Here is a 138,868-nt window from a genome sequence, read left to right on the forward strand (position 1 = left end):
TTTTTCTTTGGGCTGATAGCTTTGAAGATATGTTCTGATGGTGGTGGGAGTGGAGCAGGACTGTCTCCATGGCGCAATTGGCTAGCGCGATCGGCTGTTAACCAAAAGGTCGGAGGTTCGAGCCCACCCTGCGGTGGTATGGCGCTTTTTTTTCTTTGGGCTGATAGCTTTGAAGAAATGTTCTGATGGTGGTGAGAGTGGAGCAGGACTGTCTCCATGGCAAAATTGGCTTGCGCGATCGGCTGTTAACCGAAAGGTTGGAGGTTCGAGCCCACCCAGTGGTGGTGCGGCGCTTTTTTTTCTTTGCGCTGATAGCTTTGAAGATATGTTCTGATGGTGGTGAGAGTGGAGCACGATTGTCTCCGTGGCGCAATTGGCTAGCGCGATCTCCTGTTAACTGAAAGGTTGAAGGTTCCAGCCCACCCGGTGGTGGTGCGGCGCTTTTTTTTCTTTGAGCTGATAGCTTTGAAGATATGTTCTAATTGTGGTGAGAGTGGAGCAGGACTGTCTCCGTGGCGCAATTGGCCAGCGCGATCGGCTGTTAACCGAAAAGTTGGAGGTTCGATCTCACCCGGTGTTGGTGCGGTGCTTTTTTTCTTTGAGCTGATAGCTTTGATGATATGATCTGATGGTGGTGAGAGATGAGCAAGACTGTCTCCGTGGCGCAATGGGCTAGCGCGATCGGCTGTTGACCGAAACGTTGGAGTTTCGAGCCCTCCCGGGAGTGGTGTGTTGCTTTTTTCTTTGCGATGATAGCTTTGAAGATATGTTCTGATGGTGGTGAGAGTGGAGCAAGACTGTCTCCGTGGCGCAATAGGCTAGCGCGATCGGCTGTTAACCGAAAGGTTGGAGTTTTGAGCCCTCCCGGGAGTGGTGTGTTGCTTTTTTCTTTGCGGTAATAGCTTTGAAGATATGTTCTGATGGTGGTGAGAGTGGAGCAGGACTGTCTCCGTGGGGCAATTGGCTAGCGCAATCGGCTGTTACCCGAAAGGTTGGAGGTTCGAGCCCACCCGGTGGTGGTGCGGCGCTTTTTTTTTCTTTGGGGTGATAGCTCTGAAGGAATGGTCTGACGGTGGTGAGAGTGGAGAAGGACGGTCCCCGTGGCGCAATTGGCTGGCGCAATCGGCTGTTAACCGAAAAGTTGGAGCTTCGAGCCCACCCGGTGGTGGTGCGGCGCTTTTTTTTCTATGGGCTGATAGCTTTGAAGATATGTTCTGATGGTGGTGAGAGTGGAGCACGACTGTCACCGTGAGGCAATTGGCTAGCACGATCGGCTGTTAACCGAAAGGTTGAAGGTTCGAGCCCACCCGGTGGTGGTGCGGCGCTTTTTTTTTCTTTGGGGTGATAGCTCTGAAGAAATGGTCTGACGGTGGTGAGAGTGGAGCAGGACTTTCTCCGTGGCGCAATTGGCCAGCGCGATCGGCTGTTAACCGAAAAGTTGGAGGTTCGAGCCCTCCCGGGAGTGGTGTTTTGCTTTTTTCTTTGCGCTGATAGCTTTGAAGATATGTTCTGATGGTGGTGAGAGTGAAGCACGACTGTCTCCGTGGCGCAATTGGCTAGCGCGATCGGCTGGTAACCAAACGGTTGGAGGTTCGAGCCCACACGATGGTGGTGCGGTGCTTTTTTTCTTTGTGCTGATAGCTTTGAAGTTATGTTCTGATGGTGGTGAGAAGGGAGCAAGACTGTCTCCGTGGCGCAATGGGCTAGCGCGATCGGCTGTTGACCAAAAGGTTGGAGTTTCGAGCCCTCCCGGGAGTGGTGCAGCGCTTTTTTTTTCTTTGGGCTGATAGCTCTGAAGAAATGTTCTGACGGTGGTGAGAGTGGAGCAGGACTGTCTCCGTGGCGCAATTGGCTAGCGCGATCGGCTGTTAACCAAAAGGTCGGAGGTTCGAGCCCACCCAGTGGTTGTGTGGCGCTTTTTTTTCTTCGGGCTGATAGCTTTGATGATATGTTCTTATGGTGGTGAGAGTGGAGCAGGTCTGTCTCCGTGGCGCAATTGGCCAGCGCGATCGGCTGTTAACCGAAAAGTTGGAGGTTCGAGCCTACCCGGTGGTTGTGCGGCGCTTTTTTTTCTGTGGGCTGATAGCTTTGAAGATATGTTCTGATGGTGGTGATTGGAGCAGGACTGTCTCCGTGGCGCAATTGGCTAGCTTGATCGGCTGTTAACCGGAAAGTTTGAGGTTCGAGCCCACCCGGTGGTGGTGCGGCGCTTTTTTTTCTTTGGGCTGATAGCTTTGAAAATATGTTCTGATGGTGGTGAGAGTGGAGCAGGACTGTCTCCGTGGCGCAATTGGCTAGCGCGATCGGCTGATAACCAAAAGGTCGGAGGTTCGAGCCCACCCAGTGGTGGTGCGGCGCTTTTTTTCTTTGGGCTGATAGCTTTGAAGATATGTTCTTATGGTGGTGAGAGTGGAGCAGGACTGTCTCCGAGGCGCAATTGGCTAGCGCGATCTGCTGTTAACCGAAAAGTCGGAGGTTCGAGCCTACCCGGTGGTTGTGCGGCGCTTTTTTTTCTGTGGGCTGATAGCTTTGAAGATATGTTCTGATGGTGGTGAGAGTGGAGCAGGACTGTCTCCATGGCGCAATTGGCTAGCGCGATCGGCTGTTAACCAAAAGGTCGGAAGTTCGAGCCCACCCTGTGGTGGTATGGCGGGTTTTTTCTTTGGGCTGATAGCTTTGAAGATATGTTCTTATGGTGGTGAGAGCGAAGCAGGACTGTCTCCGTGGCGCAATTGGCTAGCGCGATCGGCTGTTAACCGAAAGGTTGGAGGTTCGAGCCCACCCGGTGGTGTTGCGGCGCTTTTTTTCTTTGTGCTGATAGCTTTGAAGATATGTTCTGATGGTGGTGAGAGTGGAGCACGATTGTCTCCGTGGCGCAATTGGCTAGCGCGATCTGCTGTTAGCCGAAAGGTTGGAGGTTCGAGCCCACCCGGGGGTGGTGCGGCGCTTTTTTTTCTTTGGGCTGATAGCTTTGAAGATATGTTCTAATTGTGGGGAGAGTGGAGCAGTACTGTCTCCGTGGCGCAATTGGCCAGCGCGATCGGCTGTTAACCGAAAAGTTGGAGGTTCGAGCCCACCCGGTGGTGGTGCGGTGCTTTTTTTTCTTTGAGCTGATAGCCTTGATGATATGATCTGATAGTGGTGAGAGATGAGCAAGACTGTCTCCGTGGCGCAATGGGCTAGCGCGATCGGCTGTTGACCGAAAGGTTGGAGTTTCGAGCCCTTCCGGGAGTGGTGTGTTGCTTTTTTCTTTGCGATGATAGCTTTGAAGATAGGTTCTGGTGGTGGTGAGAGTGGAGCAAGACTGTCTCCGTGGCGCAATGGGCTCGCGAGATCGGCTGTTAACCGAAAGGTTGGAGTTTTGAGCCCTCCCGGGAGTGGTGTGTTGCTTTTTTCTTTGCGGTAAGAGCTTTGATGATATGTTCTGATGGTTGTGAGAGTGGAGCAGGACTGTCTTCGTTGCGCAATTGGCTAGCGCGATCGGCTGTTAACCGAAAGGTTGTAAGTTCTAGCCCTCCCGGGAGTGGTGTTTTGCTTTTTTCTTTGCGCTGATAGCTTTGAAGATATGTTCTGATGGTGGTGAGAGTGGAGCAGTACTGTCTCCGTGGCGCAATTGGCCAGCGCGATCGGCTGTTAACCGAAAAGTTGGAGGTTCGAGCCCACCCGGTGGTGGTGCGGTGCTTTTTTTTCTTTGAGCTGATAGCCTTGATGATATGATCTGATAGTGGTGAGAGATGAGCAAGACTGTCTCCGTGGCGCAATGGGCTAGCGCGATCGGCTGTTGACCGAAAGGTTGGAGTTTTGAGCCCTCCCGGGAGTGGTGTGTTGCTTTTTTCTTCGGGCTGATAGCTTTGAAGGTATGTTCTTATGGTGGTGAGAGTGGAGCAGGATTGTCTCCGTGGCGCAATTGGCTAGCGCGATCGGCTGTTAACCAAAAGGTCGGAGGTTCGAGCCCACCCAGTGGTGGTGCGGCGCTTTTTTTCCTTTGGGCTGATAGCTTTGAAGATATGTTCTGATGGTGGTGAGAGTGGAGCAGGACTGTCTCCGTGGCGCAATTGGCTTGCGTGATCGGCTGTTAACCGGAAAGTTGGAGGTTCGAGCCCACCCTGTGGTGGTGCGTCGCTTTTTCTTCTTCGGGCTGATAGCTTTGAAGGTATGTTCTGATGGTGGTGAGAGTGGAGCAGGATTGTCTCCGTGGCGCAATTGGCTAGCGCGATCGGCTGTTAACCGAAAAGTCGGAGGTTCGAGCCCACCCAGTGGTGGTGCGGCGCTTTTTTTTGGGCTGATACCTTTGAAGATATGTTCTGATGGTGGTGAGAGTGGAGCAGGACTGTCTCCATGGCAAAATTGGCTTGCGCGATCGGCTGTTAACCGAAAGGTTGGAGGTTCGAGCCCACCCAGTGGTGGTGCGGCGCTTTTTTTTCTTTGCGCTGATAGCTTTGAAGATATGTTCTGATGGTGGTGAGAGTGGAGCACGATTCTCTCCGTGGCGCAATTGGCTAGCGCGATCTGCTGTTAACCAAATGGTTGGAGGTTCCAGCCCACCCGGTGGTGGTGCGGCGCTTTTTTTTCTTTGGGTGATAGCTTTTAAGATATGTTCTAATTGTGGTGAGAGTGTAGCAGGACTGTCTCCGTGGCGCAACTGGCCAGCGCGATCGGCTGTTAACCGAAAAGTTGGAGGTTCGATCCCACCCGGTGGTGGTGCGGTGCTTTTTTTTCTTTGGGCTGATAGCTTTGATGATATGATCTGATGGTGGTGAGAGATGAGCAAGACTGTCTCCGTGGCGCAATGGGCTAGCGCGATCGGCTGTTGACCGAAAGGTTGGAGTTTCGAGCCCTCCCGGGAGTGGTGTGTTGCTTTTTTCTTTGCGATGATAGCTTTGAAGATATGTTCTAATGGTGGTGAGAGTGGAGCAAGACTGTCTCCGTGGCGCAATGGGCTAGCGCAATCGGCTGTTAACCGAAAGGTTGAAGTTTTGAGCCCTCCCGGGAGTGGTGTGTTGCTTTTTTCTTTGCGGTAATAGCTTTGAAGATATGTTCTGATGGTGGTGAGAGTGGAGCAGGACTGTCTTCGTGGCGCAATTGGCTAGCCCGATCGGCTGTTAACCGAAAGGTTGGAGGTTCTAGCCCAACCGGTGGTGGTGCGGCGCTTTTTTTTCTTTGGGGTGATAGCTCTGAAGAAATGTTCTGACGGTGGTGAGAGTGGAGCACGACTGTCTCCGTGGGGCAATTGGCTAGCGCGATCGGCTGTTACCCGAAAGGTCAGAGGTTCGAGCCCACCCGGTGGTGGTGCGGCGCTTTTTTTTCTTTGGGGTGATAGCTCTGAATAAATGGTCTGACGGTGGTGAGAGTGGAGCAGGACGGTCCCCGTGGCGCAATTGGCTAGCGCAATCGGCTGTTAACCGAAAAGTTGGAGGTTCGAGCCCACCCGGTGGTGGTGCGGCGCTTTTTTTTCTATGGGCTGATAGCTTTGAAGATATGTTCTGATGGTGGCGAGAGTGGAGCACGACTGTCACCGTGGGGCAGTTGGCTAGCACGATCGGCTGTTAACCGAAAGGTTGGAGGTTCGAGCCCACCCGGTGGTGGTGCGGCGCTTTTTTTTTCTTTGGGGTGATAGCTCTGAAGAAATGGTCTGACGGTGGTGAGAGTGGAGCAGGACTTTCTCCGTGGCGCAATTGGCTAGCTTGATTGGCTGTTAACCGGAAAGTTGGAGGTTCGAGCCCTCCCGGGAGTGGTGTTTTGCTTTTTTCTTTGCTGATAGCTTTGAAAATATGTTCTGATGGTGGTGAGAGTGAAGCATGACTGTCTCCGTGGCGCAATGGGCTCGCGCGATCGGCTGTTAACCGAAAGGTTGGAGTTTTGAGCCCTCCCGGGAGTGGTGTGTTGCTTTTTTCTTTGCGGTAAGAGCTTTGATGATATGTTCTGATGGTTGTGAGAGTGGAGCAGGACTGTCTTCGTTGCGCAATTGGCTAGCGCGATCGGCTGTTAACCGAAAGGTTGTAAGTTCTAGCCCAACCGGTGGTGGTGCCGCGCTTTTTTTTTCTTTGGGGTGATAGCTCTGAAGAAATGTTCTGACGGTGGTGAGAGTGGAGCACGACTGTCTCCGTGGGGCAATTGGCTAGCGCGATCGGCTGTTGACCGAAAGGTTGGAGTTTCGAGCCCTCCCGGGAGTGGTGTTTTGCTTTTTTCTTTGCGCTGATAGCTTTGAAGATATGTTCTGATGGTGGTGAGAGTGGAGCAGGACTGTCTCCGTGGCGCAATTGGCTTGCGTGATCGGCTGTTAACCGGAAAGTTGGAGGTTCGAGCCCACCCTGTGGTGGTGCGTCGCTTTTTCTTCTTCGGGCTGATAGCTTTGAAGATATGTTCTGATGGTGGTGAGAGTGGAGCAGGATTGTCTCCGTGGCGCAATGGCTAGCGCGAACGGCTGTTAACCAAAAGGTCGGCCGTTCGAGCCCACCCAGTGGTGGTGCGGCGCTTTTTTTTCTTTGGGCTGATAGCTTTGAAGATATGTTCTTATGGTGGTGAGAGTGGAGCAGGACTGTCTCCGTGGCACAATTGGCTAGCGCGATCGGCTGTTAACCGAAAATTCGGAGGTTGGAGCCTACCCGGTGGTTGTGTGGCGCTTTTTTTTTCTGTGGGTTGATGGCTTTGAAGATATGTTCTGATGGTGGTGAGAGTAGAGCAGGACTGTCTCCGTGGCGCAATTGGCTAGCGTGATCGGCTGTTAACCTAAAAGTTGGAGGTTCGAGCCCACCCGGTGGTGGTGCGGTGCTTTTTTTCTTTGGGCTGATAGCTTTGAAGATATCTTCTCATGGTGGTGAGAGTGGAGCAGGACTGTCTCCATGGCGCAATTGGCGAGCGCGATCGGTGTTAACCAAAAGGTCGGAGGTTCGAGCCCACCCGGTGGTGGTATGGCGCTTTTTTTTCTTTGGGCTGATAGCTTTGAAGATATGTTCTGATGGTGGTGAGAGTGAAGCAGGACTGTCTCCGTGGCGCAATTGGCTAGCGCGATCGGCTGTTAACCGAAAGGTAGGAGTTTCGAGCCCACCCGGCGGTGGTGCGGCGCTTTTTTTTCTTTGGGCTGATGGCTTTGAAGTTATGTTCTGATGGTGGTGAGAGTAGAGCAGGACTGTCTCCGTGGCGCAATTGGCTAGCGCGATCGGCTGTTAACCGAAAGGTTGGAGTTTCGATCCCTCCCGCGAGTGGTGTGTTGCTTTTTTCTTTGCGCTGATAGCTTTGAAGATATGTTCTGATGGTGGTGAGAGTGGAGCACGACTGTCTCCGTGGCGCAGTTGGCTAGCGCGATCGGCTGTTAACCGAAAGGTTGGAGGTTCGAGCCCACCCGGGGGTGGTGCGGCGCTTTTTTTCTTTGTGCTGATAGCTTTGAAGATATGTTCTGATGGTGGTGAGAGCGGAGAAAGACTGTCTCCGTTGCGCAATTGGCTAGCGCGATTGGCTGTTAACCGAAATTTTGGAGGTTCGAGCCCACCTGGTGGTGGTGCGCTGGTTTTTTTTCTTTGGGCTGATAGCTTTGAAGATATGTTCTGATGGTGGTGAGAGTGGAGCAGGACTGTCTCCGTGGCGCAATTGGCTAGCGCGATCGGCTGTTAACTGAAAAGTCGGAGGTTCGAGCCCACCCAGTGGTGGTGCGGCGCTTTTTTTTGGGCTGATACCTTTGAAGATATGTTCTGATGGTGGTGAGAGTGGAGCAGGACTGTCTCCATGGCAAAATTGGCTTGCGCGATCGGCTGTTAACCGAAAGGTTGGAGGTTCGAGCCCACCCAGTGGTGGTGCGGCGCTTTTTTTTCTTTGCGCTGATAGCTTTGAAGATATGTTCTGATGGTGGTGAGAGTGGAGCACGATTCTCTCCGTGGCGCAATTGGCTAGCGCGATCTGCTGTTAACCAAATGGTTGGAGGTTCCAGCCCACCCGGTGGTGGTGCGGCGCTTTTTTTTCTTTGGGTGATAGCTTTTAAGATATGTTCTAATTGTGGTGAGAGTGTAGCAGGACTGTCTCCGTGGCGCAACTGGCCAGCGCGATCGGCTGTTAACCGAAAAGTTGGAGGTTCGATCCCACCCGGTGGTGGTGCGGTGCTTTTTTTTCTTTGGGCTGATAGCTTTGATGATATGATCTGATGGTGGTGAGAGATGAGCAAGACTGTCTCCGTGGCGCAATGGGCTAGCGCGATCGGCTGTTGACCGAAAGGTTGGAGTTTCGAGCCCTCCCGGGAGTGGTGTGTTGCTTTTTTCTTTGCGATGATAGCTTTGAAGATATGTTCTGATGGTGGTGAGAGTGGAGCAAGACTGTCTCCGTGGCGCAATGGGCTAGCGCAATCGGCTGTTAACCGAAAGGTTGAAGTTTTGAGCCCTCCCGGGAGTGGTGTGTTGCTTTTTTCTTTGCGGTAATAGCTTTGAAGATATGTTCTGATGGTGGTGAGAGTGGAGCAGGACTGTCTTCGTGGCGCAATTGGCTAGCCCGATCGGCTGTTAACCGAAAGGTTGGAGGTTCTAGCCCAACCGGTGGTGGTTCGGCGCTTTTTTTTCTTTGGGGTGATAGCTCTGAAGAAATGTACTGACGGTGGTGAGAGTGGAGCACGACTGTCTCCGTGGGGCAATTGGCTAGCGCGATCGGCTGTTACCCGAAAGGTCAGAGGTTCGAGCCCACCCGGTGGTGGTGCGGCGCTTTTTTTTCTTTGGGGTGATAGCTTTGAAGATATGTTCTGATGGTGGTGAGAGTGGAGCACGACTGTCACCGTGGGGCAGTTGGCTAGCACGATCGGCTGTTAACCGAAAGGTTGGAGGTTCGAGCCCACCCGGTGGTGGTGCGGCGCTTTTTTTTTCTTTGGGGTGATAGCTCTGAAGAAATGGTCTGACGGTGGTGAGAGTGGAGCAGGACTTTCTCCGTGGCGCAATTGGCTAGCTTGATTGGCTGTTAACCGGAAAGTTGGAGGTTCGAGCCCTCCCGGGAGTGGTGTTTTGCTTTTTTCTTTGCTGATAGCTTTGAAAATATGTTCTGATGGTGGTGAGAGTGAAGCATGACTGTCTCCGTGGCGCAATGGGCTCGCGCGATCGGCTGTTAACCGAAAGGTTGGAGTTTTGAGCCCTCCCGGGAGTGGTGTGTTGCTTTTTTCTTTGCGGTAAGAGCTTTGATGATATGTTCTGATGGTTGTGAGAGTGGAGCAGGACTGTCTTCGTTGCGCAATTGGCTAGCGCGATCGGCTGTTAACCGAAAGGTTGTAAGTTCTAGCCCAACCGGTGGTGGTGCCGCGCTTTTTTTTTCTTTGGGGTGATAGCTCTGAAGAAATGTTCTGACGGTGGTGAGAGTGGAGCACGACTGTCTCCGTGGGGCAATTGGCTAGCGCGATCGGCTGTTGACCGAAAGGTTGGAGTTTCGAGCCCTCCCGGGAGTGGTGTTTTGCTTTTTTCTTTGCGCTGATAGCTTTGAAGATATGTTCTGATGGTGGTGAGAGTGGAGCACGACTGTCTCCGTGGTGCAATTGGCTAGCGCGATCGGCTGTTAACCGAAAGGTTGGAGGTTCGAGCCCACCCGGTGGTGGTGCGGCGCTTTTTTTCCTTTGGGCTGATAGCTTTGAAGATATGTTCTTATGGTGGTGAGAGTGGAGCAGGACTGTCTCCGTGGCGCAATTGGCTAGCGCGATCGGCTGTTGACCGAAAGGTTGGAGTTTTGAGCCCTCCCGGGAGTGGTGTGTTGCTTTTTTCTTCGGGCTGATAGCTTTGAAGGTATGTTCTTATGGTGGTGAGAGTGGAGCAGGATTGTCTCCGTGGCGCAATTGGCTAGCGCGATCGGCTGTTAACCAAAAGGTCGGAGGTTCGAGCCCACCCAGTGGTGGTGCGGCGCTTTTTTTCCTTTGGGCTGATAGCTTTGAAGATATGTTCTGATGGTGGTGAGAATGGAGCAAGATTGTCTCCGTGGCGCAATTGGCTAGCGCGATCGGCTGTTAACCAAAAGGCCGGAGGTTCGAGCCCACCCAGTGGTGGTGCGGCGCTTTTTTTTCTTTGGGCTGATAGCTTTGAAGATATGTTCTGATGGTGGTGAGAGTGGAGCAGGACTGTCTCCATGGCAAAATTGGCTTGCGTGATCGGCTGTTAACCGAAAGGTTGGAGGTTCGAGCCCACCCAGTGGTGGTGCGGCGCTTTTTTTTCTTTGTGCTGATAGCTTTAAAGATATGTTCTGATGGTGGTGAGAGTGGAGCACGATTGTCTCCGTGGCGCAATTGGCTAGCGCGATCTGCTGTTAACCGAAAGGTTGGAGGTTCCAGCCCACCCGGTGGTGGTGCGGTGCTTTTTTTTCTTTGGGCTGATAGCTTTGATGATATGATCTGATGGTGGTGAGAGATGAGCAAGACTGTCTCCGTGGCGCAATGGGCTAGCGCGATCGGCTGTTGACCGAAAGGTTGGAGTTTCGAGCCCTCCCGGGAGTGGTGTGTTGCTTTTTTCTTTGCGATGATAGCTTTGAAGATATGTTCTGATGGTGGTGAGAGCGGAGCAAGACTGTCTCCATGGCGCAATTGGCTAGCGCGATCGGCTGTTAACCGAAAAGTTGGAGGTTCGAGCCCACCCGGTGGTGGTGCGGTGCTTTTTTTCTTTGGGCTGATAGCTTTGATGATATGATCTGATGGTGGTGAGAGATGAGCAAGACTGTCTCCGTGGCGCAATGGGCTAGCGCGATCGGCTGTTGACCGAAAGGTTGGAGTTTCGAGCCCTCCCGGGAGCGGTGTGTTGCTTTTTTCTTCGGGCTGATAGCTTTGAAGATATGTTCTTATGGTGGTGAGAGTGGAGCAGGACTGTCTCCGTGGCGCAATTGGCTACCGCGATCGGCTGTTAACCGAAAAGTTGGAGCTTCGAGCCTACCCGGTGGTTGTGCGGCGCTTTTTTTCTGTGGGCTGATAGCTTTGAAGATATGTTCTGATGGTGGTGAGAGTGGAGCAGGACTGTCTCCGTGGCACAATTGGCTAGCGCGATCGGCTGTTAACCGAAAATTCGGAGGTTGGAGCCTACCCGGTGGTTGTGTGGCGCTTTTTTTTCTGTGGGTTGATAGCTTTGAAGATATGTTCTGATGGTGGTGAGAGTGGAGCAGGACTGTCTCCGTGGCGCAATTGGCTAGCGTGATCGGCTGTTAACCTAAAAGTTGGAGGTTCGAGCCCACCCGGTGGTGGTGCGTCGCTTTTTCTTCTTCGGGCTGATAGCTTTGAAGATATGTTCTGATGGTGGTGAGAGTGGAGCAGGATTGTCTCCGTGGCGCAATGGCTAGCGCGAACGGCTGTTAACCAAAAGGTCGGCCGTTCGAGCCCACCCAGTGGTGGTGCGGCGCTTTTTTTTCTTTGGGCTGATAGCTTTGAAGATATGTTCTTATGGTGGTGAGAGTGGAGCAGGACTGTCTCCGTGGCACAATTGGCTAGCGCGATCGGCTGTTAACCGAAAATTCGGAGGTTGGAGCCTACCCGGTGGTTGTGTGGCGCTTTTTTTTCTGTGGGTTGATAGCTTTGAAGATATGTTCTGATGGTGGTGAGAGTGGAGCAGGACTGTCTCCGTGGCGCAATTGGCTAGCGTGATCGGCTGTTAACCTAAAAGTTGGAGGTTCGAGCCCACCCGGTGGTGGTGCGGTGCTTTTTTTCTTTGGGCTGATAGCTTTGAAGATATCTTCTGATGGTGGTGAGAGTGGAGCAGGACTGTCTCCATGGCGCAATTGGCGAGCGCGATCGGTGTTAACCAAAAGGTCGGAGGTTCGAGCCCACCCGGTGGTGGTATGGCGCTTTTTTTTCTTTGGGCTGATAGCTTTGAAGATATGGTCTGATGGTGGTGAGAGTGAAGCAGGACTGTCTCCGTGGCGCAATTGGCTAGCGCGATCGGCTGTTAACCGAAAGGTAGGAGTTTCGAGCCCACCCGGCGGTGGTGCGGCGCTTTTTTTTCTTTGGGCTGATGGCTTTGAAGTTATGTTCTGATGGTGGTGAGAGTAGAGCAGGACTGTCTCCGTGGCGCAATTGGCTAGCGCGATCGGCTGTTAACCGAAAGGTTGGAGTTTCGATCCCTCCCGCGAGTGGTGTGTTGCTTTTTTCTTTGCGCTGATAGCTTTGAAGATATGTTCTGAGGGTGGTGAGAGTGGAGCACGACTGTCTCCGTGGCGCAGTTGGCTAGGGCGATCGGCTGTTAACCGAAAGGTTGGAGGTTCGAGCCCACCCGGGGGTGGTGCGGCGCTTTTTTTCTTTGTGCTGATAGCTTTGAAGATATGTTCTGATGGCGGTGAGAGTGGAGAAGGACTGTCTCCGTTGCGCAATTGGCTAGCGCGATTGGCTGTTAACCGAAATTTTGGAGGTTCGAGCCCACCTGGTGGTGGTGCGGTGGTTTTTTTTCTTTGGGCTGATAGCTTTGAAGATATGTTCTGATGGTGGTGAGAGTGGAGCAGGACTGTCTCCGTGGCGCAATTGGCTAGCGCGATCGGCTGTTAACCGAAAAGTCGGAGGTTCGAGCCCACCCAGTGGTGGTGCGGCGCTTTTTTTGGGCTGATACCTTTGAAGATATGTTCTGATGGTGGTGAGAGTGGAGCAGGACTGTCTCCATGGCAAAATTGGCTTGCGCGATCGGCTGTTAACCGAAAGGTTGGAGGTTCGAGCCCACCCAGTGGTGGTGCGGCGCTTTTTTTTCTTTGCGCTGATAGCTTTGAAGATATGTTCTGATGGTGGTGAGAGTGGAGCACGATTCTCTCCGTGGCGCAATTGGCTAGCGCGATCTGCTGTTAACCAAATGGTTGGAGGTTCCAGCCCACCCGGTGGTGGTGCGGCGCTTTTTTTTCTTTGGGTGATAGCTTTTAAGATATGTTCTAATTGTGGTGAGAGTGTAGCAGGACTGTCTCCGTGGCGCAACTGGCCAGCGCGATCGGCTGTTAACCGAAAAGTTGGAGGTTCGATCCCACCCGGTGGTGGTGCGGTGCTTTTTTTTCTTTGGGCTGATAGCTTTGATGATATGATCTGATGGTGGTGAGAGATGAGCAAGACTGTCTCCGTGGCGCAATGGGCTAGCGCGATCGGCTGTTGACCGAAAGGTTGGAGTTTCGAGCCCTCCCGGGAGTGGTGTGTTGCTTTTTTCTTTGCGATGATAGCTTTGAAGATATGTTCTGATGGTGGTGAGAGTGGAGCAAGACTGTCTCCGTGGCGCAATGGGCTAGCGCAATCGGCTGTTAACCGAAAGGTTGAAGTTTTGAGCCCTCCCGGGAGTGGTGTGTTGCTTTTTTCTTTGCGGTAATAGCTTTGAAGATATGTTCTGATGGTGGTGAGAGTGGAGCAGGACTGTCTTCGTGGCGCAATTGGCTAGCGCGATCGGCTGTTAACCGAAAGGTTGGAGGTTCTAGCCCAACCGGTGGTGGTGCGGCGCTTTTTTTTCTTTGGGGTGATAGCTCTGAAGAAATGTTCTGACGGTGGTGAGAGTGGAGCACGACTGTCTCCGTGGGGCAATTGGCTAGCGCGATCGGCTGTTACCCGAAAGGTCAGAGGTTCGAGCCCACCCGGTGGTGGTGCGGCGCTTTTTTTTCTTTGGGGTGATAGCTCTGAATAAATGGTCTGACGGTGGTGAGAGTGGAGCAGGACGGTCCCCGTGGCGCAATTGGCTAGCGCAATCGGCTGTTAACCGAAAAGTTGGAGGTTCGAGCCCACCCGGTGGTGGTGCGGCGCTTTTTTTTCTATGGGCTGATAGCTTTGAAGATATGTTCTGATGGTGGTGAGAGTGCAGCACGACTGTCACCGTGGGGCAGTTGGCTAGCACGATCGGCTGTTAACCGAAAGGTTGGAGGTTCGAGCCCACCCGGTGGTGGTGCGGCGCTTTTTTTTTCTTTGGGGTGATAGCTCTGAAGAAGTGGTCTGACGGTGGTGAGAGTGGAGCAGGACTTTCTCCGTGGCGCAATTGGCTAGCTTGATTGGCTGTTAACCGGAAAGTTGGAGGTTCGAGCCCTCCCGGGAGTGGTGTTTTGCTTTTTTCTTTGCTGATAGCTTTGAAAATATGTTCTGATGGTGGTGAGAGTGAAGCATGACTGTCTCCGTGGCGCAATTGGCTAGCGCGATCGGCTGTTAACCAAAAGTTTGGAGGTTCGAGCCCACACGGTGGTGGTGCGGTGCTTTTTTTTCTTCGGCTGATAGCTTTGAAGTTATGTTCTGATGGTGGTGAGAAGGGAGCAAGACTGTCTCCGTGGCGCAATGGGCTAGCGCGATCCGCTGTTGACCGAAAGGTTGGAGTTTCGAGCCCTGCCGGGAGTGGTGTGTTGCTTTTTTCTTTGCGCTGATAGCTTTGAAGATATGTTCTGATGGTGGTGAGAGTGGAGCAAGACTGTCTCCGTGGCGCAATGGGCTAGCGCGATCGGCTGTTAACCGTAAGGTTGGAGGTTCGAGCCCACCCGGTGGTGGTGCGGTGCTTTTTTTTCTTCGGCTGATAGCTTTGAAGTTATGTTCTGATGGTGGTGAGAAGGGAGCAAGACTGTCTCCGTGGCGCAATAGGCTAGCGCGATCGGCCGTTGACCGAAAGGTTGGAGTTTCGAGCCCTCCCGGGAGTGGTGTGTTGCTTTTTTCTTTGCGCTGATAGCTTTGAAGATATGTTCTGATGGTGGTGAGAGTGGAGCAAGACTGTCTCCGTGGCGCAATGGGCTAGCGCGATCGGCTGTTGACCGAAAGGTTGGAGTTTCGAGCCCTTCCGGGAGTGGTGTGTTGCTTTTTTCTTTGCGATGATAGCTTTGAAGATAGGTTCTGGTGGTGGTGAGAGTGGAGAAGACTGTCTCCGTGGCGCAATGGGCTCGCGCGATCGGCTGTTAACCGAAAGGTTGGAGTTTTGAGCCCTCCAGGGAGTGGTGTGTTGCTTTTTTCTTTGCGGTAAGAGCTTTGATGATATCTTCTGATGGTTGTGGGAGTGGAGCAGGACTGTCTTCGTTGCGCAATTGGCTAGCGCGATCGGCTGTTAACCGAAAGGTTGTAAGTTCTAGCCCAACCGGTGGTGGTGCCGCGCTTTTTTTTCTTTGGGGTGATAGCTTTGAAGATATGTTTTTATGGTGGTGAGAGTGGAGCAGGACTGTCTCCGTGGCGCAATTGGCTAGAGCGATCGGCTGTTAACCGAAAAGTCGGAGGCTCGAGCCTACCCGGTGGTTGTGCGGCGCTTTTTTTTTTCTGTGGGCTGATAGCTTTGAAGATATGTTCTGGTGGTGGTGAGAGTGGAGCAGGACTGTCTTCGTGGCGCAATTAGCTAGCGTGATCGGCTGTTAACCGGAAAGTTGGAGGTTCGAGCCCACCCGGTGGTGGTGCGGCGCTTTTTTTTCTTTGGGCTGATAGCTTTGAAGATATGTTCTGATGGTGGTGAGAATGGAGCAGGATTGTCTCCGTGGCGCAATTGGCTAGCGCGATCGGCTGTTAACCAAAAGGTCGGAGGTTCGAGCCCACCCAGTGGTGGTGCGGCGCTTTTTTTTCTTTGTGCTGATAGCTTTAAAGATATGTTCTGATGGTGGTGAGAGTGGAGCACGATTGTCTCCGTGGCGCAATTGGCTAGCGCGATCTGCTGTTAACCGAAAGGTTGGAGGTTCCAGCCCACCCGGTGGTGGTGCGGTGCTTTTTTTTCTTTGGGCTGATAGCTTTGATGATATGATCTGATGGTGGTGAGAGATGAGCAAGACTGTCTCCGTGGCGCAATGGGCTAGCGCGATCGGCTGTTGACCGAAAGGTTGGAGTTTCGAGCCCTCCCGGGAGTGGTGTGTTGCTTTTTTCTTTGCGATGATAGCTTTGAAGATATGTTCTGATGGTGGTGAGAGCGGAGCAAGACTGTCTCCATGGCGCAATTGGCTAGCGCGATCGGCTGTTAACCGAAAAGTTGGAGGTTCGAGCCCACCCGGTGGTGGTGCGGTGCTTTTTTTTCTTTGGGCTGATAGCTTTGATGATATGATCTGATGGTGGTGAGAGATGAGCAAGACTGTCTCCGTGGCGCAATGGGCTAGCGCGATCGGCTGTTGACCGAAAGGTTGGAGTTTCGAGCCCTTCCGGGAGCGTTGTGTTGCTTTTTTCTTCGGGCTGATAGCTTTGAAGATATGTTCTTATGGGGGTGAGAGTGGAGCAGGACTGTCTCCGTGGCGCAATTGGCTACCGCGATCGGCTGTTAACCGAAAAGTTGGAGCTTCGAGCCTACCCGGTGGTTGTGCGGCGCTTTTTTTCTGTGGGCTGATAGCTTTGAAGATATGTTCTGATGGTGGTGAGAGTGGAGCAGGACTGTCTCCGTGGCGCAATTGGCTTGCGTGATCGGCTGTTAACCGGAAAGTTGGAGGTTCGAGCCCACCCTGTGGTGGTGCGTCGCTTTTTCTTCTTCGGGCTGATAGCTTTGAAGATATGTTCTGATGGTGGTGAGAGTGGAGCAGGATTGTCTCCGTGGCGCAATGGCTAGCGCGAACGGCTGTTAACCAAAAGGTCGGCCGTTCGAGCCCACCCAGTGGTGGTGCGGCGCTTTTTTTTCTTTGGGCTGATAGCTTTGAAGATATGTTCTTATGGTGGTGAGAGTGGAGCAGGACTGTCTCCGTGGCGCAATTGGCTAGCGCGATCGGCTGTTAACCGAAAATTCGGAGGTTGGAGCCTACCCGGTGGTTGTGTGGCGCTTTTTTTTCTGTGGGTTGATAGCTTTGAAGATATGTTCTGATGGTGGTGAGAGTGAAGCAGGACTGTCTCCGTGGCGCAATTGGCTAGCGTGATCGGCTGTTAACCTAAAAGTTGGAGGTTCGAGCCCACCCGGTGGTGGTGCGGTGCTTTTTTTCTTTGGGCTGATAGCTTTAAAGATATCTTCTGATGGTGGTGAGAGTGGAGCAGGACTGTCTCCATGGCGCAATTGGCGAGCGCGATCGGTGTTAACCAAAAGGTCGGAGGTTCGAGCCCACCCGGTGGTGGTATGGCGCTTTTTTTGGGCTGATAGCTTCGAAGATATGTTCTGATGGTGGTGAGAGTGAAGCAGGACTGTCTCCGTGGCGCAATTGGCTAGCGCGATCGGCTGTTAACCGAAAGGTAGGAGTTTCGAGCCCACCCGGCGGTGGTGCGGCGCTTTTTTTTCTTTGGGCTGATGGCTTTGAAGTTATGTTCTGATGGTGGTGAGAGTAGAGCAGGACTGTCTCCGTGGCGCAATTGGCTTGCGCGATCGGCTGTTAACCGAAAGGTTGGAGTTTCGATCCCTCCCGCGAGTGGTGTGTTGCTTTTTTCTTTGCGCTGATAGCTTTGAAGATATGTTCTGATGGTGGTGAGAGTGGAGCACGACTGTCTCCGTGGCGCAGTTGGCTAGCGCGATCGGCTGTTAACCGAAAGGTTGGAGGTTCGAGCCCACCCGGGGGTGGTGCGGCGCTTTTTTTCTTTGTGCTGATAGCTTTGAAGATATGTTCTGATGGTGGTGAGAGTGGAGAAGGACTGTCTCCGTTGCGCAATTGGCTAGCGCGATTGGCTGTTAACCGAAATTTTGGAGGTTCGAGCCCACCTGGTGGTGGTGCGGTGGTTTTTTTTCTTTGGGCTGATAGCTTTGAAGATATGTTCTGATGGTGGTGAGAGTGGAGCAGGACTGTCTCCGTGGCGCAATTGGCTAGCGCGATCGGCTGTTAACCGAAAAGTCGGAGGTTCGAGCCCACCCAGTGGTGGTGCGGCGCTTTTTTTTGGGCTGATACCTTTGAAGATATGTTCTGATGGTGGTGAGAGTGGAGCAGGACTGTCTCCATGGCAAAATTGGCTTGCGCGATCGGCTGTTAACCGAAAGGTTGGAGGTTCGAGCCCACCCAGTGGTGGTGCGGCGCTTTTTTTTCTTTGCGCTGATAGCTTTGAAGATATGTTCTGATGGTGGTGAGAGTGGAGCACGATTCTCTCCGTGGCGCAATTGGCTAGCGCGATCTGCTGTTAACCAAATGGTTGGAGGTTCCAGCCCACCCGGTGGTGGTGCGGCGCTTTTTTTTCTTTGGGTGATAGCTTTTAAGATATGTTCTAATTGTGGTGAGAGTGTAGCAGGACTGTCTCCGTGGCGCAACTGGCCAGCGCGATCGGCTGTTAACCGAAAAGTTGGAGGTTCGATCCCACCCGGTGGTGGTGCGGTGCTTTTTTTTCTTTGGGCTGATAGCTTTGATGATATGATCTGATGGTGTTGAGAGATGAGCAAGACTGTCTCCGTGGCGCAATGGGCTAGCGCGATCGGCTGTTGACCGAAAGGTTGGAGTTTCGAGCCCTCCCGGGAGTGGTGTGTTGCTTTTTTCTTTGCGATGATAGCTTTGAAGATATGTTCTGTTGGTGGTGAGAGTGGAGCAAGACTGTCTCCGTGGCGCAATGGGCTAGCGCAATCGGCTGTTAACCGAAAGGTTGAAGTTTTGAGCCCTCCCGGGAGTGGTGTGTTGCTTTTTTCTTTGCGGTAATAGCTTTGAAGATATGTTCTGATGGTGGTGAGAGTGGAGCAGGACTGTCTTCGTGGCGCAATTGGCTAGCGCGATCGGCTGTTAACCGAAAGGTTGGAGGTTCTAACACAACCGGTGGTGGTGCGGCGCTTTTTTTTCTTTGGGGTGATAGCTCTGAAGAAATGTTCTGACGGTGGTGAGAGTGGAGCACGACTGTCTCCGTGGGGCAATTGGCTAGCGCGATCGGCTGTTACCCGAAAGGTCAGAGGTTCGAGCCCACCCGGTGGTGGTGCGGCGCTTTTTTTTCTTTGGGGTGATAGCTCTGAATAAATGGTCTGACGGTGGTGAGAGTGGAGCAGGACGGTCCCCGTGGCGCAATTGGCTAGCGCAATCGGCTGTTAACCGAAAAGTTGGAGGTTCGAGCCCACCCGGTGGTGGTGCGGCGCTTTTTTTTCTATGGGCTGATAGCTTTGAAGATATGTTCTGATGGTGGTGAGAGTGGAGCACGACTGTCACCGTGGGGCAGTTGGCTAGCACGATCGGCTGTTAACCGAAAGGTTGGAGGTTCGAGCCCACCCGGTGGTGGTGCGGCGCTTTTTTTTTCTTTGGGGTGATAGCTCTGAAGAAATGGTCTGACGGTGGTGAGAGTGGAGCAGGACTTTCTCCGTGGCGCAATTGGCTAGCTTGATTGGCTGTTAACCGGAAAGTTGGAGGTTCGAGCCCTCCCGGGAGTGGTGTTTTGCTTTTTTCTTTGCTGATAGCTTTGAAAATATGTTCTGATGGTGGTGAGAGTGAAGCATGACTGTCTCCGTGGCGCAATTGGCTAGCGCGATCGGCTGTTAACCAAAAGTTTGGAGGTTCGAGCCCACACGGTGGTGGTGCGGTGCTTTTTTTTCTTCGGCTGATAGCTTTGAAGTTATGTTCTGATGGTGGTGAGAAGGGAGCAAGACTGTCTCCGTGGCGCAATGGGCTAGCGCGATCGGCTGTTGACCGAAAGGTTGGAGTTTCGAGCCCTCCCGGGAGTGGTGTGTTGCTTTTTTCTTTGCGCTGATAGCTTTGAAGATATGTTCTGATGGTGGTGAGAGTGGAGCAAGACTGTCTCCGTGGCGCACTGGGCTAGCGCGATCGGCTGTTAACCGTAAGGTTGGAGGTTCGAGCCCACCCGGTGGTGGTGCAGCGCTTTTTTTTTCTTTGGGCTGATAGCTCTGAAGAAATGTTCTGACGGTGGTGAGAGTGGAGCAGGACTGTCTCCGTGGCGCAATTGGCTAGCGCGATCGGCTGTTAACCAAAAGGTCGGAGGTTCGAGCCCACCCAGTGGTGGTGTGGCGCTTTTTTTTCTTCGGGCTGATAGCTTTGATGATATGTTCTTATGGTGGTGAGAGCGGAGCAGGTCTGTCTCCGTGGCGCGATTGGCTAGCGCGATCGGCTGTTAACCGAAAAGTTGGAGGTTCGAGCCTACCCGGTGGTTGTGCGGCGCTTTTTTTTCTGTGGGCTGATAGCTTTGAAGATATGTTCTGATGGTGGTGAGAGTGGAGCAGGACTGTCTCCGTGGCGCAATTGGCTAGCTTGATCGGCTGTTAACCGGAAAGTTGGAGGTTCGAGCCCACCCGGTGGTGGTGCAGCGCTTTTTTTTCATTGGGCTGATAGCTTTGAAAATATGTTCTGATGGTGGTGAGAGTGGAGCAGGACTGTCTCCGTGGCGCAATTGGCTACCGCGATCGGCTGTTAACCAAAAGGTCGGAGGTTCGAGCCCACCCAGTGGTGGTGCGGCGCTTTTTTTCTTTGGGCTGATAGCTTTGAAGATATGTTGTTATGGTGGTGAGAGTGGAGCATGACTGTCTCCGTGGCGCAATTGGCCAGCGTGATCGGCTGTTAACCGAAAAGTTGGAGGTTCGATCCCACCCGGTGGTGGTGCGGTGCTTTTTTTTCTTTGGGCTTGATAGCTTTGACGATATGATCTGATGGTGGTGAGAGATGAGCAAGACTGTCTCCGTGGCGCAATGGGCTAGCGCGATCGGCTGTTGACCGAAAGGTTGGAGTTTCGAGCCCTCCCGGGAGTGGTGTGTTGCTTTTTTCTTTGCGATGATAGCTTTGAAGATATGTTCTGATGGTGGTGAGAGTGGAGCAAGACTGTCTCCGTGGTTCATTGGGCTAGCGCAATCGGCTGTTAACCGAAAGGTTGAAGTTTTGAGCCTTCCCGGGAGTGGTGTGTTGCTTTTTTCTTTGCGGTAATAGCTTTGAAGATATGTTCTGATGGTGGTGAGAGTGGAGCACGACTGTCTCCGTGGGGCAATTGGCTAGCGCGATCGGCTGTTACCCGAAAGGTCAGAGGTTCGAGCCCACCCGGTGGTGGTGCGGCGCTTTTTTTTCTTTGGGGCGATAGCTCTGAATAAATGGTCTGACGGTGGTGAGAGTGGAGAAGGACGGTCCCCGTGGCGCAATTGGCTAGCGCAATCGGCTGTTAACCGAAAAGTTGGAGGTTCGAGCCCACCCGGTGGTGGTGCGGCGCTTTTTTTTCTATGGGCTGATAGCTTTGAAGATATGTTCTGATGGTGGTGAGAGTGGAGCAGGACTGTCACCGTGGGGCAGTTGGCTAGCACGATCGGCTGTTAACCGAAAGGTTTGGTGGTTCGAGCCCACCCGGTGGTGGTGCGGCGCTTTTTTTTCTTTGGGGTGATAGCTCTGAAGAAATGGTCTGACGGTGGTGAGAGTGGAGCAGGTCTTTCTCCGTGGCGCAATTGGCTAGCTTGATTGGCTGTTAACCGGAAAGTTGGAGGTTCGAGCCCTCCCGGGAGTGGTGTTTTGCTTTTTTCTTTGCTGATGGCTTTGAAAATATGTTCTGATGGTGGTGAGAGTGAAGCATGACTGTCTCCGTGGCGCAATTGGCTAGCGCGATCGGCTGTTAACCAAAAGGTTGGAGGTTCGAGCCCACACGGTGGTGGTGCGGTGCTTTTTTTTCTTCGGCTGATAGCTTTGAAGTTATGTTCTGATGGTGGTGAGAAGGGAGCAAGACTGTCTCCGTGGCGCAATGGGCTAGCGCGATCGGCTGTTGACCGAAAGGTTGAAGTTTCGAGCCCTCCCGGGAGTGGTGTGTTGCTTTTTTCTTTGCGCTGATAGCTTTGAAGATATGTTCTGATGGTGGTGAGAGTGGAGCAAGACTGTCTCCGTGGCGCAATAGGCTAGCGCGATCGGCTGTTAACCGTAAGGTTGGAGGTTCGAGCCCATCCGGTGGTGGTGCAGCGCTTTTTTTTCTTTGGGCTGATAGCTCTAAAGAAATGTTCTGACGGTGGTGAGAGTGGAGCAGGACTGTCTCCGTGGCGCAATTGGCTAGCGCGATCGGCTGTTAACCAAAAGGTCGGAGGTTCGAGCCCACCCAGTGGTGGTGTGGCGCTTTTTTTTCTTCGGGCTGATAGCTTTGATGATATGTTCTTATGGTGGTGAGAGCAGAGCAGGTCTGTCTCCGTGGCGCGATTGGCTAGCGCGATCGGCTGTTAACCGAAAAGTTGGAGGTTTGAGCCTACCCGGTGGTTGTGCGGCGCTTTTTTTTCTGTGGGCTGATAGCTTTGAAGATATGTTCTGATGGTGGTGAGAGTGGAGCAGGACTGTCTCCGTGGCGCAATCGGCTAGCTTGATCGGCTGTTAACCGGAAAGTTGGAGGTTCGAGCCCACCCGGTGGTGGTGCGGCGCTTTTTTTTCATTGGGCTGATAGCTTTGAAAATATGTTCTGATGGTGGTGAGAGTGGAGCAGGACTGTCTCCGTGGCGCAATTGGCTACCGCGATCGGCTGTTAACCAAAAGGTCGGAGGTTCGAGCCCACCCAGTGGTGGTGCGGCGCTTTTTTTCTTTGGGCTGATAGCTTTGAAGATATGTTCTTATGGTGGTGAGAGTGGAGAAGGACTGTCTCCGTGGCGCAATTGGCTAGCGCGATCTGCTGTTAACCGAAAAGTTGGTGGTTCGAGCCTACCCGGTGGTTGTGCGGCGCTTTTTTTTCTGTGGGCTGATAGCTTTGAAGATATGTTCTGATGGTGGTGAGAGTGGAGCAGGGCTGTCTCCGTGGCGCAATTGGCTAGCGTGATCGGCTGTTAACCGAAAAGTTGGAGGTTCGAGCCCACCCGGTGGTGGTGCGGTGCTTTTTTTTCTTTGGGCTGATAGCTTTGAAGATATGTTCTGATGGTGGTGAGAGTGGAGCAGGACTGTCTCCATGGCGCAATTGGCTATCGCGATCGGCTGTTAACCAAAAGGTCGGAAGTTCGAGCCCACCCTGTGGTGGTATGGCGCTTTTTTTTCTTTTGGCTGATAGCTTTGAAGATATGTTCTTATGGTGGTGAGAGTGAAGCAGGACTGTCTCCGTGGCGCAATTGGCTAGCGCGATCGGCTGTTAACCGAAAGGTTGGAGGTTCGAGCCCACCCGTTGGTGGTGCGGCGCTTTTTTTCTTTGTGCTGATAGCTTTGAAGATATGTTCTGATGGTGGTGAGAGTGGAGCACGATTGTCTCCGTGGCGCAATTGGCTAGCGCGATCTGCTGTTAGCCGGAAGGTTGGAGGTTCGAGCCCACCCGGTGGTGGTGCGGCGCTTTTTTTTCTTTGGGCTGATAGCTTTGCAGATATGTTCTAATTGTGGGGAGAGTGGAGCAGGACTGTCTCCGTGGCGCAATTGGCCAGCGCGATCGGCTGTTAACCGAAAAGTTGGAGGTTCGAGCCCACCCAGTGGTGGTGCGGTGCTTTTTTTTCTTTGAGCTGATAGCCTTGATGATATGATCTGATAGTGGTGAGAGATGAGCAAGACTGTCTCCGTGGCGCAATGGGCTAGCGCGATCGGCTGTTGACCGAAAGGTTTGAGTTTCGAGCCCTTCCGGGAGTGGTGTGTTGCTTTTTTCTTTGCGATGATAGCTTTGAAGATATGTTCTGATGGTGGTGAGAGTGAAGCAAGACTGTCTCCGTGGCGCAATGGGCTCGCGCGATCGGCTGTTAACCGAAAGGTTGGAGTTTTGAGCCCTCCCGGGAGTGGTGTGTTGCTTTTTTCTTTGCGGTAATAGCTTTGATGATATGTTCTGATGGTGGTGAGAGTGGAGCAGGACTGTCTTCGTTGCGCAATTGGCTAGCGCGATCGGCTGTTAACCGAAAGGTTGGAGGTTCTAGCCCAACCGGTGGTGGTGCGGCGCTTTTTTTTCTTTGGGGTGATAGCTCTGAAGAAATGTTCTGACGGTGGTGAGAGTGGAGCACGACTGTCTCCGTGGGGCAATTGGCTAGCGCGATCGGCTGTTGACCGAAAGGTTGGAGTTTCGAGCCCTCCCGGGAGTGGTGTTTTGCTTTTTTCTTTGCGCTGATAGCTTTGAAGATATGTTCTGATGGTGGTGAGAGTGGAGCACGACTGTCTCCGTGGTGCAATTGGCTAGCCCGATCGGCTGTTAACCGAAAGGTTGGAGGTTCGAGCCCACCCGGTGGTGGTGCGGTGCTTTGTTTTTTCTTTGGGCTGATAGCTTTGATGTTATGTTCTGATGGTGGTGGGAAGGGAGCAACACTGTCTCCGTGGCGCAATGGGATAGCGCGATCGGCTGTTGACCGAAAGGTTGGAGTTTTGAGCCCTCCCGTGTGTGGTGTGTTGCTTTTTTCTTCGGGCTGATAGCTTTGAAGGTATGTTCTTATGGTGGTGAGAGTGGAGCAGGATTGTCTCCGTGGCGCAATTGGCTAGCGCGATCGGCTGTTAACCAAAAGGTCGGAGGTTCGAGCCCACCCAGTGGTGGTGCGGCGCTTTTTTTTCTTTGGGCTGATAGCTTTGAAGATAGGTTCTTATGGTGGTGAGAGTGGAGCAGGACTGTCTCCGTGGCGCAATGGGCTAGCGCGATCGGCTGTTAACCGGAAAGTCGGACGTTCGAGCCTACCCGGTGGTTGTGCGGCGCTTTTTTTCTGTGGGTTGATAGCTTTGAAGATATGTTCTGATGGTGGTGAGAGTGGAGCAGGACTGTCTCCAAGGCGCAATTGGTGAGCGCGATCAGTGTTAACCAAAAGGTCGGAGGTTCGAGCCCACCCAGTGGTGGTGCGGCGCTTTTTTTTCTTTGCGCTGATAGCTTTGAAGATATGTTCTGATGGTGGTGAGAGTGGAGCAGGATTGTCTCCGTGGCGCAATTGGCTAGCGCGATCGGCTGTTAACCAAAAGGTCGGAGGTTCGAGCCCACCCAGTGGTGGTGCGGCGCTTTTTTTTCTTTGGGCTGATAGCTTTGAAGATAGGTTCTTATGGTGGTGAGAGTGGAGCAGGACTGTCTCCGTGGCGCAATGGGCTAGCGCGATCGGCTGTTAACCGGAAAGTCGGATGTTCGAGCCTACCCGGTGGTGGTGCGGCGCTTTTTTTCTGTGGGCTGATAGCTTTGAAGATATGTTCTGATGGTGGTGAGAGTGGAGCAAGACTGTCTCCGTGGTTCATTGGGCTAGCGCAATCGGCTGTTAACCGAAAGGATGAAGTTTTGAGCCCTCCCGGGAGTGGTGTGTTGCTTTTTTCTTTGCGGTAATAGCTTTGAAGATATGTTCTGATGGTGGTGAGAGTGGAGCAGGACTGTCTTCGTGGCGCAATTGGCTAGCGCGATCGGCTGTTAACGGAAAGGTTGGAGGTTCTAGCCCAACCGGTGGTGGTGCGGCGCTTTTTTTTCTTTGGGGTGATAGCTCTGAAGAAATGTTCTGACGGTGGTGAGAGTGGAGCACGACTGTCTCCGTGGGGCAATTGGCTAGCGCGATCGGCTGTTACCCGAAAGGTCAGAGGTTCGAGCCCACCCGGTGGTGGTGCGGCGCTTTTTTTCTTTGGGGCGATAGCTCTGAATAAATGGTCTGACGGTGGTGAGAGTGGAGAAGGACGGTCCCCGTGGCGCAATTGGCTAGCGCAATCGGCTGTTAACCGAAAAGTTGGAGGTTCGAGCCCACCCGGTGGTGGTGCGGCGCTTTTTTTTCTATGGGCTGATAGCTTTGAAGATATGTTCTGATGGTGGTGAGAGTGGAGCACGACTGTCACCGTGGGGCAGTTGGCTAGCACGATCGGCTGTTAACCGAAAGGTTTGGTGGTTCGAGCCCACCCGGTGGTGGTGCGGCGCTTTTTTTTTCTTTGGGGTGATAGCTCTGAAGAAATGGTCTGACGGTGGTGAGAGTCGAGCAGGACTTTCTCCGTGGCGCAATTGGCTAGCTTGATTGGCTGTTAACCGGAAAGTTGGAGGTTCGAGCCCTCCCGGGAGTGGTGTTTTGCTTTTTTCTTTGCTGATGGCTTTGAAAATATGTTCTGATGGTGGTGAGAGTGAAGCATGACTGTCTCCGTGGCGCAATTGGCTAGCGCGATCGGCTGTTAACCAAAAGGTTGGAGGTTCGAGCCCACACGGTGGTGGTGCGGTGCTTTTTTTTCTTCGGCTGATAGCTTTGAAGTTATGTTCTGATGGTGGTGAGAAGGGAGCAAGACTGTCTCCGTGGCGCAATGGGCTAGCGCGATCGGCTGTTGACCGAAAGGTTGAAGTTTCGAGCCCTCCCGGGAGTGGTGTGTTGCTTTTTTCTTTGCGCTGATAGCTTTGAAGATATGTTCTGATGGTGGTGAGAGTGGAGCAAGACTGTCTCCGTGGCGCAATAGGCTAGCGCGATCGGCTGTTAACCGTAAGGTTGGAGGTTCGAGCCCATCCGGTGGTGGTGCAGCGCTTTTTTTTCTTTGGGCTGATAGCTCAGAAGAAATGTTCTGACGGTGGTGAGAGTGGAGCAGGACTGTCTCCGTGGCGCAATTGGCTAGCGCGATCGGCTGTTAACCAAAAGGTCGGAGGTTCGAGCCCACCCAGTGGTGGTGTGGCGCTTTTTTTTCTTCGGGCTGATAGCTTTGATGATATGTTCTTATGGTGGTGAGAGCGGAGCAGGTCTGTCTCCGTGGCGCGATTGGCTAGTGCGATCGGCTGTTAACCGAAAAGTTGGAGGTTCGAGCCTACCCGGTGGTTGTGCGGCGCTTTTTTTTCTGTGGGCTGATAGCTTTGAAGATATGTTCTGATGGTGGTGAGAGTGGAGCAGGACTGTCTCCGTGGCGCAATTGGCTAGCTTGATCGGCTGTTAACCGGAAAGTTGGAGGTTCGAGCCCACCCGGTGGTGGTGCGGCGCTTTTTTTTCATTGGGCTGATAGCTTTGAAAATATGTTCTGATGGTGGTGAGAGTGGAGCAGGACTGTCTCCGTGGCGCAATTGGCTACCGCGATCGGCTGTTAACCAAAAGGTCGGAGGTTCGAGCCCACCCAGTGGTGGTGCGGCGCTTTTTTTCTTTGGGCTGATAGCTTTGAAGATATGTTCTTATGGTGGTGAGAGTGGAGAAGGACTGTCTCCGTGGCGCAATTGGCTAGCGCGATCTGCTGTTAACCGAAAAGTTGGTTGTTCGAGCCTACCCGGTGGTTGTGCGGCGCTTTTTTTTCTGTGGGCTGATAGCTTTGAAGATATGTTCTGATGGTGGTGAGAGTGGAGCAGGGCTGTCTCCGTGGCGCAATTGGCTAGCGTGATCGGCTGTTAACCGAAAAGTTGGAGGTTCGAGCCCACCCGGTGGTGGTGCGGTGCTTTTTTTTCTTTGGGCTGATAGCTTTGAAGATATGTTCTGATGGTGGTGAGAGTGGAGCAGGACTGTCTCCATGGCGCAATTGGCTAGCGCGATCGGCTGTTAACCAAAAGGTCGGAAGTTCGAGCCCACCCTGTGGTGGTATGGCGCTTTTTTTTCTTTTGGCTGATAGCTTTGAAGATATGTTCTTATGGTGGTGAGAGTGAAGCAGGACTGTCTCCGTGGCGCAATTGGCTAGCGCGATCGGCTGTTAACCGAAAGGTTGGAGTTTTGAGCCCTCCCGGGAGTGGTGTGTTGCTTTTTTCTTTGCGGTAATAGCTTTGATGATATGTTCTGATGGTGGTGAGAGTGGAGCAGGACTGCCTTCGTTGCGCAATTGGCTAGCGCGATCGGCTGTTAACCGAAAGGTTGGAGGTTCTAGCCCAACCGGTGGTGGTGCGGCGCTTTTTTTTCTTTGGGGTGATAGCTCTGAAGAAATGTTCTGACGGTGGTGAGAGTGGAGCACGACTGTCTCCGTGGGGCAATTGGCTAGCGCGATCGGCTGTTGACCGAAAGGTTGGAGTTTCGAGCCCTCCCGGGAGTGGTGTTTTGCTTTTTTCTTTGCGCTGATAGCTTTGAAGATATGTTCTGATGGTGGTGAGAGTGGAGCACGACTGTCTCCGTGGTGCAATTGGCTAGCCCGATCGGCTGTTAACCGAAAGGTTGGAGGTTTGAGCCCACCCGGTGGTGGTGTGTTGCTTTTTTCTTCGGGCTGATAGCTTTGAAGGTATGTTCTTATGGTGGTGAGAGTGGAGCAGGATTGTCTCCGTGGCGCAATTGGCTAGCGCGATCGGCTGTTAACCAAAAGGTCGGAGGTTCGAGCCCACCCAGTGGTGGTGCGGCGCTTTTTTTTTCTTTGGGCTGATAGCTTTGAAGATAGGTTCTTATGGTGGTGAGAGTGGAGCAGGACTGTCTCCGTGGCGCAATGGGCTAGCGCGATCGGCTGTTAACCGGAAAGTCGGACGTTCGAGCCTACCCGGTGGTTGTGCGGCGCTTTTTTTCTGTGGGCTGATAGCTTTGAAGATATGTTCTGATGGTGGTGAGAGTGGAGCAGGACTGTCTCCAAGGCGCAATTGGTGAGCGCGATCAGTGTTAACCAAAAGGTCGGAGGTTCGAGCCCACCCAGTGGTGGTGCGGCGCTTTTTTTTCTTTGCGCTGATAGCTTTGAAGATATGTTCTGATGGTGGTGAGAGTGGAGCAGGATTGTCTCCGTGGCGCAATTGGCTAGCGCGATCGGCTGTTAACCAAAAGGTCGGAGGTTCGAGCCCACCCAGTGGTGGTGCGGCGCTTTTTTTTCTTTGGGCTGATAGCTTTGAAGATAGGTTCTTATGGTGGTGAGAGTGGAGCAGGACTGTCTCCGTGGCGCAATGGGCTAGCGCGATCGGCTGTTAACCGGAAAGTCGGACGTTCGAGCCTACCCGGTGGTGGTGCGGCGCTTTTTTTCTGTGGGCTGATAGCTTTGAAGATATGTTCTGATGGTGGTGAGAGTGGAGCAAGACTGTCTCCGTGGCGCAATGGGCTAGCGCGATCGGCTGTTAACCGAAAGGTTGGAGTTATAAGCCCTCCCGGGAGTGGTGTGTTGCTTTTTTCTTTGCGGTAATAGCTTTGAAGATATGTTCTGATGGTGGTGAGAGTGGAGCAGGACTGTCTTCGTGGCGCAATTGGCTAGCGCGATCGACTGTTAACCGAAAGGTTGGAGGTTCTAGCCCAACCGGTGGTGGTGCGGCGCTTTTTTTTCTTTGGGGTGATAGCTCTGAAGAAATGTTCTGACGGTGGTGAGAGTGGAGCACGAGTTGTCTCCGTGGGGCAATTGGCTAGCGCGATCGGCTGTTACCCGAAAGGTTGGAGGTTCGAGCCCACCCGGTGGTGGTGCGGCGCTTTTTTTTTCTTTGGGGTGATAGCTCTGAAAAAATGGTCTGACGGTGGTGAGAGTGGAGCAGGACGGTCCCCGTGGCGCAATTGGCTAGCGCAATCGGCTGTTAACCGAAAAGTTGGAGGTTCGAGCCCACCCGGTGGTGGTGCGGCGCTTTTTTTTCTATGGGCTGATAGCTTTGAAGTTATGTTCTGATGGTGGTGAGAGTGGAGCACGACTGTCACCGTGGGGCAATTGGCTAGCACGGTCGGCTGTTAACCGAAAGGTTGGAGGTTCGAGCCCACCCGGTGGTGGTGCGGCGCTTTTTTTTCTTTGGGGTGATAGCTCTGAAGAAATGGTCTGACGGTGGTGAGAGTGGAGCAGGACTTTCTCCGTGGCGCAATTGGCCAGCGTGATCGGCTGTTAACCGAAAAGTTGGAGGTTCGAGCCCTCCCGGGAATGGTGTTTTGCTTTTTTCTTTGCGCTGATAGCTTTGAAGATATGTTCTGATGGTGGTGAGAGTGAAGCACGACTGTCTCCGTGGCGCAATTGGCTAGCGCGATCGGCTGGTAACCAAAAGGTTGGAGGTTCGAGCCCACACGATGGTGGTGCGGTGCTTTTTTTTCTTTGGGCTGATAGCTTTGAAGTTATGTTCTGATGGTGGTGAGAAGGGAGCAAGACTGTCTCCGTGGCGCAATGGGCTAGCGCGATCGGCTGTTGACCGAAAGGTTGGAGTTTCGAGCCCTCCCGGGAGTGGTGTGTTGCTTTTTTCTTTGCGCAGATAGCTTTGAAGATATGTTCTGATGGTGGTGAGAGTGGAGCAAGACTGTCTCCGTGGCGCAATGGGCTAGCGCGATCGGCTGTTAACCGTAAGGTTGGAGGTTCGAGCACACCCGGTGGTGGTGCAGCGCTTTTTTTTCTTTGGGCTGATAGCTCTGAAGAAATGTTCTGACGGTGGTGAGAGTGGAGCAGGACTGTCTCCGTGGCGCAATTGGCTATAGCACGATCGGCTGTTAACCAAAAGGTCGGCGGTTCGAGCCCACCCAGTGGTGGTGTGGCGCTTTTTTTTCTTCGGGCTGATAGCTTTGATGATATGTTCTTATGGCGGTGAGAGTGGAGCAGGTCTGTCTCCGTGGCGCAATTGGCTAGCGCGATCGGCTGTTAACCGAAAAGTTGGAGGTTCGAGCCTACCCGGTGGTTGTGCGGCGCTTTTTTGTCTGTGGGCTGATAGCTTTGAAGATATGTTCTGATGGTGGTGAGAGTGGAGCAGGACTGTCTCCGTGGCGCAATTGGCTAGCGCGATTGCCTGTTAACCGAAAGGTTGGAGGTTCGAGCCCACCCGGTGGTGGTGCGGTGGTTTTTTTCTTTGGGCTGATAGCTTTGAAGATATGGTGGTGAGAGTGGAGCAGGACTGTCTCCGTGGCGCAATTGGCTAGCGCGATCGGCTGTTAACCGAAAAGTCGCAGGTTCGAGCCCACCCAGTGGTGGTGCGGCGCTTTTTTTCTTTGGGCTGATACCTTTGAAGATATGTTCCGATGGTGGTGAGAGTGGAGCAGGACTGTCTCCGTGGCGCAATTGGCTAGCGTGATCGGCTGTTAACCGAAAAGTTGGAGGTTCGAGCCCACCCGGTTGTGGTGCGGTGCTTTTTTTTCTTTGGGCTGATAGCTTTGAAGATATGTTCTGATGGTGGTGAGAGTGGAGCAGGACTGTCTCCATGGCGCAATTGGCTAGCGCGATCGGCTGTTAACCAAAAGGTCGGAGATTCGAGCCCACCCTGTGGTGGTATGGCGCTTTTTTTTCTTTAGGCTGATAGCTTTGAAGATATGTTCTTATGGTGGTGAGAGTGAAGCAGGACTGTCTCCGTGGCGCAATTGGCTAGCGCGATCGGCTGTTGACCGAAAGGTTGGAGTTTCGAGCCCTCCCGGGAGTGGTGTGTTGCTTTTTTCTTTGCGCAGATAGCTTTGAAGATATGTTCTGATGGTGGTGAGAGTGGAGCAAGACTGTCTCCGTGGCGCAATGGGCTAGCGCGATCGGCTGTTAACCGTAAGATTGGAGGTTCGAGCCCACCCGGTGGTGGTGCAGCGCTTTTTTTTTCTTTGGGCTGATAGCTCTGAAGAAATGTTCCGACGGTGGTGAGAGTGGAGCAGGACTGTCTCCGTGGCGCAATTGGCTATAGCACGATCGGCTGTTAACCAAAAGGTCGGCGGTTCGAGCCCACCCAGTGGTGGTGTGGCGCTTTTTTTTCTTCGGGCTGATAGCTTTGATGATATGTTCTTATGGCGGTGAGAGTGGAGCAGGTCTGTCTCCGTGGCGCAATTGGCTAGCGCGATCGGCTGTTAACCGAAAAGTTGGAGGTTCGAGCCTACCCGGTGGTTGTGCGGCGCTTTTTTGTCTGTGGGCTGATAGCTTTGAAGATATGTTCTGATGGTGGTGAGAGTGGAGCAGGACTGTCTCCGTGGCGCAATTGGCTAGCGCGATTGCCTGTTAACCGAAAGGTTGGAGGTTCGAGCCCACCCGGTGGTGGTGCGGTGGTTTTTTTCTTTGGGCTGATAGCTTTGAAGATATGGTGGTGAGAGTGGAGCAGGACTGTCTCCGTGGCGCAATTGGCTAGCGCGATCGGCTGTTAACCGAAAAGTCGGAGGTTCGAGCCCACCCAGTGGTGGTGCGGCGCTTTTTTTCTTTGGGCTGATACCTTTGAAGATATGTTCTGATGGTGGTGAGAGTAGAGCAGGACTGTCTCCGTGGCGCAATTAGCTAGCGTGACCGGCTGTTAACCGAAAAGTTGGAGGTTCGAGCCCACCCGGTGGTGGTGCGGTGCTTTTTTTTCTTTGGGCTGATAGCTTTGAAGATATGTTCTGATGGTGGTGAGAGTGGAGCAGGACTGTCTCCATGGCGCAATTGGCTAGCGCGATCGGCTGTTAACCAAAAGGTCGGAGGTTCGAGCTCACCCTGTGGTGGTATGGCGCTTTTTTTTCTTTGGGCTGATAGCTTTAAAGATATGTTCTTATGGTGGTGAGAGTGAAGCAGGACTGTCTCCGTGGCGCAATTGGCTAGCGCAATCGGCTGTTAACCGAAAGGTTGGAGGTTCGAGCCCACCCGGTGGTGGTGCGGCGCTTTTTTTCTTTGTGCTGATAGCTTTGAAGATATGTTCTGATGGTGGTGAGAGTGGAGCAGGACTGTCTCCGTGGCGCAATTGGCTAGCGCGATTGCCTGTTAACCGAAAGGTTGGAGGTTCGAGCCCACCCGGTTGTGGTGCGGTGGTTTTTTTCTTTGGGCTGATAGCTTTGAAGATATGGTGGTGAGAGTGCAGCAGGACTGTCTCCGTGGCGCAATTGGCTAGCGCGATCGGCTGTTAACCGAAAAGTCGGAGGTTCGAGCCCACCCAGTGGTGGTGCGGCGCTTTTTTTTCTTTGGGCTGATACCTTTGAAGATATGTTCTGATGGTGGTGAGAGTGGAGCAGGACTGTCTCCGTGGCGCAATTGGCTAGCGCGATTGCCTGTTAACCGAAAGGTTGGAGGTTCGAGCCCACCCGGTGGTGGTGCGGTGGTTTTTTTCTTTGGGCTGATAGTTTTGAAGATATGGTGGTGAGAGTGGAGCAGGACTGTCTCCCTGGCGCAATTGGCTAGCGCGATCGGCTGTTAACCGAAAAGTCGGAGGTTCGAGCCCACCCAGTGGTGGTGCGGCGCTTTTTTTTCTTTGGGCTGATACCTTTGAAGATATGTTCTGATGGTGGTGAGAGTGGAGCAAAACTGTCTCCATGGCGAAATTGGCTTGCGCGATCGGCTGTTAACCGAAAGGTTGGAGGTTCGAGCCCACTCGGTGGTGGTGCGGCGCTTTTTTTTCTTTGCGCTGATAGCTTTGAAGATATGTTCTGATGGTGGTGAGAGTGGAGCACGATTGTCTCCGTGGCGCAATTGGTTAGCGCAATCTGCTGTTAACAGAAAGGTTGGAGGTTTGAGCCCACCCGGTGGTGGTGCGGCGCTTTTTTTTCTTTGGGCTGATAGCTTTGAAGATATGTTCTAATTGTGGGGAGAGTGGAGCAGGACTGTCTCCGTGGCGCAATGGGCTAGCGCGATCGGCTGTTAACCGAAAGGTTGGAGTTATAAGCCCTCCCGGGAGTGGTGTGTTGCTTTTTTCTTTGCGGTAATAGCTTTGAAGATATGTTCTGATGGTGGTGAGAGTGGAGCAGGACTGTCTTCGTGGCGCAATTGGCTAGCGCGATCGGCTGTTAACCGAAAGGTTGGAGGTTCTAGCCCAACCGGTGGTGGTGCGGCGCTTTTTTTTCTTTGGGGTGATAGCTCTGAAGAAATGTTCTGACGGTGGTGAGAGTGGAGCACGAGTTGTCTCCGTGGGGCAATTGGCTAGCGCGATCGGCTGTTACCCGAAAGGTTGGAGGTTCGAGCCCACCCGGTGGTGGTGCGGCGCTTTTTTTTTCTTTGGGGTGATAGCTCTGAAAAAATGGTCTGACGGTGGTGAGAGTGGAGCAGGACGGTCCCCGTGGCGCAATTGGCTAGCGCAATCGGCTGTTAACCGAAAAGTTGGAGGTTCGAGCCCACCCGGTGGTGGTGCGGCGCTTTTTTTTCTATGGGCTGATAGCTTTGAAGATATGTTCTGATGGTAGTGAGAGTGGAGCACGACTGTCTCCGTGGCGCAATTGGCTACCGCGATCGGCTGCTAACCAAAAGGTCGGAGGTTCGAGCCCACCCAGTGGTGGTGCGGCGCTTTTTTTCTTTGGGCTGATAGCTTTGAAGATATGTTGTTATGGTGGTGAGAGTGGAGCAGGACTGTCTCCGTGGCGCAATTGGCCAGCGTGATCGGCTGTTAACCGAAAAGTTGGAGGTTCGATCCCACCCGGTGGTGGTGCGGTGCTTTTTTTTCTTTGGGCTGATAGCTTTGATGATATGATCTGATGGTGGTGAGAGATGAGCAAGACTGTCTCCGTGGCGCAATGGGCTAGCGCGATCGGCTGTTGACCGAAAGGTTGGAGTTTCGAGCCCTCCCGGGAGTGGTGTGTTGCTTTTTTCTTTGCGATGATAGCTTTGAAGATATGTTCTGATGGTGGTGAGAGTGGAGCAAGACTATCTCCGTGGCGCAATGGGCTAGCGCAATCGGCTGTTAACCGAAAGGTTGAAGTTTTGAGCCCTCCCGGGAGTGGTGTGTTGCTTTTTTCTTTGCGGTAATAGCTTTGAAGATATGTTCTGATGGTGGTGAGAGTGGAGCAGGACTGTCTTCGTGGCGCAATTGGCTAGCGCGATCGGCTGTTAACGGAAAGGTTGGAGGTTCTAGCCCAACCGGTGGTGGTGCGGCGCTTTTTTTCTTTGGGGTGATAGCTCTGAAGAAATGTTCTGACGGTGGTGAGAGTGGAGCACGACTGTCTCCGTGCGGCAATTGGCTAGCGTGATCGGCTGTTACCCGAAAGGTCAGAGGTTCGAGCCCACCCGGTGGTGGTGCGGCGCTTTTTTTTCTTTGGGGCGATAGCTCTGAATAAATGGTCTGACGGTGGTGAGAGTGGACAAGGACGGTCCCCGTGGCGCATTTGGCTAGCGCAATCGGCTGTTAACCGAAAAGTTGGAGGTTCGAGCCCACCCGGTGGTGGTGCGGCGCTTTTTTTTCTATGGGCTGATAGCTTTGAAGATATGTTCTGATGGTGGTGAGAGTGGAGCACGACTGTCACCGTGGGGCAGTTGGCTAGCACGATCGGCTGTTAACCGAAAGGTTTGGTGGTTCGAGCCCACCCGGTGGTGGTGCGGCGCTTTTTTTTTCTTTGGGGTGATAGCTCTGAAGAAATGGTCTGACGGTGGTGAGAGTGGAGCAGGACTTTCTCCGTGGCGCAATTGGCTAGCTTGATTGGCTGTTAACCGGAAAGTTGGAGGTTCGAGCCCTCCCGGGAGTGGTGTTTTGCTTTTTTCTTTGCTGATAGCTTTGAAAATATGTTCTGATGGTGGTGAGAGTGAAGCATGACTGTCTCCGTGGCGCAATTGGCTAGCGCGATCGGCTGTTAACCAAAAGGTTGGAGGTTCGAGCTCACACGGTGGTGGTGCGGTGCTTTTTTTTCTTCGGCTGATAGCTTTGAAGTTATGTTCTGATGGTGGTGAGAAGGGAGCAAGACTGTCTCCGTGGCGCAATGGGCTAGCGCGATCGGCTGTTGACCGAAAGGTTGGAGTTTCGAGCCCTCCCGGGAGTGGTGTGTTGCTTTTTTCTTTGCGCTGATAGCTTTGAAGATATGTTCTGATGGTGGTGAGAGTGGAGCAAGACTGTCTCCGTGGCGCAATAGGCTAGCGCGATCGGCTGTTAACCGTAAGGTTGGAGGTTCGAGCCCATCCGGTGGTGGTGCAGCGCTTTTTTTTCTTTGGGCTGATAGCTCTGAAGAAATGTTCTGACGGTGGTGAGAGTGGAGCAGGACTGTCTCCGTGGCGCAATTGGCTAGCGCGATCGGCTGTTAACCAAAAGGTCGGAGGTTCGAGCCCACCCAGTGGTGGTGTGGCGCTTTTTTTTCTTCGGGCTGATAGCTTTGATGATATGTTCTTATGGTGGTGAGAGCGGAGCAGGTCTGTCTCCGTGGCAAGATTGGCTAGCGCGATCGGCTGTTAACCGAAAATTTGGAGGTTCGAGCCTACCCGGTGGTTGTGCCGCGCTTTTTTTTCTGTGGGCTGATAGCTTTGAAAATATGTTCTGATGGTGGTGAGAGTGGAGCAGGACTGTCTCCGTGGCGCAATTGGCTAGCTTGATCGGCTGTTAACCGGAAAGTTGGAGGTTCGAGCCCACCCGGTGGTGGTGCGGCGCTTTTTTTTCATTGGGCTGATAGCTTTGAAAATATGTTCTGATGGTGGTGAGAGTGGAGCAGGACTGTCTCCGTGGCGCAATTGGCTACCGCGATCGGCTGTTAACCAAAAGGTCGGAGGTTCGAGCCCACCCAGTGGTGGTGCGGCGCTTTTTTTCTTTGGGCTGATAGCTTTGAAGATATGTTCTTATGGTGGTGAGAGTGGAGCAGGACTGTCTCCGTGGCGCAATTGGCTAGCGCGATCTGCTGTTAACCGAAAAGTTGGTGGTTCGAGCCTACCCGGTGGTTGTGCGGCGCTTTTTTTTCTGTGGGCTGATAGCTTTGAAGATATGTTCTGATGGTGGTGAGAGTGGAGCAGGGCTGTCTCCGTGGCGCAATTGGCTAGCGTGATCGGCTGTTAACCGAAAAGTTGGAGGTTCGAGCCCACCCGGTGGTGGTGCGGTGCTTTTTTTTCTTTGGGCTGATAGCTTTGAAGATATGTTCTGATGGTGGTGAGAGTGGAGCAGGACTGTCTACATGGCGCAATTGGCTAGCGCGATCGGCTGTTAACCAAAAGGTCGGAAGTTCGAGCCCACCCTGTGGTGGTATGGCGCTTTTTTTTCTTTTGGCTGATAGCTTTGAAGATATGTTCTTATGGTGGTGAGAGTGAAGCAGGACTGTCTCCGTGGCGCAATTGGCTAGCGCGATCGGCTGTTAACCGAATGGTTGGAGGTTCGAGCCCACCCGTTGGTGGTGCGGCGCTTTTTTTCTTTGTGTTGATAGCTTTGAAGATATGTTCTGATGGTGGTGAGAGTGGAGCACGATTGTCTCCGTGGCGCAATTGGCTAGTGCGATCTGCTGTTAGCCGAAAGGTTGGAGGTTCGAGCCCACCCGGTGGTGGTGCGGCGCTTTTTTTTCTTTGGGCTGATAGCTTTGAAGATATGTTCTAATTGTGGGGAGAGTGGAGCAGGACTGTCTCCGTGGCGCAATTGGCCAGCGCGATCGGCTGTTAACCGAAAAGTTGGAGGTTCGAGCCCACCCGGTGGTGGTGCGGTGCTTTTTTTTCTTTGAGCTGATAGCCTTGATGATATGATCTGATAGTGGTGAGAGATGAGCAAGACTGTCTCCGTGGCGCAATGGGCTAGCGCGATCGGCTGTTGACCGAAAGGTTGGAGTTTCGAGCCCTTCCGGGAGTGGTGTGTTGCTTTTTTCTTTGCGATGATAGCTTTGAAGATATGTTCTGATGGTGGTGAGAGTGAAGCAAGACTGTCTCCGTGGCGCAATGGGCTCGCGCGATCGGTTGTTAACCGAAAGGTTGGAGTTTTGAGCCCTCCCGGGAGTGGTGTGTTGCTTTTTTCTTTGCGGTAATAGCTTTGATGATATGTTCTGATGGTGGTGAGAGTGGAGCAGGACTGTCTTCGTTGCGCAATTGGCTAGCGCGATCGGCTGTTAACCGAAAGGTTGGAGGTTCTAGCCCAACCGGTGGTGGTGCGGCGCTTTTTTTTCTTTGGGGTGATAGCTCTGAAGAAATGTTCTGACGGTGGTGAGAGTGGAGCACGACTGTCTCCGTGGGGCAATTGGCTAGCGCGATCGGCTGTTGACCGAAAGGTTGGAGTTTCGAGCCCTCCCGGGAGTGGTGTTTTGCTTTTTTCTTTGCGCTGATAGCTTTGAAGATATGTTCTGATGGTGGTGAGAGTGGAGCACGACTGTCTCCGTGGTGCAATTGGCTAGCCCGATCGGCTGTTAACCGAAAGGTTGGAGGTTCGAGCCCACCCGGTGGTGGTGCGGTGCTTTTTTTTTCTTTGGGCTGATAGCTTTGATGTTATGTTCTGATGGTGGTGGGAAGGGAGCAACACTGTCTCCGTGGCGCAATGGGATAGCGCGATCGGCTGTTGACCGAAAGGTTGGAGTTTTGAGCCCTCCCGGGTGTGGTGTGTTGCTTTTTTCTTCGGGCTGATAGCTTTGAAGGTATGTTCCTATGGTGGTGAGAGTGGAGCAGGATTGTCTCCGTGGCGCAATTGGCTAGCGCGATCGGCTGTTAACCAAAAGGTCGGAGGTTCGAGCCCACCCAGTGGTGGTGCGGCGCTTTTTTTTCTTTGGGCTGATAGCTTTGAAGATATGTTCTTATGGTGGTGAGAGTGGAGCAGGACTGTCTCCGTGGCGCAATTGGCTAGCGCCATCGGCTGTTAACCGAAAAGTCGGAGGCTCGAGCCTACCCGGTGGTTGTGCGGCGCTTTTTTTTCTGTGGGCTGATAGCTTTGAAGATATGTTCTGGTGGTGGTGAGAGTGGAGCAGGACTGTCTCCGTGGCGCAATTAGCTAGCGTGATCGGCTGTTAACCGGAAAGTTGGAGGTTCGAGCCCACCCGGTGGTGGTGCGGCGCTTTTTTTTCTTTGGGCTGATAGCTTTGAAGATATGTTCTGATGGTGGTGAGAATGGAGCAGGATTGTCTCCGTGGCGCAATTGGCTAGCGCGATCGGCTGTTAACCAAAAGGTCGGAGGTTCGAGCCCACCCAGTGGTGGTGCGGCGCTTTTTTTCTTTGGGCTGATAGCTTTGAAGATAGGTTCTTATGGTGGTGAGAGTGGAGCAGGACTGTCTCCGTGGCGCAATGGGCTAGCGCGATCGGCTGTTAACCGGAAAGTCGGACGTTCGAGCCTACCCGGTGGTTGTGCGGCGCTTTTTTTCTGTGGGCTGATAGCTTTGAAGATATGTTCTGATGGTGGTGAGAGTGGAGCAGGACTGTCTCCAAGGCGCAATTGGTGAGCGCGATCAGTGTTAACCAAAAGGTCGGAGGTTCGAGCCCACCCAGTGGTGGTGCGGCGCTTTTTTTTCTTTGCGCTGATAGCTTTGAAGATATGTTCTGATGGTGGTGAGAGTGGAGCACGATTGTCTCCGTGGCGCAATTGGCTAGCGCGATCTGCTGTTAACCGAAAGGTTGGAGGTTCCAGCCCACCCGGTGGTGGTGCGACGCTTTTTTTTTCTTTGGGCTGATAGCTTTGAAGATATGTTCTGATGGTGGTGAGAGTGGAGCAAGACTGTCTCCGTGGCGCAATGGGCTAGCGCGATCGGCTGTTAACCGAAAGGTTGGAGTTATAAGCCCTCCCGGGAGTGGTGTGTTGCTTTTTTCTTTGCGGTAATAGCTTTGAAGATATGTTCTGATGGTGGTGAGAGTGGAGCAGGACTGTCTTCGTGGCGCAATTGGCTAGCGCGATCGGCTGTTAACCGAAAGGTTGGAGGTTCTAGCCCAACCGGTGGTGGTGCGGCGCTTTTTTTTCTTTGGGGTGATAGCTCTGAAGAAATGTTCTGACGGTGGTGAGAGTGGAGCACGAGTTGTCTCCGTGGGGCAATTGGCTAGCGCGATCGGCTGTTACCCGGAAGGTTGGAGGTTCGAGCCCACCCGGTGGTGGTGCGGCGCATTTTTTTTCTTTGGGGTGATAGCTCTGAAAAAATGGTCTGACGGTGGTGAGAGTGGAGCAGGACGGTCCCCGTGGCGCAATTGGCTAGCGCAATCGGCTGTTAACTGAAACGTTGGAGGTTCGAGCCCACCCGGTGGTGGTGCGGCGCTTTTTTTTCTATGGGCTGATAGCTTTGAAGTTATGTTCTGATGGTGGTGAGAGTGGAGCACGACTGTCACCGTGGGGCAATTGGCTAGCACGATCGGCTGTTAACCGAAAGGTTGGAGGTTCGAGCCCACCCGGTGGTGGTGCGGCGCTTTTTTTTTGGGGGTGATAGCTCTGAAGAAATGGTCTGACGGTGGTGAGAGTGGAGCAGGACTTTCTCCGTGGCGCAATTGGCCAGCGCGATCGGCTGTTAACCGAAAAGTTGGAGGTTCGAGCCCTCCCGGGAATGGTGTTTTGCTTTTTTCTTTGCGCTGATAGCTTTGAAGATATGTTCTGATGGTGGTGAGAGTGAAGCACGACTGTCTCCGTGGCGCAATTGGCTAGCGCGATCGGCTGTTAACCAAAAGGTTGGAGGTTCGAGCCCACACGATGGTGGTGCGGTGCTTTTTTTTCTTTGGGCTGATAGCTTTGAAGTTATGTTCTGATGGTGGTGAGAAGGGAGCAAGACTGTCTCCGTGGCGCAATGGGCTAGCGCGATCGGCTGTTGACCGAAAGGTTGGAGTTTCGAGCCCTCCCGGGAGTGGTGTGTTGCTTTTTTCTTTGCGCAGATAGCTTTGAAGATATGTTCTGACGGTGGTGAGAGTGGACAAGGACGGTCCCCGTGGCGCAATTGGCTAGCGCAATCGGCTGTTAACCGAAAAGTTGGAGGTTCGAGCCCACCCGGTGGTGGTGCGGCGCTTTTTTTTCTATGGGCTGATAGCTTTGAAGATATGTTCTGATGGTGGTGAGAGTGGAGCACGACTGTCACCGTGGGGCAGTTGGCTAGCACGATCGGCTGTTAACCGAAAGGTTTGGTGGTTCGAGCCCACCCGGTGGTGGTGCGGCGCTTTTTTTTTCTTTGGGGTGATAGCTCTGAAGAAATGGTCTGACGGTGGTGAGAGTGGAGCAGGACTTTCTCCGTGGCGCAATAGGCTAGCTTGATTGGCTGTTAACCGGAAAGTTGGAGGTTCGAGCCCTCCCGGGAGTGGTGTTTTGCTTTTTTCTTTGCTGATAGCTTTGAAAATATGTTCTGATGGTGGTGAGAGTGAAGCATGACTGTCTCCGTGGCGCAATTGGCTAGCGCGATCGGCTGTTAACCAAAAGGTTGGAGGTTCGAGCCCACACGGTGGTGGTGCGGTGCTTTTTTTTCTTCGGCTGATAGCTTTGAAGTTATGTTCTGATGGTGGTGAGAAGGGAGCAAGACTGTCTCCGTGGCGCAATGGGCTAGCGCGATCGGCTGTTGACCGAAAGGTTGGAGTTTCGAGCCCTCCCGGGAGTGGTGTGTTGCTTTTTTCTTTGCGCTGATAGCTTTGAAGATATGTTCTGATGGTGGTGAGAGTGGAGCAAGACTGTCTCCGTGGCGCAATAGGCTAGCGCGATCGGCTGTTAACCGTAAGGTTGGAGGTTCGAGCCCATCCGGTGGTGGTGCAGCGCTTTTTTTTCTTTGGGCTGATAGCTCTGAAGAAATGTTCTGACGGTGGTGAGAGTGGAGCAGGACTGTCTCCGTGGCGCAATTGGCTAGCGCGATCGGCTGTTAACCAAAAGGTCGGAGGTTCGAGCCCACCCAGTGGTGGTGTGGCGCTTTTTTTTCTTCGGGCTGATAGCTTTGATGATATGTTCTTATGGTGGTGAGAGCGGAGCAGGTCTGTCTCCGTGGCGCGATTGGCTAGCGCGATCGGCTGTTAACCGAAAAGTTGGAGGTTCGAGCCTACCCGGTGGTTGTGCGGCGCTTTTTTTTCTGTGGGCTGATAGCTTTGAAAATATGTTCTGATGGTGGTGAGAGTGGAGCAGGACTGTCTCCGTGGCGCAATTGGCTAGCTTGATCGGCTGTTAACCGGAAAGTTGGAGGTTCGAGCCCACCCGGTGGTGGTGCGGCGCTTTTTTTTCATTGGGCTGATAGCTTTGAAAATATGTTCTGATGGTGGTGAGAGTGGAGCAGGACTGTCTCCGAGGCGCAATTGGCTACCGCGATCGGCTGTTAACCAAAAGGTCGGAGGTTCGAGCCCACCCAGTGGTGGTGCGGCGCTTTTTTTCTTTGGGCTGATAGCTTTGAAGATATGTTCTTATGGTGGTGAGAGTGGAGCAGGACTGTCTCCGTGGCGCAATTGGCTAGCGCGATCTGCTGTTAACCGAAAAGTTGGTGGTTCGAGCCTACCCGGTGGTTGTGCGGCGCTTTTTTTTCTGTGGGCTGATAGCTTTGAAGATATGTTCTGATGGTGGTGAGAGTGGAGCAGGGCTGTCTCCGTGGCGCAATTGGCTAGCGTGATCGGCTGTTAACCGAAAAGTTGGAGGTTCGAGCCCACCCGGTGGTGGTGCGGTGCTTTTTTTTCTTTGGGCTGATAGCTTTGAAGATATGTTCTGATGGTGGTGAGAGTGGAGCAGGACTGTCTACATGGCGCAATTGGCTAGCGCGATCGGCTGTTAACCAAAAGGTCGGAAGTTCGAGCCCACCCTGTGGTGGTATGGCGCTTTTTTTTCTTTTGGCTGATAGCTTTGAAGATATGTTCTTATGGTGGTGAGAGTGAAGCAGGACTGTCTCCGTGGCGCAATTGGCTAGCGCGATCGGCTGTTAACCGAAAGGTTGGAGGTTCGAGCCCACCCGTTGGTGGTGCGGCGCTTTTTTTCTTTGTGCTGATAGCTTTGAAGATATGTTCTGATGGTGGTGAGAGTGGAGCACGATTGTCTCCGTGGCGCAATTGGCTAGTGCGATCTGCTGTTAGCCGAAAGGTTGGAGGTTCGAGCCCACCCGGTGGTGGTGCGGCGTTTTTTTTTTGGGCTGATAGCTTTGAAGATATGTTCTAATTGTGGGGAGAGTGGAGCAGGACTGTCTCCGTGGCGCAATTGGCCAGCGCGATCGGCTGTTAACCGAAAAGTTGGAGGTTCGAGCCCACCCGGTGGTGGTGCGGTGCTTTTTTTTCTTTGAGCTGATAGCCTTGATGATATGATCTGATAGTGGTGAGAGATGAGCAAGACTGTCTCCGTGGCGCAATGGGCTAGCGCGATCGGCTGTTGACCGAAAGGTTGGAGTTTCGAGCCCTTCCGGGAGTGGTGTGTTGCTTTTTTCTTTGCGATGATAGCTTTGAAGATATTTTCTGATGGTGGTGAGAGTGAAGCAAGACTGTCTCCGTGGCGCAATGGGCTCGCGCGATCGGCTGTTAACCGAAAGGTTGGAGTTTTGAGCCCTCCCGGGAGTGGTGTGTTGCTTTTTTCTTTGCGGTAATAGCTTTGATGATATGTTCTGATGGTGGTGAGAGTGGAGCAGGACTGTCTTCGTTGCGCAATTGGCTAGCGCGATCGGCTGTTAACCGAAAGGTTGGAGGTTCGAGCCCACCCGGTGGTGGTGCGGTGCTTTTTTTTTCTTTGGGCTGATAGCTTTGATGTTATGTTCTGATGGTGGTGGGAAGGGAGCAACACTGTCTCCGTGGCGCAATGGGATAGCGCGATCGGCTGTTGACCGAAAGGTTGGAGTTTTGAGCCCTCCCGGGTGTGCTGTGTTGCTTTTTTCTTCGGGCTGATAGCTTTGAAGGTATGTTCTTATGGTGGTGAGAGTGGAGCAGGATTGTCTCCGTGGCGCAATTGGCTAGCGCGATCGGCTGTTAACCAAAAGGTCGGAGGTTCGAGCCCACCCAGTGGTGGTGCGGCGCTTTTTTTTCTTTGGGCTGATAGCTTTGAAGATATGTTCTTATGGTGGTGAGAGTGGAGCAGGACTGTCTCCGTGGCGCAATTGGCTAGCGCGATCGGCTGTTAACCGAAAAGTCGGAGGCTCGAGCCTACCCGGTGGTTGTGCGGCGCTTTTTTTTCTGTGGGCTGATAGCTTTGAAGATATGTTCTGGTGGTGGTGAGAGTGGAGCAGGACTGTCTCCGTGGCGCAATTAGCTAGCGTGATCGGCTGTTAACCGGAAAGTTGGAGGTTCGAGCCCACCCGGTGGTGGTGCGGCGCTTTTTTTTCTTTGGGCTGATAGCTTTGAAGATATGTTCTGATGGTGGTGAGAATGGAGCAGGATTGTCTCCGTGGCGCAATTGGCTAGCGCGATCGGCTGTTAACCAAAAGGTCGGAGGTTCGAGCCCACCCAGTGGTGGTGCGGCGCTTTTTTTTCTTTGGGCTGATAGCTTTGAAGATAGGTTCTTATGGTGGTGAGAGTGGAGCAGGACTGTCTCCGTGGCGCAATGGGCTAGCGCGATCGGCTGTTAACCGGAAAGTCGGACGTTCGAGCCTACCCGGTGGTTGTGCGGCGCTTTTTTTCTGTGGGCTGATAACTTTGAAGATATGTTCTGATGGTGGTGAGAGTGGAGCAGGACTGTCTCCAAGGCGCAATTGGTGAGCGCGATCAGTGTTAACCAAAAGGTCGGAGGTTCGAGCCCACCCAGTGGTGGTGCGGCGCTTTTTTTTCTTTGGGGTGATAGCTCTGAAGAAATGGTCTGACGGTGGTGAGAGTGGAGCAGGACTTTCTCCGTGGCGCAATTGGCCAGCGCGATCGGCTGTTAACCGAAAAGTTGGAGGTTCGAGCCCTCCCGGGAATGGTGTTTTGCTTTTTTCTTTGCGCTGATAGTTTTGAAGATATGTTCTGATGGTGGTGAGAGTGAAGCACGACTGTCTCCGTGGCGCAATTGGCTAGCGCGATCGGCTGTTAACCAAAAGGTTGGAGGTTCGAGCCCACACGATGGTGGTGCGGTGCTTTTTTTTCTTTGGGCTGATAGCTTTGAAGTTATGTTCTGATGGTGGTGAGAAGGGAGCAAGACTGTCTCCGTGGCGCAATGGGCTAGCGCGATCGGCTGTTGACCGAAAGGTTGGAGTTTCGAGCCCTCCCGGGAGTGGTGTGTTGCTTTTTTCTTTGCGCAGATAGCTTTGAAGATATGTTCTGACGGTGGTGAGAGTGGACAAGGACGGTCCCCGTGGCGCAATTGGCTAGCGCAATCGGCTGTTAACCGAAAAGTTGGAGGTTCGAGCCCACCCGGTGGTGGTGCGGCGCTTTTTTTTCTATGGGCTGATAGCTTTGAAGATATGTTCTGATGGTGGTGAGAGTGGAGCACGACTGTCACCGTGGGGCAGTTGGCTAGCACGATCGGCTGTTAACCGAAAGGTTTGGTGGTTCGAGCCCACCCGGTGGTGGTGCGGCGCTTTTTTTTTCTTTGGGGTGATAGCTCTGAAGAAATGGTCTGACGGTGGTGAGAGTGGAGCAGGACTTTCTCCGTGGCGCAATAGGCTAGCTTGATTGGCTGTTAACCGGAAAGTTGGAGGTTCGAGCCCTCCCGGGAGTGGTGTTTTGCTTTTTTCTTTGCTGATAGCTTTGAAAATATGTTCTGATGGTGGTGAGAGTGAAGCATGACTGTCTCCGTGGCGCAATTGGCTAGCGCGATCGGCTGTTAACCAAAAGGTTGGAGGTTCGAGCCCACACGGTGGTGGTGCGGTGCTTTTTTTTCTTCGGCTGATAGCTTTGAAGTTATGTTCTGATGGTGGTGAGAAGGGAGCAAGACTGTCTCCGTGGCGCAATGGGCTAGCGCGATCGGCTGTTGACCGAAAGGTTGGAGTTTCGAGCCCTCCCGGGAGTGGTGTGTTGCTTTTTTCTTTGCGCTGATAGCTTTGAAGATATGTTCTGATGGTGGTGAGAGTGGAGCAAGACTGTCTCCGTGGCGCAATAGGCTAGCGCGATCGGCTGTTAACCGTAAGGTTGGAGGTTCGAGCCCATCCGGTGGTGGTGCAGCGCTTTTTTTTCTTTGGGCTGATAGCTCTGAAGAAATGTTCTGACGGTGGTGAGAGTGGAGCAGGACTGTCTCCGTGGCGCAATTGGCTAGCGCGATCGGCTGTTAACCAAAAGGTCGGAGGTTCGAGCCCACCCAGTGGTGGTGTGGCGCTTTTTTTTCTTCGGGCTGATAGCTTTGATGATATGTTCTTATGGTGGTGAGAGCGGAGCAGGTCTGTCTCCGTGGCGCGATTGGCTAGCGCGATCGGCTGTTAACCGAAAAGTTGGAGGTTCGAGCCTACCCGGTGGTTGTGCGGCGCTTTTTTTTCTGTGGGCTGATAGCTTTGAAAATATGTTCTGATGGTGGTGAGAGTGGAGCAGGACTGTCTCCGTGGCGCAATTGGCTAGCTTGATCGGCTGTTAACCGGAAAGTTGGAGGTTCGAGCCCACCCGGTGGTGGTGCGGCGCTTTTTTTTCATTGGGCTGATAGCTTTGAAAATATGTTCTGATGGTGGTGAGAGTGGAGCAGGACTGTCTCCGAGGCGCAATTGGCTACCGCGATCGGCTGTTAACCAAAAGGTCGGAGGTTCGAGCCCACCCAGTGGTGGTGCGGCGCTTTTTTTCTTTGGGCTGATAGCTTTGAAGATATGTTCTTATGGTGGTGAGAGTGGAGCAGGACTGTCTCCGTGGCGCAATTGGCTAGCGCGATCTGCTGTTAACCGAAAAGTTGGTGGTTCGAGCCTACCCGGTGGTTGTGCGGCGCTTTTTTTTCTGTGGGCTGATAGCTTTGAAGATATGTTCTGATGGTGGTGAGAGTGGAGCAGGGCTGTCTCCGTGGCGCAATTGGCTAGCGTGATCGGCTGTTAACCGAAAAGTTGGAGGTTCGAGCCCACCCGGTGGTGGTGCGGTGCTTTTTTTTCTTTGGGCTGATAGCTTTGAAGATATGTTCTGATGGTGGTGAGAGTGGAGCAGGACTGTCTACATGGCGCAATTGGCTAGCGCGATCGGCTGTTAACCAAAAGGTCGGAAGTTCGAGCCCACCCTGTGGTGGTATGGCGCTTTTTTTTCTTTTGGCTGATAGCTTTGAAGATATGTTCTTATGGTGGTGAGAGTGAAGCAGGACTGTCTCCGTGGCGCAATTGGCTAGCGCGATCGGCTGTTAACCGAAAGGTTGGAGGTTCGAGCCCACCCGTTGGTGGTGCGGCGCTTTTTTTCTTTGTGCTGATAGCTTTGAAGATATGTTCTGATGGTGGTGAGAGTGGAGCACGATTGTCTCCGTGGCGCAATTGGCTAGTGCGATCTGCTGTTAGCCGAAAGGTTGGAGGTTCGAGCCCACCCGGTGGTGGTGCGGCGTTTTTTTTTTTTGGGCTGATAGCTTTGAAGATATGTTCTAATTGTGGGGAGAGTGGAGCAGGACTGTCTCCGTGGCGCAATTGGCCAGCGCGATCGGCTGTTAACCGAAAAGTTGGAGGTTCGAGCCCACCCGGTGGTGGTGCGGTGCTTTTTTTTCTTTGAGCTGATAGCCTTGATGATATGATCTGATAGTGGTGAGAGATGAGCAAGACTGTCTCCGTGGCGCATTGGGCTAGCGCGATCGGCTGTTGACCGAAAGGTTGGAGTTTCGAGCCCTTCCGGGAGAGGTGTGTTGCTTTTTTCTTTGCGATGATAGCTTTGAAGATATGTTATGATGGTGGTGAGAGTGAAGCAAGACTGTCTCCGTGGCGCAATGGGCTCGCGCGATCGGCTGTTAACCGAAAGGTTGGAGTTTTGAGCCCTCCCGGGAGTGGTGTGTTGCTTTTTTCTTTGCGGTAATAGCTTTGATGATATGTTCTGATGGTGGTGAGAGTGGAGCAGGACTGTCTTCGTTGCGCAATTGGCTAGCGCGATCGGCTGTTAACCGAAAGGTTGGAGGTTCGAGCCCACCCGGTGGTGGTGCGGTGCTTTTTTTTTCTTTGGGCTGATAGCTTTGATGTTATGTTCTGATGGTGGTGGGAAGGGAGCAACACTGTCTCCGTGGCGCAATGGGATAGCGCGATCGGCTGTTGACCGAAAGGTTGGAGTTTTGAGCCCTCCCGGGTGTGGTGTGTTGCTTTTTTCTTCGGGCTGATAGCTTTGAAGGTATGTTCTTATGGTGGTGAGAGTGGAGCAGGATTGTCTCCGTGGCGCAATTGGCTAGCGCGATCGGCTGTTAACCAAAAGGTCGGAGGTTCGAGCCCACCCAGTGGTGGTGCGGCGCTTTTTTTTCTTTGGGCTGATAGCTTTGAAGATATGTTCTTATGGTGGTGAGAGTGGAGCAGGACTGTCTCCGTGGCGCAATTGGCTAGCGCGATCGGCTGTTAACCGAAAAGTCGGAGGCTCGAGCCTACCCGGTGGTTGTGCGGCGCTTTTTTTTCTGTGGGCTGATAGCTTTGAAGATATGTTCTGGTGGTGGTGAGAGTGGAGCAGGACTGTCTCCGTGGCGCAATTAGCTAGCGTGATCGGCTGTTAACCGGAAAGTTGGAGGTTCGAGCCCACCCGGTGGTGGTGCGGCGCTTTTTTTTCTTTGGGCTGATAGCTTTGAAGATATGTTCTGATGGTGGTGAGAATGGAGCAGGATTGTCTCCGTGGCGCAATTGGCTAGCGCGATCGGCTGTTAACCAAAAGGTCGGAGGTTCGAGCCCACCCAGTGGTGGTGCGGCGCTTTTTTTTCTTTGGGCTGATAGCTTTGAAGATAGGTTCTTATGGTGGTGAGAGTGGAGCAGGACTGTCTCCGTGGCGCAATGGGCTAGCGCGATCGGCTGTTAACCGGAAAGTCGGACGTTCGAGCCTACCCGGTGGTTGTGCGGCGCTTTTTTTCTGTGGGCTGATAGCTTTGAAGATATGTTCTGATGGTGGTGAGAGTGGAGCAGGACTGTCTCCAAGGCGCAATTGGTGAGCGCGATCAGTGTTAACCAAAAGGTCGGAGGTTCGAGCCCACCCAGTGGTGGTGCGGCGCTTTTTTTTCTTTGCGCTGATAGCTTTGAAGATATGTTCTGATGGTGGTGAGAGTGGAGCACGATTGTCTCCGTGGCGCAATTGGCTAGCGCGATCTGCTGTTAACCGAAAGGTTGGAGGTTCCAGCCCACCCGGTGGTGGTGCGGCGCTTTTTTTTTCTTTGGGCTGATAGCTTTGAAGATATGTTCTGATGATGGTGAGAGTGGAGCAAGACTGTCTCCGTGGCGCAATGGGCTAGCGCGATCGGCTGTTAACCGAAAGGTTGGAGTTACAAGCCCTCCCGGGAGTGGTGTGTTGCTTTTTTCTTTGCGGTAATAGCTTTGAAGATATGTTCTGATGGTGGTGAGAGTGGAGCAGGACTGTCTTCGTGGCGCAATTGGCTAGTGCGATCGGCTGTTAACCGAAAGGTTGGAGGTTCTAGCCCAACCGGTGGTGGTGCGGTGCTTTTTTTTTCTTTGGGGTGATAGCTCTGAAGAAATGTTCTGACGGTGGTGAGAGTGGAGCACGAGTTGTCACCGTGGGGCAATTGGCTAGCGCGATCGGCTGTTACCCGAAAGGTTGGAGGTTCGAGCCCACCCGGTGGTGGTGCGGCGTTTTTTTTTCTTTGGGGTGATAGCTCTGAAAAAATGGTCTGACGGTGGTGAGAGTGGAGCAGGACGGTCCCCGTGGCGCAATTGGCTAGCGCAATCGACTGTTAACCGAAAAGTTGGAGGTTCGAGCCCACCCGGTGGTGGTGCGGCGCTTTTTTTTCTATGGGCTGATAGCTTTGAAGTTATGTTCTGATGGTGGTGAGAGTGGAGCACGACTGTCACCGTGGGGCAATTGGCTAGCACGATCGGCTGTTAACCGAAAGGTTGGAGGTTCGAGCCCACCCGGTGGTGGTGCGGCGCTTTTTTTTCTTTGGGGTGATAGCTCTGAAGAAATGGTCTGACGGTGGTGAGAGTGGAGCAGGACTTTATCCGTGGCGCAATTGGCCAGCGCGATCGGCTGTTAACCGAAAAGTTGGAGGTTCGAGCCCTCCCGGGAATGGTGTTTTGCTTTTTTCTTTGCGCTGATAGCTTTGAAGATATGTTCTGATGGTGGTGAGAGTGAAGCACGACTGTCTCCGTGGCGCAATTGGCTAGCGCGATCGGCTGTTAACCAAAAGGTTGGAGGTTCGAGCCCACACGATGGTGGTGCGGTGCTTTTTTTTCTTTGGGCTGATAGCTTTGAAGTTATGTTCTGATGGTGGTGAGAAGGGAGCAAGACCGTCTCCGTGGCGCAATGGGCTAGCGCGATCGGCTGTTGACCGAAAGGTTGGAGTTTCGAGCCCTCCCGGGAGTGGTGTGTTGCTTTTTTCTTTGCGCAGATAGCTTTGAAGATATGTTCTGATGGTGGTGAGAGTGGAGCAAGACTGTCTCCGTGGCGCAATGGGCTAGCGCGATCGGCTGTTAACCGTAAGGTTGGAGGTTCGAGCACACCCGGTGGTGGTGCAGCGCTTTTTTTTTCTTTGGGCTGATAGCTCTGAAGAAATGTTCTGACGGTGGTGAGAGTGGAGCAGGACTGTCTCCGTGGCGCAATTGGCTATAGCACGATCGGCTGTTAACCAAAAGGTCGGCGGTTCGAGCCCACCCTGTGGTGGTGTGGCGCTTTTTTTTCTTCGGGCTGATAGCTTTGATGATATGTTCTTATGGTGGTGAGAGTGGAGCAGGTCTGTCTCCGTGGCGCAATTGGCTAGCGCGATCGGCTGTTAACCGAAAAGTTGGAGGTTCGAGCCTACCCGGTGGTTGTGCGGCGCTTTTTTGTCTGTGGGCTGATAGCTTTGAAGATATGTTCTGATGGTGGTGAGAGTGGAGCAGGACTGTCTCCGTGGCGCAATTGGCTAGCGCGATTGCCTGTTAACCGAAAGGTTCGAGGTTCGAGCCCACCCGGTGGTGGTGCGGTGGTTTTTTTCTTTGGGCTGATAGCTTTGAAGATATGGTGGTGAGAGTGGAGCAGGACTGTCTCCGTGGCGCAATTGGCTAGCGCGATCGGCTGTTAACCGAAAAGTCGGAGGTTCGAGCCCACCCAGTGGTGGTGCGGCGCTTTTTTTTCTTTGGGCTGATACCTTTGAAGATATGTTCTGATGGTGGTGAGAGTGGAGCAGGACTGTCTCCGTGGCGCAATTGGCTAGCGTGATCGGCTGTTAACCGAAAAGTTGGAGGTTCGAGCCCACCCGGTGGTGGTGCGGTGCTTTTTTTTCTTTGGGCTGATAGCTTTGAAGATATGTTCTGATGGTGGTGAGAGTGGAGCAGGACTGTCTCCATGGCGCAATTGGCTAGCGCGATCGGCTGTTAACCAAAAGGTCGGAGGTTCGAGCCCACTCTGTGGTGGTATGGCGCTTTTTTTTCTTTGGGCTGATAGCTTTGAAGATATGTTCTTATGGTGGTGAGAGTGAAGCAGGACTGTCTCCGTGGCGCAATTGGCTAGCGTAATCGGCTGTTAACCGGAAGGTTGGAGGTTCGAGCCCACCCGGTGGTGGTGCGGCGCTTTTTTTCTTTGTGCTGATAGCTTTGAAGATATGTTGTGATGGTGGTGAGATTGGAGCAGGACTGTCTCCGTGGCGCAATTGGCTAGCACGATTGCCTGTTAACCGAAAGGTTGGAGGTTCGAGCCCACCCGGTTGTGGTGCGGTGGTTTTTTTCTTTGGGCTGATAGCTTTGAAGATATGGTGGTGAGAGTGCAGCAGGACTGTCTCCGTGGCGCAATTGGCTAGCGCGATCGGCTGTTAACCGAAAAGTCGGAGGTTCGAGCCCACCCAGTGGTGGTGCGGCGCTTTTTTTTCTTTGGGCTGATACCTTTGAAGATATGTTCTGATGGTGGTGAGAGTGGAGCAGGACTGTCTCCGTGGCGCAATTGGCTAGCGCGATTGCCTGTTAACCGAAAGGTTGGAGGTTCGAGCCCACCCGGTGGTGGTGCGGTGGTTTTTTTCTTTGGGCTGATAGTTTTGAAGATATGGTGGTGAGAGTGGAGCAGGACTGTCTCCGTGGCGCAATTGGCTAGCGCGATCGGCTGTTAACCGAAAAGTCGGAGGTTCGAGCCCACCCAGTGGTGGTGCGGCGCTTTTTTTTCTTTGGGCTGATACCTTTGAAGATATGTTCTGATGGTGGTGAGAGTGGAGCAGGACTGTCTCCATGGCGAAATTGGCTTGCGCGATCGGCTGTTAACCGAAAGGTTGGAGGTTCGAGCCCACTCGGTGGTTGTGCGGCGCTTTTTTTCTGTGGGCTGATAGCTTTGAAGATATGTTCTGGTGGTGGTGAGAGTGGAGCACGATTGTCTCCGTGGCGCAATTGGCTAGAGCAATCTGCTGTTAACAGAAAGGTTGGAGGTTCGAGCCCACCCGGTGGTGGTGCGGCGCTTTTTTTCTTTGGGCTGATAGCTTTGAAGATATGTTCTAATTGTGGGGAGAGTGGAGCAGGACTGTCTCCGTGGCGCAATTGGCCAGCACGATCGGCTGTTAACCGAAAAGTTGGAGGTTCGAGCCCACCCGGTGGTGGTGCGGTGCTTTTTTTTTTGAGCTGATAGGCTTGATGATATGATCTGATGGTGGTGAGAGATGAGCAAGACTGTCTCCGTGGCGCAATGGGCTAGCGCGATCGGCTGTTGACCGAAAGGTTGGAGTTTCGAGCCCTCCCGGGAGTGGTGTGTTGCTTTTTTCTTTGCGAGGATAGCTTTGAAGATATGTTCTGATGGTGGTGACAGTGGAGCAAGACTGTCTCCGTGGCGCAATGGGCTCGCGTGATCGGCTGTTAACCGAAAGGTTGGAGTTTTGAGCCCTCCCGGGAGTGGGGTGTTGCTTTTTCCTTTGCGGTAATAGCTTTGAAGATATGTTCTGATGGTGGTAAGAGTGGAGCAGGACTGTGTTCGTTGCGCAATTGGCTAGCGCGATCGGCTGTTAACCGAAAGTTTGGAGGTTCTAGCCCAACCGGTGGTGGTGCGGCGCTTTTTTTTTTCTTTGGGGTGATAGCTCTGAAGAAATGTTCTGACGGTGGTGAGAGTGGAGCACGACTGTCTCCGTGGGGCAAATGGCTAGCGCGATTGGCTGTTGACCGAAAGGTTGGAGTTTCGAGCCCTCCCGGGAGTGGTGTGTTGCTTTTTTCTTCGGGCTGATAGCTTTGAAGATATGTTCTTATGGTGGTGAGAGTGGAGCAGGATTGTCTCCGTGGCGCAATTGGCTAGCGCGATCGGCTGTTAACCAAAAGGTCGGAGGTTCGAGCCCACTCAGTGGTGGTGCGGCGCTTTTTTTTCTATGGGGTGATAGCTTTGAAGATATATTCTAATTGTGGTGAGAGTTGAGCACGACTTTCTCCGTGGCGCAATTGGCCAGCGCGATCGGCTGTTAACCAAAAAGTTGGAGGTTCGAGCCTACCCGGTGGTTGTGCGGCGCTTTTTTTTCTGTGGGCTGATAGCTTTGAAGATATGTTCTGATGGTGGTGAGAGTGGAGCAGGACTGTCTCCGTGGCGCAATTAGCTAGCGTGATCGGCTGTTAAGCGGAAAGTTGGAGGTTCGAGCCCACCCGGTGGTGGTGCGGCGCTTATTTTCTTTGGGCTGATAGCTTTGAAGATATGTTCTGATGGTGGTGAGAGTGGAGCAAGATTGTCTCCGTGGCCCAATTGGCTAGCGCGATCGGCTGTTAACCAAAAGGTCGGAGGTTCGAGCCCACCCAGTGGTGGTGCGGCGCTTTTTTTTCTTTGGGCTGATAGCTTTGAAGATATGTTCTTATGGTGGTTAGAGTAGAGCAGAACTGTCTACGTGGCGCAATTGGCTAGCGCGATCGGCTGTTAACCGAAAAGTCGGAGGTTCGAGCCTACCCGGTGGTTGTGCGGCGCTTTTTTTCTGTGGGCTGATAGCTTTGAAGATATGTTCTGATGGTGGTGAGAGTGGAGCAGGACTGTCTCCGTGGCGCAATTGGCTAGCGTGATCGGCTCTTAACCGAAAAGTTGGAGGTTCGAGCCCACCCGGTGGTGGTGCGGTGCTTTTTTTTCTTGGGCTGATAGCTTTGAAGATATGTTCTGATGGTGGTGAGAGTGGAGCAGGACTGTCTCCAAGGCGCAATTGGTGAGCGCGATCAGTGTTAACCAAAAGGTCGAAGGTTCGAGCCCAACCGGTGGTGGTATGGCGCTTATTTTTCTTTGGGCTGATAGCTCTGAAGAAATGGTCTGACGGTGGTGAGAGTGGAGCAGGACAGTCTCCGTGGCGCAATTGGCTAGCGCGGTCGGCTGTTACCCGAAAGGTTGGAGGTTCGAGCCCACCCGGTGGTTGTGCGACGCTTTTTTTTCTTTGGGGTGATAGCTCTGAAGAAATGGTCTGACGGTGGTGAGAGTGGAGCAGGACGGTCCCCATGGCGCAATTGGCTAGCGCAATCGGCTGTTAACCGAAAAGTTGGAGGTTCGAGCCCACCCGGTGGTGGTGCGGCGCTTTTTTTTCTATGGGCTGATAGCTTTGAAGATATGTTCTGATGGTGGTGAGAGTGGAGCACGACTGTCACCGTGGGGCAATTGGCTAGCACGATCGGCTGTTAACCGAAAGGTTGAAGGTTCGAGCCCACCCGGTGGTGGTGCGGCGCTTTTTTTTCTTTGGGGTGATAGCTCTGAAGAAATGGTCTGACGGTGGTGAGAGTGGAGCAGGACTTTTTCCGTAGCGCAATTGGCCAGCGCGATCGGCTGTTAACCGAAAAGTTGGAGGTTCGAGCCCTCCCGGAAGTGGTGTTTTGCTTTTTTCTTTGCGCTGATAGCTTCGAAGATATGTTCTGATGGTGGTGAGAGTGGAGCAGGACTGTCTCCAAGGCGCAATTGGTGAGCGCGATTAGTGTTATCCAAAAGGTCGAAGGTTCGAGCCCAACCGGTGTTGGTATGGCGCTTATTTTTCTTTGGGCTGATAGCTCTGAAGAAATGGTCTGACGGTGGTGAGAGTGGAGCAGGACAGTCCCCGTGGCGCAATTGGCTAGAGCGATCGGCTGTTGACCGAAAGGTCGGAGGTTCGAGCCCACCCAGTGGTGGTGTGGCGCTTTTTTTTCTTCGGGCTGATAGCTTTGATGATATGTTCTTATGGTGGTGAGAGTGGAGCAGGTCTGTCTCCGTGGCGCAATTGGCTAGCGCAATCGGCTGTTAACCGAAAAGTTGGAGGTTCGAGCCTACCCGGTGGTTGTGCGGCGCTTTTTTTTCTGTCGGCTGATAGCTTTGAAGATATGTTCCGATGGTGGTGAGAGTGGAGCAGGCCTGTCTCCGTGGCGCAATTGGCTAGCTTGATCGGCTGTTAACCGGAAAGTTGGAGGTTCGAGCCCACCCGGTGGTGGTGCGGCGCTTTTTTTTCTTTGGGCTGATAGCTTTTAAAATATGTTCTGATGGTGGTGAGAGTGGAGCAGGACTGTTTCCGTGGCGCAATTGGCTAGCGCGATCGGCTGTTAACCAAAAGGTCGGAGGTTCGAGCCCATCCAGTGGTGGTGCGGCGCTTTTTTTTCTATGGGGTGATAGCTTTGAAGATATATTCTAATTGTGGTGAGAGTTGAGCACGACTTTCTCCGTGGCGCAATTGGCCAGCGCGATCGGCTGTTAACCAAAAAGTTGGAGGTTCGAGCCTACCCGGTGGTTGTGCGGCGCTTTTTTTTCTGTGGGCTGATAGCTTTGAAGATATGTTCTGATGGTGGTGAGAGTGGAGCAGGACTGTCTCCGTGGCGCAATTAGCTAGCGTGATCGGCTGTTAACCGGAAAGTTGGAGGTTCGAGCCCACCCGGTGGTGGTGCGGCGCTTTTTTTCTTTGGGCTGATAGCTTTGAAGATATGTTCTGATGGTGGTGAGAGTGGAGCAAGATTGTCTCCGTGGCCCAATTGGCTAGCGCGATCGGCTGTTAACCAAAAGGTCGGAGGTTCGAGCCCACCCAGTGGTGGTGCGGCGCTTTTTTTTCTTTGGGCTGATAGCTTTGAAGATATGTTCTTATGGTGGTTAGAGTAGAGCAGAACTGTCTACGTGGCGCAATTGGCTAGCGCGATCGGCTGTTAACCGAAAAGTCGGAGGTTCGAGCCTACCCGGTGGTTGTGCGGCGCTTTTTTTCTGTGGGCTGATAGCTTTGAAGATATGTTCTGATGGTGGTGAGAGTGGAGCAGGACTGTCTCCGTGGCGCAATTGGCTAGCGTGATCGGCTCTTAACCGAAAAGTTGGAGGTTCGAGCCCACCCGGTGGTGGTGCGGTGCTTTTTTTTCTTGGGCTGATAGCTTTGAAGATATGTTCTGATGGTGGTGAGAGTGGAGCAGGACTGTCTCCAAGGCGCAATTGGTGAGCGCGATCAGTGTTAACCAAAAGGTCGAAGGTTCGAGCCCAACCGGTGGTGGTATGGCGCTTATTTTTCTTTGGGCTGATAGCTCTGAAGAAATGGTCTGACGGTGGTGAGAGTGGAGCAGGACAGTCCCCGTGGCGCAATTGGCTAGCGCGGTCGGCTGTTACCCGAAAGGTTGGAGGTTCGAGCCCACCCGGTGGTTGTGCGACGCTTTTTTTTCTTTGGGGTGATAGCTCTGAAGAAATGGTCTGACGGTGGTGAGAGTGGAGCAGGACGGTCCCCGTGGCGCAATTGGCTAGCGCAATCGGCTGTTAACCGAAAAGTTGGAGGTTCGAGCCCACCCGGTGGTGGTGCGGCGCTTTTTTTTCTATGGGCTGATAGCTTTGAAGATATGTTCTGATGGTGGTGAGAGTGGAGCACGACTGTCACCGTGGGGCAATTGGCTAGCACGATCGGCTGTTAACCGAAAGGTTGAAGGTTCGAGCCCACCCGGTGGTGGTGCGGCGCTTTTTTTTCTTTGGGGTGATAGCTCTGAAGAAATGGTCTGACGGTGGTGAGAGTGGAGCAGGACTTTTTCCGTAGCGCAATTGGCCAGCGCGATCGGCTGTTAACCGAAAAGTTGGAGGTTCGAGCCCTCCCGGAAGTGGTGTTTTGCTTTTTTCTTTGCGCTGATAGCTTCGAAGATATGTTCTGATGGTGGTGAGAGTGGAGCAGGACTGTCTCCAAGGCGCAATTGGTGAGCGCGATTAGTGTTATCCAAAAGGTCGAAGGTTCGAGCCCAACCGGTGGTGGTATGGCGCTTATTTTTCTTTGGGCTGATAGCTCTGAAGAAATGGTCTGACGGTGGTGAGAGTGGAGCAGGACAGTCCCCGTGGCGCAATTGGCTAGAGCGATCGGCTGTTGACCGAAAGGTCGGAGGTTCGAGCCCACCCAGTGGTGGTGTGGCGCTTTTTTTTCTTCGGGCTGATAGCTTTGATGATATGTTCTTATGGTGGTGAGAGTGGAGCAGGTCTGTCTCCGTGGCGCAATTGGCTAGCGCGATCGGCTGTTAACCGAAAAGTTGGAGGTTCGAGCCTACCCGGTGGTTGTGCGGCGCTTTTTTTTCTGTCGGCTGATAGCTTTGAAGATATGTTCCGATGGTGGTGAGAGTGGAGCAGGCCTGTCTCCGTGGCGCAATTGGCTAGCTTGATCGGCTGTTAACCGGAAAGTTGGAGGTTCGAGCCCACCCGGTGGTGGTGCGGCGCTTTTTTTTCTTTGGGCTGATAGCTTTTAAAATATGTTCTGATGGTGGTGAGAGTGGAGCAGGACTGTTTCCGTGGCGCAATTGGCTAGCGCGATCGGCTGTTAACCAAAAGGTCGGAGGTTCGAGCCCATCCAGTGGTGGTGGGGCGCTTTTTTTTCTTTGGGCTGATAGCTTTGAAGATATGTTCTTATGGTGGTGAGAGTGGAGCAGGACTGTCTCCGTGGCGCAATTGGCTAGCGCGATCTGCTGTTAACCGAAAAGTCGGAGGTTCGAGCCTACCCGGTGGTTGTGCGGCGCTTTTTTTTCGGTGGGCTGATAGCTTTGAAGATATGTTCTGATGGTGGTGAGAGTGGAGCAGGACTGTCTCCGTGGCGCAATTGGCTAGCGTGATCGGCTGTTAACCGAAAAGTTGGAGGTTCGAGCCCACCCGGTGGTGGTGCGGTGCTTTTTTTTCTTTGGGCTGATAGCTTTGAAGATATGTTCTGATGGTGGTGAGAGTGGAGCAGGACTGTCTCCACGGGGCAATTGGCTAGCGCGATCGGCTGTTAACCAAAAGGTCGGAGGTTCGAGCCCACCCTGTGGTGGTATGGCGCTTTTTTTTCTTTGGGCTGATAGCTTTGAAGATATGTTCTTATGGTGGTGAGAGTGAAGCAGGACTGTCTCCGTGGCGCGATTGGCTAGCGCGATCGGCTGTTAACCGAAAGGTTGGAGGTTCGAGCCCACCCGGTGGTGGTGCGGCGCTTTTTTTCTTTGTGCTGATAGCTTTGAAGATATGTTCTGATGGTGGTGAGAGTGGAGCAGGACTGTCTCCGTGGCGCAATTGGCTAGCGCGATTGCCTGTTAACCGAAAGGTTGGAGGTTCGAGCCCACCCGGTTGTGGTGCGGTGGTTTTTTTCTTTGGGCTGATAGCTTTGAAGATATGGTGGTGACAGTGGAGCAGGACTGTCTCCGTGGCGCAATTGGCTAGCGCGATCGGCTGTTAACCGAAAAGTCGGAGGTTCGAGCCCACCCAGTGGTGGTGCGGCGCTTTTTTTTCTTTGGGCTGATACCTTTGAAGATATGTTCTGATGGTGGTGAGAGTGGAGCAGGACTGTCTCCGTGGCGCAATGGGCTAGCGCGATCGGCTGTTGACCGAAAGGTTGGAGTTTCGAGCCCTCCCGGGAGTGGTGTGTTGCTTTTTTCTTTGCGAGGATAGCTTTGAAGATATGTTCTGATGGTGGTGACAGTGGAGCAAGACTGTCTCCGTGGCGCAATGGGCTCGCGTGATCGGCTGTTAACCGAAAGGTTGGAGTTTTGAGCCCTCCCGGGAGTGGTGTGTTGATTTTCCTTTGCGGTAATAGCTTTGAAGATATGTTCTGATGGTGGTGAGAGTGGAGCAGGACTGTCTTCGTTGCGCAATTGGCTAGCGCGATCGGCTGTTAACCGAAAGTTTGGAGGTTCTAGCCCAACCGGTGGTGGTGCGGCGCTTTTTTTTTCTTTGGGGTGATAGCTCTGAAGAAATGTTCTGATGGTGTTGAGAGTGGAGCAAGGCTGTCTCCGTGGCGCAATTGGCTAGCGCGATTGGCTGTTAACCGAAAGGTTGGAGGTTCGAGCCCACCCGGTGGTGGTGCGGCTCTTTTTTTTCTTTGGGCTGATAGCTTTGAATATATGTTCTGATGGTGGTGGGATTGAAGCAGGACTGTCTCCGTGGCGCAATTGGCTTGCGCGATCGGCTGTTAACCGAAAGGTTGGAGTTTTGAGCCCTCCCGGGAGTGGTGTGTTGATTTTCCTTTGCGGTAATAGCTTTGAAGATATGTTCTGATGGTGGTGAGAGTGGAGCAGGACTGTCTTCGTTGCGCAATTGGCTAGCGCGATCGGCTGTTAACCGAAAGTTTGGAGGTTCTAGCCCACCCAGTGGTGGTGCGGCGCTTTTTTTTCTTTGGGCTGATACCTTTGAAGATATGTTCTGATGGTGGTGAGAGTGGAGCAGGACTGTCTCCGTGGCGCAATGGGCTAGCGCGATCGGCTGTTGACCGAAAGGTTGGAGTTTCGAGCCCTCCCGGGAGTGGTGTGTTGCTTTTTTCTTTGCGAGGATAGCTTTGAAGATATGTTCTGATGGTGGTGACAGTGGAGCAAGACTGTCTCCGTGGCGCAATGGGCTCGCGTGATCGGCTGTTAACCGAAAGGTTGGAGTTTTGAGCCCTCCCGGGAGTGGTGTGTTGATTTTCCTTTGCGGTAATAGCTTTGAAGATATGTTCTGATGGTGGTGAGAGTGGAGCAGGACTGTCTCCGTGGCGCAATTGGCTAGCGCGATCGGCTGTTAACCGAAAGGTTGGAGGTTCGAGCCCACCCGGTGGTGGCGCGGCGCTTTTTTTCTTTGCGCTAATAGCTTTGAAGATATGTTCTGATGGTGTTGAGAGTGGAGCAAGGCTGTCTCCGTGGCGCAATTGGCTAGCGCGATTGGCTGTTAACCGAAAGGTTGGAGGTTCGAGCCCACCCGGTGGTGGTGCGGCTCTTTTTTTTCTTTGGGCTGATAGCTTTGAATATATGTTCTGATGGTGGTGGGATTGAAGCAGGACTGTCTCCGTGGCGCAATTGGCTTGCGCGATCGGCTGTTAACCGAAAGGTTGGAGGTTCGAGCCCACCCGGTGATGGTGCGGCGCTTTTTTTTCTTTGCGCTGATAGCTTTGAAGATATGTTCTGATGGTGGTGAGAGTGGAGCGAACTGTCTCCGTGGCGCAATCGGCTAGCGCGATCGGCTGTTAACTGAAAGGTTGGAGGTTCGAGCCCACCCGGTGGTGGTGCGGCGCTTTTTTTTCTTTGGGGTAATAGCTCTGAATAAATGTTTTGACGGTGGTGAGTGTGGAGCAGGACTGTCTCCGTGGCGCAATTGGCTTGCGCGATCGCCTGTTAACCGAAAGGTTGGAGGTTCGAGCCCACGCGATGATGGTGTGGCGCTTTTTTTGTGCTGATAGCTTTGAAGATATGTTCTGATGGTGGTGAGAGTGAAGCAGGACTGTCTCCGTGGCGCAATTGGCTAGCGCGATTGGCTGTTAACCGAAAGGTTGGAAGCTCGAGCCCACCCGGTGGTGGTGCGGTGCTTTTTTTCTTTGGGCTGATAGCTTTGAAGATACGTTCTGATGGTGGTGCGAGTGGAGCAGGACTGTCTCCGTGGCGCAATTGGCTTGCGCAATCGGCTGGTAACCGAAAGGTTGGAGGTTCAAGCCCACCCGGTGGTGGCGCGGCGCTTTTTTTTCTTTGTGCTGATAGCTTTAAAGATATGTTCTGATGGTGGTGAGAGTGGAGGAAGACTTTCCTCGTGGCGCAATGGGCTAGCGCGATCGGCTGTAAACCGAAGGGTTGGAGTTTCGAGCCCTCCCGGGAATGGTGTGTTGCTTTTTTCTTTGCACTAATAGCTTTGAAGATATGTTCTGATGGTGGTGAAAGTGGAGCATGACTGTCTCCGTGGCGCGATTGGCTAGCGCGATCGGCTTTTAACCGAAAGGTTGGAGGTTCGAGCCCACCCGAAGATGGTGCGGCGCTTTTTTTTGCGCTAATAGCTTTGAAGATATGTTCTGATGGTGTTGAGAGTGGAGCAAGGCTATCTCCGTGGCGCAATGGGCGAGCGCGATCGGCTTTTAACCGAAAGGTTGGAGGTTCGAGCCCACCCGGTGGTGGTGCGGCGCTTTTTTTTCTTTGTGCTGATAGCTTTGAAGATATGTTCTGATGGTGCTGAGAGTGGAGCAAGACCGTCCCCGTGGCGCAATGGGCAAGCGCGATCGGCTGTTAGCTAAAAGGTTGGAGTTTCGAGCCCACCCGGTGGTGGTGCGGCGCTTTTTTTTGCGCTGATAGTTTGAAGATATGTTCTGATGGTGGTGAGAGTGGAGCAAGACTGTCTCCGTGGCGCAATGGGCTAGCGCGATTGGCTGTTAACCGAAAGGTTGGAATTTCGAGCCCTCCCGGGAGTGGTGTGTTGCTTTTTTCTTTGCGGTAATAGCTTTGAAGATATGTTCTGATGGTGGTGAGAGTGCAGCAGGACTGTCTTCGTGGCGCAATTGGCTAGCGCGATCGGCTGTTAACCGAAAGGTTGGAGGTTCGAGCCCACCCGGTGGTGGTGCGGCTCTTTTTTTTTTGGGGCGATAGCTCTGAAGAAATGGTCTGACGGTGGTGAGAGTGGAGCGTGATTGCTCTGTGGCGCAGTGGGCTAGCGCGATCGGCTGTTAACCGAAAGGTTGGAGGTTCGAGCCCACCCGGTGGTGGTGCGGCGCTTTTTTTTCTTTGGGCTGATAGCTCTGAAGAAATGTTCTGACGGTGGTGAGAGTGGAGCAGGACTGTCCCCGTGGCTCCATTGGTTAGCGCGATCGGCTGTTAACCAAAAAGTTGGAGGTTTGAGCCTTCCCGGGTGGGTGTGTGTTGCTTTTTTCTTTGCGCTGATAGCTTTGAAGATATGTTCTGATGGTGGTGAGCGTGGAGCACGATTGTCTCCGTGGCGCAATTGGCTAGCGCGATCGGCCGTTAACCAAAAGGTTGGAGGTTCGAGCCCACCCGGTGGTGTCGGCGCTTTTTATTCTTTGGGCTGATAGCTTGAAAGATATGTTCTAATGGTGGTGAGAGTGCAGCAGGACTGTCTCCGTGGCGCAATTGGCCAGCGCGATCCGCTGTTAACCCAAAAGTTGGAGGTTCGAGCCCTCCCCGGAGTGGTGTGTTGCTTTTTTCTTTGCGCTGATAGCTTTGAAGATATGTTCTGATGGTGGTAAGAGTGGAGCACGACTGTCTCCCTGGCGCAATTGGCTAGTGCGATCGGCTGTTAACCGAAAGGTTGGAGGTTCGAGCCCACCCGGTGGTGGTGCGGCGCTTCTTTTTCTTTGGGCTGATAGCTTTGAAGATATGTTCTGATGGTGGTGAAAAGGGAGCAAGACTGTCTCCGTGGCGCAATGGGCTAGCGCGATCGGCTGTTAACCGAAAGGTTGGAGGTTCGAGCCCACCCGGTGGTGGTGCGGCGCATTTTTTTCTTTGCGCTGATAGCTTTGAAGATATGTTCTGATGGTGGTGAGAGTGGAGCAAGACTGTGTCCGTGGCGCAATGGACTAGCGCGATCGGCTGTTAACCGAAAGGTTGGAGTTTCGAGCCCTCCCGGTGGTGGTGCGGCGCTTTTTTTTCTTTGTGCTGATAGATTTGAAGATATGTTCTGAGGGTGGTGAGAGTGGAGCAGGACTGTCTCCGTGGCGCTATTGGCTAGCGCGATTGGCTGTTAACCAAGAGGTTGGAGGTTCGAGCCCACCAGGTGGTGGTGCGGTGCTTTTTTTCTTTGGGCTGATAGCTTTGAAGATATGTTCTGATGGTGGTGACAGTGGAGCAGGACTGTCTCCGTGGCGCAATTGGCTTGCGCGATCGGCTGTTAACCGAAAGTTTGGAGGTTCGAGCCCACCCGGTGGTGGTGCGGCGCTTTTTTTTTCTTTGTGCTGATAGCTTTGAAGATATGTTCTGATGGTGGTGAGAGTGGAGCAAGACTGTCCCCGTGGCGCACTGGGCTAGCGCGATCGGCTGTTAACCGAAAGGTTGGAGGTTCGAGCCCACCCGGTGATGGTGCGGCGTCTTTTTTCTTTGCGCTAATAGCTTTGAAGATATGTTCTGATGGTGTTGAGAGTGGAGCAAGGCTATCTCCGTGGCGCAATTGGCTAGCGCGATTGGCTGTTAACCGAAAGGTTGGAAGTTCGAGCCCACCCGGTGGTGGTGCGGTGCTTTTTTTCTTTGGGCTGATAGCTTTGAAGATATGTTCTGATGGTGGTGAGAGTGGAGCAGGACTGTCTCCGTGGCGCAATTGGCTTGCGCGATCGGCTGTTAACCGAAAGGTTGGAGGTTCGAGCCCACCCGGTGGTGGTGCGGCGCTTTTTTTTCTTTGTGCTGATAGCTTTGAAGATATGTTCTGATGGTGGTGAGAGTGGAGCAAGACTGTCCTCGTGGCGCAATGGGCTAGCGCGATCGGCTGTAAACCGAAGGGTTGGAGTTTCGAGCCCTCCCGGGAATGGTGTGTTGCTTTTTTCTTTGCACTAATAGCTTTGAAGATATGTTCTGATGGTGGTGAAAGTTGAGCAGGACTGTCTCCGTGGCGCGATTGGCTAGCGCGATCGGCTTTTAACCGTAAGGTTGGAGGTTCGAGCCCACCCGGTGATGGTGCGGCGCTTTTTTTCTTTGCGCTAATAGCTTTGAAGATATGTTCTGATGGTGTTGAGAGTGGAGCAAGGCTATCTCCGTGGCGCAATGAGCTAGCGCGATCGGCTGTTAACCGAAAGGTTGGAGGTTCGAGCCCACCCGGTGGTGGTGCGGCGCTTTTTTTTTCTTTGTGCTGATAGCTTTGAAGATATGTTCTGATGGTGGTAAGAGTGGAGCACGACTGCCTCCGTGGCGCAATTGGCGAGTGCGATCAGCTGTTAACCGAAAGGTTGAAGGTTCGAGCCCACCCGGTGGTGGTGCGGCGCTTTTTTTTCTTTGGGCTGATAGCTTTGAAGATATGATCTGATGGTGGTGAGAGTGGAGCAAGACCGTCCCCGTGGCGCAATGGGCAAGCGCGATCGGCTGTTAACCAAAAGGTTGGAGTTTCGAGCCCACCCGGTGGTGGTGCGGCGCTTTTTTTTGCGCTGATAGTTTGAAGATATGTTCTGATGGTGGTGAGAGTGGAGCAAGACTGTCTCCGTGGCGCAATGGGCTAGCGCAATCGGCTGTTAACCGAAAGGTTGGAATTTCGAGCCCTCCCGGGAGTGGTGTGTTGCTTTTTTCTTTGCGGTAATAGCTTTGAAGATATGTTCTGATGGTGGTGAGAGTGCAGCAGGACTGTCTTCGTGGCGCAATTGGCTAGCGCGATCGGCTGTTAACCGAAAGGTTGGAGGTTCGAGCCCACCCGGTGGTGGTGCGGCGCTTTTTTTTCTTTGGGCTGATAGCTCTGAAGAAATGTTCTGACGGTGGTGAGAGTGGAGCAGGACTGTCCCCGTGGCGCCATTGGCTAGCGCGATCGGCTGTTAACCAAAAAGTTGGAGGTTCGAGCCTTCCCGGATGGGTGTGTGTTGCTTTTTTCTTTGCGCTGATAGCTTTGAAGATATGTTCTGATGGTGGTGAGCGTGGAGCACGATTGTCTCCGTGGCGCAATTGGCTAGCGCGATCGGCCGTTAACCAAAAGGTTGGAGGTTCGAGCCCACCCGGTGGTGTCGGCGCCTTTTATTCTTTGGGCTGATAGCTTGAAAGATATGTTCTAATGGTGGTGAGAGTGCAGCAGGACTGTCTCCGTGGCGCAATTGGCCAGCGCGATCGGCTGTTAGCCAAAAAGTTGGAGGTTCGAGCCCTCCCGGGAGTGGTGTGTTGCTTTTTTCTTTGCGCTGATAGCTTTGAAGATATGTTCTGATGGTGGTAAGAGTGGAGCACGACTGTCTCCTTGGCGCAATTGGCTAGTGCGATCGGCTGTTAACCGAAAGGTTGGAGGTTCGAGCCCACCCGGTGGTGGTGCGGCGCTTTTTTTTCTTTGGGCTGATAGCTTTGAAGATATGTTCTGATGGTGGTGAGAAGGGAGCAAGACTGTCTCGGTGGCGCACTGGGCTAGCGCGATCGGCTGTTAACCGAAAGGTTGGAGGTTCGAGCCCACCCGGTGGTGGTGCGGCGCTTTTTTTTCTTTGCGCAGATAGCTTTGAAGATTTGTTCTGATGGTGGTGAGAGTGGAGCAAGACTGTGTCCGTGGCGCAATGGACTAGCGCGATCGGCTGTTAACCGAAAGGTTGGAGTTTCGAGCCCTCCCGGTGGTGGTGCGGTGCTTTTTTTTCTTTGGGGTGATAGCTCTGAATAAATGTTTTGACGGTGGTGAGAGTGGAGCAGGACTGTCTCCGTGGCGCAATTGGCTTGCGCGATCGGCTGTTAACCGAAAGGTTGGAGGTTCGAGCCCACCCGGTGATGGTGTGGCGCTTGTTTTTCTTTGTGCTGATAGATTTGAAGATATGTTCTGAGGGTGGTGAGAGTGGAGCAGGACTGTCTCCGTGGCGCAATTGGCTAGCGCGATTGGCTGTTAACCGAGAGGTTGGAGGTTCGAGCCCACCCGGTGGTGGTGCGGTGCTTTTTTTCTTTGGGCTGATAGCTTTGAAGATATGTTCTGATGGTGGTGACAGTGGAGCAGGACTGTCTCCGTGGCGCAATTGGCTTGCGCGATCAGCTGTTAACCGAAAGTTTGGAGGTTCGAGCCCACCCGGTGGTGGTGCGGCGCTTTTTTTTTCTTTGTGCTGATAGCTTCGAAGATATGTTCTGATGGTGGTGAGAGTGGAGCAAGACTGTCCCCGTGGCGCATTGGGCTAGCGCGATCGGCTGTTAACCGAAAGTTTGGAGTTTCGAGCCCTCCCGGGAGTGGTGTGTTGCTTTTTTCTTTGCACTATTAGCTTTGAAGATATGTTCTGATGGTGGTGAGAGTGAAGCAGGACTGTCTCCGTGGCGCAATTGGCTTGCGCGATCGGCTGTTAACCGAAATGTTGGAGGTTCGAGCCCACCCGGTGGTGGTGCGGCGCTTTTTTTTCTTTGCGCTGATAGCTTTGAAGATATGTTCTGATGGTGGTGAGAGTGGACAAGGACTGTCTCCGTGGCGCAATCGGCTAGCGCGATCGGCTGTTAACTGAAAGGTTGGAGGTTCGAGCCCACCCGGTGGTGTTGCGGCGCTTTTTTTTCTTTGGGGTGATAGCTCTGAAGATATGTTCTGATGGTGGTGAGAGTAGAGCAAGACTGTCCTCGTGGCGCAATGGGCTAGCGCGATCTGCTGTAAACCGAAGGGTTGGAGTTTCGAGCCCTCCCGGGAATGGTGTGTTGCTTTTTACTTTGCACTAATAGCTTTGAAGATATGTTCTGATGGTGGTGAAAGTGGAGCAGGACTGTCTTCGTGGCGCGATTGGCTAGCACGATCGGCTTTTAACCGAAAGGTTGGAGGTTCGAGCCCACCCGGTGGAGGTGCGGCGCTTTTTTTCTTTGCGCTAATAGCTTTGAAGATATGTTTTGATGGTGTTGAGAGTGGAGCAAGGCTATCTCCGTGGCGCAATGGGCTAGCGCGATCGGCTGTTAACCCAAAGGTTGGAGGTTCGAGCCCACCCGGTGGTGGTGCGGCGCTTTTTTTTTCTTTGTGCTGATAGCTTTGAAGATATGTTCTGATGGTGGTAAGAGTGGAGCACGACTGCCTCCGTGGCGCAATTGGCGAGTGCGATCAGCTGTTAACCGAAAGGTTGAAGGTTCGAGCCCACCCGGTGGTGGTGCGGCGCTTTTTTTTTCTTTGTGCTGATAGCTTTGAAGATATGTTCTGATGGTGGTGAGAGTAGAGCAAGACTGTCCTCGTGGCGCAATGGGCTAGCGCGATCTGCTGTAAACCGAAGGGTTGGAGTTTCGAGCCCTCCCGGGAATGGTGTGTTGCTTTTTACTTTGCACTAATAGCTTTGAAGATATGTTCTGATGGTGGTGAGAGTGCAGCAGGACTGTCTTCGTGGCGCAATTGGCTAGCGCGATCGGCTGTTAACCGAAAGGTTGGAGGTTCGAGCCCACCCGGTGGTGCTGCGGCTCTTTTTTTTCTTTGGGGTGATAGCTCTGAAGAAATGTTCTGACGGTGGTGAGAGTGGAGCACGACTGTCTCCGTGGGGCAATAGGCTAGCGCGATCGGCTGTTAACCGAAAGGTTGGAGGTTCGAGCCCACCCGGGGTGTGCGGCTCTTTTTTTTCTTTGGGCTGATAGCTTTGAAGATATGTTCTGATGGTGGTGAGAGTGGAGCACGACTGTCTCCGTGGCGCAGTTGGCTAGCGCGATCGGCTGTTAACCGAAAGATTGGAGGTTCGAGCCCACGCGGTGATGGTGTGCCGCTTTTTTTCCTTGTGCTGATAGCTTTGAAGATATGTTCTGATGGTGGTGAGAGTGGAGCAGGACTGTCTCCGTGGCGCAATTGGCTAGCGCGATTACCTGTTGACCGAGAGATTGGAGGTTCGAGCCCACCCGGTGGTGGTGCGGCGTTTTTTTTTCTTTGTGCTGATAGCTTTGAAGATATGTACTGATGGTGGTGAGAGTGGAGCAAGACTGTCCCCGTGGCGCAATGGGCTAGCGCGATCGGCTGTTAACCGAAAGGTTGGAGTTTCGAGCCCTCCCGGGAGTGGTGTGCTGCTTTTTTCTTTGCACTAATAGCTTTGAAGATATGTTCTGATGGTGGTGAGAGTGGAGCACGACTGTCTCCGTGGCGCAGTTGGCTAGCGCGATCGGCTGTTAACCGAAAGATTGGAGGTTCGAGCCCACGCGGTGATGGTGTGCCGCTTTTTTTCCTTGTGCTGATAGCTTTGAAGATATGTTCTGATGGTGGTGAGAGTGGAGCGAACTGTCTCCGTGGCACAATCGGCTAGCGCGATTGGCTGTTAACCGAAAGGTTGGAAATTCGAGCCCACCCGGTGGTGGTGCGGTGCTTTTTTTCTTTGGGCTGATAGCTTTGAAGATATGTTCTGATGGTGGTGAGAGTGGAGCAGGACTGTCTCCGTGGCGCAATTGGCTTGCGCAATCGGCTGTTAACCGAAAGGTTGGAGGTTTGAGCCCACCCGGTGGTGGTGCGGCGCTTTTTTTTCTTTGTGCTGACAGCTTTGAAGATATGTTCTGATGGTGGTGAGAGTGGAGCAAGACTGTCCTCGTGGCGCAATGGGCTAGCGCGATCGGCTGTAAACCGAAGGGTTGGAGTTTCGAGCCCTCCCGGGAATGGTGTGTTGCTTTTTTCTTTGCACTAATAGCTTTGAAGATATGTTCTGATGGTGGTGAAAGTTGAGCAGGACGGTCTCCGTGGCGCGATTGGCTAGCGCGATCGGCTTTTAACCGAAAGGTTGGAGGTTCGAGCCCACCCGGTGATGGTGCGGCGCATTTTTTTCTTTGCGCTGATAGCTTTGAAGATATGTTCTGATGGTGGTGAGAGTGGAGCAAGACTGTGTCCGTGGCGCAATGGACTAGCGCGATCGGCTGTTAACCGAAAGGTTGGAGTTTCGAGCCCTCCCGGTGGTGGTGCGGCGCTTTTTTTTCTTTGTGCTGATAGATTTGAAGATATGTTCTGAGGGTGGTGAGAGTGGAGCAGGACTGTCTCCGTGGCGCTATTGGCTAGCGCGATTGGCTGTTAACCAAGAGGTTGGAGGTTCGAGCCCACCAGGTGGTGGTGCGGTGCTTTTTTTCTTTGGGCTGATAGCTTTGAAGATATGTTCTGATGGTGGTGACAGTGGAGCAGGACTGTCTCCGTGGCGCAATTGGCTTGCGCGATCGGCTGTTAACCGAAAGTTTGGAGGTTCGAGCCCACCCGGTGGTGGTGCGGCGCTTTTTTTTTCTTTGTGCTGATAGCTTTGAAGATATGTTCTGATGGTGGTGAGAGTGGAGCAAGACTGTCCCCGTGGCGCACTGGGCTAGCGCGATCGGCTGTTAACCGAAAGGTTGGAGGTTCGAGCCCACCCGGTGATGGTGCGGCGTCTTTTTTCTTTGCGCTAATAGCTTTGAAGATATGTTCTGATGGTGTTGAGAGTGGAGCAAGGCTATCTCCGTGGCGCAATGGGCTAGCGCGATCGGCTGTTAACCGAATGGTTGGAGGTTCGAGCCCACCCGGTGGTGGTGCGGCGCTTTTTTTTCTTTGGGCTGATAGCTTTGAATATATGTTCTGATGGTGGTGGGAGTGAAGCAGGACTGTCTCCGTGGCGCAATTGGCTTGCGCGATCGGCTGTTAACCGAAAGGTTGGAGGTTCGAGCCCACCCGGTGGTGGTGCGGCGCTTTTTTTTATTTGCGCTGATAGCTTTGAAGATATGTTCTGATGGTGGTGAGAGTGGAGCGAACTGTCTCCGTGGCACAATCGGCTAGCGCGATCGGCTGTTAATTGAAAGGTTGGAGGTTCGAGCCCACCCGGTGGTGGTGCGGCGCTTTTTTTTCTTTGGGGTGATAGCTCTGAATAAATGTTTTGACGGTGGTGAGTGTGGAGCAGGACTGTCTCCGTGGCGCAATTGGCTTGCGCGATCGGCTGTTAACCGAAAGGTTGGAGGTTCGAGCCCACCCGATGATGGTGTGGCGCTTTTTTTCTTTGTGCTGATAGCTTTGAGGATATGTTCTGATGGTGGTGAGAGTGAAGCAGGACTGTCTCCGTGGCGCAATTGGCTAGCGCGATTGGCTGTTAACCGAAAGGTTGGAAGTTCGAGCCCACCCGGTGGTGGTGCGGTGCTTTTTTTCTTTGGGCTGATAGCTTTGAAGATATGTTCTGATGGTGGTGAGAGTGGAGCAGGACTGTCTCCGTGGCGCAATTGGCTTGCGCGATCGGCTGTTAACCGAAAGGTTGGAGGTTCGAGCCCACCCGGTGGTGGTGCGGCGCTTTTTTTTCTTTGTGCTGATAGCTTTGAAGATATGTTCTGATGGTGGTGAGAGTGGAGCAAGACTGTCCTCGTGGCGCAATGGGCTAGCGCGATCGGCTGTAAACCGAAGGGTTGGAGTTTCGAGCCCTCCCGGGAATGGTGTGTTGCTTTTTTCTTTGCACTAATAGCTTTGAAGATATGTTCTGATGGTGGTGAAAGTTGAGCAGGACTGTCTCCGTGGCGCGATTGGCTAGCGCGATCGGCTTTTAACCGTAAGGTTGGAGGTTCGAGCCCACCCGGTGATGGTGCGGCGCTTTTTTTCTTTGCGCTAATAGCTTTGAAGATATGTTCTGATGGTGTTGAGAGTGGAGCAAGGCTATCTCCGTGGCGCAATGAGCTAGCGCGATCGGCTGTTAACCGAAAGGTTGGAGGTTCGAGCCCACCCGGTGGTGCGGCGCTTTTTTTTTCTTTGTGCTGATAGCTTTGAAGATATGTTCTGATGGTGGTAAGAGTGGAGCACGACTGCCTCCGTGGCGCAATTGGCGAGTGCGATCAGCTGTTAACCGAAAGGTTGAAGGTTCGAGCCCACCCGGTGGTGGTGCGGCGCTTTTTTTTCTTTGGGCTGATAGCTTTGAAGATATGATCTGATGGTGGTGAGAGTGGAGCAAGACCGTCCCCGTGGCGCAATGGGCAAGCGCGATCGGCTGTTAACCAAAAGGTTGGAGTTTCGAGCCCACCCGGTGGTGGTGCGGCGCTTTTTTTTGCGCTGATAGTTTGAAGATATGTTCTGATGGTGGTGAGAGTGGAGCAAGACTGTCTCCGTGGCGCAATGGGCTAGCGCAATCGGCTGTTAACCGAAAGGTTGGAATTTCGAGCCCTCCCGGGAGTGGTGTGTTGCTTTTTTCTTTGCGGTAATAGCTTTGAAGATATGTTCTGATGGTGGTGAGAGTGCAGCAGGACTGTCTTCGTGGCGCAATTGGCTAGCGCGATCGGCTGTTAACCGAAAGGTTGGAGGTTCGAGCCCACCCGGTGGTGGTGCGGCGCTTTTTTTTCTTTGGGCTGATAGCTCTGAAGAAATGTTCTGACGGTGGTGAGAGTGGAGCAGGACTGTCCCCGTGGCGCCATTGGCTAGCGCGATCGGCTGTTAACCAAAAAGTTGGAGGTTCGAGCCTTCCCGGATGGGTGTGTGTTGCTTTTTTCTTTGCGCTGATAGCTTTGAAGATATGTTCTGATGGTGGTGAGCGTGGAGCACGATTGTCTCCGTGGCGCAATTGGCTAGCGCGATCGGCCGTTAACCAAAAGGTTGGAGGTTCGAGCCCACCCGGTGGTGTCGGCGCCTTTTATTCTTTGGGCTGATAGCTTGAAAGATATGTTCTAATGGTGGTGAGAGTGCAGCAGGACTGTCTCCGTGGCGCAATTGGCCAGCGCGATCGGCTGTTAGCCAAAAAGTTGGAGGTTCGAGCCCTCCCGGGAGTGGTGTGTTGCTTTTTTCTTTGCGCTGATAGCTTTGAAGATATGTTCTGATGGTGGTAAGAGTGGAGCACGACTGTCTCCTTGGCGCAATTGGCTAGTGCGATCGGCTGTTAACCGAAAGGTTGGAGGTTCGAGCCCACCCGGTGGTGGTGCGGCGCTTTTTTTTCTTTGGGCTGATAGCTTTGAAGATATGTTCTGATGGTGGTGAGAAGGGAGCAAGACTGTCTCGGTGGCGCACTGGGCTAGCGCGATCGGCTGTTAACCGAAAGGTTGGAGGTTCGAGCCCACCCGGTGGTGGTGCGGCGCTTTTTTTTCTTTGCGCAGATAGCTTTGAAGATTTGTTCTGATGGTGGTGAGAGTGGAGCAAGACTGTGTCCGTGGCGCAATGGACTAGCGCGATCGGCTGTTAACCGAAAGGTTGGAGTTTCGAGCCCTCCCGGTGGTGGTGCGGTGCTTTTTTTTCTTTGGGGTGATAGCTCTGAATAAATGTTTTGACGGTGGTGAGAGTGGAGCAGGACTGTCTCCGTGGCGCAATTGGCTTGCGCGATCGGCTGTTAACCGAAAGGTTGGAGGTTCGAGCCCACCCGGTGATGGTGTGGCGCTTGTTTTTCTTTGTGCTGATAGATTTGAAGATATGTTCTGAGGGTGGTGAGAGTGGAGCAGGACTGTCTCCGTGGCGCAATTGGCTAGCGCGATTGGCTGTTAACCGAGAGGTTGGAGGTTCGAGCCCACCCGGTGGTGGTGCGGTGCTTTTTTTCTTTGGGCTGATAGCTTTGAAGATATGTTCTGATGGTGGTGACAGTGGAGCAGGACTGTCTCCGTGGCGCAATTGGCTTGCGCGATCAGCTGTTAACCGAAAGTTTGGAGGTTCGAGCCCACCCGGTGGTGGTGCGGCGCTTTTTTTTTCTTTGTGCTGATAGCTTCGAAGATATGTTCTGATGGTGGTGAGAGTGGAGCAAGACTGTCCCCGTGGCGCATTGGGCTAGCGCGATCGGCTGTTAACCGAAAGTTTGGAGTTTCGAGCCCTCCCGGGAGTGGTGTGTTGCTTTTTTCTTTGCACTATTAGCTTTGAAGATATGTTCTGATGGTGGTGAGAGTGAAGCAGGACTGTCTCCGTGGCGCAATTGGCTTGCGCGATCGGCTGTTAACCGAAATGTTGGAGGTTCGAGCCCACCCGGTGGTGGTGCGGCGCTTTTTTTTCTTTGCGCTGATAGCTTTGAAGATATGTTCTGATGGTGGTGAGAGTGGACAAGGACTGTCTCCGTGGCGCAATCGGCTAGCGCGATCGGCTGTTAACTGAAAGGTTGGAGGTTCGAGCCCACCCGGTGGTGTTGCGGCGCTTTTTTTTCTTTGGGGTGATAGCTCTGAAGATATGTTCTGATGGTGGTGAGAGTAGAGCAAGACTGTCCTCGTGGCGCAATGGGCTAGCGCGATCTGCTGTAAACCGAAGGGTTGGAGTTTCGAGCCCTCCCGGGAATGGTGTGTTGCTTTTTACTTTGCACTAATAGCTTTGAAGATATGTTCTGATGGTGGTGAAAGTGGAGCAGGACTGTCTTCGTGGCGCGATTGGCTAGCACGATCGGCTTTTAACCGAAAGGTTGGAGGTTCGAGCCCACCCGGTGGAGGTGCGGCGCTTTTTTTCTTTGCGCTAATAGCTTTGAAGATATGTTTTGATGGTGTTGAGAGTGGAGCAAGGCTATCTCCGTGGCGCAATGGGCTAGCGCGATCGGCTGTTAACCGAAAGGTTGGAGGTTCGAGCCCACCCGGTGGTGGTGCGGCGCTTTTTTTTTCTTTGTGCTGATAGCTTTGAAGATATGTTCTGATGGTGGTAAGAGTGGAGCACGACTGCCTCCGTGGCGCAATTGGCGAGTGCGATCAGCTGTTAACCGAAAGGTTGAAGGTTCGAGCCCACCCGGTGGTGGTGCGGCGCTTTTTTTTTCTTTGTGCTGATAGCTTTGAAGATATGTTCTGATGGTGGTGAGAGTAGAGCAAGACTGTCCTCGTGGCGCAATGGGCTAGCGCGATCTGCTGTAAACCGAAGGGTTGGAGTTTCGAGCCCTCCCGGGAATGGTGTGTTGCTTTTTACTTTGCACTAATAGCTTTGAAGATATGTTCTGATGGTGGTGAGAGTGCAGCAGGACTGTCTTCGTGGCGCAATTGGCTAGCGCGATCGGCTGTTAACCGAAAGGTTGGAGGTTCGAGCCCACCCGGTGGTGCTGCGGCTCTTTTTTTTCTTTGGGGTGATAGCTCTGAAGAAATGTTCTGACGGTGGTGAGAGTGGAGCACGACTGTCTCCGTGGGGCAATAGGCTAGCGCGATCGGCTGTTAACCGAAAGGTTGGAGGTTCGAGCCCACCCGGGGTGTGCGGCTCTTTTTTTTTCTTTGGGCTGATAGCTTTGAAGATATGTTCTGATGGTGGTGAGAGTGGAGCACGACTGTCTCCGTGGCGCAGTTGGCTAGCGCGATCGGCTGTTAACCGAAAGATTGGAGGTTCGAGCCCACGCGGTGATGGTGTGCCGCTTTTTTTCCTTGTGCTGATAGCTTTGAAGATATGTTCTGATGGTGGTGAGAGTGGAGCAGGACTGTCTCCGTGGCGCAATTGGCTAGCGCGATTACCTGTTGACCGAGAGATTGGAGGTTCGAGCCCACCCGGTGGTGGTGCGGCGTTTTTTTTTCTTTGTGCTGATAGCTTTGAAGATATGTACTGATGGTGGTGAGAGTGGAGCAAGACTGTCCCCGTGGCGCAATGGGCTAGCGCGATCGGCTGTTAACCGAAAGGTTGGAGTTTCGAGCCCTCCCGGGAGTGGTGTGCTGCTTTTTTCTTTGCACTAATAGCTTTGAAGATATGTTCTGATGGTGGTGAGAGTGGAGCACGACTGTCTCCGTGGCGCAGTTGGCTAGCGCGATCGGCTGTTAACCGAAAGTTTGGAGGTTCGAGCCCACGCGGTGATGGTGTGCCGCTTTTTTTCCTTGTGCTGATAGCTTTGAAGATATGTTCTGATGGTGGTGAGAGTGGAGCGAACTGTCTCCGTGGCACAATCGGCTAGCGCGATCGGCTGTTAACTGAAAGGTTGGAGGTTCGAGCCCACCCGGTGGTGGTGCGGCGCTTTTTTTTTCTTTGGGGTGATAGCTCTGAATAAATGTTTTGACGGTGGTGAGTGTGGAGCAGGACTGTCTCCGTGGCGCAATTGGCTTGCGCGATCGGCTGTTAACCGAAAGGTTGGAGGTTCGAGCCCACCCGATGATGGTGTGGCGCTTTTTTTCTTTGTGCTGATAGCTTTGAAGATATGTTCTGATGGTGGTGAGAGTGAAGCAGGACTGTCTCCGTGGCGCAATTGGCTAGCGCGATTGGCTGTTAACCGAAAGGTTGGAAGTTCGAGCCCACCCGGTGGTGGTGCGGTGCTTTTTTTCTTTGGGCTGATAGCTTTGAAGATATGTTCTGATGGTGGTGAGAGTGGAGCAGGACTGTCTCCGTGGCGCAATTGGCTTGCGCAATCGGCTGTTAACCGAAAGGTTGGAGGTTTGAGCCCACCCGGTGGTGGTGCGGCGCTTTTTTTTCTTTGTGCTGATAGCTTTGAAGATATGTTCTGATGGTGGTGAGAGTGGAGCAAGACTGTCCTCGTGGCGCAATGGGCTAGCGCGATCGGCTGTAAACCGAAGGGTTGGAGTTTCGAGCCCTCCCGGGAATGGTGTGTTGCTTTTTTCTTTGCACTAATAGCTTTGAAGATATGTTCTGATGGTGGTGAAAGTTGAGCAGGACGGTCTCCGTGGCGCGATTGGCTAGCGCGATCGGCTTTTAACCGAAAGGTTGGAGGTTCGAGCCCACCCGGTGATGGTGCGGCGCTTTTTTTCTTTGCGCTAATAGCTTTGAAGATATGTTCTGATGGTGTTGATAGTGGAGCAAGGCTATCTCCGTGGCGCAATGGGCTAGCGCGATCGGCTGTTAACCGAAAGGTTGGAGGTTCGAGCCCACCCGGTGGTGGTGCGGCGCTTTTTTTTTCTTTGTGCTGATAGCTTTGAACATATGTTCTGATGGTGGTAAGAGTGGAGCACGACTGCCTCCGTGGCGCAATTGGCGAGTGCGATCAGCTGTTAACCGAAAGGTTGAAGGTTCGAGCCCACCCGGTGGTGATGCGGCGCTTTTTTTTCTTTGGGCTGATAGCTTTGAAGATATGATCTGATGGTGGTGAGAGTGGAGCAAGACCGTCCCCGTGGCGCAATGGGCAAGCGCGATCGGCTGTTAACCAAAAGGTTGGAGTTTCGAGCCCACCCGGTGGTGTTGCGGCGCTTTTTTTTGCGCTGATAGTTTGAAGATATGTTCTGATGGTGGTGAGAGTGGAGCAAGACTGTCTCCGTGGCGCAATGGGCTAGCGCAATCGGCTGGTAACCGAAAGGTTGGAATTTCGAGCCCTCCCGGGAGTGGTGTGTTGCTTTTTTCTTTGCGGTAATAGCTTTGAAGATATGTTCTGATGGTGGTGAGAGTGCACCAGGACTGTCTTCGTGGCGCAATTGGCTAGCGCGATCGGCTGTTAACCGAAAGGTTGGAGGTTCGAGCCCACCCGGTGGTGGTGCGGCGCTTTTTTTTCTTTGGGCTGATAGCTCTATAGAAATGTTCTGACGGTGGTGAGAGTGGAGCAGGACTGTCCCCGTGGCGCCATTGGCTAGCGCGATCGGCTGTTAACGAAAAAGTTGGAGGTTCGAGCCTTCCCGGGTGGGTGTGTGTTGCTTTTTTCTTTGCGCTGATAGCTTTGAAGATATGTTCTGATGGTGGTGAGCGTGGAGCACGATTGTCTCCGTGGCGCAATTGGCTAGCACGATCGGCCGTTAACCAAAAGGTTGGAGGTTCGAGCCCACCCGGTGGTGTCGGCGCTTTTTATTCTTTGGGCTGATAGCTTGAAAGATATGTTCTAATGGTGGTGAGAGTGCAGCAGGACTGTCTCCGTGGCGCAATTGGCCAGCGCGATCGGCTGTTAGCCAAAAAGTTGGAGGTTCGAGCCCTCCCGGGAGTGGTGTGTTGCTTTTTTCTTTGCGCTGATAGCTTTGAAGATATGTTCTGATGGTGGTAAGAGTGGAGCACGACTGTCTCCTTGGCGCAATTGGCTAGTGCGATCGGCTGTTAACCGAAAGGTTGGAGGTTCGAGCCCACCCGGTGGTGGTGCGGCGCTTTTTTTTCTTTGGGCTGATAGCTTTGAAGATATGTTCTGATGGTGGTGAGAAGGGAGCAAGACTGTCTCGGTGGCGCACTGGGCTAGCGCGATCGGCTGTTAACCGAAAGGTTGGAGGTTAGAGCCCACCCGGTGGTGGTGCGGCGCTTCTTTTTCTTTGCACTGATAGCTTTGAAGATATGTTCTGATGGTGGTGAGAGTGGAGCAAGACTGTGTCCGTGGCGCAATGGACTAGCGCGATCGGCTGTTAACCGAAAGGTTGGAGTTTCGAGCCCTCCCGGTGGTGGTGCGGTGCTTTTTTTTCTTTGGGGTGATAGCTCTGAATAAATGTTTTGACGGTGGTGAGAGTGGAGCAGGACTGTCTCCGTGGCGCAATTGGCTTGCGCGATCGGCTGTTAACCGAAAGGTTGGAGGTTCGAGCCCACCCGGTGATGGTGTGGCGCTTGTTTTTCTTTGTGCTGATAGATTTGAAGATATGTTCTGAGGGTGGTGAGAGTGGAGCAGGACTGTCTCCGTGGCGCAATTGGCTAGCGCGATCGGCTGTTAACCGAGAGGTTGGAGGTTCGAGCCCACCCGGTGGTGGTGCGGTGCTTTTTTTCTTTGGGCTGATAGCTTTGAAGATATGTTCTGATCGTGGTGACAGTGGAGCAGGACTGTCTCCGTGGCGCAATTGGCATGCGCGATCGGCTGTTAACCGAAAGTTTGGAGGTTCGAGCCCACCCGGTGGTGGTGCGGCGCTTTTTTTTTCTTTGTGCTGATAGCTTCGAAGATATGTTCTGATGGTGGTGAGAGTGGAGCAAGACTGTCCCCGTGGCGCATTGGGCTAGCGCGATCGGCTGTTAACCGAAAGTTTGGAGTTTCGAGCCCTCCCGGGAGTGGTGTGTTGCTTTTTTCTTTGCACTATTAGCTTTGAAGATATGTTCTGATGGTGGTGAGAGTGAAGCAGGACTGTCTCCGTGGCGCAATTGGCTTGCGCGATCGGCTGTTAACCGAAATGTTGGAGGTTCGAGCCCACCCGGTGGTGGTGCGGCGCTTTTTTTTCTTTGCGCTGATAGCTTTGAAGATATGTTCTGATGGTGGTGAGAGTGGACAAGGACTGTCTCCGTGGCGCAATCGGCTAGCGCGATCGGCTGTTAACTGAAAGGTTGGAGGTTCGAGCCCACCCGGTGGTGTTGCGGCGCTTTTTTTTCTTTGGGGTGATAGCTCTGAAGAAATGTTTTGACGGTGGTGAGTGTGGAGCAGGACTGTCTCCGTGGCGCAATTGGCTTGCGCGATCGGCTGTTAACCGAAAGGTTGGAGGTTCGAGCCCACCCGATGATGGTGTGGCGCTTTTTTTTCTTTGGGCTGATAGCTTTGAAGATATGTTCTGATGGTGGTGAGAGTGGAGCAGGACTGTCTCCGTGGCGCAATTGGCTTGCGCAATCGGCTGTTAACCGAAAGGTTGGAGGTTCGAGCCCACCCGGTGGTGGTGCGGCGCTTTTTTTTTCTTTGTGCTGATAGCTTTGAAGATATGTTCTGATGGTGGTGAGAGTAGAGCAAGACTGTCCTCGTGGCGCAATGGGCTAGCGCGATCTGCTGTAAACCGAAGGGTTGGAGTTTCGAGCCCTCCCGGGAATGGTGTGTTGCTTTTTACTTTGCACTAATAGCTTTGAAGATATGTTCTGATGGTGGTGAAAGTGGAGCAGGACTGTCTTCGTGGCGCGATTGGCTAGCGCGATCGGCTTTTAACCGAAAGGTTGGAGGTTCGAGCCCACCCGGTGGAGGTGCGGCGCTTTTTTCTTTGCTCTAATAGCTTTGAAGATATGTTTTGATGGTGTTGAGAGTGGAGCAAGGCTATCTCCGTGGCGCAATGGGCTAGCGCGATCGGCTGTTAACCGAAAGGTTGGAGGTTCGAGCCCACCCGGTGGTGGTGCGGCGCTTTTTTTTCTTTGTGCTGATAGCTTTGAAGATATGTTCTGATGGTGGTAAGAGTGGAGCACGACTGCCTCCGTGGCGCAATTGGCGAGTGCGATCAGCTGTTAACCGAAAGGTTGAAGGTTCGAGCCCACCCGGTGGTGGTGCGGCGCTTTTTTTTCTTTGTGCTGATAGCTTTGAAGATATGTTCTGATGGTGGTGAGAGTAGAGCAAGACTGTCCTCGTGGCGCAATGGGCTAGCGCGATCTGCTGTAAACCGAAGGGTTGGAGTTTCGAGCCCTCCCGGGAATGGTGTGTTGCTTTTTACTTTGCACTAATAGCTTTGAAGATATGTTCTGATGGTGGTGAAAGTGGAGCAGGACTGTCTTCGTGGCGCAATTGGCTTGCGCGATCGGCTGTTAACCGAAAGGTTGGAGGTTCGAGCCCACCCGATGATGGTGTGGCGCTTTTTTTTCTTTGTACTGATAGCTTTGTAGATATGTTCTGATGGTGGTGAGAGTGAAGCAGGACTGTCTCCGTGGCGCAATTGGCTAGCGCGTTTGGCTGTCAACTGAAAGGTTGGAAGTTCGAGCCCACCCGGTGGTGGTGCGGTGCTTTTTTTCTTTGGGCTGATAGCTTTGAAGATATGTTCTGATGGTGGTGAGAGTGGAGCAGGACTGTCTCCGTGGCGCAATTGGCTTGCGCAATCGGCTGTTAACCGAAAGGTTGGAGGTTCGAGCCCACCCGGTGGTGGTGCGGCGCTTTTTTTTCTTTGGGCTGATAGCTTTGAAGATATGTTCTGATGGTGGTGAGAGTGGAGCGAGACTGTCTCCGTGGCGCAATGGGCTAGCGCGATCGGCTGTTAACCGAAAGGTTGGAATTTCGAGCCCTCCCGGGAGTGGTGTGTTGCTTTTTTCTTTGCAGTAATAGCTTTGAAGATATGTTCTGATGGTGGTGAGAGTGCAGCAGGACTGTCTTCGTGGCGCAATTGGCTAGCGCGATCGGCTGTTAACCGAAAGGTTGGAGGTTCGAGCCCACCCGGTGGTGCTGCGGCTCTTTTTTTTCTTTGGGGTGATAGCTCTGAAGAAATGTTCTGACGGTGGTGAGAGTGGAGCAGGACTGTCTCCGTGGCGCAATTGGCTAGCGCGATTACCTGTTGACCGAAAGGTTGGAGGTTCGAGCCCACCCGGTGTTGGTGCGGTGCTTTTTTTCTTTGGGCCGATAGCTTTGAAGATATGTTCCGATGGTGGTGAGAGTGGAGAAGGACTGTCTCCGTGGCGCAATTGGCTTGCGCGATCTGCTGTTAACCGAAAGGTTGGAGGTTCGAGCCCACCCGGTGGTGGTGCGGCGTTTTTTTTTCTTTGTGCTGATAGCTTTGAACATATGTACTGATGGTGGTGAGAGTGGAGCAAGACTGTCCCCGTGGCGCAATGGGCTAGCGCGATCGGCTGTTAACCGAAAGGTTGGAGTTTCGAGCCCTCCCGGGAGTGGTGTGCTGCTTTTTTCTTTGCACTAATAGCTTTGAAGATATGTTCTGATGGTGGTGAGAGTGGAGCAGGACTGTCTCCGTGGCGCAATTGGCTAGCGCGATCGGCTGTTAACCGAAAGGTTGAATGTTCGAGCCCACCCGGTGGTGGTGCGGCGCTTTTTTTCTTTGCGCTAATAGATTTGAAGATATGTTCTGAGGGTGGTGAGAGTGGAGCAGGACTGTCTCCGTGGCGCAATTGGCTAGCGCGATCGGCTGTTAACCGAGAGGTTGGAGGTTCGAGCCCACCCGGTGGTGGTGCGGTGCTTTTTTTCTTTGGGCTGATAGCTTTGAAGATATGTTCTGATCGTGGTGACAGTGGAGCAGGACTGTCTCCGTGGCGCAATTGGCATGCGCGATCGGCTGTTAACCGAAAGTTTGGAGGTTCGAGCCCACCCGGTGGTGGTGCGGCGCTTTTTTTTTCTTTGTGCTGATAGCTTCGAAGATATGTTCTGATGGTGGTGAGAGTGGAGCAAGACTGTCCCCGTGGCGCATTGGGCTAGCGCGATCGGCTGTTAACCGAAAGTTTGGAGTTTCAAGCCCTCCCGGGAGTGGTGTGTTGCTTTTTTCTTTGCACTATTAGCTTTGAAGATATGTTCTGATGGTGGTGAGAGTGAAGCAGGACTGTCTCCGTGGCGCAATTGGCTTGCGCGATCGGCTGTTAACCGAAATGTTGGAGGTTCGAGCCCACCCGGTGGTGGTGCGGCGCTTTTTTTTCTTTGCGCTGATAGCTTTGAAGATATGTTCTGATGGTGGTGAGAGTGGACAAGGACTGTCTCCGTGGCGCAATCGGCTAGCGCGATCGGCTGTTAACTGAAAGGTTGGAGGTTCGAGCCCACCCGGTGGTGTTGCGGCGCTTTTTTTTCTTTGGGGTGATAGCTCTGAAGAAATGTTTTGACGGTGGTGAGTGTGGAGCAGGACTGTCTCCGTGGCGCAATTGGCTTGCGCGATCGGCTGTTAACCGAAAGGTTGGAGGTTCGAGCCCACCCGATGATGGTGTGGCGCTTTTTTTTCTTTGGGCTGATAGCTTTGAAGATATGTTCTGATGGTGGTGAGAGTGGAGCAGGACTGTCTCCGTGGCGCAATTGGCTTGCGCAATCGGCTGTTAACCGAAAGGTTGGAGGTTCGAGCCCACCCGGTGGTGGTGTGGCGCTTTTTTTTTCTTTGTGCTGATAGCTTTGAAGATATGTTCTGATGGTGGTGAGAGTAGAGCAAGACTGTCCTCGTGGCGCAATGGGCTAGCGCGATCTGCTGTAAACCGAAGGGTTGGAGTTTCGAGCCCACCCGGGAATGGTGTGTTGCTTTTTACTTTGCACTAATAGCTTTGAAGATATGTTCTGATGGTGGTGAAAGTGGAGCAGGACTGTCTTCGTGGCGCGATTGGCTAGCGCGATCGGCTTTTAACCGAAAGGTTGGAGGTTCGAGCCCACCCGGTGGAGGTGCGGCGCTTTTTTCTTTGCTCTAATAGCTTTGAAGATATGTTTTGATGGTGTTGAGAGTGGAGCAAGGCTATCTCCGTGGCGCAATGGGCTAGCGCGATCGGCTGTTAACCGAAAGGTTGGAGGTTCGAGCCCACCCGGTGGTGGTGCGGCGCTTTTTTTTCTTTGTGCTGATAGCTTTGAAGATATGTTCTGATGGTGGTAAGAGTGGAGCACGACTGCCTCCGTGGCGCAATTGGCGAGTGCGATCAGCTGTTAACCGAAAGGTTGAAGGTTCGAGCCCACCCGGTGGTGGTGCGGCGCTTTTTTTTCTTTGTGCTGATAGCTTTGAAGATATGTTCTGATGGTGGTGAGAGTAGAGCAAGACTGTCCTCGTGGCGCAATGGGCTAGCGCGATCTGCTGTAAACCGAAGGGTTGGAGTTTCGAGCCCTCCCGGGAATGGTGTGTTGCTTTTTACTTTGCACTAATAGCTTTGAAGATATGTTCTGATGGTGGTGAAAGTGGAGCAGGACTGTCTTCGTGGCGCAATTGGCTTGCGCGATCGGCTGTTAACCGAAAGGTTGGAGGTTCGAGCCCACCCGATGATGGTGTGGCGCTTTTTTTTCTTTGTACTGATAGCTTTGTAGATATGTTCTGATGGTGGTGAGAGTGAAGCAGGACTGTCTCCGTGGCGCAATTGGCTAGCGCGTTTGGCTGTCAACTGAAAGGTTGGAAGTTCGAGCCCACCCGGTGGTGGTGCGGTGCTTTTTTTCTTTGGGCTGATAGCTTTGAAGATATGTTCTGATGGTGGTGAGAGTGGAGCAGGACTGTCTCCGTGGCGCAATGGGCTAGCGCGATCGGCTGTTAACCGAAAGGTTGGAATTTCGAGCCCTCCCGGGAGTGGTGTGTTGCTTTTTTCTTTGCAGTAATAGCTTTGAAGATATGTTCTGATGGTGGTGAGAGTGCAGCAGGACTGTCTTCGTGGCGCAATTGGCTAGCGCGATCGGCTGTTAACCGAAAGGTTGGAGGTTCGAGCCCACCCGGTGGTGCTGCGGCTCTTTTTTTTCTTTGGGGTGATAGCTCTGAAGAAATGTTCTGACGGTGGTGAGAGTGGAGCAGGACTGTCTCCGTGGCGCAATTGGCTAGCGCGATTACCTGTTGACCGAAAGGTTGGAGGTTCGAGCCCACCCGGTGTTGGTGCGGTGCTTTTTTTCTTTGGGCCGATAGCTTTGAAGATATGTTCCGATGGTGGTGAGAGTGGAGCAGGACTGTCTCCGTGGCGCAATTGGCTTGCGCGATCTGCTGTTAACCGAAAGGTTGGAGGTTCGAGCCCACCCGGTGGTGGTGCGGCGTTTTTTTTTCTTTGTGCTGATAGCTTTGAAGATATGTACTGATGGTGGTGAGAGTGGAGCAAGACTGTCCCCGTGGCGCAATGGGCTAGCGCGATCGGCTGTTAACCGAAAGGTTGGAGTTTCGAGCCCTCCCGGGAGTGGTGTGCTGCTTTTTTCTTTGCACTAATAGCTTTGAAGATATGTTCTGATGGTGGTGAGAGTGGAGCAGGACTGTCTCCGTGGCGCAATTGGCTAGCGCGATCGGCTGTTAACCGAAAGGTTGAATGTTCGAGCCCACCCGGTGGTGGTGCGGCGCTTTTTTTCTTTGCGCTAATAGCTTTGAAGATATGTTCTGATGATGTTGAGATTGGAGCAAGGCTGTCTCCGTGGCGCAATGGGCTAGCGCGATCGGCTGTTAACCGAAAGGTTGGAGTTTCGAGCCCTCCCAGGAGTGGTGTGTTGCTTTTTTCTTTGTGGTAATAGCTTTGAAGATATGTTCTGATGGTGGTGAGAGTGGAGCAGGACTGTCTCCATGGCGCAATTGGCTAGCGCGATCGGCTGTTAACCGAAAGGTTGGAGTTTCGAGCCCACCCGGTGGTGGTGCGGCGCTTTTTTCTCTTTGTGCTGATAGCTTTGAAGATATGTTCTGATGGTGGTGAGAGTGGAGCAGGACTGTCTCTTTGGCGCAATTGGCTAATGCGATTGGCTGTTAACCGAAAGGTTGGAGGTTCGAGCCCACCCGGTGGTGGTGCGGCGCTTTTTTTTCTTTGCGCTTGTAGCTTTGAAGATATGTTCTGATGGCGTTGAGAGTGGAGCAAGACTGTCTCCGTGGCGCAATTGGCTAGCGCGATAGGCTGTTAACCGAAAGGTTGGAGGTTCGAGCCCACCCGGTGGTGGTGCGGCGCTTTTTTTTCTTTGCGTTGATAGGTTTGAAGATATGTTCTGATGGTGGTGAGAGTGGAGCAAGACTGTCCCCGTGGCGCAATGGGTTAGCGCGATCGGCTGTTAACCGAAAGGTTGGAGGTTCGAGCCCACCCGGTGGTGTTGCGGCGCTTTTTTTTCTTTGGGGTGATAGCTCTGAAGAAATGTTTTGACGGTGGTGAGTGTGGAGCAGGACTGTCTCCGTGGCGCAATTGGCTTGCGCGATCGGCTGTTAACCGAAAGGTTGGAGGTTCGAGCCCACCCGATGATGGTGTGGCGCTTTTTTTTCTTTGGGCTGATAGCTTTGAAGATATGTTCTGATGGTGGTGAGAGTGGAGCAGGACTGTCTCCGTGGCGCAATTGGCTTGCGCAATCGGCTGTTAACCGAAAGGTTGGAGGTTCGAGCCCACCCGGTGGTGGTGCGGCGCTTTTTTTTTCTTTGTGCTGATAGCTTTGAAGATATGTTCTGATGGTGGTGAGAGTAGAGCAAGACTGTCCTCGTGGCGCAATGGGCTAGCGCGATCTGCTGTAAACCGAAGGGTTGGAGTTTCGAGCCCTCCCGGGAATGGTGTGTTGCTTTTTACTTTGCACTAATAGCTTTGAAGATATGTTCTGATGGTGGTGAAAGTGGAGCAGGACTGTCTTCGTGGCGCGATTGGCTAGCGCGATCGGCTTTTAACCGAAAGGTTGGAGGTTCGAGCCCACCCGGTGGAGGTGCGGCGCTTTTTTCTTTGCTCTAATAGCTTTGAAGATATGTTTTGATGGTGTTGAGAGTGGAGCAAGGCTATCTCCGTGGCGCAATGGGCTAGCGCGATCGGCTGTTAACCGAAAGGTTGGAGGTTCGAGCCCACCCGGTGGTGGTGCGGCGCTTTTTTTTCTTTGTGCTGATAGCTTTGAAGATATGTTCTGATGGTGGTAAGAGTGGAGCACGACTGCCTCCGTGGCGCAATTGGCGAGTGCGATCAGCTGTTAACCGAAAGGTTGAAGGTTCGAGCCCACCCGGTGGTGGTGCGGCGCTTTTTTTTCTTTGTGCTGATAGCTTTGAAGATATGTTCTGATGGTGGTGAGAGTAGAGCAAGACTGTCCTCGTGGCGCAATGGGCTAGCGCGATCTGCTGTAAACCGAAGGGTTGGAGTTTCGAGCCCTCCCGGGAATGGTGTGTTGCTTTTTACTTTGCACTAATAGCTTTGAAGATATGTTCTGATGGTGGTGAAAGTGGAGCAGGACTGTCTTCGTGGCGCAATTGGCTTGCGCGATCGGCTGTTAACCGAAAGGTTGGAGGTTCGAGCCCACCCGATGATGGTGTGGCGCTTTTTTTTCTTTGTACTGATAGCTTTGTAGATATGTTCTGATGGTGGTGAGAGTGAAGCAGGACTGTCTCCGTGGCGCAATTGGCTAGCGCGATCGGCTGTTAACCGAAAGGTTGGAATTTCGAGCCCTCCCGGGAGTGGTGTGTTGCTTTTTTCTTTGCAGTAATAGCTTTGAAGATATGTTCTGATGGTGGTGACAGTGCAGCAGGACTGTCTTCGTGGCGCAATTGGCTAGCGCGATCGGCTGTTAACCGAAAGGTTGGAGGTTCGAGCCCACCCGGTGGTGCTGCGGCTCCTTTTTTTCTTTGGGGTGATAGCTCTGAAGAAATGTTCTGACGGTGGTGAGAGTGGAGCAGGACTGTCTCCGTGGCGCAATTGGCTAGCGCGATTACCTGTTGACCGAAAGGTTGGAGGTTCGAGCCCACCCGGTGTTGGTGCGGTGCTTTTTTTCTTTGGGCCGATAGCTTTGAAGATATGTTCCGATGGTGGTGAGAGTGGAGCAGGACTGTCTCCGTGGCGCAATTGGCTTGCGCGATCTGCTGTTAACCGAAAGGTTGGAGGTTCGAGCCAACCCGGTGGTGGTGCGGCGCTTTTTTTTCTTTGGGGTGATAGCTCTGAATAAATGTTTTGACGGTGGTGAGTGTGGAGCAGGACTGTCTCCGTGGCGCAATTGGCTTGCGCGATCGGCTCTTAACCGAAAGGTTGGAGGTTCGAGCCCACCCGATGATGGTGTGGCGCTTTTTTTCTTTGTGCTGATAGCTTTGAAGATATGTTCTGATGGTGGTGAGAGTGGAGCAGGACTGTCTCCGTGGCGCAATTGGCTAGCGCGATCGGCTGTTAACCGAAAGGTTGGATGTTCGAGCCCACCCGGGGGTGGTGCGGCGCTTTTTTTCTTTGCGCTAATAGCTTTGAAGATATGTTCTGATGATGTTGAGATTGGAGCAAGGCTGTCTCCGTGGCGCAATGGGCTAGCGCGATCGGCTGTTAACCGAAAGGTTGGAGTTTCGAGCCCTCCCAGGAGTGGTGTGTTGCTTTTTTCTTTGTGGTAATAGCTTTGAAGATATGTTCTGATGGTGGTGAGAGTGGAGCAGGACTGTCTCCATGGCGCAATTGGCTAGCGCGATCGGCTGTTAACCGAAAGGTTGGAGTTTCGAGCCCACCCGGTGGTGGTGCGGCGCTTTTTTCTCTTTGTGCTGATAGCTTTGAAGATATGTTCTGATGGTGGTGAGAGTGGAGCAGGACTGTCTCTTTGGCGCAATTGGCTAACGCGATTGGCTGTTAACCGAAAGGTTGGAGGTTCGAGCCCACCCGGTGGTGGTGCGGCGCTTTTTTTTCTTTGCGCTTGTAGCTTTGAAGATATGTTCTGATGGCGTTGAGAGTGGAGCAAGACTGTCTCCGTGGCGCAATTGGCTAGCGCGATAGGCTGTTAACCGAAAGGTTGGAGGTTCGAGCCCACCCGGTGGTGGTGCGGCGCTTTTTTTTCTTTGCGCTGATAGGTTTGAAGATATGTTCTGATGGTGGTGAGAGTGGAGCAAGACTGTCCCCGTGGCGCAATGGGTTAGCGCGATTGGCTGTTAACCGAAAAGTTGGAGGTTCGAGCCCACCCGGTGGTGGCGCGGCGCTTTTTTTCTTTGCGCTAATAGCTTTGAAGATATGTTCTGATGGTGGTGAGAGTGGAGCAGGACTGTCTCCGTGGCGCAATTGGCTAGCGCGATTGGCTGTTAACCGAAAGGTTGGAGGTTCGAGCCCACCCGGTGGTGGTGCGGTGCTTTTTTTCTTTGGGCTGATAGCTTTGAAGATATGTTCTGATGGTGGTGAGAGTGGAGCAGGACTGTCTCCGTGGCGCAATTGGCTCTCGCGATCGGCTGTTAACCAAAAGGTTGGAGGTTCGAGCCCTCCCAGGAGTGGTGTGTTGCTTTTTTCTTTGGGCTGATAGCTTTGAAGATATGTTCTGATGGTGGTGAGAGTGGAGCAGGACTGTCTCCATGGCGCAATTGGCTAGCGCGATCGGCTGTTAACCGAAAGGTTGGAGGTTCGAGCACACCCGGTGGTGGTGCGGCGCTTTTTTTTCTTTGCGCTGATAGCTTTGAAGATATGTTCTGATGGTGGTGAGGGTGGAGCAAGACTGTCCCCGTGGCGCAATTGGCTAGCGCGATCGGCTGTTAACCGAAAGGTTGGAGGTTCGAGCCCACCCGGTGGTGGTGCGGCGCTTTTTTTTCTTTGGGCTGATAGCTTTGAATATATGTTCTGATGGTGGTGGGAGTGAAGCAGGACTGTCTCCGTGGCGCAATTGGCTTGCGCGATCGGCTGTTAACCGAAAGGTTGGAGGTTCGAGCCCACCCGGTGGTGGTGCGGCGCTTTTTTTTCTTTGCGCTGATAGCTTTGAAGATATGTTCTGATGGTGGTGAGAGTGGAGCGAACTGTCTTCGTGGCGCAATCGGCTAGCGCGATCGGCTGTTAACTGAAAGGTTGGAGGTTCGAGCCAACCCGGTGGTGGTGCGGCGCTTTTTTTTCTTTGGGGTGATAGCTCTGAATAAATGTTTTGACGGTGGTGAGTGTGGAGCAGGACTGTCTCCGTGGCGCAATTGGCTTGCGCGATCGGCTCTTAACCGAAAGGTTGGAGGTTCGAGCCCACCCGATGATGGTGTGGCGCTTTTTTTCTTTGTGCTGATAGCTTTGAAGATATGTTCTGATGGTGGTGAGAGTGAAGCAGGACTGTCTCCGTGGCGCAATTGGCTAGCGCGATTGGCTGTTAACCGAAAGGTTGGAAGCTCGAGCCCACCCGGTGGTGGTGCGGTGCTTTTTTTCTTTGGGCTGATAGCTTTGAAGATATGTTCTGATGGTGGTGAGAATGGAGCAGGACTGTCTCTGTGGCGCAATTGGCTTGCGCAATCGGCTGTTAACCGAAAGGTTGGAGGTTCGAGCCCACCCGGTGGTGGTGCGGCGCTTTTTTTTCTTTGTGCTGATAGCTTTGAAGATATGTTCTGATGGTGGTGAGAGTGGAGCAAGACCGTCCCCGTGGCGCAATGGGCAAGCGCGATCGGCTGTTAACCGAAAGGTTGGAGGTTCGAGCCCACCCGGTGGTGGTGCGGCGTTTTTTTTTCTTTGTGCTGATAGCTTTGAAGATATGTACTGATGGTGGTGAGAGTGGAGCAAGACTGTCCCCGTGGCGCAATGGGCTAGCGCGATCGGCTGTTAACCGAAAGGTTGGAGTTTCGAGCCCTCCCGGGAGTGGTGTGCTGCTTTTTTCTTTGCACTAATAGCTTTGAAGATATGTTCTGATGGTGGTGAGAGTGGAGCAGGACTGTCTCCGTGGCGCAATTGGCTAGCGCGATCGGCTGTTAACCGAAAGGTTGGATGTTCGAGCCCACCCGGTGGTGGTGCGGCGCTTTTTTTCTTTGCGCTAATAGCTTTGAAGATATGTTCTGATGGTGTTGAGATTGGAGCAAGGCTGTCTCCGTGGCGCAATGGGCTAGCGCGATCGGCTGTTAACCGAAAGGTTGGAGTTTCGAGCCCTCCCAGGTGTGGTGTGTTGCTTTTTTCTTTGTGGTAATAGCTTTGAAGATATGTTCTGATGGTGGTGAGAGTGGAGCAGGACTGTCTCCATGGCGCAATTGGCTAGCGCGATCGGCTGTTAACCGAAAGGTTGGAGTTTCGAGCCCACCCGTTGGTGGTGCGGCGCTTTTTTCTCTTTGTGCTGATAGCTTTGAAGATATGTTCTGATAGTGGTGAGAGTGGAGCAGGACTGTCTCTTTGGCGCAATTGGCTAACGCGATTGGCTGTTAACCGAAAGGTTGGAGGTTCGAGCCCACCCGGTGGTGGTGCGGCGCTTTTTTTTCTTTGCGCTTGTAGCTTTGAAGATATGTTCTGATGGCGTTGAGAGTGGAGCAAGACTGTCTCCGTGGCGCAATTGGCTAGCGCGATAGGCTGTTAACCGAAAGGTTGGAGGTTCGAGCCCACCCGGTGGTGGTGCGGCGCTTTTTTTTCTTTGCGCTGATAGCTTTGAAGATATGTTCTGATGGTGGTGAGAGTGGAGCAAGACTGTCCCCGTGGCGCAATGGGTTAGCGCGATCGGCTGTTAACCGAAAGGTTGGAGGTTCGAGCCCACCCGGTGGTGGCGCGGCGCTTTTTTTCTTTGCGCTAATAGCTTTGAAGATATGTTCTGATGGTGGTGAGAGTGGAGCAGGACTGTCTCCGTGGCGCAATTGGCTAGCGCGATTGGCTGTTAACCGAAAGGTTGGAGGTTCGAGCCCACCCGGTGGTGGTGCGGTGCTTTTTTTTTTGGGCTGATAGCTTTGAAGATATGTTCTGATGGTGGTGAGAGTGGAGCAGGACTGTCTCCGTGGCGCAATTGGCTCTCGCGATCGGCTGTTAACCAAAAGGTTGGAGGTTCGAGCCCTCCCAGGAGTGGTGTGTTGCTTTTTTCTTTGGGCTGATAGCTTTGAAGATATGTTCTGATGGTGGCGAGAGTGGAGCAGGACTGTCTCCATGGCGCAATTGGCTAGCGCGATCGGCTGTTAACCGAAAGGTTGGAGGTTCGAGCACACCCGGTGGTGGTGCGGCGCTTTTTTTTCTTTGCGCTGATAGCTTTGAAGATATGTTCTGATGGTGGTGAGGGTGGAGCAGGACTGTCTCCGTGGCGCAATTGGCTTGCGCGATCGGCTGTTAACCAAAAGGTTGGAGGTTCGAGCCCTCCCAGGAGTGGTGTGTTGCTTTTTTCTTTGGGCTGATAGCTTTGAAGATATGTTCTGATGGTGGTGAGAGTGGAGCAGGACTGTCTCCATGGCGCAATTGGCTAGCGCGATCGGCTGTTAACCGAAAGGTTGGAGGTTCGAGCACACCCGGTGGTGGTGCGGCGCTTTTTTTTCTTTGCGCTGATAGCTTTGAAGATATGTTCTGATGGTGGTGAGGGTGGAGCAAGACTGTCCCCGTGGCGCAATTGGCTAGCGCGATCGGCTGTTAACTTAAAGGTTGGAGGTTCGAGCCCACCCGGTGGTGGTGCGGCGCTTTTTTTTCTTTGGGCTGATAGCTTTGAAGATATGTTCTGATGGTGGTGAGAGTGGAGCAGGACTGTCTCCGTGGCGCAATTGGCTTGCGCAATCGGCTGTTAACCGAAAGGTTGGAGGTTCGAGCCCACCCGGTGGTGGTGCGGCGCTTTTTTTTTCTTTGTGCTGATAGCTTTGAAGATATGTTCTGATGGTGGTGAGAGTAGAGCAAGACTGTCCTCGTGGCGCAATGGGCTGGCGCGATCTGCTGTAAACCGAAGGGTTGGAGTTTCGAGCCCTCCCGGGAATGGTGTGTTGCTTTTTACTTTGCACTAATAGCTTTGAAGATATGTTCTGATGTTGGTGAAAGTGGAGCAGGACTGTCTTCGTGGCGCGATTGGCTAGCGCGATCGGCTTTTAACCGAAAGGTTGGAGGTTCGAGCCCACCCGGTGGAGGTGCGGCGCTTTTTTCTTTGCTCTAATAGCTTTGAAGATATGTTTTGATGGTGTTGAGAGTGGAGCAAGGCTATCTCCGTGGCGCAATGGGCTAGCGCGATCGGCTGTTAACCGAAAGGTTGGAGGTTCGAGCCCACCCGGTGGTGGTGCGGCGCTTTTTTTTCTTTGTGCTGATAGCTTTGAAGATATGTTCTGATGGTGGTAAGAGTGGAGCACGACTGCCTCCGTGGCGCAATTGGCGAGTGCGATCAGCTGTTAACCGAAAGGTTGAAGGTTCGAGCCCACCCGGTGGTGGTGCGGCGCTTTTTTTTTCTTTGTTCTGATAGCTTTGAAGATATGTTCTGATGGTGGTGAGAGTAGAGCAAGACTGTCCTCGTGGCGCAATGGGCTAGCGCGATCTGCTGTAAACCGAAGGGTTGGAGTTTCGAGCCCTCCCGGGAATGGTGTGTTGCTTTTTACTTTGCACTAATAGCTTTGAAGATATGTTCTGATGGTGGTGAAAGTGGAGCAGGACTGTCTTCGTGGCGCAATTGGCTTGCGCGATCGGCTGTTAACCGAAAGGTTGGAGGTTCGAGCCCACCCGATGATGGTGTGGCGCTTTTTTTTCTTTGTACTGATAGCTTTGTAGATATGTTCTGATGGTGGTGAGAGTGAAGCAGGACTGTCTCCGTGGCGCAATTGGCTAGCGCGTTTGGCTGTCAACTGAAAGGTTGGAAGTTCGAGCCCACCCGGTGGTGGTGCGGTGCTTTTTTTCTTTGGGCTGATAGCTTTGAAGATATGTTCTGATGGTGGTGAGAGTGGAGCAGGACTGTCTCCGTGGCGCAATTGGCTTGCGCAATCGGCTGTTAACCGAAAGGTTGGAGGTTCGAGCCCACCCGGTGGTGGTGCGGCGCTTTTTTTTCTTTGGGCTGATAGCTTTGAAGATATGTTCTGATGGTGGTGAGAGTGGAGCGAGACTGTCTCCGTGGCGCAATGGGCTAGCGCGATCGGCTGTTAACCGAAAGGTTGGAATTTCGAGCCCTCCCGGGAGTGGTGTGTTGCTTTTTTCTTTGCAGTAATAGCTTTGAAGATATGTTCTGATGGTGGTGAGAGTGCAGCAGGACTGTCTTCGTGGCGCAATTGGCTAGCGCGATCGGCTGTTAACCGAAAGGTTGGAGGTTCGAGCCCACCCGGTGGTGCTGCGGCTCTTTTTTTTCTTTGGGGTGATAGCTCTGAAGAAATGTTCTGACGGTGGTGAGAGTGGAGCAGGACTGTCTCCGTGGCGCAATTGGCTAGCGCGATTACCTGTTGACCGAAAGGTTGGAGGTTCGAGCCCACCCGGTGTTGGTGCGGTGCTTTTTTTCTTTGGGCCGATAGCTTTGAAGATATGTTCCGATGGTGGTGAGAGTGGAGCAGGACTGTCTCCGTGGCGCAATTGGCTTGCGCGATCTGCTGTTAACCGAAAGGTTGGAGGTTCGAGCCCACCCGGTGGTGGTGCGGCGTTTTTTTTTCTTTGTGCTGATAGCTTTGAAGATATGTACTGATGGTGGTGAGAGTGGAGCAAGACTGTCCCCGTGGCGCAATTGGCTTGCGCAATCGGCTGTTAACCGAAAGGTTGGAGTTTCGAGCCCTCCCGGGAGTGGTGTGCTGCTTTTTTCTTTGCACTAATAGCTTTGAAGATATGTTCTGATGGTGGTGAGAGTGGAGCAGGACTGTCCTCGTGGCGCAATTGGCTAGCGCGATCGGCTGTTACCCGAAGGGTTGGAGTTTCGAGCCCTCCCGGGAATGGTGTGTTGCTTTTTTCTTTGCACTAATAGCTTTGAAGATATGTTCTGATGGTGGTGAAAGTGGAGCAGGACTGTCTCCGTGGCGCGATTGGCTAGCGCGATCGGCTTTTAACCGAAAGGTTGGAGGTGCGAGCCCACCCGGTGATAGTGCGGCGCTTTTTTTCTTTGCGCTAATAGCTTTGAAGATATGTTCTGATGGTGTTGAGAGTGGAGCAAGGCTATCTCCGTGGCGCAATGGGCTAGCGCGATCGGCTGTTAACCGAAAGGTTGGAGGTTCGAGCCCACCCGGTGGTGGTGCGGCGCTTTTTTTTTCTTTGTGCTGATAGCTTTGAAGATATGTTCTGATGGTGGTAAGAGTGGAGCACGACTGCCTCCGTGGCGCAATTGGCGAGTGCGATCAGCTGTTAACCGAAAGGTTGAAGGTTCGAGCCCACCCGGTGGTGGTGCGGCGCTTTTTTTTCTTTGGGCTGATAGCTTTGAAGATATAATCTGATGGTGGTGAGAGTGGAGCAAGACCGTCCCCGTGGCGCAATGGGCAAGCGCGATCGGCTGTTAACCGAAAGGTTGGAGGTTCGAGCCCACCCGGTGGTGGTGCGGCGTTTTTTTTTCTTTGTGCTGATAGCTTTGAAGATATGTACTGATGGTGGTGAGAGTGGAGCAAGAATGTCCCCGTGGCGCAATGGGCTAGCGCGATCGGCTGTTAACCGAAAGGTTGGAGTTTCGAGCCCTCCCGGGAGTGGTGTGCTGCTTTTTTCTTTGCACTAATAGCTTTGAAGATATGTTCTGATGGTGGTGAGAGTGGAGCAGGACTGTCTCCGTGGCGCAATTGGCTAGCGCGATCGGCTGTTAACCGAAAGGTTGGATGTTCGAGCCCACCCGGTGGTGGTGCGGCGCTTTTTTTCTTTGCGCTAATAGCTTTGAAGATATGTTCTGATGGTGTTGAGATTGGAGCAAGGCTGTCTCCGTGGCGCAATGGGCTAGCGCGATCGGCTGTTAACCGAAAGGTTGGAGTTTCGAGCCCTCCCAGGTGTGGTGTGTTGCTTTTTTCTTTGTGGTAATAGCTTTGAAGATATGTTCTGATGGTGGTGAGAGTGGAGCAGGACTGTCTCCATGGCGCAATTGGCTAGCGCGATCGGCTGTTAACCGAAAGGTTGGAGTTTCGAGCCCACCCGGTGGTGGTGCGGCGCTTTTTTCTCTTTGTGCTGATAGCTTTGAAGATATGTTCTGATAGTGGTGAGAGTGGAGCAGGACTGTCTCTTTGGCGCAATTGGCTAACGCGATTGGCTGTTAACCGAAAGGTTGGAGGTTCGAGCCCACCCGGTGGTGGTGCGGCGCTTTTTTTTCTTTGCGCTTGTAGCTTTGAAGATATGTTCTGATGGCGTTGAGAGTGGAGCAAGACTGTCTCCGTGGCGCAATTGGCTAGCGCGATAGGCTGTTAACCGAAAGGTTGGAGGTTCGAGCCCACCCGGTGGTGGTGCGGCGCTTTTTTTTCTTTGCGCTGATAGCTTTGAAGATATGTTCTGATGGTGGTGAGAGTGGAGCAAGACTGTCCCCGTGGCGCAATGGGTTAGCGCGATCGGCTGTTAACCGAAAGGTTGGAGGTTCGAGCCCACCCGGTGGTGGCGCGGCGCTTTTTTTCTTTGCGCTAATAGCTTTGAAGATATGTTCTGATGGTGGTGAGAGTGGAGCAGGACTGTCTCCGTGGCGCAATTGGCTAGCGCGATTGGCTGTTAACCGAAAGGTTGGAGGTTCGAGCCCACCCGGTGGTGGTGCGGTGCTTTTTTTCTTTGGGCTGATAGCTTTGAAGATATGTTCTGATGGTGGTGAGAGTGGAGCAGGACTGTCTCCGTGGCGCAATTGGCTCTCGCGATCGGCTGTTAACCAAAAGGTTGGAGGTTCGAGCCCTCCCAGGAGTGGTGTGTTGCTTTTTTCTTTGGGCTGATAGCTTTGAAGATATGTTCTGATGGTGGTGAGAGTGGAGCAGGACTGTCTCCATGGCGCAATTGGCTAGCGCGATCGGCTGTTAACCGAAAGGTTGGAGGTTCGAGCACACCCGGTGGTGGTGCGGCGCTTTTTTTTCTTTGCGCTGATAGCTTTGAAGATATGTTCTGATGGTGGTGAGGGTGGAGCAAGACTGTCCCCGTGGCGCAATTGGCTAGCGCGATCGGCTGTTAACCGAAAGGTTGGAGGTTCGAGCCCACCCGGTGGTGGTGCGGCGCTTTTTTTTCTTTGGGCTGATAGCTTTGAATATATGTTCTGATGGTGGTGGGAGTGAAGCAGGACTGTCTCCGTGGCGCAATTGGCTTGCGCGATCGGCTGTTAACCGAAAGGTTGGAGGTTCGAGCCCACCCGGTGGTGGTGCGGCGCTTTTTTTTTCTTTGCGCTGATAGCTTTGAAGATATGTTCTGATGGTGGTGAGAGTGGAGCGAACTGTCTTCGTGGCGCAATCGGCTAGCGCGATCGGCTGTTAACTGAAAGGTTGGAGGTTCGAGCCAACCCGGTGGTGGTGCGGCGCTTTTTTTTTCTTTGGGGTGATAGCTCTGAATAAATGTTTTGACGGTGGTGAGTGTGGAGCAGGACTGTCTCCGTGGCGCAATTGGCTTGCGCGATCGGCTCTTAACCGAAAGGTTGGAGGTTCGAGCCCACCCGATGATGGCGTGGCGCTTTTTTTCTTTGTGCTGATAGCTTTGAAGATATGTTCTGATGGTGGTGAGAGTGAAGCAGGACTGTCTCCGTGGCGCAATTGGCTAGCGCGATTGGCTGTTAACCGAAAGGTTGGAAGCTCGAGCCCACCCGGTGGTGGTGCGGTGCTTTTTTTCTTTGGGCTGATAGCTTTGAAGATATGTTCTGATGGTGGTGAGAATGGAGCAGGACTGTCTCTGTGGCGCAATTGGCTTGCGCAATCGGCTGTTAACCGAAAGGTTGGAGGTTCGAGCCCACCCGGTGGTGGTGAGGCGCTTTTTTTCTTTGTGCTGATAGCTTTGAAGATATGTTCTGATGGTGGTGAGAGTGGAGCAAGACTGTCCTCGTGGCGCAATGGGCTAACGCGATCGGCTGTAAACCGAAGGGTTGGAGTTTCGAGCCCTCCCGGGAATGGTGTGTTGCTTTTTTCTTTGCACTAATAGCTTTGAAGATATGTTCTGATGGTGGTGAAAGTGGAGCAGGACTGTCTCCGTGGCGCGATTGGCTAGCGCGATCGGCTTTTAACCGAAAGGTTGGAGGTGCGAGCCCACCCGGTGATAGTGCGGCGCTTTTTTTCTTTGCGCTAATAGCTTTGAAGATATGTTCTGATGGTGTTGAGAGTGGAGCAAGGCTATCTCCGTGGCGCAATTGGCGAGTGCGATCAGCTGTTAACCGAAAGGTTGAAGGCTCGAGCCCACCCGGTGGTGGTGCGGCGCTTTTTTTTCTTTGGGCTGATAGCTTTGAAGATATGATCTGATGGTGGTGAGAGTGGAGCAAGACCGTCCCCGTGGCGCAATGGGCAAGCGCGATCGGCTGTTAACCAAAAGGTTGGAGTTTCGAGCCCACCCGGTGGTGGTGCGGCGCTTTTTTTTGCGCTGATAGTTTGAAGATATGTTCTGATGGTGGTGAGAGTGGAGCAAGACTGTCTCCGTGGCGCAATGGGCTAGCGCGATCGGCTGTTAACCGAAAGGTTGGAATTTCGAGCCCTCCCGGGAGTGGTGTGTTGCTTTTTTCTTTGCGGTAATAGCTTTGAAGATATGTTCTGATGGTGGTGAGAGTGCAGCAGGACTGTCTTCGTGGCGCAATTGGCTAGGGCGATCGGCTGTTAACCGAAAGGTTGGAGGTTCGAGCCCACCCGGTGGTGGTGCGGCTCTTTTTTTTCTTTGGGGCGATAGCTCTGAAGAAATGGTCTGACGGTGGTGAGAGTGGAGCACGACTGTCTCTGTTGCGCAGACGGCTAGCGCGATCGGCTCTTAACCGAAAGGTTGGAGGTTCGAGCCCACCCGGTGATGGTGCGGCGCTTTTTTTTCTTTGGGCTGATAGCTCTGAAGAAATGTTCTGACGGTGGTGAGAGTGGAGCAGGACTGTCCCCGTGGCGCCATTGGCTAGCGCGATCGGCTGTTAACCAAAAAGTTGGAGGTTCGAGCCTTCCCGGGTGGGTGTGTGTTGCTTTTTTCTTTGCGCTGATAGCTTTGAAGATATGTTCTGATGGTGGTGAGCGTGGAGCACGATTGTCTCCGTGGCGCAATTGGCTAGTGCGATCGGCCGTTAACCAAAAGGTTGGAGGTTCGAGCCCACCCGGTGGTGTCGGCGCTTTTTATTCTTTGGGCTGATAGCTTGAAAGATATGTTCTAATGGTGGTGAGAGTGCAGCAGGACTGTCTCCGTGGCGCAATTGGCCAGCGCGATTGGCTGTTAACCCAAAAGTTGGAGGTTCGAGCCCTCCCGGGAGTGGTGTGTTGCTTTTTTCTTTGCGCTGATAGCTTTGAAGATATGTTCTGATGGTGGTAAGAGTGGAGCACGACTGTCTCCTTGGCGCAATTGTCTAGTGCGATCGGCTGTTAACCGAAAGGTTGGAGGTTCGAGCCCACCCGGTGGTGGTGCGGCGCTTTTTTTTTCTTTGGGCTGATAGCTTTGAAGATATGTTCTGATGGTGGTGAGAAGGGAGCAAGACTGTCTCGGTGGCGCACTGGGCTAGCGCGATCGGCTGTTAACCGAAAGGATAGAGGTTCGAGCCCACCCGCTGGTGGTGCGGCGCTTTTTTTTCTTTGCGCTGATAGCTTTGAAGATATGTTCTGATGGTGGTGAGAGTGGAGCAAGACTGTGTCCGTGGCGCAATGGACTAGCGCGATCGGCTGTTAACCGAAAGGTTGGAGTTTCGAGCCCACCCGGTGGTGCTGCGGCTCTTTTTTTTCTTTGGGGTGATAGCTCTGAAGAAATGTTCTGACGGTGGTGAGAGTGGAGCAGGACTGTCTCCGTGGCGCAATTGGCTAGCGCGATTACCTGTTGACCGAAAGGTTGGAGGTTCGAGCCCACCCGGTGTTGGTGCGGTGCTTTTTTTCTTTGGGCCGATAGCTTTGAAGATATGTTCCGATGGTGGTGAGAGTGGAGCAGGACTGTCTCCGTGGCGCAATTGGCTTGCGCGATCTGCTGTTAACCGAAAGGTTGGAGGTTCGAGCCCACCCGGTGGTGGTGCGGCGTTTTTTTTTCTTTGTGCTGATAGCTTTGAAGATATGTACTGATGGTGGTGAGAGTGGAGCAAGACTGTCCCCGTGGCGCAATTGGCTTGCGCAATCGGCTGTTAACCGAAAGGTTGGAGTTTCGAGCCCTCCCGGGAGTGGTGTGCTGCTTTTTTCTTTGCACTAATAGCTTTGAAGATATGTTCTGATGGTGGTGAGAGTGGAGCAGGACTGTCCTCGTGGCGCAATTGGCTAGCGCGATCGGCTGTTACCCGAAGGGTTGGAGTTTCGAGCCCTCCCGGGAATGGTGTGTTGCTTTTTTCTTTGCACTAATAGCTTTGAAGATATGTTCTGATGGTGGTGAAAGTGGAGCAGGACTGTCTCCGTGGCGCGATTGGCTAGCGCGATCGGCTTTTAACCGAAAGGTTGGAGGTGCGAGCCCACCCGGTGATAGTGCGGCGCTTTTTTTCTTTGCGCTAATAGCTTTGAAGATATGTTCTGATGGTGTTGAGAGTGGAGCAAGGCTATCTCCGTGGCGCAATGGGCTAGCGCGATCGGCTGTTAACCGAAAGGTTGGAGGTTCGAGCCCACCCGGTGGTGGTGCGGCGCTTTTTTTTTCTTTGTGCTGATAGCTTTGAAGATATGTTCTGATGGTGGTAAGAGTGGAGCACGACTGCCTCCGTGGCGCAATTGGCGAGTGCGATCAGCTGTTAACCGAAAGGTTGAAGGTTCGAGCCCACCCGGTGGTGGTGCGGCGCTTTTTTTTCTTTGGGCTGATAGCTTTGAAGATATAATCTGATGGTGGTGAGAGTGGAGCAAGACCGTCCCCGTGGCGCAATGGGCAAGCGCGATCGGCTGTTAACCGAAAGGTTGGAGGTTCGAGCCCACCCGGTGGTGGTGCGGCGTTTTTTTTTCTTTGTGCTGATAGCTTTGAAGATATGTACTGATGGTGGTGAGAGTGGAGCAAGACTGTCCCCGTGGCGCAATGGGCTAGCGCGATCGGCTGTTAACCGAAAGGTTGGAGTTTCGAGCCCTCCCGGGAGTGGTGTGCTGCTTTTTTCTTTGCACTAATAGCTTTGAAGATATGTTCTGATGGTGGTGAGAGTGGAGCAGGACTGTCTCCGTGGCGCAATTGGCTAGCGCGATCGGCTGTTAACCGAAAGGTTGGATGTTCGAGCCCACCCGGTGGTGGTGCGGCGCTTTTTTTCTTTGCGCTAATAGCTTTGAAGATATGTTCTGATGGTGTTGAGATTGGAGCAAGGCTGTCTCCGTGGCGCAATGGGCTAGCGCGATCGGCTGTTAACCGAAAGGTTGGAGTTTCGAGCCCTCCCAGGTGTGGTGTGTTGCTTTTTTCTTTGTGGTAATAGCTTTGAAGATATGTTCTGATGGTGGTGAGAGTGGAGCAGGACTGTCTCCATGGCGCAATTGGCTAGCGCGATCGGCTGTTAACCGAAAGGTTGGAGTTTCGAGCCCACCCGGTGGTGGTGCGGCGCTTTTTTCTCTTTGTGCTGATAGCTTTGAAGATATGTTCTGATAGTGGTGAGAGTGGAGCAGGACTGTCTCTTTGGCGCAATTGGCTAACGCGATTGGCTGTTAACCGAAAGGTTGGAGGTTCGAGCCCACCCGGTGGTGGTGCGGCGCTTTTTTTTCTTTGCGCTTGTAGCTTTGAAGATATGTTCTGATGGCGTTGAGAGTGGAGCAAGACTGTCTCCGTGGCGCAATTGGCTAGCGCGATAGGCTGTTAACCGAAAGGTTGGAGGTTCGAGCCCACCCGGTGGTGGTGCGGCGCTTTTTTTTCTTTGCGCTGATAGCTTTGAAGATATGTTCTGATGGTGGTGAGAGTGGAGCAAGACTGTCCCCGTGGCGCAATGGGTTAGCGCGATCGGCTGTTAACCGAAAGGTTGGAGGTTCGAGCCCACCCGGTGGTGGCGCGGCGCTTTTTTTCTTTGCGCTAATAGCTTTGAAGATATGTTCTGATGGTGGTGAGAGTGGAGCAGGACTGTCTCCGTGGCGCAATTGGCTAGCGCGATTGGCTGTTAACCGAAAGGTTGGAGGTTCGAGCCCACCCGGTGGTGGTGCGGTGCTTTTTTTCTTTGGGCTGATAGCTTTGAAGATATGTTCTGATGGTGGTGAGAGTGGAGCAGGACTGTCTCCGTGGCGCAATTGGCTCTCGCGATCGGCTGTTAACCAAAAGGTTGGAGGTTCGAGCCCTCCCAGGAGTGGTGTGTTGCTTTTTTCTTTGGGCTGATAGCTTTGAAGATATGTTCTGATGGTGGTGAGAGTGGAGCAGGACTGTCTCCATGGCGCAATTGGCTAGCGCGATCGGCTGTTAACCGAAAGGTTGGAGGTTCGAGCACACCCGGTGGTGGTGCGGCGCTTTTTTTTCTTTGCGCTGATAGCTTTGAAGATATGTTCTGATGGTGGTGAGGGTGGAGCAAGACTGTCCCCGTGGCGCAATTGGCTAGCGCGATCGGCTGTTAACCGAAAGGTTGGAGGTTCGAGCCCACCCGGTGGTGGTGCGGCGCTTTTTTTTCTTTGGGCTGATAGCTTTGAATATATGTTCTGATGGTGGTGGGAGTGAAGCAGGACTGTCTCCGTGGCGCAATTGGCTTGCGCGATCGGCTGTTAACCGAAAGGTTGGAGGTTCGAGCCCACCCGGTGGTGGTGCGGCGCTTTTTTTTTCTTTGCGCTGATAGCTTTGAAGATATGTTCTGATGGTGGTGAGAGTGGAGCGAACTGTCTTCGTGGCGCAATCGGCTAGCGCGATCGGCTGTTAACTGAAAGGTTGGAGGCTCGAGCCAACCCGGTGGTGGTGCGGCGCTTTTTTTTTCTTTGGGGTGATAGCTCTGAATAAATGTTTTGACGGTGGTGAGTGTGGAGCAGGACTGTCTCCGTGGCGCAATTGGCTTGCGCGATCGGCTCTTAACCGAAAGGTTGGAGGTTCGAGCCCACCCGATGATGGTGTGGCGCTTTTTTTCTTTGTGCTGATAGCTTTGAAGATATGTTCTGATGGTGGTGAGAGTGAAGCAGGACTGTCTCCGTGGCGCAATTGGCTAGCGCGATTGGCTGTTAACCGAAAGGTTGGAAGCTCGAGCCCACCCGGTGGTGGTGCGGTGCTTTTTTTCTTTGGGCTGATAGCTTTTGAAGATATGTTCTGATGGTGGTGAGAATGGAGCAGGACTGTCTCTGTGGCGCAATTGGCTTGCGCAATCGGCTGTTAACCGAAAGGTTGGAGGTTCGAGCCCACCCGGTGGTGGTGAGGCGCTTTTTTTCTTTGTGCTGATAGCTTTGAAGATATGTTCTGATGGTGGTGAGAGTGGAGCAAGACTGTCCTCGTGGCGCAATGGGCTAACGCGATCGGCTGTAAACCGAAGGGTTGGAGTTTCGAGCCCTCCCGGGAATGGTGTGTTGCTTTTTTCTTTGCACTAATAGCTTTGAAGATATGTTCTGATGGTGGTGAAAGTGGAGCAGGACTGTCTCCGTGGCGCGATTGGCTAGCGCGATCGGCTTTTAACCGAAAGGTTGGAGGTGCGAGCCCACCCGGTGATAGTGCGGCGCTTTTTTTCTTTGCGCTAATAGCTTTGAAGATATGTTCTGATGGTGTTGAGAGTGGAGCAAGGCTATCTCCGTGGCGCAATTGGCGAGTGCGATCAGCTGTTAACCGAAAGGTTGAAGGTTCGAGCCCACCCGGTGGTGGTGCGGCGCTTTTTTTTCTTTGGGCTGATAGCTTTGAAGATATGATCTGATGGTGGTGAGAGTGAAGCAAGACCGTCCCCGTGGCGCAATGGGCAAGCGCGATCGGCTGTTAACCAAAAGGTTGGAGTTTCGAGCCCACCCGGTGGTGGTGCGGCGCTTTTTTTTGCGCTGATAGTTTGAAGATATGTTCTGATGGTGGTGAGAGTGGAGCAAGACTGTCTCCGTGGCGCAATGGGCTAGCGCGATCGGCTGTTAACCGAAAGGTTGGAATTTCGAGCCCTCCCGGGAGTGGTGTGTTGCTTTTTTCTTTGCGGTAATAGCTTTGAAGATATGTTCTGATGGTGGTGAGAGTGCAGCAGGAATGTCTTCGTGGCGCAATTGGCTAGGGCGATCGGCTGTTAACCGAAAGGTTGGAGGTTCGAGCCCACCCGGTGGTGGTGCGGCTCTTTTTTTTCTTTGGGGCGATAGCTCTGAAGAAATGGTCTGACGGTGGTGAGAGTGGAGCACGACTGTCTCTGTTGCGCAGACGGCTAGCGCGATCGGCTCTTAACCGAAAGGTTGGAGGTTCGAGCCCACCCGGTGATGGTGCGGCGCTTTTTTTTCTTTGGGCTGATAGCTCTGAAGAAATGTTCTGACGGTGGTGAGAGTGGAGCAGGACTGTCCCCGTGGCGCCATTGGCTAGCGCGATCGGCTGTTAACCAAAAAGTTGGAGGTTCGAGCCTTCCCGGGTGGGTGTGTGTTGCTTTTTTCTTTGCGCTGATAGCTTTGAAGATATGTTCTGATGGTGGTGAGCGTGGAGCACGATTGTCTCCGTGGCGCAATTGGCTAGTGCGATCGGCCGTTAACCAAAAGGTTGGAGGTTCGAGCCCACCCGGTGGTGTCGGCGCTTTTTATTCTTTGGGCTGATAGCTTGAAAGATATGTTCTAATGGTGGTGAGAGTGCAGCAGGACTGTCTCCGTGGCGCAATTGGCCAGCGCGATTGGCTGTTAACCCAAAAGTTGGAGGTTCGAGCCCTCCCGGGAGTGGTGTGTTGCTTTTTTCTTTGCGCTGATAGCTTTGAAGATATGTTCTGATGGTGGTAAGAGTGGAGCACGACTGTCTCCTTGGCGCAATTGTCTAGTGCGATCGGCTGTTAACCGAAAGGTTGGAGGTTCGAGCCCACCCGGTGGTGGTGCGGCGCTTTTTTTTTCTTTGGGCTGATAGCTTTGAAGATATGTTCTGATGGTGGTGAGAAGGGAGCAAGACTGTCTCGGTGGCGCACTGGGCTAGCGCGATCGGCTGTTAACCGAAAGGATAGAGGTTCGAGCCCACCCGCTGGTGGTGCGGCGCTTTTTTTTCTTTGCGCTGATAGCTTTGAAGATATGTTCTGATGGTGGTGAGAGTGGAGCAAGACTGTGTCCGTGGCGCAATGGACTAGCGCGATCGGCTGTTAACCGAAAGGTTGGAGTTTCGAGCCCTCCCGGTGGTGGTGCGGTGCTTTTTTTTCTTTGGGGTGATCGCTCTGAATAAATGTTTTGACGGTGGTGAGAGTGGAGCAGGACTGTCTCCGTGGCGCAATTGGCTTGCGCGATCGGCTGTTAACCGAAAGGTTGGGGGTTCGAGCCCACCCGGTGATGGTGTGGCGCTTTTTTTTCTTTGTGCTGATAGATTTGAAGATATGTTCTGACGGTGGTGAGAGTGGAGCAGGACTGTCTCCGTGGCGCAATTGGCTAGCGCGATTGGCTGTTAACCGAGAGGTTGGAGGTTCGAGCCCACCCGGTGGTGGTGCGGTGCTTTTTTTCTTTGGGCTGATAGCTTTGAAGATATGTTCTGATGGTGGTGACAGTGGAGCAGGACTGTCTCCGTGGCGCAATTGGCTTGCGCGATCGGCTGTTAACCGAAAGTTTGGAGGTTCGAGCCCACCCGGTGGTGGTGCGGCGCTTTTTTTTTCTTTGTGCTGATAGCTTTGAAGATATGTTCTGATGGTGGTGAGAGTGGAGCAAGACTGTCCCCGTGGCGCATTGGGCTAGCGCGATCGGCTGTCAACCGAAAGTTTGGAGTTTCGAGCCCTCCCGGGAGTGGTGTGTTGCTTTTTTCTTTGCACTACTAGCTTTGAAGATATGTTCTGATGGTGGTGAGAGTGAAGCAGGACTGTCTCCGTGGCGCAATTGGCTTGCGCGATCGGCTGTTAACCGAAATGTCGGAGGTTCGAGCCCACCCGGTGGTGGTGCGGCGCTTTTTTTTCTTTGCGCTGATAGCTTTGAAGATATGTTCTGATGGTGGTGAGAGTGGACAAGGACTGTCTCCGTGGCGCAATCGGCTAGCGCGATCAGCTGTTAACTGAAAGGTTGGAGGTTCGAGCCCACCCGGTGGTGTTGCGGCGCTTTTTTTTCTTTGGGGTGATAGCTCTGAAGAAATGTTTTGACGGTGGTGAGTGTGGAGCAGGACTGTCTCCGTGGCGCAATTGGCTTGCGCGATCGGCTGTTAACCGAAAGGTTGGAGGTTCGAGACCACCCGATGATGGTGTGGCGCTTTTTTTTCTTTGTGCTGATAGCTTTGTAGATATGTTCTGATGGTGGTGAGAGTGAAGCAGGACTGTCTCCGTGGCGCAATTGGCTAGCGCGTTTGGCTGTCAACCGAAAGGTTTGAAGTTCGAGCCCACCCGGTGGTGGTGCGGTGCTTTTTTTCTTTGGGCTGATAGCTTTGAAGATATGTTCTGATGGTGGTGAGAGTGGAGCAGGACTGTCTCCGTGGCGCAATTGGCTTGCGCAATCGGCTGTTAACCGAAAGGTTGGAGGTTCGAGCCCACCCGGTGGTGGTGCGGCGCTTTTTTTTTCTTTGTGCTGATAGCTTTGAAGATATGTTCTGATGGTGATGAGAGTGGAGCAAGACTGTCCTCGTGGCGCAATGGGCTAGCGCGATCTGCTGTAAACCGAAGGGTTGGAGTTTCGAGCCCTCCCGGGAATGGTGTGTTGCTTTTTACTTTGCACTAATAGCTTTGAAGATATGTTCTGATGGTGGTGAAAGTGGAGCAGGACTGTCTTCGTGGCGCGATTGGCTAGCGCGATCGGCTGTTAACCGAAAGGTTGGAGGTTCGAGCCCACCCGGTGGAGGTGCGGCGCTTTTTTTCTTTGCGCTAATAGCTTTGAAGATATGTTTTGATGGTGTTGAGAGTGGAGCAAGGCTATCTCCGTGGCGCAATGGGCTAGCGCGATCGGCTGTTAACCGAAAGGTTGGAGGTTCGAGCCCACCCGGTGGTGATGCGGCGCTTTTTTTTTTCTTTGTGCTGATGGCTTTGAAGATATGTTCTGATGGTGGTAAGAGTGGAGCACGACTGCCTCCGTGGCGCATTTGGCGAGTGCGATCAGCTGTTAACCGAAAGGTTGAAGGTTCGAGCCCACCCGGTGGTGGTGCGGCGCTTTTTTTCTTTGGGCTGATAGCTTTGAAGATATGTTCTGATGGTGGTGAGGGTGGAGCAAGACTGTCCCCGTGGCGCAATGGGCAAGCGTGATCGGCTGTTAACCAAAAGGTTGGAGTTTCGAGCCAACCCGGTGGTGGTGCGGCGCTTTTTTTGCGCTGATAGTTTGAAGATATGTTCTGATGGTGGTGAGAGTGGAGCAAGACTGTCTCCGTGGCGCAATGGGCTAGCGCGATCGGCTGTTAACCGAAAGGTTGGAATTTCGAGCCCTCCCAGGAGTGGTGTGTTGCTTTTTCTTTGCAGTAATAGCTTTGAAGATATGTTCTGATGGTGGTGAAAGTGCAGCAGGACTGTCTTCGTGGCGCAATGGGCTAGCGCGATCGGCTGTTAACCGAAAGGTTGGAGGTTCGAGCCCACCCGGTGGTGCTGCGGCTATTTTTTTTCTTTGGGGTGATAGCTGTGAAGAAATGTTCTGACGGTGGTGAGAGTGGAGCACGACTGTCTCCGTGGGGCAATAGGCTAGCGCGATCGGCTGTTAACCGAAAGGTTGGAGGTTCGAGCCCACCCGGGGGGGGGTGCGGCGCTTTTTTTTTCTTTGGGCTGATAGCTTTGAAGATATGTGCTGATGGTGGTGAGAGTGGAGCACGACTGTCTCCGAGGCGCAGTTGGCTAGCGCGATCGGCTGTTAACCGAAAGGTTGGAGGTTCGAGCCCACGCGGTGATGGTGTGCCGCTTTTTTTCCTTGTGCTGATAGCTTTGAAGATATGTTCTGATGGTGGTGAGAGTGGAGCAGGACTGTCTCCGTGGCGCAATTGGCTAGCGCGATTACCTGTTGACCGAAAGGTTGGAGGTTCGAGCCCACCCGGTGGTGGTGCGGTACTTTTTTTCTTTGGGCCGATAGCTTTGAAGATATGTTCCGATGGTGGTGAGAGTGGAGCAGGACTGTCTCCGTGGCGCAATTGGCTTGCGCGATCGGCTGTTAACCGAAAGGTTGGAGGTTCGAGCCCACCCGGTAGTGGTGCGGCGTTTTTTTTTCTTTGTGCTGATAGCTTTGAAGATATGTACTGATGGTGGTGAGAGTGGAGCAAGACTGTCCCCGTGGCGCAATGGGCTAGCGCGATCGGCTGTTAACCGAAAGGTTGGAGTTTCGAGCCCTCCCGGGAGTGGTGTGCTGCTTCTTTCTTTGCACTAATAGCTTTGAAGATATGTTTTGATGGTGGTGAGAGTGGAGCTGGACTGTCTCCGTGGCGCAATTGGCTAGCGCGATCGGCTGTTAACCGAAAGGTTGGATGTTCGAGCCCACCCGGTGGTGGTGCGGCGCTTTTTTTCTTTGCGCTAATAGCTTTGAAGATATGTTCTGATGGTGTTGAGATTGGAGCAAGGCTGTCTCCGTGGCGCAATGGGCTAGCGCGATCGGCTGTTAACCGAAAGGTTGGAGTTTCGAGCCCTCCCAGGAGTGGTGTGTTGCTTTTTTCTTTGTGGTAATAGCTTTGAAGATATGTTCTGATGGTGGTGAGAGTGGAGCAAGACTGTCTCTGTGGCGCAATTGGCTAGCGCGATGGGCTGTTAACCGAAAGGTTGGAGGTTCGAGCCCACCCGGTGGTGGTGCGGCGCTTTTTTTTCTTTGCGCTGATAGCTTTGAAGATATGTTCTGATAGTGGTGAGAGTGGAGCAAGAATGTCCCCGTGGCGCAATGGGTTAGCGCGATCGGCTGTTAACCGAAAGGTTGGAGGTTCGAGCCCACCCGAAGGTGGCGCGGCGCTTTTTTTCTTTGCGCTAATAGCTTTGAAGATATGTTCTGATGGTGGTGAGAGTGGAGCAGGACTGTCTCCATGGCGCAATTGGCTAGCGCAATCGGCTGATAACCGAAAGGTTGGAGTTTCGAGCCCTCCCGGGAGTGGTGTGTTGCTTTTTTCTTTGCGGTAATAGCTTTGAAGATATGTTCTGATGGTGGTGAGGGTGCAGCAGGACTGTCTTCGTGGCGCAATTGGCTAGCGCGATCGGCTGTTAATTGAAAGGTTGGAGGTTCGAGCCCACCCGGTGGTGGTGCGGCGCTTTTTTTTCTTTGGGCTGATAGCTTTAATGATATGTTCTGATGGTGGTGAGAGTGGAGCAAGACTGTCCCCGTGGCGCAATGGGCAAGCGCGATCGGCTGTTAACCAAAAGGTTGGAATTTCCAGCCCACCCGGTGGTGGTGCGGTGCTTTTTTTTGCGCTGATAGTTTGAAGATATGTTCTGATGGTGGTGAGAGTAGAGCAAGACTGTCTCCGTGGCGCAATGGGCTAGCGCGATCGGCTGTTAACCGAAAGGTTGGAATTTCGAGCCTTCCCGGGAGTGGTGTGTTGCTTTTTTCTTTGCGGTAATAGCTTTGAAGATATGTTCTGATGGTGGTGAGAGTGGAGCAGGACTGTCTCTGTGGCGCAATTGGCTAACGCGATTGGCTGTTAACCGAAAGGTTGGAGGTTCGAGCCCACCTAGTGGTGGTGCGGCGCTTTTTTTTCTTTGCGCTTGTAGCTTTGAAGATATGTTCTGATGGTGTTGAGAGTGGAGCAAGACTGTCTTCGTGGCGCAATTGGCTAGCGCGATCGGCTGTTAACCAAAAGGTTGGAGGTTCGAGCCCACCCGGTGGTGGTGCGGCGCTTTTTTTTTCTTTGGGCTGATAGCTTGAAAGATATGTTCTAATGGTGGTGAGAGTGGAGCAGGACTGTCTCCGTGGAGCAATTGGCCAGCGCGATCGGCTGTTAACCGAAAAGTTGGAGGTTCGAGCCCTCCCGGGAGTGGTGTGTTGCTTTTTTCTTTGTGCTGATAGCTTTGAAGATATGTTCTGATGGTGGTGAGAGTGAAGCAGGACTGTCTCCGTGGCGCAATTGGCTAGCGCGTTTGGCTGTCAACCGAAAGGTTGGAAGTTCGAGCCCATCCGGTGGTGGTGCGGTGCTTTTTTTTCTTTGGGCTGATAGCTTTGATGATATGTTCTGATGGTGGTGAGAGTGAAGCAGGACTGTCTCCGTGGCGCAATTGGCTAGCGCGTTTGGCTGTCAACCGAAAGGTTGGAAGTTCGAGCCCACCCGGTGGTGGTGCGGTGCTTTTTTTCTTTGGGCTGATAGCTTTGAAGATATGTTCTGATGGTGGTGAGAGTGGAGCAGGACTGTCTCCGTGGCGCAATTGGCTTGCGCAATCGGCTGTTAACCGAAAGGTTGGAGGTTCGAGCCCACCCGGTGGTGGTGCGGCGCTTTTTTTTTCTTTGTGCTGATAGCTTTGAAGATATGTTCTGATGGTGATGAGAGTGGAGCAAGACTGTCCTCGTGGCGCAATGGGCTAGCGCGATCTGCTGTAAACCGAAGGGTTGGAGTTTCGAGCCCTCCCGGGAATGGTGTGTTGCTTTTTACTTTGCACTAATAGCTTTGAAGATATGTTCTGATGGTGGTGAAAGTGGAGCAGGACTGTCTTCGTGGCGCGATTGGCTAGCGCGATCGGCTTTTAACCGAAAGGTTGGAGGTTCGAGCCCACCCGGTGGAGGTGCGGCGCTTTTTTTCTTTGCGCTAATGGCTTTGAAGATATGTTTTGATGGTGTTGAGAGTGGAGCAAGGCTATCTCCGTGGCGCAATGGGCTAGCGCGATCGGCTGTTAACCGAAAGGTTGGAGGTTCGAGCCCACCCGGTGGTGATGCGGCGCTTTTTTTTCTTTGTGCTGATGGCTTTGAAGATATGTTCTGATGGTGGTAAGAGTGGAGCACGACTGCCTCTGTGGCGCATTTGGCGAGTGCGATCAGCTGTTAACCGAAAGGTTGAAGGTTCGAGCCCACCCGGTGGTGGTGCGGCGCTTTTTTTCTTTGGGCTGATAGCTTTGAAGATATGTTCTGATGGTGGTGAGTGTGGAGCAAGACTGTCCCCGTGGCGCAATGGGCAAGCGTGATCGGCTGTTAACCAAAAGGTTGGAGTTTCGAGCCAACCCGGTGGTGGTGCGGCGCTTTTTTTGCGCTGATAGTTTGAAGATATGTTCTGATGGTGGTGAGAGTGGAGCAAGACTGTCTCCGTGGCGCAATGGGCTAGCGCGATCGGCTGTTAACCGAAAGGTTGGAATTTCGAGCCCTCCCAGGAGTGGTGTGTTGCTTTTTTCTTTGCAGTAATAGCTTTGAAGATATGTTCTGATGGTGGTGAGAGTGCAGCAGGACTGTCTTCGTGGCGCAATGGGCTAGCGCGATCGGCTGTTAACCGAAAGGTTGGAGGTTCGAGCCCACCCGGTGGTGCTGCGGCTATTTTTTTTCTTTGGGGTGATAGCTCTGAAGAAATGTTCTGACGGTGGTGAGAGTGGAGCACGACTGTCTCCGTGGGGCAATAGGCTAGCGCGATCGGCTGTTAACCGAAAGGTTGGAGGTTCGAGCCCACCCGGGGGGGGTGCGGCGCTTTTTTTTTCTTTGGGCTGATAGCTTTGAAGATATGTTCTGATGGTGGTGAGAGTGGAGCACGACTGTCTCCGAGGCGCAGTTGGCTAGCGCGATCGGCTGTTAACCGAAAGGTTGGAGGTTCGAGCCCACGCGGTGATGGTGTGCCGCTTTTTTTCCTTGTGCTGATAGCTTTGAAGATATGTTCTGATGGTGGTGAGAGTGGAGCAGGACTGTCTCCGTGGCGCAATTGGCTAGCGCGATTACCTGTTGACCGAAAGGTTGGAGGTTCGAGCCCACCCAGTGGTGGTGCGGTACTTTTTTTCTTTGGGCCGATAGCTTTGAAGATATGTTCCGATGGTGGTGAGAGTGGAGCAGGACTGTCTCCGTGGCGCAATTGGCTTGCGCGATCGGCTGTTAACCGAAAGGTTGGAGGTTCGAGCCCACCCGGTAGTGGTGCGGCGTTTTTTTTTCTTTGTGCTGATAGCTTTGAAGATATGTACTGATGGTGGTGAGAGTGGAGCAAGACTGTCCCCGTGGCGCAATGGGCTAGCGCGATCGGCTGTTCACCGAAAGGTTGGAGTTTCGAGCCCTCCCGGGAGTGGTGTGCTGCTTCTTTCTTTGCACTAATAGCTTTGAAGATATGTTCTGATGGTGGTGAGAGTGGAGCAGGACTGTCTCCGTGGCGCAATTGGCTAGCGCGATCGGCTGTTAACCGAAAGGTTGGATGTTCGAGCCCACCCGGTGGTGGTGCGGCGCTTTTTTTCTTTGCGCTAATAGCTTTGAAGATATGTTCTGATGGTGTTGAGATTGGAGCAAGGCTGTCTCCGTGGCGCAATGGGCTAGCGCGATCGGCTGTTAACCGAAAGGTTGGAGTTTCGAGCCCTCCCAGGAGTGGTGTGTTGCTTTTTTCTTTGTGGTAATAGCTTTGAAGATATGTTCTGATGGTGGTGAGAGTGGAGCAGGACTGTCTCCATGGCGCAATTGGCTAGCGCGATCGGCTGTTAACCGAAAGGTTGGAGTTTCCAGCCCACCCGGTGGTGGTGCGGCGCTTTTTTCTCTTTGTGCTGATAGCTTTGAAGATTTGTTCTGATGGTGGTGAGAGTGGAGCAGGACTGTCTCTGTGGCGCAATTGGCTAACGCGATTGGCTGTTAACCGAAAGGTTGGAGGTTCGAGCCCACCTAGTGGTGGTGCGGCGCTTTATTTCCTTTGCGCTTGTAGCTTTGAAGATATGTTCTGATGGTGTTGAGAGTGGAGCAAGACTGTCTCCGTGGCGCAATTGGCTAGCGCGATCGGCTGTTAACCGAAAGGTTGGAGGTTCGAGCACACCCGGTGGTGGTGCGGCGCTTTTTTTTCTTTGCGCTGATAGCTTTGAAGATATGTTCTGATGGTGGTGAGGGTGGAGCAAGACTGTCCCCGTGGCGCAATTGGCTAGCGCGATCGGCTGTTAACCGAAAGGTTGGAGGTTCGAGCCCACCCGGTGGTGGTGCGGCGCTTTTTTTTTCTGTGCGCTTGTAGCTTTGAAGATATGTTCTGATGGTGTTGAGAGTGGAGCAAGACTGTCTCTGTGGCGCAATTGGCTAGCGCGATGGGCTGTTAACCGAAAGGTTGGAGGTTCGAGCCCACCCGGTGGTGGTGCGGCGCTTTTTTTTCTTTGCGCTGATAGCTTTGAAGATATGTTCTGATAGTGGTGAGAGTGGAGCAAGAATGTCCCCGTGGCACAATGGGTTAGCGCGATCGGCTGTTAACCGAAAGGTTGGAGGTTCGAGCCCACCCGAAGGTGGCGCGGCGCTTTTTTTCTTTGCGCTAATAGCTTTGAAGATATGTTCTGATGGTGGTGAGAGTGGAGCAGGACTGTCTCCATGGCGCAATTGGCTAGCGCAATCGGCTGATAACCGAAAGGTTGGAGTTTCGAGCCCTCCCGGGAGTGGTGTGTTGCTTTTTTCTTTGCGGTAATAGCTTTGAAGATATGTTCTGATGGTGGTGAGAGTGGAGCAGGACTGTCTCTGTGGCGCGATTGGCTAACGCGATTGGCTGTTAACCGAAAGGTTGGAGGTTCGAGCCCACCTAGTGGTGGTGCGGCGCTTTTTTTTCTTTGCGCTTGTAGCTTTGAAGATATGTTCTGATGGTGTTGAGAGTGGAGCAAGACTGTCTTCGTGGCGCAATTGGCTAGCGCGATCGGCTGTTAACCAAAAGGTTGGAGGTTCGAGCCCACCCGGTGGTGGTGCGGCGCTTTTTTTTTCTTTGGGCTGATAGCTTTGAAGATATGTTCTGATGGTGGTAAGAGGGGAGCACGACTGCCTCCGTGGCGCAATTGGCTAGTGCGATCGGCTGTTAACCGAAAGGTTGAAGGTTCGAGCCCACCCGGTGGTGGTGCGGCGCTTTTTTTTCTTTGGGCTGATAGCTTTGATGATATGTTCTGATGGTGGTGAGAGTGGAGCAAGACTGTCCCCGTGGCGCAATGGGCAAGCGCGATCGGCTGTTAACCAAAAGGTTGGAATTTCGAGCCCACCCGGTGGTGGTGCGGCGCTTTTTTTGCGCTGATAGTTTGAAGATATGTTCTGATGGTGGTGAGAGTGGAGCAAGACTGTCTCCGTGGCGCAATGGGCTAGCGCGATCGGCTGTTAACCGAAAGGTTGGAATTTCGAGCCCTCCCGGGAGTGGTGTGTTGCTTTTTTCTTTGCGGTAATAGCTTTGAAGATATGTTCTGATGGTGGTGAGAGTGCAGCAGGACTGTCTTCGTGGCGCAAGCGGCTAGTGCGATCGGCTGTTAACCGAAAGGTTGGACGTTCGAGCCCACCCGGTGGTGTTGCGGCGCTTTTTTTTCTTTGTGGTAATAGCTTTGAAGATATGTTCTGATGGTGGTGAGAGTGGAGCAGGACTGTCTCTGTGGCGCGATTGGCTAACGCGATTGGCTGTTAACCGAAAGGTTGGAGGTTCGAGCCCACCTAGTGGTGGTGCGGCGCTTTTTTTTCTTTGCGCTTGTAGCTTTGAAGATATGTTCTAATGGTGGTGAGAGTGGAGCAGGACTGTCTCCGTGGAGCAATTGGCCAGCGCGATCGGCTGTTAACCGAAACGTTGGAGGTTCGAGCCCTCCCGGGAGTGGTGTGTTGCTTTTTTCTTTGTGCTGATAGCTTTGAAGATATGTTCTGATGGTGGTAAGAGGGGAGCACGACTGCCTCCGTGGCGCAATTGGCTAGTGCGATCGGCTGTTAACCGAAAGGTTGAAGGTTCGAGCCCACCCGGTGGTGGTGCGGCGCTTTTTTTTCTTTGGGCTGATAGCTTTGATGATATGTTCTGATGGTGGTGAGAGTGGAGCAAGACTGTCCCCGTGGCGCAATGGGCAAGCGCGATCGGCTGTTAACCAAAAGGTTGGAATTTCGAGCCCACCCGGTGGTGGTGCGGCGCTTTTTTTTGCGCTGATAGTTTGAAGATATGTTCTGATGGTGGTGAGAGTGGAGCAAGACTGTCTCCGTGGCGCAATGGGCTAGCGCGATCGGCTGTTAACCGAAAGGTTGGAATTTCGAGCCCTCCCGGGAGTGGTGTGTTGCTTTTTTCTTTGCGGTAATAGCTTTGAAGATATGTTCTGATGGTGGTGAGAGTGCAGCAGGACTGTCTTCGTGGCGCAAGCGGCTAGTGCGATCGGCTGTTAACCGAAAGGTTGGACGTTCGAGCCCACCCGGTGGTGTTGCGGCGCTTTTTTTTCTTTGTGGTAATAGCTTTGAAGATATGTTCTGATGGTGGTGAGAGTGGAGCAGGACTGTCTCCATGGCGCAATTGGCTAGCGCGATCGGCTGTTAACTGAAAGGTTGGAGTTTCGAGCCCACCCGGTGGTGGTGCGGCGCTTTTTTCTCTTTGTGCTGATAGCTTTGAAGATATGTTCTGATGGCGGTGAGAGTGGAGCAGGACTGTCTCCGTGGCGCAATTGGCTAACGCGATTGGCTGTTAACCGAAAGGTTGGAGGTTCCAGCCCAGCCGGTGGTGGTGCGGTGCTTTTTTTCTTTGGGCTGATAGCTTTGAAGATATGTTCTGATGGTGGTGAGAGTGGAGCAGGACTGTCTCCGTGGCGCAATTGGCTTGCGCGATCGGCTGTTAACCGAAAGGTTGGAGGTTCGAGCCCACCCGGTAGTGGTGCGGCGTTTTTTTTTCTTTGGGCCGATAGCTTTGAAGATATGTTCCGATGGTGGTGAGAGTGGAGCAAGACTGTCCCCGTGGCGCAATGGGCTAGCGCGATCGGCTGTTCACCGAAAGGTTGGAGTTTCGAGCCCTCCCGGGAGTGGTGTGCTGCTTCTTTCTTTGCACTAATAGCTTTGAAGATATGTTCTGATGGTGGTGAGAGTGGAGCAGGACTGTCTCCGTGGCGCAATTGGCTAGCGCGATCGGCTGTTAACCGAAAGGTTGGATGTTCGAGCCCACCCGGTGGTGGTGCGGCGCTTTTTTTCTTTGCGCTAATAGCTTTGAAGATATGTTCTGATGGTGTTGAGATTGGAGCAAGGCTGTCTCCGTGGCGCAATGGGCTAGCGCGATCGGCTGTTAACCGAAAGGTTGGAGTTTCGAGCCCTCCCAGGAGTGGTGTGTTGCTTTTTTCTTTGTGGTAATAGCTTTGAAGATATGTTCTGATGGTGGTGAGAGTGGAGCAGGACTGTCTCCATGGCGCAATTGGCTAGCGCGATCGGCTGTTAACCGAAAGGTTGGAGTTTCCAGCCCACCCGGTGGTGGTGCGGCGCTTTTTTCTCTTTGTGCTGATAGCTTTGAAGATTTGTTCTGATGGTGGTGAGAGTGGAGCAGGACTGTCTCTGTGGCGCAATTGGCTAACGCGATTGGCTGTTAACCGAAAGGTTGGAGGTTCGAGCCCACCTAGTGGTGGTGCGGCGCTTTATTTCCTTTGCGCTTGTAGCTTTGAAGATATGTTCTGATGGTGTTGAGAGTGGAGCAAGACTGTCTCCGTGGCGCAATTGCCTAGCGCGATCGGCTATTAACCGAAAGGTTGGAGGTTCGAGCACACCCGGTGGTGGTGCGGCGCTTTTTTTTCTTTGCGCTGATAGCTTTGAAGATATGTTCTGATGGTGGTGAGGGTGGAGCAAGACTGTCCCCGTGGCGCAATTAGCTAGCGCGATCGGCTGTTAACCGAAAGGTTGGAGGTTCGAGCCCACCCGGTGGTGGTGCGGCGCTTTTTTTTCTTTGCGCTGATAGCTTTGAAGATATGTGCTGATAGTGGTGAGAGTGGAGCAAGAATGTCCCCGTGGCGCAATGGGTTAGCGCGATCGGCTGTTAACCGAAAGGTTGGAGGTTCGAGCCCACCCGAAGGTGGCGCGGCGCTTTTTTTCTTTGCGCTAATAGCTTTGAAGATATGTTCTGATGGTGGTGAGAGTGGAGCAGGACTGTCTCCATGGCGCAATTGGCTAGCGCAATCGGCTGATAACCGAAAGGTTGGAGTTTCGAGCCCTCCCGGGAGTGGTGTGTTGCTTTTTTCTTTGCGGTAATAGCTTTGAAGATATGTTCTGATGGTGGTGAGAGTGCAGCAGGACTGTCTTCGTGGCGCAATTGGCTAGCGCGATCGGCTGTTAATTGAAAGGTTGGAGGTTCGAGCCCACCCGGTGGTGGTGCGGCGCTTTTTTTTCTTTGGGCTGATAGCTTTAATGATATCACAGAAGTTAAAAAACAGCGCTAAAAGACGGGACAAGAAAAGAAGGACAACAGGACAGGGCGCTGACTAGCAACCAAATATGTTTATTTCTTCAGTCAGCATACATATATACCACCGCACTATCGCAAAAAACAGCCTACGCAGCGGCATGTGAGCCTGCGCAGAGGCATTCCAAAAAATTAGTTTGACAGAAAATTGATTTCCTTCGGAAGGAGGGAAATGGAAGGGAGGCTAACACATGCCTCACCACTGTTATGAATGTGAAAAGCTTCCGAAATGAGACGTGCACGTTCATCGTGGTAGTATGATAAGAAAATGGTATCTTTAAAAGATGGGTGGCAACCGCAGTTGTTACAGTGAAGGGAAAGCTGACTATCTGTAGCGCGATTATGAACTTTGTTTGAATGCTCGCGCAAGCGGTCATTAGCACAACGGCCCGTTTGCCCTATATAACACCGACCACAGGAAAGAGGAATCTTGTAGACAACGCCATGACGACATTTCACAAACTTGTGCCTGTGCTTCTTAGTACATCCTTTTTTGTACGGTGCCTCACGATTAACATGCTGGCATAAGCTGCCTAGCTTATTTTGGGCAGAAAATAGCAGCTTAATGCCTGCCCTGGCGACAACTTTTTTTAAATTGTGCGCTACCTTGTGCACATAGGGGATAACTGCTACGCTTTTTAGCCGGCTATTTTCAGACTGCACAGTGGCCAGGCGCTTGTCCTTACAGACTGCTACTAGGCTTTCAGCAATACTAGTCAAAAGCGTTGCAGGAAAACCTGCAAGCTTCAGGCGGTCAACTTGCGAAAAGAAACACTTTTCAACTTGGTGGTCACAGGACCTGTAGAGCGCCGCCTTCATGCAAGCTCTTGCAATGCCACGTTTAACAATTTTTTGAGTGCGCCGAAGAAAAGGGAAGAAGGGCCTTTTTTGACCTGGGTGCGTAACCCCAACACACGTGGCTGTTTGAGAACGACAGTTCTAAGTCTAAAAAGCGTAGTTTGTTATTTGAAGGATGCTCAGTCTTCAATTCAAAAGAACTTAATTCTGCGCGGAACACGTCAATTATTTTAGAAGCAGCAGGCTGCGCGTCAGGTGGGTTAGTGCGGTAAAAAATTAAAAAATCATCCACGTAGCGCATCACTTTTACCGTGCTCGTCTGATCTAGCTTGCTCTCTAGATTGCGGTCAAAGCTAGCCAATAAAAGGTCACTCAGAATGGGGGCGATGCAAGACCCTATGCACACTCCTTTACGTTGTATAAAAAGCTTATCATCCAGGCAGATGAAGGTCGATTGCATATAAAACTTTAAAAGTGCTAAAAACCGATGGACAGTGATTCCACAGGCGTTTTGGAACTTAAGAACCCCGAATCTGTCTATGCAATAGCCTACTTCAGTACACACTTCTTCCTGAGGGAGCGAATAATATAAGTCCTTAATGTCTATGGAAAAAGCGCGCACACCTTCTGGACACTCATCCTGGAGAAAGGTAGAAACAGTACCTGGCGCCCTTATGAGGTAGGGGTCGTCGACGTCGAGAAGGCCCAAGAACCTTTGCAGGAACACTCCCACCTCCCGTTGCCAGGTTCCTCGCTCAGAAACTATAGTCCGGAACGGGCACAATTCCTTATGGGTCTTGGCACTGAAGAAAGCTGATAGGCAGGTCTCTTTGCAGGCTTTTACAGACTTAGCCAGTTTTGCAAGTCCGGCTTCTTCGCACAGCTGGACGGCCCTTGTCTTTACCTTCGCCGGAACCACTCCTTTTACTTCGTTGAAGTTCTCAAGAATGGCCGCGGCTGCTTTTTCTTTGTAGAGACTTCGAGGCAACACGACGAATCCCCCTTCCTTGTCGGAGAGGAGAAGCTTCAGCCCTGCTTCTCGAAGAGAGGTAACCATAGTGCGAAGCCTGGCACTGTTGCCTTTTTTTACCCGCTGAGGTAGGCAGTCCACGCCTTCTCTGACGCACCTGTCGGATTCATCCATGCTTGCTTTACCAGCAGCTGTTCTCACCAAGCTGAGCAACTCTGTCTTGTCCAGATCAGGGTGCTCACAATACTTTGGACCGAGCCTCAGAAGATCAGCCACGTTGTTCGGGATTGAGGCTTCTCCGAGCACCAGGACATCCTGACTTGGCACATAATTCCGACGCTTGCTCCTGGGCAGTTGAACGAGTATGTTGCCCCACAGGAAGTCGGCGGTCTGGGACGCCAGTCGTAAGTCTTCAATGAACTTCTTCTGGGCACTGGGGTAAGGCAGTTCGTTGCGGTTCAAAAACTGCAGGCAGTCGGTGTAGAAGCGTACTTGTCGCCATGCCTCAGACCTCAAAATCCGACACATTCTTTTTGCGTGCCCTTCTGAAGGCCTCATAGCCCCAAAAAGAAGGGCAACTTCTGGCGGAAGGTAGGAATGTTTGAGCGAGTAGGCATAGAGACGAGCTCTACAAGTCGCAGTGACGAGCAGGTTGATGCAGATGACTGAAGAACGTAAACACGAAAAAGACACGAATGATGAAAGAGGGCCCGATGTAGTAGAAATAAACTGCAGAAGCGTACGCATTTGGGCTGGTTGGTTCATGTTCACAGAAGTTAAAAAACAGCGCTAAAAGACGGGACAAGAAAAGAAGGACAACAGGACAGGGCGCTGACTAGCAACCAAATATGTTTATTTCTTCAGTCAGCATACATATATACCACCGCACTATCGCAAAAAACAGCCTACGCAGCGGCATGTGAGCCTGCGCAGAGGCATTCCAAAAAATTAGTTTGACAGAAAATTGATTTCCTTCGGAAGGAGGGAAATGGAAGGGAGGCTAACACATGCCTCACCACTGTTATGAATGTGAAAAGCTTCCGAAATGAGACGTGCACGTTCATCGTGGTAGTATGATAAGAAAATGGTATCTTTAAAAGATGGGTGGCAACCGCAGTTGTTACAGTGAAGGGAAAGCTGACTATCTGTAGCGCGATTATGAACTTTGTTTGAATGCTCGCGCAAGCGGTCATTAGCACAACGGCCCGTTTGCCCTATATAACACCGACCACAGGAAAGAGGAATCTTGTAGACAACGCCATGACGACATTTCACAAACTTGTGCCTGTGCTTCTTAGTACATCCTTTTTTGTACGGTGCCTCACGATTAACATGCTGGCATAAGCTGCCTAGCTTATTTTGGGCAGAAAATAGCAGCTTAATGCCTGCCCTGGCGACAACTTTTTTTAAATTGTGCGCTACCTTGTGCACATAGGGGATAACTGCTACGCTTTTTAGCCGGCTATTTTCAGACTGCACAGTGGCCAGGCGCTTGTCCTTACAGACTGCTACTAGGCTTTCAGCAATACTAGTCAAAAGCGTTGCAGGAAAACCTGCAAGCTTCAGGCGGTCAACTTGCGAAAAGAAACACTTTTCAACTTGGTGGTCACAGGACCTGTAGAGCGCCGCCTTCATGCAAGCTCTTGCAATGCCACGTTTAACAATTTTTGAGTGCGCCGAAGAAAAGGGAAGAAGGGCCTTTTTTGACCTGGGTGCGTAACCCCAACACACGTGGCTGTTTGAGAACGACAGTTCTAAGTCTAAAAAGCGTAGTTTGTTATTTGAAGGATGCTCAGTCTTCAATTCAAAAGAACTTAATTCTGCGCGGAACACGTCAATTATTTTAGAAGCAGCAGGCTGCGCGTCAGGTGGGTTAGTGCGGTAAAAAATTAAAAAATCATCCACGTAGCGCATCACTTTTACCGTGCTCGTCTGATCTAGCTTGCTCTCTAGATTGCGGTCAAAGCTAGCCAATAAAAGGTCACTCAGAATGGGGGCGATGCAAGACCCTATGCACACTCCTTTACGTTGTATAAAAAGCTTATCATCCAGGCAGATGAAGGTCGATTGCATATAAAACTTTAAAAGTGCTAAAAACCGATGGACAGTGATTCCACAGGCGTTTTGGAACTTAAGAACCCCGAATCTGTCTATGCAATAGCCTACTTCAGTACACACTTCTTCCTGAGGGAGCGAATAATATAAGTCCTTAATGTCTATGGAAAAAGCGCGCACACCTTCTGGACACTCATCCTGGAGAAAGGTAGAAACAGTACCTGGCGCCCTTATGAGGTAGGGGTCGTCGACGTCGAGAAGGCCCAAGAACCTTTGCAGGAACACTCCCACCTCCCGTTGCCAGGTTCCTCGCTCAGAAACTATAGTCCGGAACGGGCACAATTCCTTATGGGTCTTGGCACTGAAGAAAGCTGATAGGCAGGTCTCTTTGCAGGCTTTTACAGACTTAGCCAGTTTTGCAAGAGCATTCAAGCATTGCAAGAGCAGTTTTGCAAGAGCAAGAGCATTCAAACAAAGTTCATAATCGCGCTACAGATAGTCAGCTTTCCCTTCACTGTAACAACTGCGGTTGCCACCCATCTTTTAAAGATACCATTTTCTTATCATACTACCACGATGAACGTGCACGTCTCATTTCGGAAGCTTTTCACATTCATAACAGTGGTGAGGCATGTGTTAGCCTCCCTTCCATTTCCCTCCTTCCGAAGGAAATCAATTTTCTGTCAAACTAATTTTTTGGAATGCCTCTGCGCAGGCTCACATGCCGCTGCGTAGGCTGTTTTTTGCGATAGTGCGGTGGTATATATGTATGCTGACTGAAGAAATAAACATATTTGGTTGCTAGTCAGCGCCCTGTCCTGTTGTCCTTCTTTTCTTGTCCCGTCTTTTAGCGCTGTTTTTTAACTTCTGTGAACATGAACCAACCAGCCCAAATGCGTACGCTTCTGCAGTTTAATGATATGTTCTGATGGTGGTGAGAGTGGAGCAAGACTGTCCCCGTGGCGCAATGGGCAAGCGCGATCGGCTGTTAACCAAAAGGTTGGAATTTCCAGCCCACCCGGTGGTGGTGCGGTGCTTTTTTTTGCGCTGATTGTTTGAAGATATGTTCTGATGGTGGTAAGAGTAGAGCAAGACTGTCTCCGTGGCGCAATGGGCTACGCGATCGGCTGTTAACCGAAAGGTTGGAATTTCGAGCCTTCCCGGGAGTGGTGTGTTGCTTTTTTCTTTGCGGTAATAGCTTTGAAGATATGTTCTGATGGTGGTGAGAGTGGAGCAGGACTGTCTCTGTGGCGCGATTGGCTAACGCGATTGGCTGTTAACCGAAAGGTTGGAGGTTCGAGCCCACCTAGTGGTGGTGCGGCGCTTTTTTTTTCTTTGGGCTGATAGCTTTGAAGATATGTTCTGATGGTGGTAAGAGGGGAGCACGACTGCCTCCGTGGCGCAATTGGCTAGTGCGATCGGCTGTTAACCGAAAGGTTGAAGGTTCGAGCCCACCCGGTGGTGGTGCGGCGCTTTTTTTTCTTTGGGCTGATAGCTTTGATGATATGTTCTGATGGTGGTGAGAGTGGAGCAAGACTGTCCCCGTGGCGCAATGGGCAAGCGCGATCGGCTGTTAACCAAAAGGTTGGAATTTCGAGCCCACCCGGTGGTGGTGCGGCGCTTTTTTTGCGCTGATAGTTTGAAGATATGTTCTGATGGTGGTGAGAGTGGAGCAAGACTATCTCCGTGGCGCAATGGGCTAGCGCGATCGGCTGTTAACCGAAAGGTTGGAATTTCGAGCCCTCCCGGGAGTGGTGTGTTGCTTTTTTCTTTGCGGTAATAGCTTTGAAGATATGTTCTGATGGTGGTGAGAGTGCAGCAGGACTGTCTTCGTGGCGCAAGCGGCTAGTGCGATCGGCTGTTAACCGAAAGGTTGGACGTTCGAGCCCACCCGGTGGTGTTGCGGCGCTTTTTTTTCTTTGTGGTAATAGCTTTGAAGATATGTTCTGATGGTGGTGAGAGTGGAGCAGGACTGTCTCCATGGCGCAATTGGCTAGCGCGATCGGCTGTTAACTGAAAGGTTGGAGTTTCGAGCCCACCCGGTGGTGGTGCGGCGCTTTTTTCTCTTTGTGCTGATAGCTTTGAAGATATGTTCTGATGGTGGTGAGAGTGGAGCAGGACTGCCTCCGTGGCGCAATTGGCTAACGCGATTGGCTGTTAACCGAAAGGTTGGAGGTTCCAGCCCAGCCGGTGGTGGTGCGGTGCTTTTTTTCTTTGGGCTGATAGCTTTGAAGATATGTTCTGATCGTGGTGAGAGTGGAGCAGGAATGTCTCCCTGGCGCAATTGGCTAGCGTGATCGGCTGTTAACCGAAAGGTTGGAGGTTCGAGCCCACCCGGTGTTGGTGCGGCGCTTTTTCTTCTTTGCGCTTATAGCTTTGAAGATATGTTCTGATGGTGGTGAGAGTGGAGCAAGACTGTCCCCGTGGCGCAATTGGCTAGCGCGATCGGCTGTTAACCGAAAGGTTGGAGGTTCGAGCCCACCCGGTGGTGGTGCGGCGCTTTTTTTTCTTTGCGCTTGTAGCTTTGAAGATATGTTCTGATGGTGTTGAGAGTGGAGCAAGACTGTCTCTGTGGCGCAATTGGCTAGCGCGATCGCCTGTTAACCGAAAAGTTGGAGGTTCGAGCCCATCCGGTGGTGGTGCGGCGCTTTTTTTTCTTTGCGCTGATAGCTTTGAAGATATGTTCTGATAGTGGTGAGAGTGGAGCAAGACTGTCCCCGTGGCGCAATGGGTTAGCGCGATCGGCTGTTAACCGAAAGGTTGGAGGTTCGAGCCCACCCGGTGGTGGCGCGGCGCTCTTTTTTCTTTGCGCTGATAGCTTTGAAGATATGTTCTGATGGTGGTGAGAGTGGACCAGGACTGTCTCCGTGGCGCAATCGGCTAGAGCGATCGGCTGGTCATTGAAAGGTTGGAGGTTCGAGCCCACCCGGTGGTGGTGCGGCGCTTTTTTTTTCTTTGGGGTGATAGCTCTGAAGAAATGTTTTGACGGTGGTGAGTGTGGAGCAGGACTGTCTCCGTGGCGCAATTGGCTTGCGCGATCGGCTGTTAACCGAAAGGTTAGAGGTTCGAGCCCACCCGATGATGGTGTGGCGCTTTTTTTTCTTTGTGCTGATAGCTTTGAAGATATGTTCTGATGGTGGTGAGAGTGAAGCAGGACTGTCTCCGTGGCGCAATTGGCTAGCGCGATTGGCTGTTAACCGAAAGGTTGGAAGTTCGAGCCCACCCGATGATGGTGTGGCGCTTTTTTTTCTTTGTGCTGATAGCTTTGAAGATATGTTCTGATGGTGGTGAGAGTGGAGCAGGACTGTCTCCGTGGCGCAATTGGCTTGCGCGATCGGCTGTTAACCGAAAGGTTGGAGTTTCGAGCCCTCCCGGGAGTTGTGTGCTGCTTTTTTCTTTGCGCTAATAGCTTTGAAGGTATGTTCTGATGGTGGTGAGAGTGGAGCAGGACTGTCTCCGTGGCGCAATTGGCTAGCGCGATCGGCTGTTAACCGAAAGGTTGGATGTTCGAGCCCACCCGGTGGTGGTGCGGCGCTTTATTTCTTTGCGCTAATAGCTTTGAAGATATGTTCTGATGGTGTTGAGATTGGAGCAAGGCTGTCTCCGTGGCGCAATGGGCTAGCGCGATCGGCTGTTAACCGATGCTTGGAGTTTCGAGCCCTCCCAGGAGTGGTGTGTTGCTTTTTTCTTTGTGGTAATAGCTTTGAAGATATGTTCTGATGGTGGTGAGATTGGAGCAGGACTGTCTCCATGGCGCAATTGGCTAGCGCGATCGGCTGTTAACCGAAAGGTTGGAGTTTCCAGCCCACCCGGTGGTGGTGCGGTGCTTTTTTTTGCGCTGATAGTTTGAAGATATGTTCTGATGGTGGTGAGAGTAGAGCAAGACTGTCTCCGTGGCGCAATGGGCTAGCGCGATCGGCTGTTAACCGAAAGGTTGGAATTTCGAGCCTTCCCGGGAGTGGTGTGTTGCTTTTTTCTTTGCGGTAATAGCTTTGAAGATATGTTCTGATGGTGGTGAGAGTGGAGCAGGACTGTCTCCGTGGCGCAATTGGCTAACGCGATTGGCTGTTAACCGAAAGGTTGGAGGTTCCAGCCCAGCCGGTGGTGGTGCGGTGCTTTTTTTCTTTGGGCTGATAGCTTTGAAGATATGTTCTGATCGTGGTGAGAGTGGAGCAGGACTGTCTCCCTGGCGCAATTGGCTAGCGCGATCGGCTGTTAACCGAAAGGTTGGAGGTTCGAGCCCACCCGGTGGTGGTGCGGCGCTTTTTTTTCTTTGCGCTTATAGCTTTGAAGATATGTTCTGATGGTGGTGAGAGTGGAGCAAGACTGTCCCCGTGGCGCAATTGGCTAGCGCGATCGGCTGTTAACCGAAAGGTTGGAGGTTCGAGCCCACCCGGTGGTGGTGCGGCGCTTTTTTTTCTTTGCGCTTGTAGCTTTGAAGATATGTTCTGATGGTGTTGAGAGTGGAGCAAGACTGTCTCTGTGGCGCAATTGGCTAGCGCGATCGCCTGTTAACCGAAAAGTTGGAGGTTCGAGCCCACCCGGTGGTGGTGCGGCGCTTTTTTTTTCTTTGCGCTGATAGCTTTGAAGATATGTTCTGATAGTGGTGACAGTGGAGCAAGACTGTCCCCGTGGCGCAATGGGTTAGCGCGATCGGCTGTTAACCGAAAGGTTGGAGGTTCGAGCCCACCCGGTGGTGGCGCGGCGCTCTTTTTTCTTTGCGCTGAGAGCTTTGAAGATATGTTCTGATGGTGGTGAGAGTGGACCAGGACTGTCTCCGTGGCGCAATCGGCTAGCGCGATCGGCTGTTAATTGAAAGGTTGGAGGTTCGAGCCCACCCGGTGGTGGTGCGGCGCTTTTTTTTCTTTGGGGTGATAGCTCTGAAGAAATGTTTTGACGGTGGTGAGTGTGGAGCAGGACTGTCTCCGTGGCGCAATTGGCTTGCGCGATCGGCTGTTAACCGAAAGGTTAGAGGTTCGAGCCCACCCGATGATGGTGTGGCGCTTTTTTTTCTTTGTGCTGATAGCTTTGAAGATATGTTCTGATGGTGGTGAGAGTGAAGCAGGACTGTCTCCGTGGCGCAATTGGCTAGCGCGATTGGCTGTTAACCGAAAGGTTGGAAGTTCGAGCCCACCCGGTGGTGGTGCGGTGTTTTTTTCTTTGGGCTGATAGCTTTGAAGATATGTTCTGATGGTGGTGAGAGTGGAGCAGGACTGTCTCCGTGGCGCAATTGGCTTGCGCGATCGGCTGTTAACCGAAAGGTTGGAGTTTCGAGCCCTCCCGGGAGTTGTGTGCTGCTTTTTTCTTTGCGCTAATAGCTTTGAAGGTATGTTCTGATGGTGGTGAGAGTGGAGCAGGACTGTCTCCGTGGCGCAATTGGCTAGCGCGATCGGCTGTTAACCGAAAGGTTGGATGTTCGAGCCCACCCGGTGGTGGTGCGGCGCTTTATTTCTTTGCGCTAATAGCTTTGAAGATATGTTCTGATGGTGTTGAGATTGGAGCAAGGCTGTCTCCGTGGCGCAATGGGCTAGCGCGATCGGCTGTTAACCGATGCTTGGAGTTTCGAGCCCTCCCAGGAGTGGTGTGTTGCTTTTTTCTTTGTGGTAATAGCTTTGAAGATATGTTCTGATGGTGGTGAGAGTGGAGCAGGACTGTCTCCATGGCGCAATTGGCTAGCGCGATCGGCTGTTAACCGAAAGGTTGGAGTTTCCAGCCCACCCGGTGGTGGTGCGGCGCTTTTTTCTCTTTGTGCTGATAGCTTTGAAGATATGTTCTGATGGTGGTGAGAGTGGAGCAGGACTGTCTCTGTGGCGCAATTGGCTAACGCGATTGGCTGTTAACCGAAAGGTTGGAGGTTGGAGCCCACCCAGTGGTGGTGCGGCGCTTTTTTTTCTTTGCGCTTGTAGCTTTGAAGATATGTTCTGATGGTGTTGAGAGTGGAGCAAGACTGTCTCCGTGGCGCAATTGGCTAGCGCGATCGGCTGTTAACCGAAAGGTTGGAGGTTCGAGCACACCCGGTGGTGGTGCGGCGCTTTTTTTTCTTTGCGCTGATAGCTTTGAAGATATGTTCTGATGGTGGTGAGGGTGGAGCAAGACTGTCCCCGTGGCGCAATTGGCTAGCGCGATCGGCTGTTAACCGAAAAGTTGGAGGTTCGAGCCCACCCGGTGGTGGTGCGGCGCTTTTTTTTCTGTGCACTTGTAGCTTTGAAGATATGTTCTGATGGTGTTGAGAGTGGAGCAAGACTGTCTCTGGGGCGCAATTGGCTAGCGCGATGGGCTGTTAACCGAAAGGTTGGAGGTTCGAGCCCGCCCGGTGGTGGTGCGGCGCTTTTTTTTCTTTGCGCTGATAGCTTTGAAGATATGTTCTGATAGTGGTGAAAGTGGAGCAAGACTGTCCCCGTGGCGCAATGGGTTAGCGCGATCGGCTGTTAACCGAAAGGTTGGAGGTTCGAGCCCACCCGGTGGTGGCGCGGCGCTCTTTTTTCTTTGCGCTGATAGCTTTGAAGTTATGTTCTGATGGTGGTGAGAGTGGACCAGGACTGTCTCCGTGGCGCAATCGGCTAGCGCGATCGGCTGGTAATTGAAAGGTTGGAGGTTCGAGCCCACCCGGTGGTGGTGCGGCGCTTTTTTTTCTTTGGGGTGATAGCTCTGAAGAAATGTTTTGACGGTGGTGAGTGTGGAGCAGGACTGTCTCCGTGGCGCAATTGGCTTGCGCGATCGGCTGTTAACCGAAAGGTTGGAGGTTCGAGCCCACCCGGTGGTGGTGCGGCGCTTTTTTTTCTGTGCGCTTGTAGCTTTGAAGATATGTTCTGATGGTGTTGAGAGTGGAGCAAGACTGTCTCTGGGGCGCAATTGGCTAGCGCGATGGGCTGTTAACCGAAAGGTTGGAGGTTCGAGCCCACCCGGTGGTGGTGCGGCGCTTTTTTTCTTTGCGCTGATAGCTTTGAAGATCATATACTTAGAAATTTTGGCGCAACCTCGACTCACGCAAACACTCACACAAGCACACACACTTACACCAGAGCAACACACACGACACGCAGCGACACGCAGCGCGTGTGTGTTGCTCTGGTGTAAGTGTGTGTGCTTGTGTGAGTGTTTGCGTGAGTCGAGGTTGCGCCAAAATTTCTAAGTATATGATGTATAACCAACTAGCCCAACAACAAGTTTTATTAAGCTTTGAAGATATGTTCTGATAGTGGTGAGAGTGGAGCAAGACTGTCCCCGTGGCGCAATGGGTTAGCGCGATCGGCTGTTAACCGAAAGGTTGGAGGTTCGAGCCCACCCGAAGGTGGCGCGGCGCTTTTTTTCTTTGCGCTAATAGCTTTGAAGATATGTTCTGATGGTGGTGAGAGTGGAGCAGGACTGTCTCCATGGCGCATTTGGCTAGCGCAATCGGCTGATAACCGAAAGGTTGGAGTTTCGAGCCCACCCGATGGTGGTGCGGCGCTTTTTCTTCTTTGGGCTGATAGCTCTGAAGAAATGTTCTGACGGTGGTGAGAGTGGAGCAGGACTGTCTCCGTGGCGCAATTGGCTAGCGCGATCAACTTTTAACCGAAAGGTTGGAGGTTCGAGCCCACCCGGTGGTGGTGCGGCGCTTTTTTTTTCTTTGGGGCGATAGCTCTGAAGAAATGGTCTGACGGTGGTGAGAGTGAAGCACGACTGTCTCTGTGGCGCAATTGGCTAGCGTGATCGGTTGTTAACCGAAAGGTTGTAGGTTCGAGCCCACCCGTTGGTGGTGAGGCGCTTTTTTTTCTTTAGGCTGATAGCTCTGAAGAAATGTTCTGATGGTGGTGAGAGTGGAGCAGGACTGTCCCCGTGGCGCCATTGGCTAGCGCGATAGGCTGTTAACCAAAAAGTTGGAGGTTCGAGCCCTCCCGTGTCGGCTGTGTTGCTTTTTTCTTTGCGATGATAGCTTTGAAGATATTTTCTGATGGTGGTGAGCGTGGAGCACGATTGTCTCCGTGGCGCAATTGGCTAGCGCGATCGGCCGTTAACCAAAAGGTTGGAGGTTCGAGCCCACCCGGTGGTGGTGCGGCGCTTTTTTTTTCTTTGGGCTGATAGCTTGAAAGATATGTTCTAATGGTGGTGAGAGTGGAGCAGGACTGTCTCCGTGGAGCAATTGGCTAGCGCGATCGGCTGTTAACCGAAAAGTTGGAGGTTCGAGCCCTCCCGGGAGTGGTGTGTTGCTTTTTTCTTTGTGCTGATAGCTTTGAAGATATGTTCTGATGGTGGTAAGAGTGGAGCACGACTGCCTCCGTGGCGCAATTGGCTAGTGCGATCGGCTGTTAACCGAAAGGTTGAAGGTTCGAGCCCACGCGGTGGTGGTGCGGCGCTTTTTTTTCTTTGGGCTGATAGCTTTGATGATATGTTCTGATGGTGGTGAGAGTGGAGCAAGACTGTCCCCGTGGCGCAATCGGCAAGCGCGATCGGCTGTTAACCAAAAGGTTGGAATTTCGAGCCCACCCGGTGGTGGTGCGGCGCTTTTTTTTGCGCTGATAGTTTGAAGATATGTTCTGATGGTGGTGAGAGTGGAGCAAGACTGTCTCCGTGGCGCAATGGGCTAGCGCAATCGGCTGTTAACCGAAAGGTTGGAATTTCGAGCCCTCCCGGGAGTGGTGTGTTGCTTTTATCTTTGCGGTAATAGCTTTGAAGATATGTTCTGATGGTGGTGAGAGTGCAGCAGGACTGTCTTCGTGGCGCAATTGGCCAGCGCGATCGGCTGTTAATTGAAAGGTTGGAGGTTCGAGCCCACTCGGTGGTGGTGCGGCGCTTTTTTTTTCTTTCGGCTGATAGCTTTAATGATATGTTCTGATGGTGGTGAGAGTGGAGCAAGACTGTCCCCGTGGCGCAATGGGCAAGCGCGATCGGCTGTTAACCAAAAGGTTGGAATTTCCAGCCCACCCGGTGGTGGTGCGGCGCTTTTTTTTGCGCTGATAGTTTGAAGATATGTTCTGATGGTGGTGAGAGTGGAGCAAGACTGTCGCCGTGGCGCAATGGGCTAGCGCGATCGGCTGTTAACCAAAAGGTTGGAATTTCGAGCCTTCCCGGGAGTGGTGTGTTGCTTTTTTCTTTGCGGTAATAGCTTTGAAGATATGTTCTGATGGTGGTGAGAGTGCAGCAGGACTGTCTTCGTGGCGCAATTGGCTAGCGCGATCGGCTGTTAACCGAAAGTTTGGAGGTTCGAGCCCCCGCGGTGGTGTTGCGGCGCTTTTTTTTCTTTGTGGTAATAGCTTTGAAGATATGTTCTGAGGGTGGTGAGAGTGGAGCAGGACTGTCTCCATGGCGCAATTGGCTAGCGCGATCGGCTGTTAACCGAAAGGTTGGAGTTTCGAGCCCACCCGGTGGTGGTGCGGTGCTTTTTTCTCTTTGTGCTGATAGCTTTGAAGATATGTTCTGATGGTGGTGAGAGTGGAGCAGGACTGTCTCCGTGGCGCAATTGGCTAACGCGATTGGCTGTTAACCGAACGGTTGAAGGTTCCAGCCCACCCGGTGGTGGTGCGGTGCTTTTTTTCTTTGGGCTGATAGCTTTGAAGATATGTTCTGATGGTGGTGAGAGTGGAGCAGGACTGTCTCCCTGGCGCAATTGGCTAGCGCGATCGGCTGTTAACCGAAAGGTTGGAGGTTCGAGCCCACCCGGTGGTGGTGCGGCGCTTTTTTTTCTTTGCGCTGATAGCTTTGAAGATATGTTCTGATGGTGGTGAGAGTGAAGCAAGACTGTCCCCGTGGCGCAATTGGCTAGCGCGATCGGCTGTTAACCGAAAGGTTGGAGGTTCGAGCCCACACGGTGGTGGTGCGGCGCTTTTTTTTCTTTGCGCTTGTAGCTTTGAAGATATGTTCTGATGGTGTTGAGAGTGGAGCAAGACTGTCTCTGTGGCGCAATTGGCTAGCGCGATCGGCTGTTAACCGAAAGGTTGGAGGTTCGAGCCCACCCGGTGGTGGTTGTCACACCTGTCCCGTTTATTAGGGAGGCGATCGCCGGGCTAATTCCAAGAGCCGAAGTATCGGCTCCCCGAACCGCACCACGAAAGCGTGGACAATTTAGAAGTGGTCCTTTTTGGTGCGCCAGCGGACGCCGGCTGTGGCCCAAAGAACAAGTCAGGGCCGAGAGTTGATAAACAAACAAATTATATTCTCAATAATGGCAGATCGAAAATAATACACAAAAATGCACACTCCACAATAGTTACATACAATACGTCACCAATCAAACCAATCAATCAACGTACTACACCGTACAATCAGCCACACTCAAAAACCCGGACACGGACAACAATACGCACTACAACGCAGTCGCATGCATTGAACAACCAAGACACTTAAAGACTAAAGAGATAGAAAACCTATCCAGTCCAAAGTTCTTGGAACCAAAGTCGAGATGATACTCTTCCGAGAATCACTCACTCAAAGTCCAGCGTTGTTGTCGTTCCGCAGCTCTCTTGAAGTTTCTCTTCCAGGAAACCTCGCGTCCTCAAATGGCCACTCTCCAAGCTTCAAACTTCTTCGCCGGAAATCCGTCGGCTTCACACACGCAGCTGTTGCCCGCGTCTTCGCTCGATAGCGGTAAACCCACGCTCTTGCCTGTAGCTCGAGCCGTCCCTACGGACCAAAAACTTCGCCGACTACACGGCGGAATCTCTACGCACTCTGGCGCTCACTTCCGTCTCCTCCTGCTTTCTCGTCTCGGCTGCTCGATTAAATACGTTCCGCGCCACCTTCCAGAACGTTCTCCTAATTTCGTCGGCGCGAAGCGCAGCGAAGGCTGGGGAGAGGCACGAGACGGTTCGACTGCCCTCCCCGGAGGATGATTCACTCGGTCTGACCCCGCCTACTTCGTTCTAGAAAAATCGCGGCCTTGCTGGGCCGCCGATGTGGGGTGAGGAGGATCGTCTGCGAAGCCGTGCTTCTGCGGGGAGAGCGCGCGCCCGGGAGCCTTGGATGTTTGCTTTCTTTTTTTTTCTTTTTACCTCGCGGCGTTTCTGCCGCCCGTTGTCGCAAGGATTTGGCGGCGCGCTCTTTTTTTAGCGCTCGTTCTGTGACACTGCCCCCCACTTTAAGAATATTATCTCATAATATTCAAACCACACAAACGAGCGCGAAAAGTCACCACACACTCTCACAGAGTGTAACACAATTCATCGCTCGTGACACGTCATATTCACAATATATCACGCAATACAATCTTACATTGTAGTTCAATTCCACAGCACATGAAATATAACCACAGGCACATGATTACAACACTTCATCACACATTCCAAACAATACAAACGTACAAGGTTCTGTCTATACAACAATTATACAACACTATACATCACATCACAGCACAACATTTCGACACTTGTGACACAGGATAACAAGAACATTAACACAACATATGTCACTCAGCCCTGCCAAACACATTCTGATTCCACCTCAGCACCTATCTTGAGTACTTCGAACAGCGCTTGCGCCCCTTTTTGCGGTGCTCGCTCGATCTCTTCTTGTGCTTCCACGTTCTTTTTCGGCGAGCCCTTTCCAACGACGATATCTGAGGCGTCGTCTCAGCCATCGTTGTCTCTTCCGACACCGTTAACGCGTCATTACATTCGACGGGTCCTGTCTGTTTATTTACCCGCTTGATCATGCTTCTACATTTTGCCCGGCTGGCCAACTCCGTCTCCCTTACACTGTCAGTCGGTTGAGGTCGTGCCGACGTACGTCCAGTTGCTCGGCCTGTGAACCTATTCGACACGATCGTCTTCTCCTTCGCTGTCTCTTGCGCCGCAGCTTCACCTTGGGCTCTAGTGAGATCCGTCACGGGCTACTCCTCCACTGTATCTCGCGGCCGCTGTGTTGGCGAGGGCTCTATCTTCGGGTCTTCTCCCAAACATTCTGGATCATTCGGCCCTCGCGCCCCGACGATGTTTCCGATGACAAGGTCGTAAAGGGGGGTCGTCATACATAGAGCGGTAACTTTCCCGCTGAAGTACGGGGTTTCAACTTCAATTTCTGCTTCGGGAAGCATCCGAACTGTACGGTCAATTAAGCAAACCGGCTTCGTTCTGCCTGTCAACTCACTTTCCCGTACCAAATTTCTCCGCACGATAACAGTGGAGCTGCCGGTATCTCTTAACACCGTAATCTTTTTGTCGGCAACTTTTCCAGGCAGCGTTGGCATTCCCTTCGAAGCACCGGTTGGCTGTTTTGACATTACAGCACCAACAATAGGAATTTTCTCCCCATTTTTCATTTATACGAATCCATCAGTGACGGCATTATTATCAGATTTCGGTGCCGCTTGCACACAGGATACCTGGTGAGTTTGACTCACTCCGTTCCGACAAGCATCTGATTTGTGCCCAGTCTGACCACACTTAAAACATTTTACTGCCGTAGGGCTCGTAAAGATCGTTCGACAGTTTTTCACGCGATGACCCACTCGGTTGCACAGAAAACATCGCGGAATGCTCTCTGTCGCACGCTTATTTTCTTCGGGAGCCAATTTCTTCGAATCATCGGGACAATCCTTCTTGACTTTGGCCAAATTAGTGCCACCTTGCGCTTCCAAGAATTGATCAGCCAATTCAAGCATTCCTTCAAGCGACTCAGCCTTCCTCTCTTTCAAGTACAGCGACAGGCTCGGGTGGCAACTAGTAAGAAATTGTTCTCTAATTAGGAGCTCTCTAAGCTCATCGTACTCCTGCGCTGTCCCTGAAAGTTCAATCCACCTGTCGAAATAATGGCAAAGTCGGGCGGCATATTGCGTAGCCGTCTCACCGTCAGCTGGCTTTCCTGTCCGAAATCTGTCCCGGAATCCTTCCACAGTGAATCTAAATCGCTTCAACAAAGCCGCTTTCACCTTTGCGTAGTTGGCTGCATCGGTCGGCGTCAGCCTACCGTACACACTGAGTGCTTCACCACTCAAGCAGGTACTCAAAGCAGTTGCCCATTGCTGTTCCGGCCAATTCTGGCTCCTCGCAATCGTCTCAAATCTGTGGAGGTACGCGTCTAGGTCGTCCTTCCTTTCATCAAACGCTACGAGCAGCTTGCTTGGGTTCAAGCGGAAGCCGTGATCTTCCCGTTCGCTGCTTTCAACTCTAGCTTGGACGGGAGTTTCACTTCGCTGTTGCAAACGGAGCCGCTCGAGTTCCATCTCGTGCTGCCGCTCCCTTTCCTCTCTTTCTTCTTTCAGCTGGCGCTCCCTCGCTTCTCTTTCTTCTTTCGCCCTTTCAGCTGCAAGCTTTTCTCTCTCCAACTCCAACTTCAACTGCTGCTCTCTTTCTTCCTTCGCCCTCTCTGCCGCCAACCTCTCTCTCTCCACCTCAGCTTCTTTTTCCGCTTTGGCTCTTTCGACCGCCAACCTCTCTTTTTCCAGCTCGGCTGCTTTTTCTTCTTTGGCTCTCTCTTTTTCTTCTTTTTCCTTCTGGGTGACCCACTTCGGTAGTTCGGCGCCAGAAAGACCCATCTTTTCACCAAGAGCAACTAACTTTTCGAGATCCATGGTGTCTCGCAAATAAACCTTGCCGCGTGCAAAAAGTATCTGCCTAGATCAGTCTATCGGAGCACTCCCCTGCACTCGTTAACGAGAACACTGAACAAAACACAAAATTGTTCCGATAGCACTATCAACAACTCGAGGCTCTTTCTCACTACTTTGGACACTGTGCACCAAAAGGTCCTGTATCGCGGACGCCAGATTAATTGTCACACCTGTCCCGTTTATTAGGGAGGCGATCGCCGGGCTAATTCCAAGAGCCGAAGTATCGGCTCCCCGAACCGCACCACGAAAGCGTGGACAATTTAGAAGTGGTCCTTTTTGGTGCGCCAGCGGACGCCGGCTGTGGCCCAAAGAACAAGTCAGAGCCGAGAGTTGATAAACAAACAAATTATATTCTCAATAATGGCAGATCGAAAATAATACACAAAAATGCACACTCCACAATAGCTACATACAATACGTCACCAATCAAACCAATCAATCAACGTACTACACCGTACAATCAGCCACACTCAAAACAACAGACACGGACAACAATACGCACTACAACGCAGTCGCATGCATTGAACAACCAAGACACTTAAAGACTAAAGAGATAGAAAACCTATCCAGTCCAAAGTTCTTGGAACCAAAGTCGAGATGATACTCTTCCGAGAATCACTCACTCAAAGTCCAGCTTAATGGCATGATTTGGCCGCAAAAGAGACACACACAAGAAAAGGAACACTCAAACGACAAGCACAGGCGGCCTGTGCTAGTCGTTTGAGTGTTCCTTTTCTTGTGTGTGTCTCTTTTGCGGCCAAATCATGCCATTAAGTAAATACCAACTAGGCCAACAATCAGTATTATTTCAAAGTCCAGCGTTGTTGTCGTTCCGCAGCTCTCTTGAAGTTTCTCTTCCAGGAAACCTCGCGTCCTCAAATGGCCACTCTCCAAGCTTCAAACTTCTTCGCCGGAAATCCGTCGGCTTCACACACGCAGCTGTTGCCCGCGTCTTCGCTCGATAGCGGTAAACCCACACTCTTGCCTGTAGCTCGAGCCGTCCCTACGGACCAAAAACTTCGCCGACTACACGGCGGAAACTCTACGCACTCTGGCGCTCACTTCCGTCTCCTCCTGCTTTCTCGTCTCGGCTGCTCGATTAAATACGTTCCGCGCCACCTTCCAGAACGTTCTCCTAATTTCGTCGGCGCGAAGCGCAGCGAAGGCTGGGGAGAGGCACGAGACGGTTCGACTGCCCTCCCCGGAGGATGATTCACTCGGTCTGACCCCGCCTCCTTCGTTCTAGAAAAATCGCGGCCTTGCTGGGCCGCCGATGTGGGGTGAGGAGGATCGTCTGCGAAGCCGTGCTTCTGCGGGGAGAGCGCGCGCCCGGGAGCCTTGGATGTTTGCTTTCTTTTTTTTTTCTTTTTACCTCGCGGCGTTTCTGCCGCCGTTGTCGCAAGGATTTGGCGGCGCGCTCTTTTTTTAGCGCTCGTTCTGTGACAGTGGTGCGGCGCTTTTTTTTCTTTGCGCTGATAGCTTTGAAGATATGTTCTGATAGTGGTGAGAGTGGAGCAAGACTGTCCCCGTGGCGCAATGGGTTAGCGCGATCGGCTGTTAACCGAAAGGTTGGAGGTTCGAGCCCACCCGGTGGTGGCGCGGCGCTTTTTTTCTTTGCGCTAATAGCTTTGAAGATATGTTCTGATGGTAGTGAGAGTGGAGCAGGACTGTCTCCATGGCGCAATTGGCTTGCGCGATCGGCTGATAACCGAAAGGTTGGAGTTTCGAGCCCATCCGGTGGTGGTGCGGCGCTTTTTCTTCTTTGGGCTGATAGCTCTGAAGAAATGTTCTGACGGTGGTGAGAGTGGAGCAGGACTGTCTCCGTGGCGCAATTGGCTAGCGCGATCAACTGTTAACCGAAAGGTTGGAGGTTCGAGCCCACCCGGTGGTGGTGCGGCGCTTTTTTTTTCTTTGGGGCGATAGCTCTGAAGAAATGGTCTGACGGTGGTGAGAGTGAAGCACGACTGTCTCTGTGGCGCAATTGGCTAGCGCGATCGGCTGTTAAGCGAAAGGTTGTAGGTTCGAGCCCACCCGGTGGTGGTGCGGCGCTTTTTTTCTTTAGGCTGATAGCTCTGAAGAAATGTTCTGACGGTGGTGAGAGTGGAGCAGGACTGTCCCCGTGGCGCCATTGGCTAGCGCGATCGGCTGTTAACCAAAAAGTTGGAGGTTCGAGCCCTCCCGGGTGGAGTGTGTGGCTTTTTTCTTTGCGATGATAGCTTTGAAGATATGTTCTAATGGTGGTGAGAGTGGAGCAGGACTGTCTCCGTGGAGCAATTGGCCAGCGCGATCGGCTGTTAACCGAAACGTTGGAGGTTCGAGCCCTCCCGGGAGTGGTGTGTTGCTTTTTTCTTTGCGGTAATAGCTTTGAAGATATGTTCTGATGGTGGTGAGAGTGCAGCAGGACTGTCTTCGTGGCGCAATTGGCTAGCGCGATCGGCTGTTAACCGAAAGGTTGGAGGTTCGAGCCCACCGGGTGGTGTTGCGGCGCTTTTTTTTCTTTGTGGTAATAGCTTTGAAGATTTGTTCTGATGGTGGTGAGAGTGGAGCAGGACTGTCTCCATGGCGCAATTGGCTAGCGCGATCGGCTGTTAACCGAAAGGTTGGAGTTTCGAGCCCACCCGGTGGTGGTGCGGCGCTTTTTTCTCTTTGTGCTGATAGCTTTGAAGATATGTTCTGATGGTGGTGAGAGTGGAGCAGGACTGTCGCCGTGGCGCAATTGGCTAACGCGATTGGCTGTTAACCAAAAGGTTGGAGGTTCCAGCCCACCCGGTGGTGGTGCGGTGCTTTTTTTCTTTGGGCTGATAGCTTTGAAGATATGTTCTGATGGTGGTGAGAGTGGAGCATGACTGTCTCCGTGGCGCAATTGGCTTGCGCGATCGGCTATTAACCGAAAGGCTGGAGGTTCGAGCCCACCCGGTGGTGGTGCGGCGCTTTTTTTTCTTTGCGCTGATAGCTTTGAAGATATGTTCTGATAGTGGTGAGAGTGGAGCAAGACTGTCTCCGTGGCGCATTGGGCTAGCGCGATCGGCTGTTTATCGAAAGGTTGGAGTTTCGAGCCCTCCCGGGAGTGGTGTGTTGCTTTTTTCTCTTTGTGCTGATAGCTTTGAAGATATGTTCTGATGGTGGTGAGAGTGGAGCAGGACTGTCTCCGTGGCGCAATTGGCTAACGCGATTGGCTGTTAACCGAAAGGTTGGAGTTTCGAGCCCTCCCGGGAGTGGTGTGTTGCTTTTTTCTTTGCACTGATAGCTTTGAAGATATGTTCTGGTGGTAGTGAGAGTGGAGCAGGACTGTCTCCGTGGCGCAATTGGCTAGCGCGATCGGCTGTTAACCGAAAGGTTGGAGGTTCGAGCCCACCCGGTGGTGGTGCGGCGCTTTTTCTTCTTTGCGCTGATAGCTTTGAAGATATGTTCTGATGGTGTTGAGAGTGGAGCAAGACTGTCTCCGTGGCGCATTGGGCTAGCGCGATCGGCTGTTTATCGAAAGGTTGGAGCTTCGAGCCCTCCCGGGAGTGGTGTGTTGCTTTTTTCTTTGCGGTAATAGCTTTGAAGATATGTTCTGATGGTGGTGAGAGTGCAGCAGGACTGTCTTCGTTGCGCAATTGGCTAGCGCGATCGGCTGTTAACCGAAAGGTTGGAGGTTCGAGCCCACCCGGTGGTGTTGCGGCGCTTTTTTTTCTTTGTGGTAATAGCTTTGAAGATATGTTCTGATGGTGGTGAGAGTGGAGCAGGACTGTCTCCATGGCGCAATTGGCTAGCGCGATCGGCTGTTAACCGAAATGTTGGAGTTTCGAGCCCACCCGGTGGTGGTGCGGCGCTTTTTTCTCTTTGTGCTGATAGCTTTGAAGATATGTTCTGATGGTGGTGAGAGTGGAGCAGGACTGTCTCCGTGGCGCAATTGGCTAACGCGATTGGCTGTTAACCGAACGGTTGGAGGTTCCAGCCCACCCGGTGGTGGTGCGGTGCTTTTTTTCTTTGGGCTGATAGCTTTGAAGATATGTTCTGATGGTGGTGAGAGTGGAGCAGGACTGTCTCCCTGGCGCAATTGGCTAGCGCGATCGGCTGTTAACCGAAAGGTTGGAGGTTCGAGCCCACCCGGTGGTGGTGCGGCGCTTTTTTTTCTTTGCGCTGATAGCTTTGAAGATATGTTCTGATGGTGGTGAGAGTGGAGCAAGACTGTCCCCGTGGCGCAATTGGCTAGCGCGATCGGCTGTTAACCGAAAGGTTGGAGGTTCGAGCCCACCCGGTGGTGGTGCGGCGCTTTTTTTTCTTTGCGCTTGTAGCTTTGAAGATATATTCTGATGGTGTTGAGAGTGGAGCAAGACTGTCTCTGTGGCGCAATTGGCTAGCGCGATCGGCTGTTAACCGAAAGGTTGGAGGTTCGAGCCCACCCGGTGGTGGTGCGGCGCTTTTTATTCTTTGCGCTGATAGCTTTGAAGATATGTTCTGATAGTGGTGAGAGTGGAGCCACACTGTCCCCGTGGCGCAATGGGTTAGCCAAATCGGCTGTTAACCGAAAGGTTGGAGGTTCGAGCCCACCCGGTGGTGGTGCGGCGCTTTTTTTCTTTGCGCTAATAGCTTTGAAGATATGTTCTGATGGTGGTGAGAGTGGAGCAGGACTGTCTCCATGGCGCAATTGGCTAGCGCGATCGGCTGATAACCGAAAGGTTGGAGTTTCGAGCCCATCCGGTGGTGGTGCGGCGCTTTTTTTTTCTTTGGGGCGATAGCTCTGAAGAAATGGTCTGACGGTGGTGAGAGTGAAGCACGACTGTCTCTGTGGCGCAATTGGCTAGCGCGATCGGCTGTTAAGCGAAAGGTTGTAGGTTCGAGCCCACCTGGTGGTGGTGCGGCGCTTTTTTTTCTTTAGGCTGATAGCCCCTAAGAAATGTTCTGACGGTGGTGAGAGTGGAGCAGGACTGTCCCCGTGGCGCCATTGGCTAGCGCGATCGGCTGTTAACCAAAAAGTTGGAGGTTCGAGCCCTCCCGGGTGGGGTGTGTTGCTTTTTTCTTTGCGATGATAGCTTTGAAGATATGTTCTAATGGTGGTGAGAGTGGAGCAGGACTGTCTCCGTGGAGCAATTGGCCAGCGCGATCGGCTGTTAACCGAAAAGTTGGAGGTTCGAGCCCTCCCGGGAGTGGTGTGTTGCTTTTTTCTTTGCGCTGATAGCTTTGAAGATATGTTCTGATGGTGGTAAGAGTGGAGCACGACTGCCTCCGTGGCGCAATTGGCTAGTGCGATCGGCTGTTAACCGAAAGGTTGAAGGTTCGAGCCCACCCGGTGGTGGTGCGGCGCTTTTTTTTCTTTGGGCTGATAGCTTTGAGTTGCGGCGATGGCGTAGTGGTTAGAGCATCCGCCTCGCATGCAAGAGGTCCGTGGTTCAAATCCCGGTACCGCGCAGTTCCCAACCGGATTAAAAAAAAAAAAAAATCCGCGTGTTGATGGAACTGCATTAAGAGGCCTGGGGTGCGGCCTCACCGGCAAACACCGCCGAGAACGCACTCCCTCACCAGAAAAGGATTGGCCACCCTGGTGCAGTATCTGGCCACTACCTCCCACATGATTACGTCAAATAACTCACGGCCCTCAGTCCCCAGCAGCTGCGAAGCAACTGACCATGGCGGCGGTCAGATCTGCAACGCAGCAGAGGGTGCTAAGAATCTCTGGATCCGGACAGGCCGCCATTGGAACCTGAACTTGGCAACGTTTAACGCTAGAACCTTATCTAGTGAGGGAAGTCTAGCTGTACTATTCGAGGAGCTAGAGGGTGTTAAATGGGATATAATAGGGCTCAGTGAGGTTAGGAGGACAGATGAGGTCTATACGGTGCTACAGAATGGGCACGTCCTTTGCTACAGGGGCTTGGCTGACAGAAGAGAACTGGGAGTGGGGTTCCTCATTCACAGAAACATAGCTGGCAACATAGAGGAGTACTATAGCATTAATGAAAGGGTGGTAGGTATCGTAATTAAACTGAATAAAAGATACAAGATGAAGGTAGTACAGGCTTACGCGCCTACATCCAGCCATGATGACGCTTCAGTTGAAAGCTTCTATGAAGACGTGGAATCGGCAATGAGTAAGGTAAAAACACAGTATACTATAGTGATGGGTGACTTTAATGCAAAGGTAGGGAAGAAGCAGGCTGGAGACCAGGCAGTAGGAGATTATGGCATCGGTACTAGAAACGCCAGAGGAGAGCTACTAGTAGAATTCGCAGAACGCAATAATTTACGGATTTCGAATACCTTCTACCGAAAACGAAACAACCGCAAGTGGACATGGAGGAGCCCTAATGGCGAAAATAAGAACGAAATAGACTTTATAATGAGTGCACACCCTGGAATCGTGCAGGATGTGGAAGTGATTGGCAAGGTACGATGCAATGACCATAGAATGGTACGGTCTCGAATTCGCCTAGACTTGAAGAAGGAACGACAGAACTTGATACGCAAGAAGCCAATCAATCAGTTAGCACTGAGAGGGAAAGTACAGGAATTCAGAGTGTCATTGCAGAACAGGTACTCGGCTCTCAGTGAGGAAACCAACCTTAGCGTAGATACAATGAATGATAATCTGACGAGTATCATTATGGAGTGTGCAGTGGAAGTTGGAGGCAGGGTAGTTAGACAGGACACTGGCAAGCTTTCACAGGAAACGAAGAACCTAATTAAGAAGCGTCAAACCATGAAAGTGTCAAGTACAACAGACAAAATAGAACTGGCAGAGCTTTCGAAGTTGATTAATAGACGTAAAGTATGCGATGTAAGAAGGTATAACATGGAGAGAATTGAACACGCTCTGAAAAACGGAAGAAGTGTCAAAGCATTGAAGAGAAAACTTGGGATAGGCAAAAGTCGGATGTATGCACTAAGGGACAAAGAAGGCAAAATAACTACCAATATGGATAGGATAGTTAAGATAGCGGAGGAGTTTTACAGGGATCTGTACAGTAGCCGAGACAACCACGACCTTAATACTATAAGAACTAGCAGTAACCCAGATTACACCCCACCAGTAATGATAGAAGAAGTCAGAAAAGCTTTGGAGAGCATGCAAAGGGGTAAAGCTGCTGGTGAGGATCAGGTAACATCAGATCTGCTGAAAGATGGAGGACAGACTGTGTTAGAAAAACTAGCCACCCTGTTTACGAGGTGTCTCCTGGCGGGAAGAGTACCAGAGTCTTGGAAGAACGCTAACATCATCTTAATACATAAGAAAGGAGATGACAAGGACTTGAAGAATTACAGGCCGATCAGCTTGCTCTCTGTAGTATACAAGCTATTTACAAAGGTAATTGCTAACAGAGTAAAGAAAACATTAGAATTCAATCAACCAAAGGAACAAGCAGGATTTCGAACAGGCTACTCAACAATTGACCACATTCATACTATCAATCAGGTAATAGAGAAATGCTCAGAGTATAACCAACCACTATACATAGCCTTCATAGATTACGAGAAGGCGTTTGATTCAGTAGAAATATCAGCCGTCATGCAAACACTGCGGAATCAGGGCGTAGATGAAGTATATATAAACATTCTGGAAGAAATCTACAGGGGATCAACTGCTACCATAGTGCTTCATAGAGAAAGCAACAGAATACCAATCAAGAAGGGTGTAAGGCAGGGGGACACAATTTCCCCAATGCTGTTTACCGCGTGCTTACAGGAGGTTTTCAGAAGCCTAGAATGGGAACAGTTAGGGATAAGAGTCAATGGAGAATACCTTAGTAACCTGCGCTTCGCCGATGACATTGCATTGCTGAGTAACTCGGGGGACGAATTGCAACTCATGATTACGGAGTTAGACAAGGAGAGCAGAAAAGTGGGTCTTAAAATTAATCTGCAGAAAACGAAAGTAATGTACAACAACCTCGGCAAAGAGCAGCGCTTCGAGATAGGTAATAGTGCACTTGAAGTTGTAAAAGACTATGTCTACTTAGGGCAGGTAATAACCGCAGAGCCGAACCACGAGATTGAAGTAACTAGAAGAATAAGAATGGGGTGGAGCACATTCGGCAAGCACTCTCAAATTATGACAGGTAGATTGCCACTATCCCTCAAGAGGAAGGTATATAACAGCTGTATCTTGCCGGTACTTAGCTACGGAGCAGAAACCTGGAGACTTACAAAGAGGGTTCAGCTTAAATTGAGGACGACGCAGCGAGCAATGGAAAGAAAAATGGTAGGTGTAACCTTAAGAGACAAGAAGAGAGCAGAGTGGATTAGGGAACAAACGGGGGTTAAGGATATCATAGCTGAAATCAAGAAGAAGA

The sequence above is a fragment of the Rhipicephalus microplus genome, unplaced genomic scaffold (assembly GCF_043290135.1).
Source record: "Rhipicephalus microplus isolate Deutch F79 unplaced genomic scaffold, USDA_Rmic scaffold_14, whole genome shotgun sequence".
Classification (NCBI taxonomy): domain Eukaryota; kingdom Metazoa; phylum Arthropoda; class Arachnida; order Ixodida; family Ixodidae; genus Rhipicephalus; species Rhipicephalus microplus.